The sequence below is a fragment of the Mustela putorius genome, unplaced genomic scaffold, assembly GCF_011764305.1.
Source record: "Mustela putorius furo isolate JIRA1106 unplaced genomic scaffold, ASM1176430v1.1 tig00001114_pilon_pilon_pilon, whole genome shotgun sequence".
NCBI lineage: Eukaryota > Metazoa > Chordata > Mammalia > Carnivora > Mustelidae > Mustela > Mustela putorius.
In genome coordinates, this window is record NW_025421575.1 from 692,040 (window position 1) to 836,218 (window position 144,179).

At 38.7% G+C, this 144,179-nt stretch overlaps 1 protein-coding gene and 1 long non-coding RNA gene across 11 annotated transcripts; one reads left to right on the forward strand and one right to left on the reverse strand.

Moving 5' to 3' along the window:
• Positions 1 to 33,579: 33,579 nt before the first annotated feature.
• Positions 33,580 to 85,974, reverse strand: LOC123393978. Of its 10 annotated transcripts, none has more exons than XR_006608789.1 (9): positions 85,752 to 85,974; positions 75,515 to 75,655; positions 65,946 to 66,056; positions 61,594 to 61,667; positions 43,598 to 43,728; positions 42,927 to 43,061; positions 38,169 to 41,341; positions 36,149 to 36,319; positions 33,580 to 34,177 (listed from the first exon to the last, which is right to left on the reverse strand). It is a non-coding gene; the product is annotated as an uncharacterized LOC123393978 (long non-coding RNA). The 10 variants fall into 10 exon arrangements; XR_006608783.1 differs by adding an exon at positions 74,728 to 74,913 and having other exon boundaries at positions 36,149 to 41,341; positions 85,752 to 85,970; XR_006608787.1 differs by having other exon boundaries at positions 36,149 to 38,506; positions 41,180 to 41,341; positions 85,752 to 85,966.
• Positions 85,975 to 97,006: 11,032 nt separating this feature from the next.
• On the forward strand, positions 97,007 to 98,154 carry ZCCHC13 (zinc finger CCHC-type containing 13). The gene has a single exon (XM_004780253.2). The coding sequence runs from the start codon at positions 97,098 to 97,100 to the stop codon at positions 97,611 to 97,613; it is 516 nt and encodes a 171-aa protein (XP_004780310.1). The 5' UTR covers positions 97,007 to 97,097; the 3' UTR covers positions 97,614 to 98,154.
• The last annotated feature ends 46,025 nt before the right edge of the window (positions 98,155 to 144,179 follow it).

A 144,179-nucleotide genomic window follows, 5' to 3' on the forward strand; every position in this document is an offset into this window, starting at 1 on the left:
TTTTCCACTTGGCTGTACCAGCTGACTTTCCTACTAAGGGTTCCTTTCTCTCCACATCCTTGCCAACACCTGTTATTTCTTGTTTGTTTGATTCTGGCCATTCTGACAGGCATGAGGTAAAATCTCATTGTGGTTTTGATTTGCATATCTCTGATCATTAGTGATGTTGAACACCTTTTCATATGTTTGTTGGCCATCTGTATGAGGAAGATGTAACAATTATCTCCTAATAACAGATCCTCAAAATGTGAAGCAAAAGTGAACAGAATTGAAGGGAGAAACAGACATTCTTCAATAAGAAGTAGGAGGCTTCAATACTCTACTTTCTATAATGGATAGAGCAACCACAGAGTAGATAAGTAAAGAAAGAGAAAGCTCAAACAACTCATGGGCCAAATAAACCTAACAGATAAATAAAGTACACTCAACTCAAGAATAGGAGAATAGGGACGCCTGGGTGGCTCAGTTGGTTGGACGATTGCCTTCGGCTCAGATCATGATCCCGGAGTCCCGGGATTGAGTCCCACATCAGGCTCCCAGCTCCATGGGGAGTCTGCTTCGCTCTCTGACCTTCTCCTCGCTCATGCTCTCTCTCACTGTCTCTCTCTCAAATAAATAAATAAAATATTTAAAAAAAGAATAGGAGAATAAACATTTTCTCACACATGTGAAACACACATGGAACATTCTCCAGGATAGAGTACATAGTAAACCACAAGTCTCAATTGAAGTAAAAAGAAGGATGTGATACAAAATATATTAACTGCCCATGACAGGATGAAGTTAGAAATCAATAACAAAAGAAACTAAAAAATTCACAAATATATTAAAATTAAACAACACACTCTTAAGCAATCAGTGGGTAAAGGAATGATTCACAAGGGAAATTAGAAAATACTTAGAGACAAGTGTAAATGAAAACACAACACATCAAAATGATGGGATGCAGACGAAATAGTTCTTAGAGGGAAATTTATAGTTGTGAATGTCTACATCAAAAAAGAATAAAGATCTCAAATCAATAACTTTATTTCATCCCTGAAGGAATCAGAAAAGAAAGACTGAACTATCCCAAAGCTAACAGAAAAAAAGGAAATAATAAAGACTAAAGTAGTGATAAACAAAATAAAGACTAAGCAAACAATAAAGAAAATGAATGAAATAAAATGATGATCCTTGAAAAGAAAAAAATCACCAAATGGTTAGCTAGACTGAGAAAAGAAAGAGAAGATACAAATAACTAAGTGGCATCATTACTAATAACTTTAAATTAAGTGAGTTATAAGAAAACAATATGAAAAATTGCACACCAACAAATTAGATAACAGAAAAACAGACACATTCATCTCAATAGACAAATAAAGAGATTGAATAACTAATATAAAACCCCCCAAGAAAATAAAATCCTCAGTTAAATAACTTCACTGGTGATTTCTGCCAAACATTTAAAGAAGATACAATACTAGTACTTTTAGCACTCTTTCAAAAAATTCAAGAGAAGAGGACACTTGCTAACTTATCCCATAAGGCTGGCATTACTCTGATCCAAGGCCAAATAAAAGCACTACAGGAGGGGCGCCTGAGTGGCTCAGCGAGTTGGGCGTCTGACTCTTGGTTTTAGCAGGTCATGATCTAGGGGTGGTGGGATTGTGGGGTTCCTCATTCAGTGGGGAGTCTGCTGGAGATCCTCTTCCTTCCTCTCCCTCTGCCCCTTCGCTCCCTCTCTCTCAATAAATCTTTAAAATGACACTATAAGAAAGAAAATTGCAAATCAATATACTTTATGAATATAGATGCAAAAGTATTCAACAAAATATTAGCAAACCAAATCCAGTAACATATTAAAAAGGATCCTTCACCATGACCAAGTGGAATTTATCTCAGCTATGCCAAGGGTGTTTCAAAAAGGAAATCAATCAATGTAAGATATCAGATAAATAGAACAAAGAAAGAAATCCTCATGATCATCTTTTTTATTAACATATAATGTATTATTTGCTTTAGGAGTGCAAGTCTGTGAATCATCAGTCTTACACAATTCACAGTACTCATCATAGCACATACCCTCCCCACTGTCCATAACCCAGCCATCCTATCCCCCTGCCACAACCCCCAGAAACCCTCATTTGTTTCCTAAGATTGAGGCCTTTATGGTTTATCTCCCTCCGCAATCCCATCTTGTTTCAATTTTTCCTCCCTACCCCCCACAACCCCTGCCCTGCCTCTCAAATTCCTCATATCAGTGAGATCATATGATAATTGTCTTTCTCTGATTGACTTATTTCGCTCAGTATAATACCCTCTAGTACCATCCACGTCATTGCAAATGGCAAGATTTTATTTCTTTTATGGCTGCATAGTATTCCATTGTACCATTATACCACATTCCATTCCATTATACCACATCTTCTTTATCCATTCATCTCTTGATGGACATCTAGGTTCTTTCCATAGTTTGGCTATTGTGGACATTGCTGCTATAAACCTTTGGGTGCATGTGCCCCTTTGGATCACTACATTTGTATCTTTAGGGTAAATACCCAGTAGTGCTATTGCTGGGTCATAGGGTAGCTCTATTTTCAACTTCTTGAGGAACCTCCATACTATTTTCCAGAGTGGCTGCACCAGCTTGCATCCTCACCAACACCTGTTGTTTCCTGACTGGTTAATTTTAGCCATTCTGACTGTTGTGAGGTAGTATCTAACTGTGGTTTTGACTTATATTTCCCTGATGCCAAGTGGTGTTGAGCACTTTTTCATATGTCTGTTGGCCATCTGGATGTCTTCTTTGCAGAAATGTTCTCTGCCTATTTCTTGGTTGGATTATTTGTTCTTTGGGTTGTTGAGTTTGGTAAGTTCTTTATAGATTTTTGGATACTAGCCCTTTATCTGATATGTCATTTGCAAATATCTTCTCCCATTCTGTCAGTTGTCTTTTGGTTCTGCTGACTGTTTCCTTTGCTGTGCAGAAGCTTTTGACCTTGATGAAGTCCCAATAGTTCATTTTTTCCCTTGCTTCCCTTGCCCTTGGTGATGTTTCTAGGAAGAAGTTGCTGCGGCTGAGGTTGAAGAGGTTGCTGCCTGTGGTCTCCTCAAGGATTTTGATGGATTCCTGTCTCACATTGATGTCTTTCATCCATTTTGAGTCTATTCTTGTGTGTGGTGTAAGGAAATGGTCCAGTTTAATTCTTCTGCGTGTGATTGTCCAATTTTCCCAACACCAATTGTTGAAGAGACTGTCTTTTTTCCACTGGACATTCTTTCCTGCTTTGTCAAAGATTGGTTGACCATAGAGTTGAGGGTCTATTTCTGGGCTCTCTATTCTGTTCCATTGATCTGTGGGTCTGTTTTCGTGCCAGTACCATACTTTTTTGATGATTACAGCTTTGTAATAGAGCTTGAAGTCTGGAATTGTGATGCCACCAACTTTGGTTTTCTTTTTCAACCATTTCTCTGGCTATTTGGGGTCTCTTTTTGTTACATATAAATTTTAGGATTATTTGTTCCATTTATTTGAAAAACAATTGATGGTATTTGGATAGGGATTGCATTAAATGTGTAGACTGATCTAGGTAGCATAGACATTTTCACAATATTTGTTCTTCCAATCCACGAGCATGGAACATTTTTCCATTTCTTTGTGTCTTCCTCAATTTCTTTCACCTCACAATCATCATAATTGATTTAGGGAAGCATTTAACAAAATCCAACATGCTTTTGTGATACACACTTTCAGAAAACTGGGAACAGAGGGAAAATATCTCAATATAAGAAAGGGCATTTATGAGAACCCCACAGTTAACATCATATTCAATGGTAAAACTATGAAAACTATACTCCTAAGTTCACTAGCTAAAGATGCCCACCTTCGCCCTTTGCAATTCAGTGTTTTACCAGAAGTACTAGTCAGAGCTGTTAGAAAAGAAAGAAGGAAAGGGCATCAGAATTGGAAATGAAGGAGTAAAACTACCTATATTCATAGACTATATGATCCAATTTTTAGAAAACCCTAAAGAATCCACTAGAAGCTACTAGAACCAAAAAACAAATTATTTAAATTTGGAGAGTACAAATCAACATATAAAAATCACTTATATTTCTATACACCAACAACAAATATTCCAAAAATGAAAAATGCAGTTCCACTTATAATAATATTTTAAAATACTAGATCTAAGGAGAGTAAAGCAGGAGAAGCTGTGCCCTCTGACACTTTCACCAGAGCAGTCATGCCAGAACCAAGGGGAGGCCCAGGCTGCCACTGCATTTTTCCTCCTTTCTACTAATTACTCCTGCATCTTCAGACTTATTCCAACAGCCTCTTAAAACATGTGAATTACTATGAAGTACTAGGCGTGCAGAGACATACCTCAGCCAAGAATATTAAAAAGGCATATTGAATACTGGTACTGAAGTGACATCCAGATAAAAATTCCAAGAATAAAGAAGAAGCAGAGAGAAAATTCAAACAAGTAGCTGAGGCATGTAAGGCATTAACAGATACTAAAAGAATGGGACATCTATGACAAATATGTCAAGAAAGATTAAATTATGGAGGTGAAAATGGAAGTAATTTTGATAGTCTGCTTGATTTGGCTTCACATCCACAATCAAGATGACTTTTTCAGGACATTTTGTGGTGGAAGACACCATTTTCCATTCTTCTTCCATTTTTTGGAGGTTTTTTTTTTTTTTTTCCCATTTGATTCAGGATTTACTTCCTTTGGTTTACTAGGTCAGAAATGAAGGGGCTCACTTCATTTTCTTCCATGTCATTTGGTGGTAGTCAGATGAGCAACTTCAAATCTATGTCAACTTCTACTAAAATGGTTCACAGCAGAGAAATCACTACAAAGAGAATTGTCAAACATTCTCAATAAAGAAATTAAAGAGGGCCAGTTAAGGTCCTTAAGAATAAATGGCAGGAGCAGCAGCTATGCTTGGGTAACAAGTAATTCAATGCATACATTTAACAGAAATGTTAAACTATAACAAGTACTATTTGCAGGTTAACAGGAATGTTTTTTGAGGATTTCAAAAGAATTCAGCTCTCAGTATAAGTGCACCTCATCTAAAGTTTTTAAAAATAGCTCATCAGAGGCCCTATTTGTTATAGACTTTTGAGTTTATTTTTGGTACTACCTGATAGTAGCATATTTTATCTTTGAGATTGTTGTAAATTGTTGTTTGTAATTTGCTTTTTTAGTAAATGTAATACAAGGTGGCCCTGACACTTTCATTCACTAACACCAGCACAGACCTGCTTTTCCATTGTTTGAAATGTGAGTTAAGTAGTGTCAGTGTTCTGTGAAGTTAATATGGCCAAGAAGCATTTTACACAAAAATAATTTCAATTATTTTTAGTATTTAGTAGTGAAAAATAGTGTATTAATTGTAACACATGTCTGATTTAATGTAAATTGAGGATTTTTCTCATTGTGTATGAATACTGCCAACCTAGCAAGTTTTAACAATTGTTTAAATATGTAACATTAAGCTTATGTTTAAAAAAGTGAAAACTGGAAAGCTGGGTCTTTGTCATTTGCTTAAAAAATGTGAATGTGTTTGGTGCTTACTTTCCTAAGTAAAACCTGTAAAAAGTAAATTAATTAAAAATTAAATCATTAGAAATAAATCTAGCCAAGGAGGCAAAAGACTTGTACACTAAGAACTATAAAACATTCCTGAAAGAAATTAAATTAGACCTAAATAACTGCAAAGACATCTTGTGTTTATGGATTGGAAGGTTTAATATTGTCAAGATGAGAATACTATCTGGGGTTCCTGGGTGGCTCAGTGGGTTAAGACTCTGCCTTCCGCTCAGGTCATAATCTCAGGGTTTTGGGATAGAGCCCTGCATTGGGCTCTCTGCTCAGTGGGGAGCCTACTTCGCCCCCCCTTCTGCCTGCCTACTTGTGATCTCTCTCTGTCAAATAAATAAATAAATAATCTTTTTTTAAAAAGATGAGAATACTAACCCAAATAATCTAGACTCAATGTAATCCATATCAGAATTTCAATGACTCTCTTTGTAGAAATAGACAAACCTATCCTAAAATTTATGTAAAATCTCAGAAGACCCATGTTAGTGCAAACAATAATGAAAGAAATGAATAAATCTGGGGGACTCGGAATTCTGAACTTCAAAACATACCACAAAGCTACAGTATGTGAAACAGTATGGTATAGGTGTTATGGACAGACATAAAGAGCAATAGGATAGGATAAAATCCCAGAAATAAATCCTCACATATGTGATTAATTGATTTTTGACAAAGTTGCCAATCAATGGGGGAAAAGACAGGTTGTTTTTTTTCCCCCACAAATGTGCTTGAAAAACTGGATAGCCACATGTAAAAGAATAAAATTAGATCTTTAACTTATAGCATATACACAAATTAACTCAAAATACATTAAATACCTAAAATTATAAGGTAAAACTATAAAACTCTTAGGAGAAGACCCTGCAGAAAATCCTATTAATATTGGATCTGGTGATTTCATGGATAGGATACCAAACATATAAGAAAAAAATGAAAGAATAAATTGGATTTCATGAAAATTAAGAAATTTTGTGCATAAAAGGGAACTATAAAGAAATTAGAAAAACAACCTTTAAGTCATATATCTGATAAGAGATTAGTATCCAGGATATATAAAGAACACCTAAAACTCAACAACAAAAGACAAAGAACCCAATTCAAAGTTGGGCAAATGACTTAGACATTTTTCCAAAGAAGATATACAAATTCCAAATAAGCTCATCACAGTGAGATACTATTTCACACCTCAGGATGTCTATAGTTAAAAAAAAAAAAAGAAGAAAACAAGTGTTGGTGAGGATATGGAGAATTTGGAACCCTTTTGCATTCATTACTGGTGGAAATATAAAAAGGAACAGTTGCCAAGGAAAATCGTTTGGCAATTTCTCAAAAGTTTCAGTGTAGAATTGCTATATGACATAGCAATTCCACTCCTAGGCATATATCCAAAAGAATTCAAAACAGCGACACAAACAGATATTTGTACAATGTTATAACAACTGCATTCACAATAGTCAAAAGATGGAACCAACACAGCGTCAACCAACAGATGAATAGAATATTATTTGGTCATAAAAAGGAATGAAATTTTGATATGAAATATGACATGGGTGAACCTTGAAAACATTATGCATAGTGAAATAAGCCAGACACAGATGACAAATATTGTGTCCTTTCAATTTTATGACATACCTAGAATAGTCAAATTCGTAGAGACTGATAGTAGAATAGAGGTTACCAGAGACTATAGTTAGGGGAAGGGCAAGTCTTTGTTTAACTTTAACTGATAGTTTTTTTGGGGGATGATGAATAAGTTTTCAGTATTGATTTACTGGTAATGCTATGTTCTACAGAACATTGTGGAGTGTATTTAATGCCACTGAATTTTACACTTACAAATGAATAAAATGATTAAAAAATACATATATTTTACCACAATAAAAATTGAAGGAGAAAGTAAGGCATACTCAGATCTGTAAAAACCAAGTTATTTCACTACCAGACCTGCCCTTCAAACAAGGGCTAAAAGGAGCCCTTTAGGCTGATATGAAAGGATACTAGATGGTAACTCAACTCCACATAAAGAAATGAAGAACAGCAGGGAAGATAACTAGATAGGTAAATATAAAAGCCAGTATTACTGTATTTGGGGCTTATAACACCTTTCCCCTTATACATATACATGTATAAATCATACATGATGTTTTATAGCAGCATTATTCATAATAGCCCAAAAGGAAAACATCCTAAACGTCCATCAACTCTTGGGTGGATAAATAAAATGTCGTATAACCACACAGTTGAATATCATTCAACAATAAAAAGAAGTACTGAGACATGCTGCAACATGGATAAACCTCGAAAACATTACATTAAATGAAAGAAGCAGATACAAAAGGCCACCTGTTGTATGATTTCATTTATGTGAGATAATCAGAATAGACAAACCATGGAGATACAAAGTGGTTAGTAATTCCCAGCATATAAGAGGAAAGATGAATGTGGACTAACTGCTGTTAGGTATGATTCTTTCTTTTGGGGGTTGTCCATTGAAATATTCTAGAGTTAGATAAATATACACAATATTATGGTGATGGTTGCAAAACTAGTGAATATACCACAAACCACTAAATTTTTTATCTTTTTATTTTTATTTTTTAAAAGATTTTATTTATTTATTTGACAGAGAGAGACACAGCGAGAGAGGGAACACAAGCAGGGGGAGTGGGAGAGGGAGAAGCAGGTTCCTTACTGAGCAGGGAGCCAGGTGCAGGTCTAGGATCCCAGGACTCTGGAATCATGACTTGAGCTGAAGGCAGATGCTTAATGATTGAGCCACCCAGGTGCCTCAAACCACTAAATTATTTAAAATGGTGAATTTTATGTCATGTAAAGTTTATTTGAATTTAAAAACCCTCTAGGTTTTTCTATGGCCACAAGTTATTTACAACCCTCTCACATGCAAAATACACTCAACTCCTACCAAGGCCCACAAAAGCCTTATCTCATTATATCTCATTACACCATTAGCTCAAAGTCCATGATTTCATCATCTAAATCAGATTTGTGAGCAGATGAGTTTTCTCAGGTGCACTTTCTTAAGTAAATCACCTCAAGTATGGTTCCCCTGAGTCTGAAGTTGTGTGCATTTCATTTTTTCAACATACAGGGTGAAACTATGAAAGGAAAACCCCCATGGACATTCCTATTCAAACAGGGAGAAAATGTGAGGTACAAAGGAATACATAGAAATTCTGAAATGAAAGCGGGAAAATTTTAGAAGTTTCTTTATTAGGATTCAGTCCCATTCCTGACCAAGAATAATTTTCCTTGGTTCTTGGTTCTCCCTCAGGGTACTTTATTCCACCCTCTATATTACCCTTCCTTTTATATGATAGGTAACCTGTACTTTCAACTGTGTAGCTTTTGCAGTTTGCTCACTTCGAGGTTTTGAGGGTTCAAAGTCCTTTTTTTCTTTTTTGTGGTGTTTTTGTGTTGTCATGTAAAATAATTATTTTAAAATAATTTTTGGTCTCCTGTGAATAAATACCACACCACAAAATCTCTTCCATTAAGCCCTTCTTCAGCTGGTCTTCTGGGAGGTTTGTATAATAAAGTCTAAAAGTCTAAAAGCCCTATTTTTTCCCCCAAATTTGAAAAATCTAATTTTACTTTTTTCAATGTTCCAAGATTCATTGTTTATGCACCATACCCAGTGCTCCATGCAATACGTGCCCTCCTTAATACCCACCACCAAGCTTACCCAACCCCCTACACCCCTCCCTTTCAAAACCCTCAGTTTGTTTCTCAGAGTTCACAGTCTCTCATGGTTTGTCATCCCCTCCAATTTCCCCCAACTCACTTCTCCTCCCATAGTCATATGAAAGAATGAAATCTCGCCTTAGTCATAAGAAAGAATGAAATCTTGCCATTTGCAGCAATATTGATGGATCTACAGGGTATATTGCTAAGTGAAGTAAGTCAAAGAAAGACAAATACCATATGATTTCACTCCTATGTGAAATTTAAGAAAAAAATGAACAAAGAGAAAGAGAAACAAAATAGCAGACTCTTAGAGAACAAACTGGGTGGATAGGTGAAGGGGATTAAGAGTACATTTATGATGATCACTGAATAATCTATAGAATTGTTGAATCATCATATAGTACACCTGAAAGTAATATAACACTGTATGTTAATAAATGAATAAATAAATGGAATAGTACAGAATATACACATTTGTCATTCAGCTTTTTTATTATTTTTTATTTTTTAATTTTTAGATTTCATTTAAATTCCAGTTAGTTAACATACAGTGCAATATTAGTTTCAGGTGTACAATTTAGTAGTTCAACACTTACACAGGACACCTGGTGCTCATCACAACAAGTGCACTCCTTAATCCACATCACATATTCAACCCATTTCCCCCACCCACCTCCCCTCTGGTAACCATCAGTTTGTTCTTGATAGTTAAGACTCTTTCTTGGCTTGCCTCTTTTTCTCCCCTATTAGCATTTTATTTGTTTCTTAAATTCCATGTATAAGTGAAATCATATAATATTTGTCTTTCTCTGACAGACTTATTTCACTTAGCATAATACTCTAGCTTCATCCACGCAGATGGATGAAATTTTATTCTTTTTCATGCCTAAGAAATATTCCATTGCATGTATATATACCACAACTTCTTTATCCTTTTATCAGTTGATGGACATTTAGGCTCTTTCCATAAATTGGCTACTGTTCATTGAAAGACCCCTCTCCCCTTGCTAAAGGCTTGTTTAAGTAACCTGATGTCCCCAAAGCACCCCCTATCCCCTTGCTGAAGGCTTGATTGTTCCCATAGCTGGATGGCAACACATACCAGGATGTCTATTGTCTGTGATCACCCGGTCTGTCAAAAGAAAAGACAAATGAGGAATAGAGTGTACCTGGGACTTTCCAGAGTGCTGAGCCAAGGCCCACCAGAACAAACCGTTGTGTCCTTCCCTTAAACCCAGTGCCTGACAATGCTTGATTTAAGTTAACCAATCAGATCCCTGTAACCAAGCATCTGCTTCTGTAAGCTCGCTTCCCGCCACCCCAACCTTGCCCTATATAATCTGCTCCCCAACTTAGCCCGGCGCGCTCAGCCCACAAAGGCTGATGCGTCCACAGGCGCCTGTGTAACCAATAAACCTCTTGCAACTTGCATCCAGTGGAGGCTTGGTGTCTGCTTCTTGGGTGCGGATGGAGGGTCTTTCATTTGGAGGTCCCACCGAGATCTCTTGGAATCCCACCCAAGACCCCGGCCAATCCCCACTGGGAGGTAAGCTGGCCAGCATCTGTGTCTCTGTCTCTCTGTCTGTTTTTATATTCTTGCGCCACGACCTTTCAGCAACTACGTAGTTGATCTGTGTTTGTGGGCAGCTGGAGAAGGAGTTGATGAACTTGGACTTCTCCCCTGCCACCCCGGGGGACGCCTCGGGGGTCTAGGAAGGTCCATTATCTTGGGCCATCTGTGAGTTAGGAGGAAACCTCTGTGCTCCTCCTGACCATCTGTGAGTCAGGAAGGAGCCTCTGCGCTCCTCCTGACCGTCTGTGAGTCAGGAAGGAGTCTCCTGACCGTCCGAATCAGTTATCTGTTTTTATCTCCTATGTCTAATGTCTAAATTGCCCTATTAATGTCTTTAAATGTGGTTATATGTTCCTTACACTGGTCATAAAGGTTACATTTTGTTTGAAGGGAGGGTGTCTAACCTGTTTGAATCTGAGGAATGCCTGATTGTGTGAATGTGTTTTTGTGGCTCCACCGCCTTCGGCTACGGAGTCTGAGTTGGCTGCACCCTGAGTCTCGCGGAGCGTCATACGGCATAACGGTCATCTACTCCATGGAGTAGCCTGGTCCGGGGTTTATACGGATAGACCTTAGCTAAGACGCTCCTAAGTTCCCGTGAGGGACGCGAGCAGGACAGCACCTGAAAGATCCCCCTCCCCTTGTCTGCAACATCGTACATACCGGGAGGGAATATAAAAGATAGGTATTAAGAGCTAAAAACTAGATTCAGTGAGTCAGCTAGTAAATTTCCTCCTGACATATTGGATAATAATTAAGTAAATAAGCCTTCTTCTAGTAAACCCAGGTTGCTGGGCCATCCCTAGCAAAGGGGACTCTGGCTTTATTTCTCTCTGTTTCTCCTAATAGATGTGGGGGCTTCTCCCTCACTCACTTCCCGTGTTAATGGCTATAACTGGAGCCAAATGGGGTTGGTCTGACTCGAGACAGAGACTATAGGGAATATTCCCAAGCAGCTGCCGAAACTCTTTGTTTCAGGGAGGTTTCCCTGTGTTCTCTGGCCCGACTTAGACTGCCTAACCCCTCTCCCCTGGCTAATGGGAAAGCATGATGTCTGCTCCTCTGTTGGGCCTTAGGAGCTCCAAAACTGGGAATCCTTTCTCTGCCTCCTGGCAGCACTTTGTTTCTTCTGTTTCCCTCTTCTCCTATTTCTGTACCAACGTGTGTGCAGCTTGCATGACTGGCCTCTAGATCATGCACCACAGCTCCTTCTCTCTTCACTGTCAAGGAGCAAGAAGAGCACCCCCTGGACCTAACACCCCCTCACTCCAGATCTTCCCAACCATGTCTCAGGTAAACATTCAAAGTGGAGTGGGTCCAGATGGAACGTAAATCAGTGTTGGAACTAAGTTAAGTTTATTGGTTTAATTAAGATAAAACCTGTCTTTTAAGTTATCAGCAGTAAATGTAAAACTTCGAAGTTTACTGAAGGTCAAATAAACTCGTTATTTATTAAAATTTGTTAGCAAAGAAATAACTAAACTGATGGTTAATTGTCTGTCTCAAAGTTCTAATGGGTAATTGCTTAAGTAGTTTTCAAAGTCTTTGATAATCTGAAAGCTTTAAAGTTTTGCTTGGATGACAAATGGAATTGAATTATGGACATCTAGGTCTTAACCAAGCAGGATAAAATGCTAGGTCATTAATTACTGGATATAGGTTTGTGCTTTTGACTTCTTACTGCAAAGAAACTAAGAATATTTAAATCTATTGGTAAACTTGTTTGCCACTTAACTGATTCATAAATTTGCCACCTGAAGAATTCTGTTGTAACAGTTCACAATTGGTTAATACTTAGTCTTCACTAGAGATTAAGGGGTTTCTAAGAGTATCAAATTCTGCTTAGTGTAACTAAGACTGATGGAAATAAGGGAAACTCTATAGAAAAATAGATGATAAATAAAAAAAATTAAGAAATGGGAATACATTTTGTTAAAGGTAATTTTATCCTAAATGAGATGATTGTTCAAAAGAAAATGGCTTGGGACAAAACCTGAATGCAAAGGAAAGTTATAGAAGATTTATAAAGGGAAATCTTCAGAAAAGGAATTTTAGCTATGGTCAGAACGGAATAAGATAGACTAAATGAATGGGTTTTAAAGGTAGATTACATTAGTACAAGACTAAAATTCTCTGTTCAAAGGACAAAGTTTTCTTAGATTAATTGATCTCCTGTTACGAGAATGTAAGTGATTTTCTCTTTGCCTGCCCAGAAAAACCAGTTTCTATGTTTTGTTTTATCAGATGTTTAACATCCCTAATTATAATTAGGCATGTGCTTCAAAACTTTCTAAGATCTTAGCAAATGTTGACAAGATTTAAATTGTCAATCTCTTTAACTCAGGCTTTTCCTTGATATATGAAGTTGCTCATGAAATACTACTGAACCAATGATAAACCTTGGATTACATTTGGGAAAATACTATAATTATTCTAGAGATTCTACGCACTTCCTAAAGTTTTAATGTTTTGAGAGATCATCGCTTGATACTGTAATTATGGAAATGTTATATATCACAAAAATAACCTGATTTCCTTGCAGCTAAATTGTAAACTCCCGTGTCTCTTTAGCTTTAACCATATCCATTCTGAGTTTTTGTCATTTATAATTGTTTTAATTCTCTTGTAAAATGAGTTTTATTTTCAAGGAGATTCCTATAAAGGACTTTCATGACAAATACAGATATTTGATATACTTGAAAATCCTAAAACTGAAATGGGTAAGAATTTCCAAAACTGACTAAAGCCGCATTCACCAGATTTGGTAACACGGGACTAAATGAACTAAAAAAAAATTATAATGTTATATCTCTTAATGTTTTGTCTTACTTTAAACATTGCTGGTTCTCTCTGATGTTTGCTCTTCCAGACTAGGGATACTTCCTCCTAGTTATCTGTAACTTATAGAAATGTAAAAGTGCTCATTTATAAAAGAGCTCAAAGCATTCAAGTTTTCTCTCTATCTGAAACCTCTGAAACCAAAAGGTCTCAGTAAGTAAGCATTCTTCCATGACAATCAGTCATTTGCATAAGTCCAATAAGAATCTGTTCTCCTTGTAACAGGAAAGAATTGGAAACACGGGTTATTTTACCAAGGCTTTGGCTGGAATGTCATATTTGAAAAGACTCGGATATGACCAGACAGTTTAAAGGAACTAAGGTTGACTTTATAAAACCTGGAGCCATAAAGCCCCTTGGGACTGTTGGCCTGATACCTTGCTTACAGAGTTCTCAGCAGCCTCACCAGGTGAGTAAAGAATGTCACTCCTTGGTAGGTGCGGTCTCAGAAGAGGAATTCGCCCACTGAGAAATTCACCCAAATTGACAGGTATTGCAGGCATGCCTGTGGCCAGTACAGGGCTTGGCTTCTGGCCCGGAGAGGCTACTCAAAAGTTCAACCTAGAGATTCCTTATTAAAAGTTCCAGCAAAGCAGATGCTAAAAGATCTATTGATCACACTCATTGTTCTTACTGAGCTTATGTAAATAATAGGCCAAGTTTGTTAAAACTGAACTTGTTTCATAAGTGAATTAGTCCTGATTTGGCTATCTCTGTAAATGAGGGTTATTTTAGAGAGAAAAATTCTGTTTTAGTAACACACCTTTATGGATGTTAAATTCTAGATTTGATTGTCTTTAAATGTTTGTTTACCTAAGCTAAACAATTTGAGGTAAACTTCAGAGAAGTTGTACAATAGCTTCTTTAGTCAATCTTATTATTTTGTGGGGATATTAGCAGACCCCACAGCACATGATTAAACAACTGGAATAATGAAATTGCCTAAAAACCAGCATACCGTACTCTTCTCCCACTTGACAATGATCCTCTGTAATCAGGATATTGTTAAGGTTGGACCACTCAAAGGTCTTCTTATTGGTTTCATCCCTTAGTCATATTTATCTAAAGGCCACCTCCGTTGAGGTGCAATTGCAAACAGATGCTTTAGCAAAACCTAAAACAGCCCTCATAAAAGAGCCTCAAAGCTCACTATGGGACAGTCCCTAACTGTAATAATGTCACATCAGATCCAGATTTGTCTTAGTAGCCAAAGGCCACCAATGGATGATGGAGGCCGACTTATTAAATACTGGGCTACACTAACAGAGATGCCAGAAATAAACTTAAAATTTGTCAAACTTTAAACCTAGTTACCTGTATGCCTGAAGCTGACCACTGTACTTCTTTCTCTATAGAGCAAAAATGTTCAGAGATTATTAATCTAGCTTATTCTATATGGCCAGGTTTAAGATGCCCCTGTTAAAATTACGAATGACAGTTGGTTTTCTGATGAAAATAGTTTTCATAGAAAGAAGAAGAAAAGTTAGGTGTGCCATAGTGCTCACTAGCACTTTGCAATTGCCAAAACGTAAGAATTAACATTTATACTGACTCCAAATATGCCTTCCTGGTACCACATGCCCACGGAGCCATTTGGAAGGAAAGGGGATTTTCCTGGAATCATGGGCGCATTACTAAAACCATTACAACTCCTGCTAATCTCCCCAACTTGAAACAAAGATGAACACGATCTGTTTTTAAATGATATGATCACTTAACATCCATTTTTGTTCCATCTGCGGGACTAGGGGATGTCATATGGCATGTAAAAGTCCTTAATAAATATACTACAAAGGCACTCAATGATTCACTAAATAGCATCTCCCAGCTTAATACCGAAGTGTCACAGATACGCAAGGCAGTCCTACAAAATTAGATGTCCTGACAGCAGCCCAGGGTAGCACATGTGCAATTATCAAGACAGAATGTTGTGTGTACATCTCAGACTATCACAAAAATGTCACAGGACTAATAAAAGATATAAATACCCAAATTAAGGCCTACAAGATCCTCTCTCTGTCTCAGTAAATGGTTAAATTCCTGGTTTGAAGGAGGACTATGACCGAATCTCTTTTTTGGGCTTCTCATTCTTATCGCCTTATTAACCTTAATATGTTGCTTTGTTCCATGTTTCTCTACTTGGTGCCGAGACTCCATTGCTACAATGACTACACCACGACAGACGATCCTTGTCGCGCGCAAGGACACCTCTTTACTGTCAGCGCTGGATTCAACTGCCTCCACCTTTCAAAACTCCCTTATACATTCCTACCCTGATCAATATTGACCCCAGTAGGTAGGGACAGCTCTATGCCCCTATTCAGCACAAAGAAGTTATAGAAGATGAGACCTTCCACCTTCAACCACCTTAAAAATTTAAGGGTCAAGATTGTTCAGGGGGGAATGAAGGAGCAGGAGGCTGGCTGAGGACAAAGCAAAAGCTGGCGCCTTGCATCCCCCCTTCACCCGCTCCCCTCCATATGTGTAGCATTCCTCAGGCACCCCTGACTGCCATAAAATGATAAATAGTTGACTTGCTGAGATCACAATCCTGCAAGACAGGAGCCTCCCTTGGTTTGCAAATGTCCTTAAGATTACAACAAAGAAGTTACCTTATCAATAGCCCAATTTTCAATCGGCCCTTGTATCTTAAATAAACTCTTACAGTTTGTAAAAAATCGCTTATCAGTAATCCGGACAATGGTACTGACCCAGCAATATCAACTAATTAAACAGACCGGCTCTCAAACTGACTTGCTTCATAAACAAAGCGAATGGATATAAGATTCTATCCATGATAAAGAAAAAGGGGGTAATGAAAGACCCCTCTCCCCTTGCTAAAGGCTTGTTTAAGTAACCTGATGTCCCCAAAGCACCCCCTATCCCCTTGCTGAAGGCTTGATTGTTCCCATAGCCGGATGGCAACACTTACCAGGATGTCTATTGTCTGTGATCACCTGGTCTGTCAAAAGAAAAGACAAATGAGGAATAGAGTGTACCTGGGACTTTCCAGAGTGCTGAGCCAAGGCCCACCAGAACAAACCGTTGTGTCCTTCCCTTAAACCCAGTGCCTGACAATGCTTGATTTAAGTTAACCAATCAGATCCCTGTAACCAAGCATCTGCTTCTGTAAGCTCGCTTCCCGCCACCCCAACCTTGCCCTATATAATCTGCTCCCCAATTTAGCCCGGCGCGCTCAGCCCACAAAGGCTGATGCGTCCACAGGCGCCTGTGTAACCAATAAACCTCTTGCAACTTGCATCCAGTGGTGGCTTGGTGTCTGCTTCTTGGGTGCGGATCGAGGGTCTTTCATTCATAATGCTGCTATAAACACCAGGGTGCATGTATCCCTTCAAATTAGTATTTTTGTATTCTTCAGGTAAGTAGACCAGTTGCTAGATCATAGGGTAGTTCTATTTTTAACTTTTTGAGGAAACTCCATACTGTTTTCAGAGCAGTTATACTAGTTTGCATCCCCACCAATGCTGCAGGAGTGTTCCCCTTTTTCCACAGCCTCACCAACACCTGTTGTTTCTTGTGTTGTTGATTTTAGCCATTCTGACACATGTGAGGTGAGGTGATATCTCATTATAGTTTTCATTTACAGAGGAAGAAGCAGACTCGCTGCTGAGCAGTGAACCCAATGTGGGGCTCAATCCCAGGACTCTAGGATCGTGACCTGAGCCTTAAGGCAGATGCTTGACTGACTGAGCCACCCAGGCGCCCCCCTTCTGCCATTTTTTAAACAGGATTATTCAATTTTTTTTTTTTTTTTTGGTGTTGAGTTTTATAAGTTCTTTATAGATTTTGTATAGTAACCATTTATCAGATATGTCATTTGCAAATATCTTCTCCCATTCCATAGGCTGCCTTTTAGTTTAGTTGATTGTTTCCTTTGCTGTGCAGAAGCTTTTTATTTTGATCAAGTCCCAATAGTTTATTTTTGCTTTTATTTCCCTTGCCTCAGGAGACATATCTAGTAAGAGGTTTCTATGGCCAATATCAAAGAGGTTACTGCCTGTGTTCTCCACTAGGATTTTAATGATTTCCTGTCTTACATTTAGGTCTTCAGTCCATTTTGAATTTATTTTTTATATGGTGTAATAAAGTGTTCATTCTTTTGCATGGTGCTATCCAGTTTTCTCAAAACCATTTGTTGAAGACACTGTCTTTTTTCCATTGGATATTCTTTCCTGCTTTGTTGGAGATTAATTGACCATGTAGTTGTGGATGCATTTCTGGGTTTTCTATTCTGTTCTATTGAGCTATGTGTTTATTTTTGTTCCAGTTCCATACTATCTTGATTGCTACAGCTTGGCAATGTAACTTGAAGTCTGGAATTGTGTTGCCTCCAGCTTTGCTTTTCTTTTTCAAGGTTGCTTTGGGTCTTTGTGGCTCCATACAAATTTTAGGATTGTTCGTTGAGCTCTGTGAAAAATGCTGTTGGTATTTTGATAGGGATTCCATTAAATGTGTAGATTGCTTTGGGTAATATAGACAATATTCTTCTAATCCATGAGCATCCAGTGTTTTTCCATTTCTCTGTGTCACCTTTACATTTTTTAATCTGTGTCCTATAGTTTCCAAAGTACAGGTCTTTTACCTCTTTGGTTAGGTTTATTCCTAAGTATCTTATTATTATTTGGGGTGCAGTTGTAAATGGGATTGATTCCATGATGTCTCTTTCTGTTGCTTCATTATTGGTGTATAGAAATGCAATAGATTTCTGTGCATTGATTTTGTATCCTGTAGCTTTGCTAAATTTGTTAATCAGTTCTAGCAGTTTTTTGGTCAAATCTTTCAGGTTTTCTATGTGTAGTCTCATGTCATCTGCAAATAGTGAAAGTTTTACTTCTTCCTTGACAATTTGGATGCCTTCTATTTCTTTGTGTTGTCTGATTGATGGGGCTAGTTCAATGTTGAATAAAAGTGGTGAGGGTGGACATCCCCATCTTGTTCCTGACCACAGAGGGAAAAGCTTTCAGTTTTTCCCCATTGAGGATATTAGTTGTGGGTTTTTCATATATGGCCTTTACTATGTTGAGGTTTATGCCCTCTAAAACCTACTTGGTTGAGGCTTTTTTATCATGAATGAATGTACTTTTTCTGTACCTATTTTTTTTTATCATGAATGAATGAATGTTGTACCATTTCCTGAACCTATTGAAATGATCATATGGTTCTTATCCTCTCTTCTTGTTGTGATGCATTACATTGATGATTTGTGAATATTGAACCATGCTTGCATTACAGGAATAAATCCCCCTTAATTGTGGTGATTAAAAAAAAAAGCATTGTTCTATTTCATTTGCTAGTATTTTACTGAGAATTTTTGCATCCATGTACAGGGATATTGGTCTATAGTTCTTTCTTTATCTCTCTCTTTTTTTGTGGTGTCTCTTATCTGGTTTTGGTATGAGGGTAATGCTGGCCTTATGAAATGAATTTGGAAGCTTTCCTTCTTTTTCTATGTTTTGAAATAGTTTGAGAAAAATAGGTATTAACTCTTCTTTAAATGTTTGGTAGAATTTGCTTGTAAAGCCATCTGGTCATGGACTTTTCTTTGTCAGGAGTTTTTAGATTATCAATTAAATTTCTTTGCTGGTTATTGGTCTGTTCAAATTTTCTATTTCTTCCTGCTTCAGTTTTGGTAGTTTGTATGTTATTAGGAATTTATCCATTTCTTCTAGGTTTCCAATTTGTTGGTATATAGTTTTTCATAACATACTCTCCTTCCTTTATTTAGGTATAGCTTCCTTTAGTGCTTTGAAGTTATTTTTTTGAACTAATGGTTACCTAAAACCTTTGTCTCTTAAATATGTCATCTGCTCTCTTTCACAGTTTTTCTTATCTACTCCCCCCCCATTTATAGGTTACTTGTTCTTATTTCCTTGAATATCTCATTTTTTTGTGTGTGAAAACTGGACATTTTAGATAATATGTTGAAGACTGGATCCTAATTTCTAACCCTCTCCAAGACTCATTTTTATTCTTGTTTACTTGGCTATTGTTGTTTTGTGGCTTGCTGTTTTAGTAAAGTCTATTTGCTTGTGCTGTGAAGCACTGGGTGTTGTTCTTCAGAGGGGGAAGACTTGAGCATGTGCATAGTCATCCTGGGATCACAGACAGTGTAGCAGTGCTCTTTAACTCTTTTTCTGACCTCTCTTTTCAATTATCTGCTTTATTATACTTCACCTATTAGTCTCCACTAATTACCATCCAACTGTTAACAATGTTTTCAACAATGCTCTGAAGAATAAATTGCTTGGCAGTCTGATTTAATTAAATTCACGAAGGTATAGTTTGAAGCCAATCTTTGTAGTTTATTCTACTCCCAGAGAAGTTCTTTTTAGATGTATTTTTCCCTGGTTTCTCTGGCAAATTAGCCAGCTTATGGTATAACCTCTTGCTCTTAAATGGGAGAAACTGATTTTTTAAAAAGATTTTATTTATTTATTTGTCAGAGAGCAAGCAAGTGAGAGATCATAAGCAGGGGGAGCAGCAGGCAGAGGTAGAAGCAGACTCCCCACTGAGCAGGGAGCCAGACTCGAGACTCCAACCTAGGACACTGGAATCATGACCAGAGCCAAAGGCAGACACTTAACTGACTGAGCCACCCAGGTATCCTGAAACTAATTATTTTAAGAGTGTCTCTTAGACTCGAACTTCCTACACTCTCAAATAGTCATTTGCCAAGAGTGCCCTTTAGACTTGAACCTCCTACACTCTCAGTCATTTGCTTTGGGTATAGCTTGGAGCTCACTTTTCTTATGGACTGTCTCTGCCCCTGAAAAACTCTCTGAAAAACTACTATGTGTTCTGGGTGAAGTGGTAGTCTCTTGGCTTTTTCTCTCCCTCTGTGGAACCTCTGCCCCATGAAAAAGCTGGAGCAAGGGTGAGAAGTCAGGATTCCAGGGTTCTAGACCTGCCATGCCTGGAGTAAAATATCCGCCCTATCAATAGGAACTGGATGAGGAAAAAGAGCTGTCAGACTCTTGGCTGTACTCACCAGGAATTTGATTTTTCCAACTTGGAACGGGAGGGCAGAAGAAATGCTGACACCCAGGCGAGGTATGGTAAGCCTTGACTAGGAGCTACACACAGACTTTATATGCTCCACAAAAATTTACCTAAAATGCATCATAGACCTGTATGTAAAATGCAAAAGTATGAAAATTCTAGAACATAGAAGAAAATCTAGTTAACCTTGGGTTTGACAGTGGCTTCTTAAGATACAGTGCCAAAGGCATAATCCATGAAAGAAAGTGATAAAGTGGATTTTTTTTAAATTAAAAATTTCTGCCCTGCAAAAGACACTGTCAAGAGAATGAGCAGTTAACCACAGACTGGGAGAAAATATTTGCAAAAGATATATCAGATAAAGGATTCTTATCCAAAATGTACAAGGAATTCTTAAATCTCAACAGTAACCTGATTTTAAAATGGGGAAAAAATCGGTACATCTTACCACAGAAAATATACATATGGAAAATGTATGAGAAAATGCTAACTATCATGTCATTAGGGAATTGCAAATTAAAACAACAGTGAGATATCATTACATATCTCTTAGAATGGCTAAATTCCTAAATACTAGCAATACCAACTATTGTCAAAGATTTGGAGCAAGAGGAACTCATTCTGGGGGGAATGTAAAATGGCAGTCACTTTGAAAGAGGGTTTGGCAGTTTCTTACAAAGCTAAACATAGACTTACCATGTCGTACAGCAATTGCCCTTCTAGGCACTTATCCAAATGAGTGAAAACTTATGATTACACAAAAATGTGCACATGAATATTTATACCAGCTGTATTAATAGTGGCCCCAAACTGGAAACAACCAAGACGTCCCATAACAGGTGAATGGTTAAAGTGAGATTCATCCATAAAATGGAATGTTATCCAGGGACAAAAAGAAATGAGGGGCACCTGGGTGGCTCAGTCGTTAAGTGTCTGCCTTCAGCTCAGGTCATGATCCCAGGGTCCTGGGATTGAGCCCTGTATCAGGCTCCCTGCTCAGTGGGGAGTCTGCTTCTCCCTCTTCCACTTCCACTGCCTGTGTTTCCTCTCTCCCTGTATCTCTGCCAAATAAATAAATAAAATCTTTAAAAAAATGAGATACTCAGCCATGAAGAGACAGGGAGGACATTTAAATTTAAATTTATATTGATAAGTGAAAGTAGCCAGTGTTTTAGTTTATTTTGGAATTAGGATATAGCTTATCATGGTGAACATTTCATGTGAAATTTTAAGGAATATGAATTCTACTTTTAATGGGTATAATGTTCTACAAATGTCAGTTATTATAAGTTGATTCTAGTGTTGTTTAGATTTATTCTTATTAAATTTCTAGCTAATTCTTCTGTTAATTCTTAAAAGTATTAAAATCTCCAAATACAATTGTGGACTTGTCTGTGTCTCCTTGCAATCTGTCAGTTTTTGTTTCAGGTGTTGTTTTGTCTTCTTGGTAAATTGCCCTCCTTGTCACTGTGTAATGCCCTCTCTTTATCCTGAACATATTCCTTCTTCTGAAATCTACTTTTTGATTTAATATAGCCATCCCAACTTTCCTTTGAATAGTGGTTGCATAATATAACTTACCTATGCATTTTTATTTAAATTGCATTTCTGGTAGAAAGCATATAGTGGGGTATTGAGGAAAATTTGAATAACTACTTAAATTATCTTAATGTTTTATGTCTTATGAGCTATGTTTGTCAGTTTTTTGTTACATTTTTGTAAGAATTTGTCTATTTCCTCTTAGTTTATAATAATACTGGCATGAATTATTACTATTCCTAATCTTTGTGTTTTTATGTTCCCTCTTTTTCTGTATTATTACTATGTACCCTTTTTTATATTGATGAATCAGCCAAACATTTGTCTATTATTTTTAAGAATTTATTTATTTGAGAGAGAGCATGAGTCCGAGCAGCAGCAGAGGCTGAGAATCCCGAGCAGACTCTGCAACTTCTCACGACCCTGAGATCATGACCAGAGGCGACCAAGAGTTGAATGCTTAACTGACTGAGCCACCCAGACACCTTTATTAGTTTTGTAAAAGAAACAAATGTGGGGTTTTATTGATCTTTAATATGTCTTTGTTTTCTATTTCATGAACTAATGCTTTTCCCTTTAATACCTCCTTTTCCTTTTTCTTATTGTTCTTACTGTATTCTTAGCCTGGATACTAACCTCATTTTCACCCCCTTTTCTTTTAGAAGTATTTGAGGCTATAAATTTCCCTTGAAACAATCTTTCACCATGTCTCACAGTTTAAAAAAAATTTTTTTTATTAATATGTAATGTATTATTAGCCCCAGGGGTACAGGTCTGTGAATCGCCAGGTTTGCACACTTCACAGCACTCACTATAGCACATACCCTCCCCAATGTCCATAAGCCAACCACCATCTCCCTATCCCCCTCCCCCCTTCGACCCTCAGTTTGTTTTGTGAGATTAAGAGTCTCTTATGGCTTGTCTCCCTCCTGATCCCATCTTGTTTCATTTATTCCCTTCCTACCCCCCAAGCTCTCCCACATTGCCTCTCCACTTCCTCATATCAGGGAGATCATATGATAATTGTCTTTCTCTGATTGACTTATTTCGCTCAGTATAATACCCTCTAGTTCCATCCACGTCCTCACAAGGGGCAAGATTTCATTTATTTTGATGGCTGCATAGTATTCCATTGTATATATATATACCATGTCTTTTTTATCCATTCATCTGTTGATGGACATCTAGGTTCTTTCCGTAGTTTGGCTATTGTGGACATTGCTACTATAAACATTTGGGTGCATGTGCCCCTTCAGATCACTACATTTGTATCTTTAGGGTAAATACCCAGTAGTGCAATTGCTGGGTTGTAGGGTAGCTCTACTTACAACTTTTTGAGGAACCTCCATGCTGTTTTCCAGAGTGGTTGCACCAGCTTGCATTCCCACCAACAGTGTAGGAGGGATCCCCTTTCTCCACATCCTCACCAGCATCTGTCATTTCATGACTTGTTAATTTTAGCCATTCTGACTGGTGTGAGGTGGTATCTCATTGTGGTTTTGATATGTATTTCCCTGATGCTGAGTGATGTGGAGCACTTTTTTTTAAATTTTTTTTATTATTATTATTTTTTTATTTGACAGACGGAGATCACAAGCAGACAGAGAGGCAGGCAGAGAGAGAGAGGGAAGCAGGCTCCCAGCTGAGCAGAGAGCCTGATGTGGGACTCAATCCCAGGACCCTGGAATCATGACCTGAGCCGAAGGCAGAGGCTTTAACCCACTGAGCCACCCAGGTGCCCCTGTGGAGCACTTTTTCATGTGTCTGTTGGCCATCTGGATGTCTTCTTTGCAGAAATGTCTGTTCACATCCTCTGCCCATTTCTTAGTTGGATTATTTCTTCTTCGGGTGTTGAGTTTGATAAGTTCTTTATAGATTTTTCGATACTAGCCCTTTATCTGATATGTCATTTGCAAATATCTTCTCCCATTCTGTGAGTTGTCTTTTGGTTTTGTTAACTGTTTATTTTGCTGTGCAGAAGCTTTTGATTTTGATGAAATCCCAATAGCTCGTTTCTGCCCTTGCTTCCCTTGCCTTTGGTGATGTTCCTAGGAAGAAGTTCTTGTGGCTGAGGTCGAAGAGGTTGCTGCCTGTGTTCTCCTCAAAAATTTTGATGGATTCCTTTCTCACATTGATATCTTTCATCCATTTTGAGTCTATTTTTGTGTGTGGTGTAAGGAAATTGTCCAGTTTCATTTTTCTGCATGTGGCTGTCCAGTTTTCCCAACACCATTTGTTGAAGAGACTTTTTTCCATTGGACATTCTTTCCTGCTTTGTCAAAGATTAGTTGGCCATAGTGTTGAGGCTCTGTTTCTGGGCTCTCTGTTCTGTTCCACCGATCTATATGTCTGTTTTCGTCCAGTACCGTACTGTTTCAAGATTCCAGCTTAGAAATAGAGCTTGAAGTCTGGAATTGTGATGCCACCAACTTTGGTTTTCTTTTTCAACATTCCTCTTGGTATATGAGGTCTTTTTTGGTTTTGTATAAATTTTAGGATTATTTGTTCCATTTCTTTGAAAAAAATTGATGGGATTTTGATAGGGATTGATTTAAATGTGTAGACTTCTCTAGGTAGCGTAGACATTTTCACAACATTTGTTCTTCTAATCCATGAGCATGGAATATTTTTCCATTTTTTTGTGTCTTCCTCAATCTCTTTCATGAATAATTTATAGTTTTCTGAGTACAGATTCTTTGCCTCTTTGGTTAGGTTTATTCCTAGGTATCTTATGGTTTTGGGTGCAATTGTAAATGGGATTGGCTCCTTAATTTCTCTTTATTCTGTCTTGTTGATTTATAGAAATGCAACTGACTTCTGTGCATTGATTTTATATCCTGACACTTTACTGAATTTCTGTACAAGTTCTAGCAGATTTGGAGTGGAGTCTTTTGGGTTTTCCATGTAAAGTATCATATCATCTACAAAGAGTGATGGTTTGACTTCTTCTTTGCCAATTTGGATGCCTTTAATTTCTTTTTGTTGTCTGATTGGTGAGGCTAGGACTCCTAGTACTATGCTGAATAGCAGTGGTGATAATGGACATCCCTGCCGTGTTCCTGACCTTAGCGGAAAAGCTTTCTGTTTTTCTCCATTGAGAATGATATTCGCTGTGGGTTTTTCATAGATGGCTTTGATGATATTGAGTTGTGTACCCTCTTTCCCTACACTTTGAAGACTTTTGATCAAGAAAAGATGCTGTACTTTGTCAAATGCTTTTTCAGCATCTATTGAGAGTATCATATGGTTCTTGTTCTTTCTTTTATTAATGTATTATATCACATTGATTGATTTGTGGATGTTGAACCAGCCTTGCATCCCTGGAATAAATCCCACTTGGTTGTGGTGAATAATCCTTTATGTACTGTTGGATCCTTTTGGCTAGTATTTTGGTGAGATTTTTGGATCTGTGTTTATCAAGGGTATTGGTCTGTAATTCTATTTTTTGATGGGATCTTTGCCTGGTTTGGGGATCAAGGTTATGCTGGCCTCATAAAATGAGTTTGGATGTTTTCGTTCCATTTCTATTTTTTGGAACAGTTTCAGGAGAGTAGGTATTAATTCTTCTTTAAATATTTGGTAGAATTCCCCTGGGAAGCCATCTGGCCCTGGGCTCTTGTTTGTTGGGAGATTTTTGATATGACTGCTTCAATCTCCTTACCGGTTATGGGTCTGTTCAGGTTTTCTCTTCTTCCTGCTTCAGTTTTGGCAGACTATACATCTCTAGGAATGCATCCATTTCTTCCAGATTGTCAAATTTGCTGGCGTATAGTTGCTCATCATATGTTCTTATAATTGTTTATATTTCTTTGGTGTTGGTTGTGATCTCTCTTCTTTCATTCATGATTTTATTTATTTGGGTCCTTTCTCTTTTCCTTTTGATAAGTTTGGCCAGTGGTTCATCAATCTTATTAATTCTTTCAAAGAACCAGCTCCTAGTTTTGTTGATTTGTTCTATTTTTTTTTTTTTTTTTGGTTTCTATTTCATTGATTTCTGCTCTGATCTTTATTATTTCTCTTCTCCTGCTGGGCTTAGGCTTTCTTTGCTGTTCTTTCTCCAGCTCCTTTAGGTGTAGGGTTAGGTTGTGTATTTGAGACCTTTCTTATTTCTTGAGAAAGGCTTGTACTGCTATATATTTTCCTCTCAGGACTGCCTTTGCTGTGTCCCACAGATTTTGAACAGTTGTGTTTTCATTATCATTTGTTTCCATTAATTTTTTCAATTCTTCTTTAATTTCCTGGTTGACCCATTTATTCTTTAGAAGGATGATCTTTAGCCTCCATATATTTGGGTTCTTTCCAACTTTCCTCTTGTGATTGAGTTCTAGCTTCAGAGCATTGTGGTCCAAAACTATTCAGGGAATGATCCCAATCTCTTGATACCAGTTGAGACCTGATTTGTGACCCAGGATGTGATCTATTCTGGAGAATGTTCTATGTGCAAGAGAGAAGAATATGTATTCTCTTGCTTTGGGATGGAATGTTCTGAATATATCTATGATGTCTATCGGGTCCAGTGTGTCATTTAAGGCCTCTATTTCCTTATTGATCTTTTGCTTGGATGATCTGTCCATTTCAGTGAGGAGGGTGTTAAAGTCCCCTACTACTATCATATTTTTGATGTTTCTTTGATTTTGTTATTAATTGGCTTATATAGTTAGCTGCTCCCATATTAGGGGCATAGATATTTATGCATGCCTTTTTTGAGCCCACCTTGCACCTTGAGAATCATCATTCGGAACTCTAGATCTGACATTTTACCAATGTCCATATTGATTAGGTCCCTAGCCTTCGGTACTGTCTCTTGTTCTTTCTTTCTTTCTTTTTTTTGTGGTGAGTTTTTCCACCTTGTCATTTTATTCAGATAAGAATATATGAAGAGGAGAATAAAATACTAAAAGGGTGGCAAAGACACCAGGAAAAGGTGTGTTAACCAAATCAGAAGAGACCCCAAATTGTGGGAGGAAGAAAGGGGGCAAAAAGAAGTTAAAATATATATATTTTAAAGATTTTTATTTATTTATTTGACAGACAGAGTTCACAAGTAGGCAGAGAAGCAGGCAGAGAGAGAGGAGAAAGCAGGCTACCTGCTGAGCAGACAGCCCGATGTGGGGCTCGATCCCAGGACCCTGGGATCATGACCTGAGCTGAAGGCAGAGGCTTTCACCCACTGAGCCACCTAGGCACCCCCCAAAAATATTTTTTTAAATTAAAAAAATATATGTATTAGACTGGTGAGCAGAACAGGGCTACCCAACTTAATTTTGGGAGTATTTTGGTCTCTTAGAAGAAACTACCTCCCAAAATTTTAAAGAAAAAAAAATACACACACACACACACACACAAAATAAGGGTAAACACGATGAAGGGATGGAAGATGACTATAGAGATGAAAATTTTTAAAAAAATTCTAAAAAAGGAGTTGATAAGTTGGTTCGTAAAAGAATGTAAAAGAAAGTGGAGAGAATTTGCTCAGGCTGGAGACTAGAACAAAACCCTGTGTTAGATTTAAGGGTATATTTTGATCTATTAGAAGAAGTTGTATCCCAAAATTTTTTAGGAGAAAAAACCCTATGTGCATACAAAAAATAAACTTAGATACAATGAAGGATAAAATATGAGTATAATAATAAAGGTTCACACAAAAATAGACTCAAAATGGATGAAGGACCTCAATGTGAGAAAGGAATCCATCAAAATCCTTGAGGAGAACACAGGCAGCAACCTCTTCGACCTCAGCCGCAGCAACATCTTCCTAGGAACATCGCCAAAGGCAAGGGAAGCAAGGGCAAAAATGAATTACTGGGATTTCATCAAGATCAAAAGCTTTTGCACAGCAAAGGAAACAGTGAACAAAATCAAAAGACAACTGACAGAATGGGAGAAGATATTTGCAAACGACATATCAGATAAAGGACTAGTGTCCAAAATCTATAAAGAACTTAGCAAACTCAACACCCAAAGAACAAATAATCCAATCAAGAAATGGGCAGAGGACATGAACAGACATTTCTGCAAAGAAGACATCCAGATGGCCAACAGACACATGAAAAAGTGCTCCATATCACTCGGCATCAGGGAAATACAAATCAAAACCACAATGAGATATCACCTCACACCAGTCAGAATGGCTAACATCAACAAGTCAGGAAATGACAGATGCTGGCGAGGATGCGGAGAAAGGGGAACCCTCCTACACTGTTGGTGGGAATGCAAGCTGGTGTAGCCACTCTGGAAAACAGCATGGAGGTTCCTCAAAATGTTGAAAATAGAACTGCCCTATGACCCAGCAATTGCACTATTGGGTATTTACCCTAAAGATACAAACGTAGTGATCCAAAGGGGCACGTGCACCCGAATGTTTATAGCAGCCATGTCCACAATAGCCAAACTATGGAAAGAACCTAGATGTCCATCAACAGATGAGTGGATAAAGAAGATGTGGTATATATACACAATGGAATATTATGCAGCCATCAAAAGAAATGAAATCTTGCCATTTGCGACAACATGGATGGAACTAGAGTGTATCATGCTTAGCGAAATAAGTCAAGTGGAGAAAGACAACTATCGTATGATCTCCCTGATATGAGGAAGTGGTGATGCAACATGGGGGCTTAAGTGGGTAGGAGAAGAATAAATGAAACAAGATGGGATTGGGAGGGAGACAAACCATAAGTGACTCTTAATTTCACAAAACAAACTGAGGGTTGCTGGGGGGAGGGGGCTTGGGAGAAGGGGGTGGGGTTATGGACATTGGGGGGTGTGTGTGCTATGGTGAGTGCTCTGGGGTGTGTGGACCTGGCGATTCATGGACCTGTACCCCTGGGGATAAAAATATATGTGTATAAAAAATAAAAATTTTTAAAATTAAAAAAAAATAATGAAGGTTCAAAAAGATTTTTTTAATGAAACATATTGTTAAGATAAACTAGTTAAATATGTTACAAGAGGAAAGAGTAAAAGTTAAAAAAATTAGAATAAGAAAAAATAAAGTTAAAAAAATTAATTAACTTTGCAAGACTAAAGAATCATGGGGAGAAAGCCATGAATTCCATGCTTTGCTTTCTCCTCCTCTGGAATTCCACTGTTCTCCTTGATAAGTGAACTTGGTCTTGACTGGATTTCTTGCTGATCTTCTGGGGGAGGGGCCTGTTGTAGTGATTCTCAACTGTCTTTGCCTGAGGCGGAAGTGCACCACCTTTGCTACAGATAAGTAATCTGCTCAGTTTTGCTCTTGGGAGCTTTTGTTCCCTGAACGCTTTCTGCTTTCCGTAGATCTCTGGAAGACAGGAATGAAAATGGCAGCCTCCCAATCTGGGCCCAGAGTAGCTGAGAGCTGTGGCCACACTTCTCAGTGTGCCCTCGGAGAAAAGCGCCTCCCATCTCCCTGACCTCTGGCTGCCCTCTGAGCTCACCCTGTGACCAAGCGTCTCTATCTCTGGCACACAGCCCCACCTGGAGTCTCCAAACCCAGCAGATCTGTGCTGCTCTTCCAGGGGGTTCTTCCTGAATCTGCCACTTGTGGGGTCCCTGCTTAAAGAGCAGTGGTCTGACTGTGCCACAGATTGACAGTTGAAGGTAACCCCGAGTTGAGAGCTCACTCCTCAGCTCTGTCTCTGTAGCTGGCTTCCCCATGAGCTCTGCAACAGGCACTCCTGATCCTTCTGTGACCCCATGGGACCTGAGACCACGCTGTCCCCGCGTGGACTCCACCCCTGCTTAGCCTCTGGAGCGATGTCCCTCAGTGGAGCAGACTTTTAGAAGTTCTGATTTTGTGCTCCGTTGCTCCGCCAGTTGCTGGGAGCCAGCCCCTCCCCCCCCCGAGGTCTAGCTTCCTGTCACTTTGGATTCACTTCTCCACAGGTCCTACCTTTCAGAAAGTGGTTGATTTTCTGTTTGTAGAATTGCTGCTCTTCTCCTCTTCAATCTCCTGTTGGATTTGTAGGTGTTCAGAATGGTCTGATAAACTAGCTGATCTCCCGCTACCTGATGTCATCTCACCCTGCTACTTCTCTGCCATCTTGACTCCTCCCCCCATCTCACAGGTTTTTAATGTTTTTTCATTATCATTAAATTTTAAGATGTCCCTCATTTCTTACTTGATCCATATAAATAACCCTATGCACTGTTGATGGGAAAACAAACTGGTGCAGCCTTTGTGGAAAAGTTTGGGTGTTCCTCAAAAAATTAAAAATAGAATTACCACATGATTCAGTAATTCTACTACTGGATGTGTTTGTGTGTGCGCATGTGTGTGTGTGTGTGTGTGTGTGTATTTTAAAGATTTTGCTTATTTATTTGAGAGGCAAAGATCACAAGTAGGCAGAGAAGCAGGCAGAGAGAGAGAGAGAGGAGGAAGCAGGCTCCCTGCTGAGCAGAGAGCGCAATTCAGGGCTTGACCACAGGACCCTGGGATCATGACCTGAGCTGAAGGCAGAGGCTTTAACCCACCAAGCCACCCAGGCGCCCCTGGATGTATTTTTTAAAAAAGATTTTATTTCAGAGAGAAAAAGAGAGTGTGTGCACACACAAGCTAGGGAGACAAGCAGAGGGAGAGCAGGGACTCCCAACTGAACAGGGAACTGAACATGGCCTCCATCCCAGGACTCTGGGATCATGACCTTAGTCGAAGGCAGATGGTTAACTGACTGAGCCACCCAAGCGCCCCTCACTACTGGATATTTACCCAAATGAAAACACTAATTCAAAAGGTATGTGCACCCATTTATTGCATTTATAATAGCTAAGCTTATGGAAACAAGTGCCCATCCAGAGATGAATAAGCGAAAGTGGTATATATACACAATGGAATATTGTTCAGCCATTAAAAAGAATGAAATGTTGCCATTTGCAATATGGATGGAGCTAAAGTATAATGCTAAGTGAAATAATCCCATCAGAAAAAGCCAAGTACTGTATTTAGAAATGTGCTTTAAATTATGAAATATATGTAGATGTTTTATTTACCTTTATTAATATATAACTTAATTTCAGTGTGGTAAGACAGCATGAATCATATAATGCCAATTTTTTAAATTAGTAAGTAATCTTTCTGATCTAATGCAGAACCAGTTCTTGTGCCTGTTGCAAATGCTTTGGATGAATTATTTCTGTAATTCTTCAAAGCAGAAGCACAGTATTTCCATTGGGTGAGTCGGGTTGTTTAAATCTTCTGTATGCTGTTGATTGGTATATGTGTTTTTTTTTTAAAAAATACATATATATATATTTATTTTAAAAAGTTTTAAAGAATTTTTATTTATTTGACAGAGAGACATCAAGAGAGGGAACACAAGCAGGGGGAGTGTGTCAGAGGCAGGCCCCTGGCCAGGGTGGCCTCCACCATTAAAAGATGGCGCCTGGCTAGTTGCCAGGTTAGGATTGCCTCGTGAGACTAAGCAGAACGCCCAAAGAGGAAGTAAACAGCATTGGTTGCTAGCAAAGTTGTTCATTTAGGTGCACGGCCTGCACAGCCTGATTCGCTCCCTTCTGTACCCTGCTCGCTGATTGGTCATGTAAACGTATGTAAGTGTGTAGACTTGCGGAAATAAAGAGAGAGAAGATACATCTGAACTGGGGCTTCATGTCGTCCTTGCGGGTCGAGGGCGATAAATGGTGCCGAAACCCGGGAACTAAATAAAGGAATCTTGCAAGGTAATCTGCAGGAAAGCGGGGAGTAAAGGTCCGCAGGTAAGCGGGGACATTAGCCACGTTCAAAAGTGGGAATTCCGCGGTAAAGTGGGGAGTAAAGGCCATATTCAAAAGTGGGAATTCCGCGGTAAAGCGGGGAGTAAAGGTCGACTGAAGTATATGTGTGTAAAAAGTTAATGTGTTAGTTAGTGTCTTTAACGTCCGCGTCTGTTGTCTGTGTGTTCATAATGGGATCTGAAGTATCTAAAGTGCGGTTGGAAGGGTCTTTAAAAGACCTGCTGAAAGCCAATGAAACTCCACTAAAAGCAAAAACTGCTCGGGCCTTTTTGAATACAGTGGAAAAGGCGGCTCCATGGTTCCCAGATGAAGGCTTGCTAAACATACCTCAATGGGACCACCTGTGATCCAGGGTTTGGCCCCTGTGAAACCTATTAATGCCTCGGGGCCATATCAACCCTTTAAGTTCCTCAGGTGCACCAATAACAGGGTATGGCCACCGGAGTGGTCTGGATGTCAGAGTACCTTGCGCTCAGTTTACATCAATGAAATGCATAGCTTTACATTCACTCCACGCTTTCCTAGTTATAAAAATAATACCTTTCAGGGTACAATTATTCCTTTCAAAATCCTAAGCAAGGCAATCCCTCCTCTTCCTTTGATGCACGGCAGGTCTGTAACTTGCTAGGAGCATGTACTGATATCTCAGCAGTGTCCATGTTAAATGGTGGCAAATTCCTCAACTGTTCTTAAAATGACTCTAGTACCTTTGAGACAACAGTTAATGTGTCTTGTCCCAATAATATTACTTATCAGCCCACTCCCATTTGCGTCTCGCCACCGTTCCTTTTCCTCGTAACAAATGCTAGCGAGCTGAATGATATGTTGAATTGCACTAAGAATTGCTATCTTTCCCAGTGCTGGAATGTCACGGCCTTCAAGCTGGCTGTGATTATGCGTATCCCTACCCATGTTCCTATCCCAGTTTCTATTCCAGAGGACAAGTTACCGGTGGTGCTATCCAGAAAGAAGAGAGATTTTGGTATCACAGCCGCTGTTGTGACAGCACATATATATATATATGTACATACTATACTGCACATCTGAAACTGATAGAACAATGTAAGTTAACTGGAATTTAAAAACTTAAAGAACAGTGAGGGGTGCCTGCATGGCACAGTAGGTTAATATTCAACTCTTGGCTTTGCCTTAGGTCAAAACCCATAGAACAGGGGCATCCGGGTGGCTCAGTCAGTTAAGGGTCTGCCTTTGGCCCAGGTCATGATGCCAGGGTCCCGAGCCCTGCATTCGGCTCCCTGCTGAGCAAGAAGACTGCTTCTCCCCTTGCTCCTCCCCCAACACATGCACATGCTCTCCCTCTTAAATATATAAATCAATCAACCAATAAATCTCTTACATTTACCTATTAAATGAGCAAAGATTTATAAAAAGAGAGGAAAGGCCATATTTTGATGAAATGTGTGGAGAAACGTGCACGTACATACACCAATGACGGGAATGAATTTTTACAACTATACTGAGGACAATTCAACAGTACCTTTCAGATGCCCTAATATTGCTCTCATCAAACCCAGTAGTTCCAATTCCAGAAATTTACTGGGAAGAAATAATTAGAAATGTACACAGTGATTAATATACAATGTTTATTACAATTTTATAGGCAAAATTGGTAATATGCAAAATGTCCAGCAGCATTCAATTATCTACCTAAATTTTGTTAGATCCCTATGAAATACCATGTACCAATACTGTGTTTTCAAAGAATGGTAATGACATGGAAATACGTTATTTTCAAATAAAGAAAAATGGAAAACATGCAATATGATGTCAATTTTGTTTTTAAATTGTACATCCGAAATGAACAGAACACTGCAGGTTTACTAACTGAAATTAAAATAAAAATGTGAAAAACTGTGTTACAGAGATTCTTTTTTAAAAGGGCAAAAGGAAACACTCAAATGTTGAGTTGTTTTCTGGGTTGTAAGATTACAGGTGTTCTTGATTTTTTTATTTATACCTTTTTCAACAATGATCATCTGTTACTTTTACTGTCAAGAAAAAAAAAAGTATTTTTTAAATTCTGAAACAGCAAATAAGCCCAGCCCAAACCAGCCAAGTCCATGATCTTTTCTGTTGCCATCTTCAGTTAGAAGACCACACTGTTGTCCCCTGATGCCTGTTGTCCTCTTACTTCTTCAAGTACTGGACTCATTCTGCAGATGAACACCTGTCAAAGCAAGAGAGTGGCAGGATCTCTCCAAGGGCATGAAACCTCGAAGTTAATACTCGCCTGGTCACCCACAGGCTGATATGAGTAACAATCTCCATGACCTATGTAGGGAACTCTTTAAAAGCTGTAATACCCACATTACATAACGGGAAGTTCCCCTCTTCTGAATCTCTTCTAGGAAAGAATCTTTTACAACTTTTAGATATTCTATCATGCTCTGGAGATTGACAAATAATATGCTGAAGGGCTGACCTCTCAGTGTACTGTTTCCTTATGCCTCACCAGGTGTTAGGAGTTGCCTAAAACCATTGTGCTCTCCACCTCTATCCCATCCATCCCATATATATATATATATATATATACCTGAGATATCTGGTATTACTTGTGCTACCTCCTCTGTCCTCGACCCCTTTAAAACTCTGTCACTGATCCAGAGAGTTCTAAGTTGCAAACCTCGTTCTGGGCTGTTTCTCAATAGGGGTCAAGAGGAGTCTCCACAAAGGCAGCTGTACCTGAGAAAACGGCTTGGAACAGCAACTCTCAACACAAACAGCAACGGAAGTAGTGCAGTGCAACAACTCATCTTTAATCCACCTTAAAAAGTCACTGGTTTATGAAGCTGATTTCAGGGCTTCCTCTGGGGACATAAAGGATTTTATGACCTCCCTCACACTTTTTCCCCTCTTCCTCCATTACTAAGGGTAATAAGGAGTTCACTCCTATCTTCATTCAGTCACATCCAAGATCTCTCAGGTTTGTTTCCCTCATTCACGTAGGCTTCTAGGTCCAGTATCTACTAAAATGTCAAATTTTTGTTACTCCATTATGGGATTTCATGGCCTCCTTCCCTCTCCTTATATTCAGAGAAAAACATGAGTGCCACTCCACTCACTCACTGAGGCTTCATTCACTCATTCACAACAAGGCTCCCCCCAAGTGACGACTGTCACAGGTGGCCTGAGGAAGGGAAAGGAAAAGAACAAAACAAAACACCCGCTGAAACCCAACAGGGTTGGGCAGGGAATGAAAGGTGGTTAGGGAGAGCCAAGAAGAGCACTAGAAAAACTCTGAAGGAAAGGCAATACCCAGAATAAGATAGCAGATGGTGTGACCCAGGGTATCCTGAGGAATCACTGGGAATATATTTGAAAGTCACAAGACTTTCCACTTACCCTATGCCACCCATCCCCAAGAGAGAGAAAAGGTAACTTGGACTCCTAATCTTGTTTACTATTAATCCCTGAGGTATCTGTCCTTATGTAACATATGCCCTAAGACAAGTCCTGATTTCTGATGACTAACTCAGAAGGGGGGCTGGGTTAAGGCAAGCCCTCCTACCAGTATTCTGTAACCAGCTGAGACATCAATTAAATCCTGGAGCTGGGGTCTACAGGGTTGCCAGCCTTGGCTACAGCTTCTCTAGCATCTGTCATGAAATCAGGAGTGAGTGGGTATGAGGCTGATTAACATTAGTATTCCCCAACCACAGAGGCCAAGTAGGGCAAATTCAACGCCAACTCTAGCATTCATGACTATCTGGGTCTTAAGAAATGGGAAGGACGTGCTAATGAAAGAGTGACTTCTAACAGCATTCACTCAGGCCAGAAAAGTGCCATTGGGAGAAGAGAGTATGGCTTTGGTTTGCTGTCGCCAGTGGTATCTTAGACAAGGAGCAGAAGGAAAAAGTAGTAATAATATGAAGTACAGGGATGGGGGTTACTTTCAAGTCAGCTGACTGCCTTCCTTCCATGATGCTGGGGTCCTTTGCTGTTGAAACCCAAACTCTTCTCTGGTGGCCTATACCCCAGCATTGGGGAATCCAGCAATTTCTGACAATTGGAAACCTAACAGAGCAAGCCTTACACCTTATTTTAGGGATTTTTTTCCCCCTGGGAATGTGGAGTACTCTTTATGGAAGTGATAGTTCGTATATACACATATAATACAATTTCTGAACAGAGAAAATACCTGAGAGGGCTAAGCATGCAACTGAAAGGAGCAACCTGTGGTCTGGAGAGTCTCAAGAGGATGATCCCTCTGCTGAACCATGCTTTGTGAAGTTGAGATGAAGACAGGCTGTAGTCCTTGTCCGCTTCTTGCCTTTTCTTCTCCCCCCATGAAGTCTTCTACCAGATCCTCCTGAGGAATAAATATAAAGCAGCCCCAAAAGGAGGGGATGGGCTGTCTGAGGGCCTGGTCTCTCTATCACAGTGGCTCTAAACCTTCATTGAAATTTCATAACTCATGTGAAGACTGTAACTGAAGAAAAATGACTACATGCAATGTCACAGGGTTCAGAGAGAGACTCTCTTCTCCTAAACTTGACCTTCTGGGTCCTAAGGGACATTTTCTGCCTCAATTTCTAGCCCTCCTTCCCAACAGCACAGTGGTTCTCTATAGTAAGTCCACTAAACTGGACAATCCTAACCTCAGAGTGGTTTTCCAAAGTGGTTTTGTTATTCACCCATCGATGTGAGCTTTCTTTGATCTATCCTTTATCTTAAAAGCTCAAATAGATAACCAGACTGTCTTATTTAAGAGTTAATCAATATGTGTGTTTTTTCAAGTGTTGTGCCTGTTTTTGTTTTTTAAAGGACAGTACCAGCATACTCCCCAACTCAGAGGCTTGGAAGTCAGAGTACATTATGGAACAGCCAACACGAGCTTGTACCATGTAATAAAGTTAGGTCAATGTCAAGGGAAAATTCTGATCCTAAGGAAATCTTTTTATGCCACTTCAAGCTGCCCAGTCTGCTGAGGTGGCCACAGCATTCCATCAGTTCTGAGGGCCAGCAGCTACCCTAGCTGTCCTTGCTTGGGACCGCTGCTCATTCTCTCACACACCTGGTATGTGATAGACCCAAAGAGGGTAAATGGAGAGTACAGAGCAAGGTGCCAGGGAGAGAGCAGGAGCTCAGTAAATGAGGGGATCGTTTTAGCTGGGCCTTCTGCAAGCCAACACCACAGTGCAACGTGCAAATTAAATTTTTTTTTGGTAACTTCTAATAATCCCTGCCAGTCTTTTGCGGCTCCTACTACTATCCCGCCACATCCTTTCCTCTTTTGCACCTGCACCACTGCCATGAGCCAAGCTCTAACCACTCCTCAGGCACCAAAGCCTATTCTATCTGGCCCCCAGTGTTTGTTCCCAGTCCAGCTTCTGCTATAATCCTGGCTCACTTCAGTATTTATGTAGCTGACTATCTGACATCCCAGTTTCACAAGTATCTTGACCACTCCAGTTTTGAAATCTCTAAAAATCTACTCTCTGATTACAGGTCCTATTATTGCAATTTTCCAACTATTCCACACCCATCTTGATCACACCAAGTCCTGTTTGTATTCAGACTTTTGAGCTCACTTCTGACCTAACTGCCTTCCACATATAGCCTGGATTTCCAAATTCATTTCTGTGTAACCCTTCTCTTGCTAGCTGTCCACTCCTCAGTCAATGAAGGCTGGTCCTAGGCAATCAAATTTACTTGTGACAGTGGCCTAAGACCACTTTATAATTTCCTGAGTTTCTAATCATGTTTCAAACTGGCTTCTCACTTTAACTGAATGTATGATCTATCATTTAATATGATAGTATCCCACTTTAACATACCAAAAGGCCCCACTCCAGCCTTTTGGCCCGAATAGTCCTTAGACTCTGGTTTGTCTCCATAATCCTGTCCCGGGTCAGCTTCCTCTCCATCACTCACCTCAGCAATTAAAAATCTTCAACAACCCTCTCAGCTACTCTTCCTGACTCCTATCCCTACGCTCCAGTGAGGAGGTAAACTCCTTTCAACCAAGGCTATCAACCCTCCATTCCTATTTTAGAGGCACAGGTTTCACCCTCCCAACCTACATCGTTTCCCAGGATCTTATTCCATCTGCTATCGTCTTCCTCTCCCACATCTACAACGCACATCCCTTCTCAGTTCTTCCTGCCCTAAAGTCTGCAATTTTCTCCCACAGTAAAGGGGAAGCTTATATGACTCACTGTAGTGCCCTGATGGAATCGTTTAACTTGTATTCTAGTTGTCACATCTTCTAACAGAAAGAAGGCTTCTCATGGAACAAGTACAATTATTCATATGAAATAAGAAAAGAAATATGAGCCTTTTGGGTGGTGAACGGAAAGGGGAAGCCTACCTGTCAGTGTGGTAGGTAAGGGGATAGCTGAGGTAAAGTTGAAAGGGGAAACTGTGAATACCAGCCACAGGAGCAAACCCCAGACTGTGAGGATGAAGTTTCTGATCAATGATCACTTTGGTCCTACCCAGGGAGCAACCAGCAGCAACTGTAGTAGGGGCAGCGGCAGCGGCAGCCATGCAACATCTGCAAGTAGCCAAGACTAAAATGCAGGCATAGAAACAGAGTATTTCACGGAAAACATAGTATCAAATAAGACACAGATATGGCCCTTGTGCTGTTATGCCCCCCTCCCCCACCCTTGGCAAACACTGCTTATTAGTCATAACGCTCTTTCACACTGAACTGAGACCTGGCTTCAGAATCCTTTTTATAAACACAATCAAGGCAGGTACTCTCAATCAGTTGGAGATGGTACTTGAGATGAAGTAAATATATTTGCTTTCCTTGCACTACACAGAAAAGTCCTCAACAAAAGAATTAGAAGATAGGAGTAAGCTTCAGGAGAAAGCATATTGAAGACAGCTTGGACGTTGTAGGCAACTGGCGGGAAAAAGCTGAGCCCATGGAGATCACAGAGCAGGCGCCCAATTAATGTCTGTTGATGATTCAGTTTTTCATTCAACAAACATTTAATGAGGCCTACAATGTGCACGGGATTAGGCACCGAATACAAAGATGAATAAGGCACTGTCCTTGCCTGTAAGGAATTTAGAGTCTGGTAGACGAGAGCCATAGACACGGACAATGATAATACAACCTGATAAGTGCTAGGACACTTAGCAGGTTGTATTATATCCATCCGAGTAGGATTTCTTCAGAAGAGCACAACTCCAGGTTGAGGATGGATCCATGCAGTCCTCCCAGCCACCAGGGCGTGCTGTTGTCTCTGTCACATGGTGAGTATCCCAAAAACTAACAATGATAGCTATGATTTATAGAGTGCTTATGACATACACTTGACAAATATCCTCAAAGAAACCCTGCAAATTAATTATGATTAGATGAGGCAACTGAGGTTCAATGAGGTTAAGTAATAAACATGCCTTAGATCACACAGCTAGTAAGCAGTTGAGTCAGGTTTCAAGTCCAGTTTTGACCAACTCCAAAGCATTTTTTCTACATTTTTAGAGTAACCTTTATTCAGATGTAACACAACTTTTCAACAGGTTTCTATTTGGAAATAAGAGCAAAGGCAATAGATTAGTGATCAGGGCATGGACAAACTTCATCTGGCTTCCCAACCTATTTGGCAGAGAAGAAAAAAGAAGGCAGAGAATTGACGAATTGACTTCATACTAGCACACCATTGAAAACCTTCACATCAGTTTGTTATCCTTTCTTTCTCGAACCCCAAGAGTCTCATTGACAATGTAAAATATAATAAGCACCTCTTCTTAACTATCTTCTTTTAATCCTTTTCATGGTCAACAGCAGCAGCAGCAGCAATTATAGTTGATACAGTATTTCGCATACTTCAGACTCATTCCAAGCAATTTACACGAACAATTCCATAAATCCTTACAAATCATTGAGATCACCCCCTCCCCAAATCATTGCAAAAAAGATTATTACCCCTATTTTACGTAAGAGAAAGTCAAGTACCAGAGAGGTGAAAAACCATGCTTGACACCACACCGGTGAATGTAAGAGCAGATCTGAGCCTAGGCTATTTAGTCCCCAGGCCCAAACTTTTACTATTCTGCTTTGCTGTCCTACTCAGAGCTCTCTTTCCCATCCCTTCTTCCCCTTACCACCCTCTAGGATGGCTACTTACACAGGGTTCACTGAAAATACCTAAGGTCTAATTAAATATAATTTCCTGTTAATTGTTCTAGTCAAAGAGATCCATTCCTTGAATTCCCAAGGTCACTCCTCTGAGCCCTGGGTGGAGAATTTTCCAAAGGACATGTTCCTATTGCTTTGAAAAAAGAGAAAACGAATACTGCATGTACAGATTTTTGATTACTGAATGTATTTTACTGGGAGGTAAGCATAAACACTAAAATCCCTAAGCAAAACAGAACTGAGACAGTAACAATAAGTGCTGTCTCTTCCCTCAGGGGGTCTGAGAGATGAGAGCCTCACTCTGACTTTGGGTGACAGGTGGCAGTGAGGGAGAATTGCTACTGGTGAGAAGGATCAGGAACTAAGTAATCCTATGAGAGGTCTGCAGCTGTTCAGACGTCCTTCTGAGACTCAACATTTCATACACAGCTGCCATCCCAAAAAGAAACTTGCAAAAAACAGTACAGTCAAGCCCTGTTTCAAAAGAAAACAGCAGCAATGCTCTTCCAGAAAACATGAGAGGATTTCTCATAAAGGCCAGGGATGGAGATAGGTGATTGCACATTTGCCAAAGTCTGAGAGCCTTAATTGCCCCCTCTATTAGTTTTCCCATGTTCTCTTATGTCCATGTTTGTACAGCCTCTCATTAAGAGGTTAGCTCCATTCCTCCACTCCCACTCCTTCTGGCCTTAGGTAATTTATCATCTTACCTACTAACTTATCTCCCTGTCCAGTTCTGAGTATCTTCCAGAACATACTCTAGAATACTGCCAGAGTGACCATAAAAAGCATCTCCTACTTAAACACTCAAAATGAAATCCATATTTCATTGAATACTACGTAAGGACCTAGTGTCAGCCCACGTCTGAATTTTAGGAACTACTTGTAGTCCCCCATGTCATCATTCTATCTCCAATGTCCACACCTATGTTTAACAGGTACTTCCCTGTCTTCTTCCTAGTCTAGCGTTACTTCTTTTAAGCCACTTAAGCATCAGTTCCTCCAACCTCTGGCATCTCTATACTCAATCAAATGATTTCTCTTCTAAACCCCATAGTATCTTGTACATACCTCTATTGTAGAGCATACCATACTGTTGTAATTATCTGTGTACACGTCGAACCCTCTCACTAGACTGAGAACACCTGAGGGCAGGGACTGTGCCTAAATTCGTCTCCATAGTCCCATCTCCCAGCATAGTGCCGCAGCTCAAAAGGCAGCAGAGAGAAGAAACTAGAGGTGCAGGAGAGAGAACAATAAGGCAGTATTTTTTAATTGGGGTACAACACAAATATGCTGATTAAGTTGAAGCTGAAGAAAAATATATTTCCACTCAATACTGCACAGAAGTCTTCCAAGAAGAGACAAGCTGAAGGTCTTCCCGTCGCTAATTGTACCGCTCTACTGGAAAAATTAAAGGCCAATTGTTGGGTATATTTTAGAAGAACCTAAATTAGGATCAAACTGAAATCAGCTGGTTTGGATATAAGGTTTTTTAAGGTCCCTCCATCTCTGAGGTTCTAAATCTGCAACCTATGCCATATTCAAGAGAGCCATCATGCTGAGCCTATGTCATACACCCATGAGTGACTAGTGGCTCCCAGGATCGTGACAGGGGCTGAGGCTTCATTCCCATCCATACCAGACTGATCGCAAACTAACAACATAACCCATTCTCTCATGCCCTGCTTCCCAGGTGTCCCTTAAACCCGGAGCAGAAAACACTTCAAATGTTTTCAGGGCTACCAAGAAGGATCTCATGACCCAAAGTATCTTGCACAACCTGCTCCCTAAAGCCTTAAGTTTTCTCCTTAAACCCTAGTGCCTCTGATCAATGCCTGTTAAAATGACATTTAATCTAATGTGGTGAGTCGGCATTTATCAAGTGTATACTAAAGGGTGGATAAAAGCAACACAATCCTTCTGTACCCTCAGGAAATCATTTAGCCTGACCTTCTCCTCCCTCCAAAACAAATCAAAGAATACCTACAAAATACACTGGTTTTTAATTCTGGTATTCAGTTTCCTCAACCGCAAAATATGGAGATTGTATTGAATGGTCTCCCAGAGCCCTCTTACCCTAGAGAAACTCAGAGTTTCTAAACCCATGTTTTTCCACTTATAAAATAAACATATGAAATCTGTTCCTCCAAATTCACCCAATTTTTACGAGGGTCAAATAAAACCATGCTTGTGATAGGTTTCTACATGATGAAGTGCTATACAAATTTAAGGAATTACTCTTATAAATTAATATATACTGGAGGAGATATATTGTGGATTAAGATATACTGGAGAAGTATGCTCTGCCATTAATTAGGTGAATTACCTTAACAAATTTATTCTACCTCCCTGGGATGCCTCAGAAAGTACTCAGTTTCATTTGTCCTTACTGAGATAGTCAGAATCTCAGAAATAAATGTGACCTTTAAGTGCATGTAATCCAACCTCTCTCTCATTACAGTGCAGGGAGATTTTCAAATTCCATTCCAAGTGGTCACAGAGACCATTAGGTACCACTTCCGAGAATATTTATATCTTTGGACAGTTCTTATATCTGTTTATCCATTCATTAGAACTGCCTTCAAAAGCAGCAAAAACCAACTATCCCTGACTCTACAAAAGATCTGTAAATAGATTATCAAACTATTTACTTTGGACGTGTTGTCTCCCACAATCTAAACAGCTCTAATTCCTATGATGCTTCTCATAGGATCCATGTTCAAATCCCTCTGAGAATCCTGGATGTTCTTTAGCTCCCTCTCAGAGAGTTGCTCTTAAGACTGAAACAAAACATCAAGTGGAATAGGACTCTTACCTCTCTGATTCTAAACTTCTGTAGTGAGAACACAGTTAGCCTTATATTGGAGGGCATGAAGGTCTTCAATGGGTACATATCCTGTACACAATGGGCACTGAGTTCCCAGAAGCTTGCAGGATGGAGGAAGCACTTCTAAATGGGAAAGAAGAGGATCAAAGGGATGCTGACAGCACTAAAAACAAATGGTCTACTACATAATTTCCCTATTATTAGACATCATCTCTGTAATTAATACAAAACAAATAAGGCAGACTCCTAGGGTCACGTGGAAGAAATGTTACCATCATATAAAAAATATATTTTGTTATGATCTTTTATACTGAAGAATCTAGTCTATGCAGATGACATCTGTACTTTTTGAACAGAATCTCAGTTCCTAGGACATCTATTTCTTCCAGAAATTAAGGAAAAATAATGAAGATAACATTATCTAGAACAGATACACCCAAGTCTGAGTGGCTCAGTTGGTTAAGCAGTTGCCTTCTGCTGGGGTCATGATGCCGGAGTCCTGGGACTGAGCCTCACATCAGGCTCCCTGCCTGGCGGGGAGCCTGCTACTCCCTCTCTTCCTGCCACTCCCCCTGCTTGTGTGCTCTGGCTCTCTTTCTGTCAAATAAATGGATAGAATCTTTAAAAAAAAAAGAATCTAAATAAGAGGAGAAACATACCACATTCATGTATGAGGAGATTATAAAGACGATAGCTCTCCAAAAATTAAATCTACGCATTCAATGCCATTCCAACTGCAATTCCAATGGTAGTCATGGTGAGGACTTGACAAGTTGTTTCTAAAGGTCTCCTGGAAGAATAAGTACATAAAAATAAAGCCATTTTTTTTTAAAGAATGAGGGACTTGCTGTACTACAGTTATTAAGAACTAGGCATGTACAAAAGAATAGCAACCACACTAATCACAATGTGATAAAACAATATATTTTATATATTATAAAATATGTGCTCTCTGTCTCTGTCAAATAAATAAATAAAATCTTTAAAATAATGTAAATTATGATCAAACACACTTTTAAAAAGATTTTATTTATTTATTTGACAGACAGAGATCACAAGTAAGCAGAGAGGCAGGCAGAGGGGGGGGGGAGCAGGCTCCCTGCTGAGCAGAGAGCCTGATGAAGGACTTGATCCCAGGACCCTGAGATCATGACCTGAGCTGAAGGCAGAGGCTTTAACCTACTAAGCCACCCAGGCACCCCTGATCAAACACACTAAACATACAATTAAACAAGAACACCACTTATGAGATTCAGCCAGTACTACAGAGAACCTTATGTTCTTATTTATTATAAAATAATGAAAAAGAATTACTCAGTAAACATGACAAATATAATGGAAGTCAAACAAAAGTGAGAAGAGCACACAAAGAATATGTGAATAGATTAATGGCCAAAACTTGCCAAATCTGATGAAAAAGTATTAATCTATATACATTATGCAAGAAGATCAGTATATGCCAAGAAGGATAAACTCAAAGACATTCAAATCAAATCTAGACTCATAATAACCAAATTGTCAAAGTGACTTCAGAATCTTGAATGCAGCAAGAGAAAAACAACTCATCATATGTAATGGATCTTAAGTAAGTTTTCATAAACCACAGAGACCAGAAAATAGTGGGATGATTATATTCAAACTACTGAAGGAAAAAGACCGTTGACGGAGAATTCTGTATCCAGCAAAACTATCCTTGAGAAGTGAAGGAGAAATGACATTCCGTGATACACAAAAGTTAAAAGAATTCAGTGCTAATAGACACGCCCTCAAGGGGTACAAAAGCGTCCTACAGGCAGCAAAGAAAGGACACTAGACAGTAACTCATATATACATGAAAAATAAAGAGGACAAGTACAAGTAACTGCATAAATTTAAAAGACAAAAAAAATCTATTTTTATTTGTAACATTTTTTGCTCATTTCTGACTTGAAGACAGTAGCATAAACAAGTAACTAGAAAATTACCTTGAGGTATTTACATTAGATACAGATGTAATTTGCATAATAGTAACAGCACAAAGAAGAGGGGAGGGAACAAAGATATAGTGGAGCTAATTTTGTACACAATTGAAATTAAGTTGATATTAATCTGAAAACAATTATTTTAAGTAAGATGTTCCCTGAAATATCCGAGCAACCATGAAAAGAGTATTAGAAAATACAGTACAAGAAACAAAGGAATTAAAATGGTACACAAAAGAAGGCAGTAATAAATGAACAGAGAAACAAAAATTCTTAGACACACGGAAACAAACTGGAAAAGAACAGACATCAGTCCTACATGAGCAGTATGTTTAATTACATTAAACATAAAAAGACACAACCAAATCTGACTCAAGAAGAAAAATCTGAATAGACCTATAAAAATACATATGGTAATTAATCTATATAAGTCCCAAAGAGTCCTTGAACAGATGACTTTAATGGTAATAGGTGAAACGTTTAAAGAATACCAATCCCTTGCTTAATGTTCCAAAAAAAATATTCGAGGAGACACTTCCCAACTCATTCTATGAGGTCCACATTAGCCTTATAACAAAGCTAGACAAAGATAAAATGAGGAAAACAGAGCAAGCTACCTTTTGAATATAGATTTCCCAAAAATGTCCAACATAACAGGAGCAAACTAAATCTGGAAATGAAAGTGATTATATACATGACCAAGTCAGATTTACCTCAGTAAAGCAAAGTTGGCTTAGTATTGGAAAATCAATGAATCTAACACACTATTTTTACAGAATAAAGAGGAAACCTCATGATCATATCAACAAATGTAGAAAACATTTGAAAATTTCATGACAACCACTCATGATTTAAAAAACCAAAAACCTCAACAAACTAGGAACAGAAGGGAATTTTCTACACTTGACAAATGGAATCTACAAAAACTGTACAGCTATCGGGGCACCTGGGTGGCTCAGTTGGTTGGACGACTGCCTTCGGCTCAGGTCATGATCTTGGAGTCCCGGGATCAAGTCCCGCATCGGGCTCCCAGCTCCATGGGGAGTCTGCTTCTCCCTCTGACCTTCTCCTCGCTCATGTTCTCTCTCACTGTCTCTCTCTCAAATAAATAAATAAAATCTTTAAAAAAAAAACTGTACAGCTATCATTTTAACTGATGGAAAAAAGCAAGTGTATTTTCACTAAGACAATGAAGCCTGCTCTTGCCAATACTGTATAGGAGGTTTTATCCAGAATAATTAGGCAGAAAAAAGAAATAAAAACCAATGAGATTAGAAAGAAAGAAGTACAGTGATCTGTATTTGTAGGGGATATAAGCTTATACATAAAAATCTCAAGGAATCTACCAATTAAAAAAAACCCCATACCCCACCTAATATTAAAACTATTAGAATAAAAAGAAGCAACTCTAGTGAGTTCAGAAAGCTTAGAACATACAATATCAATTAAGAATAATTTTACTTTATACATTAGCAATGAACAATCAAAACAAAATAACAATTCTATTTTTAATATCAGAAAATGCAGAACATTTAGAATAATTTTTATATGGAAATATAAGACTTCTTATTCTGACAATTACAATGTTGAAGGAGATTAAACACTATATGAATGGAAAGACATCCCATGTTAATGGACTAAGAGAACAACAGTTAACATGGCAAAACTCCACAAAGTGATCTAAGGTTAAATGTGATGTTCATCAAAATTCCAGCTCTTATTTTATAACCATTGACAAAATGATCCTAAAATTCATATAGAAACTCAGCGTCCAACAATCATGAACCAAGCTGGGAGGATTCATACTTCCAGATTTCAAAATTTACTATAAAACTAAAATAATAAAGACTGTGTGATCTGGATATAAGGATATAGAGATAAATGAAAAAACTCACAGGCCCCAAATAAACCCTTGAATTTAGAATCAATGGATTTTCAATATAGGTATCAAGATAATTCAATAAGATAGTCTTTTCAATAAATGGTGGTAGGACAATTATATATCTAACATGCGGAAGGATAAAGTTGAACTTACACCTCACAGCATATATAAAAATAAATGCCAAATGGATCAGACCTCAATATAATGGTTTCTTTGTTATGACACCAAATCAAAAGTGACCAAAAACTAGATAAAATGGATTTCATCAATATTAAAAATTTACATACTGCAAACAGGAAAGTTAAAAGACAACACAGAGAATGGAAAAATATTTGCAAATCGAAGTACCAAATAGGGGTCTATTATCGAGGTATAGAAAGAATTATCACAACAAAACCACAAAAAAGACAAATAACCCAATTCTAACAAAGGATTTGAATAAACATTTCTGCAAAGAAATACAAATGGCCAATGAGCACATAAAAAGTTGCTCAATGCAGAAATAGTAAAAACCAGTGAGATACTTCACATCCACTAGGATGGCTATTATGAAATACCAAAAGTAACAAGTGAGAATGGGGATAAGTTGAAATTCTCATACATTGCTCGTGATACCGTAAAATGGTGCAGTCACTTTATAAAGTTTGTCAAAATTACTCACATTATAATAGAGTTGTCATACTACAAAGCTATCTCACTGCTAAGTGTATGTATACCAAAGGAAATGAAAAGATGTTCACATGAAAACTTGTACACAAATGTTTATACCACTATTTGTTGAAAGTCAAAAGGTGGAAACCCAAATGTCCTTCAAGAGATGAAAAGAAATGAAGTTAATCCATAAAGTGGAATGTTATTCAACATAAAAACGGATGAAATACTAACATATACCATAATATGGGTAAACCACCAAAACATGCTATGTGATAGAAGATGTCAACATAAAGGCTACATATTGTAGGATTCCATTCATATGAATGTCTAGAACAGACCAACCCACAGGGACAAAAGTTAGATTAGCGGTTGCAGGGATTGCAGAAGAGGAAAATGAGGAATTACTGCTAATAGGTATGGGGCTTCTTTCTGGGGTGATAAAAATGTTTTACAGTAGTACAGAAATGATGATTGTACATTTCTATGAATATATTAAAAGGCACTGAAATGTAAAAAAGTAATTTCATAGTATATGAACTATATCACAGTTACTATTGTTTTTTTAAAAGAAGTTATTTGCCTTATTCAGAGTTACACTGATTAGCAGGGTTGCTTAAATAGACATGTAATCTTTTTTAAAAAAGATTTTATTTATTTATTTGACAGAGAGATCACAATAGGTAAGAGGCAAGCCAAGAGAAGAGGGGGAAGCAGGCTCTCTGCTGAGCAGAGAGCCTGATGCGGGGCTTGATCCCAGGACCCTGAGATTATGACCTAAGCCAAAGGCAGAGGCTTAACTCACTGAGCCACCCAGGTACCCCAGCATTTAATCTTTTAAACCATTTCATCCTATGACAAAATTGAGAGGACACTTGTTAGCTATAACCCTACTGACAAGTTGCCGCCAAATAGTGGTTACCAGTATCCTGGCCATGAATGCAGGTAAGTATTTGTCAAAGTATCAAACTGCCCAGTATGTGTAGGCATAACATGTAAACATGTAAGTAAAGATTAGAGATAAAGGAATACCACACAGAGATTAGCCCTGTCATTGAAATATTTTCATCCACTAGGAGACATAAGTTTTCCAGTGACACCACGAAGTCAAAAGATGATCCCATATTTCAACTGGGCTAAATAACGATCTAGTAGTGAAGTGGCAGAGGCAAGACTTGACAAAGAGTCACTACAGAACCTCAAAACCAGAAGGTACTCCATCATTTGAACACAGGTGGTAAGAAAATCTTAGCAGGACCATATCTACAATACAGAGGAACTGCTGAGTCGACAACTAGACAACATATATTTCTGGCAACAGACAGGAAAATCTGACAGCTCTCAACCAAACAAGACAGTGAAATACCAAAACTTTCTTAATGTGGAAAAAGTCCAAGACTTACCAAATATATTTGATTACCTTGGTGACCATGGTTTAGATGGTCTATTCAACAAATGACGGCTCACCATGCTAAAATTCTGGGTACATTTTTTTGATTAAGTGAATTATGACAGTTTAACAACTCACGGACCTATGGTTCAACTCACGGACCTATGGTTTCGTAACATGACAAAGAACAGTCCTTCCAGAACCACTCAACCCATGGTTGGCAGATCCTAATGCCTAATGTTTTACTAACAGACAAAATTCCAGGCAGTCAACTAAGGGGACAAAGGTAAATAGTTAATACTAAACAGTAACAGCTGAATAGTTACTACTACTAGAATATACTCAATCTACATAGCAATACTGAACTAAAAGTAAACAATGAACAGTTAAACACGTGGAGCACTGTAATGTGCTGGGCAACACAGGTGCCAACACGAAAGCACAATAATTTGCAGCAAATTCTTTAAAAGCCTCATCACATTGGCATAGAACTGAGGGATTCTGATGAAATGCAACCAGAAGACCCTCATAAGCTGGCATGTAATGCCACCCCTAAAGGAACAATGCAGAGCAGACCATCAGGAACTCCATAAAGCCAGACTGTTATTTCAAAGCCTCTAGGCAGCATCGTCAAATAAAGGGAAGAGGACTGAAGTTAAAGTACAGGACATTAGTAACACAAGTTAATGTAATATGGAAATATGTGAAAGTATAGCTATCCAGGTTTTTGATATCTATCCCAGTGTCTGATCAGAATGCCAAATTTCCCATAGAAAGCTGCCACCTGATAGGAGTCTATATTACTGCACCACAAAATATGGTTAATGTCTCAGTATTTTGAAAAGTGGGTGTCCAACCTGTAATTTTATTGGGCAACATGACAGTACTAATTGCACAGGATGGAACTAGCCCAACTCGGTAATAGGTTTTCTAATGAAAATTAAATACTGCACCTAAAAACACAGTGACTGGTGTATCGCTATGTGTTTATACATGTATGTATGAATACAGATCCAAAAATCAAAAGCCCTTAAGAAACAATTTTTTTAATAATTTTTTTTTAACTAAAAATTTACTAGGTCTAAACTTTGGAGCAGAGCTGTGCACCAGAAACTTCCAAAGGACAAGGTCACAATTACATATAAAAGATTTGCTTCTCCTTTGTCCACACAGAAACCCAAATTAGAAATTCATCACAACCATATACATGGCAAGATAATCCTTTGCTGAGTTTAGCTGCTGACTGGGTGTTAAATCCTGTCTGAAGAATCAATTCAGGGGTGCCGGGTGGCTCAGTGGGTTAATGCCTCTGCCTTCAGCTCAGGTCGTGATCCCGGGGTCCTGGGATGGAGCCCCACATCAGGCTCTCTGCTCAGCAAGGAGCCTGCTTCCTCCCCACCCCCTCTCTATCTGCCTCTGCCTGCTTCTGATATTTGTATGTCAAATAAATAAAGAAAGAAAGAAAGAAAGAAAAAAAGAATCAATTCAGCTAGAAAAATAACAGCAGCACCATGTCTGAGACGTGTATCCTACTTCAGGACCGTGATTCTCCAGTGGTGGCTGTCGGCAACGCAACAAAGCAGTGTCTACAAGAGCATGCTCAGGAGGGGCAGATGGATAATTAGAAGAGAGGGATGGCGGTAGCTTACTTTCTTTTCTTTTTTTAAAGCTTTTATTTAAATTCCACTTAGTTAACTTTGTCATATTTTTCAGGTGTACAACACAGTGACTCCAGACTTTCATACATTACCTGATGCTCATTGCAAGCACACCCTTTAATCCCGATCACCTATTTCACCCATGTGCCCACCGACCTTTCTTTCTGGTAACCATCAGCAGTCAAGAGTCTGCAAACTTTCAAGAAAACAAAATATTCCAAAAGCATTTACTAAAAAACCTACTAAACTTAGCTGCACTACCAATGTAGGGAACTGGCTGTAAAATCTTAACTTTATGAAAATGTATGTAGTATGTCTTAAGCAGCAGACTGCTGGAAAGGAACAATAATGGCTACTGACTGTGACAGATATTCAAGAACTAAAAAAATACAACGCAGCCCATCAGCAGATAGTTGAGAACCACATGTTTAGAAGAACCCCGGTTGGCTCAGACCCAAAGTGCTAGCACTGTACTAAAACAACGTCCTCTTCACTTGCACGAAGACTGTCCTTAAAGCCAGTGTGTGGAGATGCAATTGTAATCGTTTGGTTCCCCCAGAGAAGGGGCAACACAGGTGAAAAAGCTGTATTAGAACCCTTTCAGACAGGAAACATGCTGAAGATAGGAACTCAGACTAAACAGGCATTAAAAGAATTCCATCACCTAAAAGATTGGTCCATATTTGTTGATGGCAAACTCCCACCTGGAGTTTTGCTTTTTATCTCACTTGAGGAGAAATCAATATTGTCCTGAGGCTATTCTAACTTATCAGTATTGAGGTGTGATGGAGGCACTTCACCATATGCCGAGCAGTTCTAGAAAGGACCTGTGCATGGAGGGGGTCCAGGCCAGACTACAGGGAGACCTACATGTTTCTGATTCACATACTCTAGTGCAAAACAGGCATGGAGCGATGAAGGTAAACAGACCTTAACTTCCAAGGATGAGAGATCTTCACTCCCAGCATGGGGCTTCTTTTAATCATTAAAAAGGCCAAGCGCGAAGCTTGAATCCCAGCCACACTCCAAGGACACAGTAGTAAGTATTCCTCCCTCTTTGTGGGAAGCTTGCCTGGTTTGTAGTTAACCCATGCATAAAACTAGACACTTTTCAGTTAATAATGCCCCTTTTTCCTTCTCTCTTTTGTGGAGTCTAAAACTGACAATTCAGAAGCTGGTTTTATTCCCACCTCTGCCAGTATCACTTTTAAAGCTTAATACGAACCAATCTTTTTGACAGGTAATTGATGGTGAGATGTGAGCCATGAAATGAAAAGGAAGCTTACGGGGACCTTTTAAAGATGAAGCACAGTAAAAGCACCTCATCCAAAGGACAGACAATTCCTATATAGAGAGGGTACTGAATACAAAGTGCACCAGGCATTCTGGCTGGCAATGATCAAAGATTACCTTTATCACGTTATTGGCATCAAAAAGCATTTTAGGCTAAGTGTTCCACAAACAAAAGGCATCAGGCTCATCCCTCCTCCCGAAGAAGGCAGGGCTAGTTGTTCTTTTTACTGCAAAACTGTTCCGATGATTCTTGGGGTCAACGCCTACAACCACCCTTCTGGCAAAAAGCCATGTTACTACATTCTTTACCACATGCTCTCGCCCTAACATAAGGTATGGGATTTCTTAAATCCTTTATTTTGGAATCTCATCCAAGACCTCCTAACTTAGAGTACACCCTGCACTCCTAGACTTAGTTAAAAGGCAGTAGGGTAGGGTACCTGAGTGGCTCAGTGGGTTGAACTTCCCACTGTTGATTTCAGCTCAGGTTATGATCTCAGGGTTGTGGGATTGAGCCCCGCATTGGGCTTTGCACTCACTGGGGAGTCTGTTTGAGATTCTCTCTTTTCCTCTGTCTCTCCCCTGCATCTTTGCTCTAAAATAAACAAATCTTTTTCAAAAAAGCAATTTTTAAAGAGTTCCTGACCTTCCTAGGATCATAGTCACCACCAGACAGTGAAAAGGACCTCATTTTTTTTTTAACCCACAACTAAAGCATCATTGATAAAGAAGAGAGAGGGCCTATAAAGAAGAGACTTTGGGGCCAAAATGCCTGATTCTGTGACATTTGGGGGCAATGTTACTGAGCTAACTGACCTCAATTACCCCATCTGAAAAAATAAGGGATAATATTAGAATATACATCCTGAGCATTAAAACCGAGTTGATGCAGATGTACAACAGTGTGTAATACTTACTGTGTATGCTCAGTTAATGTGAACTGTTATCAAAAGACTACTAAAAAAAATACTGCATAAAAATGGAATGCTGCCTGAAACAGAATAAGTAAGGGACAATTAAGCAACAGTGAAATGAGAAAAAAATTGTTGAATTTAGTGAGAAGTGCTGGAAAAACTAATTAAAAGGGTAAAATACTCTTATGATCATTTAAAGTGTGTCATTTCGTGAAAGAGAAAGGAACAGAGCCATCTCATTACACAGGGCTGTCTTGGAAAGCAAAGAATAGTGGATGATAGCAGGGCACAGGATGATTGTTTGCGAGAGGTGAGAATGAATTCAGTGTGAAGAGATATAGGGGGTATATGAACAATATCTGCACACAAGCAGGGGGAGCAGCAGGCAGAGGGAGAAGCAGGATCCCCACTGAGCAGGGAACCTGATGTGGGACTCAATCCCAGGACCCTGAGCCAAAGGCAGACACTTAACCAACTAGCCACCGATCCCTCCCTATGGAATCTTAGCACCAAATTTATATTTGGGTTATGTGCTTCTATATCACTATAAGAGATTGTTCTACATATTTCTTTCATTTTTTCAGCTTGCATCAGGCTGTTTTTCTACAATATGCGGTCTATATAACAAGACTATTGACTTATGCATGTAGAGACTATCTGTGAAATTAGGAACAATACCTGTATCTGGAAAGAAGTAAGACTGAGGACTAGAAAACTACGGGTGGGAAGGAAACTTTTAACTGAATTAACTTTAGTAAAAATTGAATTTTATACTATTTACCATTTGCACGTATTGTTTTTGAAAAACAATCTATAAGAGGAAGACTAGAACATTTTCAGAGGGTAATTTAGCAACCCAACTAATCAAATTGTAACAACTATCTACTCTTAAAAAAAAGAAAACAACTATCTACTCTTTACTCATAAATTATGATACAGAATTACTAGTACAAGTACCCAAAAACAACTGTATAAGATAAAAAATATAAATAAATGTGTAGGGCGCCTGGGTGGCTCAGGTCGTGATCTCAGGGTCCGAGGATCGAGTCCCACATCAGGCTCTCTGCTCAGCAGGGAGCCTGCTTCCCTCTCCTTCTCTCTCTGCCTGCATCTCTGCCTACTTGTCAAATAAGTAGGCGTCTCTGCCTAGTCTGTCAAATAAATAAATAAAACCTTTAAAAAAATAAAAAAAACATAAATAAATGTGTAACACATTGTTTGCATTTAGGAGATGATACATATAGTATCATATATATGTGTATTGGTACTGTATCCACACCAACATTTATTCAATAGTTAATGAGCATCTACTACATGCCAGGCAGTTTTAAGAGTTGGAATCACATCTAAAAGTACAAAAATCCTCTGTCTACAGATGCACAAACCCTTGTATATATATCAGCAAGAAGCTTATATATCAGCAACAGCAACCAAGCTGCCACTAGGCTGCCAAATTAATCAGGCGTTATAGGAAAATACACCAAAGCAAGTTGGCAGGCTACCTTATATAATTCCAACCTAACTGGAGTCTCAAGTGTTAATGCTTAGCGGACTCCTACAAATTCTAAAATACACCTTTGATCTCCATGACTCTGGTAGAAATTCACTGGTTTTAAGAGGTTCATACAACTTGTTGAAAGTGGTTAAGTCTATAGCTTACGTTTTAGCAATGTAATTTCAGATCCAGGGTGCAATGCTTATATAATATGATATAACAATTATTTGAGCTCAGGTACTGACAGACATATTGTGTAGTCCCTTAACTAGAAAATAATCAATCCCAAAGTATCAAATTATCAATTAACAATCATTCACTAAAATTACTACCATTCTGGGTCAAAGAAATGCCCAAGGAGAACTTAAGTCAGACACTTGACATTACTTCAACAGATTTTTAAGTTTCTACAAAATGAAAATAATCTGGAAATCACTCTAGGGTACCAAAGTACCATGACTCCAGGAGAAAGAAATGGATGATGACCAATAGCTTAATATGGAATAAAAGTGGGCAAAATTTTATCTAGGAACATCATGAAAAAGGCTACATTTATGAGTGACATGATTCCTTGTGCAAAATTATGGTAATTTTAGCAGAACACCTAATGTACAAAATCAGGTCCCTTGGAACCTCTAATAGTTTAAACTTAAGCCCTAAAAATATTATTTGGTGGCTATTATATATAGTGCTAAGTCTGTTAGCAACAATATGGATGAAGCTAGACAGTATAAATGCTAATAAGTAAAATAAGTCAGAGAAAGACAAATACTACATGTTTTTACTCATATGTGGAAATTAAGAAACAAAACAAAATGAAAAAGGAAAAAAAAAAGAGACCATAAAACAAACTCTTAACTATAGAGAACAAATTGATGGTTATCAGAAGGGGAGTGGGTGGGGAATGGATGAAATAGGTGAAGGGGATTAAGAGTACACTTACCTTGGAGGAGTCAAGATGGTGGAGAAGTAGCAAGCTGAGACTGCTTCAGCTAGCCGGAGATCAGCTAGATAGCTTATCTAAAGATTGCAAACACCTGAAAATCCATCGGCAGATCGAAGAGAAGAAGAACAGCAATTCTGGAAACAGAAAAACAACCACTTTCTGAAAGGTAGGACCGGCGGAGAAGTGAATCCAAAGCGACGGGAAGATAGACCCCGGGGGGAGGGGCCGGCTCCCGGCAAGCGGCGGAGCAACCGCGCACAAAATCAGGACTTTTAAAAGTCTGTTCCGCGGAGGGACATCGCTCCAGAGGCTAAACCGGGGCGAAGCCCAAGCGGGGTCAGCGTGGCCTCAGGTCCCGCAGGGTCACAGAAGGATCGGGGGTGTCTGAGTGTCGCAGAGCTTGCGGGTATTGGAACGGGAAAGCCGGCTACAGAGACAGAGCCGACAGTAAGCTCGCAGCTCCGTGTTACCTTGAACCGGGTCGCAGGCTCGGTGAGCTCGGAGCGCGGCCGGAGGTCAGGCAGACGGGAGTAACTGGGCGCTGTTCTCTGAGGGCGCACTGAGGAGTGGGGCCCTGGGCTCTCGGCTCCTCCGGGCCGGAGACCAGGAGGCCGCCATTTGTATTCCCGTCCTCCGGAACTCTACGGAAAGCGCTCAGGTAACAAAAGCTCCTGAAAGCAAACCCGAGCGGATTACTCACCCCAGCCCCGGGGTAAGGGCGGTGTAATTCCGCCTGGGGCAAAGACACTTGAGAATCACTACACCAGGCCCCTCCCCCAGAAGATCAACAAGAAATCCAGCCGAGACCAAGTTCACCTACCAAGGAGTGCGGTTTCAATACCAAGGAGAGCAGCAGAATTCCAGAGGAGGAGAAAGCAAAGCACGGAACTCAAGGCTTTTTCCCTGTGATTTTTTTTAGTCTTGCAGTTAATTTAATTTTTTTTCTTTTTCATTTTTTTTTTTTTTTTTTTTTTTTTTTTCTCGCCTTCGGGTAAAATTTTTTTTTTTTTTTTTTTTAACTGTTACCTTTTTCTTTTTTAACGATTTTTTACTAGTTTATCTAATATATATATATATATTTTTACATTTTTCTTAGGTGTTTTTCTTTTTTTAAAAAAAAATTCTTTTTTTTTTTTTTTTTTTTTTTTTTATTTCTTCCTTTTTGAACCTCTTTTTATCCCCTTTCTCCCCACTCACGATTTTGGATCTCTTCTAATTTGGCTAAAGCATATTTTCCTGGGGTTGTTGCCACCCTTTTAGTATTTTACTTGCCCCTTCATTTACTCTTATCTGGACAAAAATGACAAGACGTAAAAATTCACCACAAAAAAAAGAACAAGAGGCAGTACCGAAGGCTAGGGACCTAATCAATACAGACATCGGTAATATGTCAGATCTAGAGTTCAGAATGACAATTCTCAAGGTTCTAGCCGGGCTCGAAAAAGGCATGGAAGATATTAGAGAAACCCTCTCGAGAGATATAAAAGCCCTTTCTGGAGAAATAAAAGAACTAAAATCTAACCAAGTTGAAATCAAAAAAGCTATTAATGAGGTGCAATCAAAAATGGAGGCTCTCACTGCTAGGATAAATGAGGCAGAAGAAAGAATTAGTGATATAGAAGACCAAATGACAGAGAATAAAGAAGCTGATCAAAAGAGGGACAAACAGCTACTGGACCACGAGGGGAGAATTCGAGAAATAAGTGACACCATAAGAGACGAAAACAACATTAGAATAATTGGGATTCCAGAAGAAGAAGAAAGTGAGAGGGGAGCAGAAGGTATACTGGAGAGAATTATTGGGGAGAATTTCCCCAATATGGCAAAGGGAACAAGCATCAAAATTCAGGAGGTTCAGAGAAATGCCCCTCAAAATAAATAAGAATAGGCCCACACCCCGTCACATAATAGTAAAATTTTACAAGTCTCAATGACAAAGAGAAAATCCTGAAAGCAGCCCGGGAAAAGAAGTCTGTAACATACAATGGTAAAAATATTAGATTGGCAGCTGACTTATCCACAGAGACCTGGCAGGCCAGAAAGAGCTGGCATGATATTTTCAGAGCACTAAACGAGAAAAACATGCAGCCAAGAATACTATATCCAGCTAGGCTATCATTGAAAATAGAAGGAGAGATTAAAAGCTTCCAGGACAAACAACAACTGAAAGAATTTGCAAATACCAAACCAGCTCTACAGGAATATTGAAAGGGGTCCTCTAAGCAAAGAGAGAGCCTACAAGTGGTAGATCAGAAAGGAACAGAGACCATATACAGTAACAGTCACCTTACAGGCAATACAATGGCACTAAATTCATATCTCTCAATAGTTACCCTGAATGTGAATGGGCTAAATGCCCCTGTCAAAAGACACAGGGTATCAGAATGGATAAAAAAACAAAACCCATCTATATGTTGCCTCCAAGAAAACACATTTTAAGCCCGAAGACACCTCCAGATTTAAAGTGAGGGGGTGGAAAAGAATTTACCATGCTAATGGACATCAGAAGAAAAGCAGGAGTGGCAATCCTTATATCAGATCAATTAGATTTTAAGCCAAAGACTGTAATAAGAGATGAGGAAGGACACTATATCATACTCAAAGGGTCTGTCCAACAAGAAGATTTAACAATTTTAAATATCTATGCCCCCAACGTGGGAGCAGCCAACTATATAAACCATTAATAACAAAATCAAAGAAACACATAAACAACAATACAATAATAGTAGGGGACTTTAATATTCCCCTCACTGAAATGGACAGGTCATCCAAGCAAAAGATCAGCAAGGAAATAAAGGCCTTAAATGACACACTGGACCAGATGGACATCACAGATATATTCAGAATATTTCATCCCAAAGCAACAGAATACACATTCTTCTCTAGTGCACATGGTACATTCTCCAGAATAGATCACATCCTCGGTCCTAAATCAGGACTCAACCGGTATCAAAAGATTGGGATCATTCCCTGCATATTTTCAGACCACAATGCTCTAAAGCTAGAACTCAACCACAAAAGGAAGTTTGGAAAGAACCCAAATACATGGAGACTAAAGAGTATCCTTCTAAAGAATGAATGGGTCAAACCGGGAAATTAAAGAAGAATTGAAAAAAATCATGGAAACAAATGATAATGAAAATACAACGGTTCAAAATCTGTGGGACACAACAAAGGCAGTCCTGAGAGGAAAATATATAGCGGTACAAGCCTTTCTCAAGAAACAAGAAAGGTCTCAGGTACACAACCTAACCCTACACCTAAAGGAGCTGGAGAAGGAACAAGAAAGAAACCCTAAGCCCAGCAGGAGAAGAGAAATCATAAAGATCAGAGCAGAAATCAATGAAATAGAAACCAAAAAAACAATAGAACAAATCAACGAAAACTAGGAGCTGGTTCTTTGAAAGAATTAATAAAATTGATAAACCCCTGGCCCGACTTATCAAAAAGAAAAGAGAAAGGACCCAAATAAATAAAATCATGAATGAAAGAGGAGAGATCACAACTAACACCAAGGAAATACAAACTATTATAAGAACATACTATGAGCAACTCTACGGCAATAAATTTGACAATCTGGAAGAAATGGATGCATTCCTAGAAACATATAAACTACCACAACTGAACCATGAAGAAATAGAAAGCCTGAACAGACCCATAACCAGTAAGGAGATTGAAACAGTCATTAAAAATCTCCAAACAAACAAAAGCCCAGGGCCAGACGGCTTCCCGGGGGAATTCTACCAAACATTTAAAGAAGAACTAATTCCTATTCTCCTGAAACTGTTCCAAAAAATAGAAATGGAAGGAAAACTTCCAAAACTCATTTTATGAGGCCAGCATCACCTTGATCCCAAAACCAGACAAGGATCCCACCAAAAAAGAGAGCTATAGACCGATATCCTTGATGAACACAGATGCGAAAATACTCAACAAAATACTAGCCAATCGGATTCAACAGTACATTAAAAAGATTATTCACCACGACCAAGTGGGATTTATTCCAGGGCTGCAAGGTTGGTTCAACATCCGCAAATCAGTCAATGTGATACAACACATCAATCAAAAAGTAAGAACAAGAACCATATGATACTCTCAATAGATGCTGAAAAAAAGCATTTGACAAAGTACAACATCCCTTCCTGATCAAAACTCTTCAAAGTGTAGGGATAGAGGGCACATACCTCAATATCATCAAAGCCATCTATGAAAAACCCACCGCAAATATCATTCTCAATGGAGAAAAACTGAAAGCTTTTCCGCTAAGGTCAGGAACACGGCAGGGATGTCCATTATCACCACTGCTATTCAACATCGTACTAGAGGTCCTAGCCTCAGCAATCAGACAACAAAAGGAAATTAAAGGCATCCAAATCGGCAAAGAAGAAGTCAAATTATCACTCTTCGCAGATGATATGATACTATATGTGGAAAACCCAAAAGACTCCACTCCAAAACTGCTAGAACTTATACAGGAATTCAGTAAAGTGTCAGGATATAAAATCAATGCACAGAAATCAGTTGCATTTCTCTACACCAACAGCAAGACAGAAGAAAGAGATATTAAGGAGTCAATCCCATTTACAATTGCATCCAAAACCATAAGATACCTAGGAATAAACCTAACCAAAGAGACACAGAATCTATACTCAGAAAACTATAAAGTACTCATGAAAGAAATTGAGGAAGACACAAAGAAATGGAAAAATGTTCCATGCTCCTGGATTGGAAGAATAAATATTGTGAAAATGTCTATGCTACCTAAAGCAATCTACACATTTAATGCAATTCCTATCAAAGTACCATCCATCTTTTTCAAAGAAATGGAACAAATAATTCTAAAATTTATATGGAACCAGAAAAGACCTCGAATAGCCAAAGGGATATTGAAAAAGAAAGCCAACGTTGGTGGCATCACAATTCCGGACTTCAAGCTCTATTACAAAGCTGTCATCATCAAGACAGCATGGTACTGGCACAAAAACAGACACATAGATCAATGGAACAGAATAGAGAGCCCAGAAATAGACCCTCAACTCTATGGTCAACTAATCTTCGACAAAGCAGGAAAGAATGTCCAATGGAAAAAAAGACAGCCTTTTCAATAAATGGTGCTGGGAAAATTGGACAGCCACATGCAGAAAAATGAAATTGGACCATTTCCTTACACCACACACAAAAATAGACTCAAAATGGATGAAGGACCTCAATGTACGAAAGGAATCCATCAAAATCCTTGAGGAGAACACGGGCAGCAACCTCTTCGACCTCTGCCGCAGCAACATCTTCCTAGGAACAACGCAAAAGGCAAGGGAAGCAAGGGAAAAAATGAACTACTGGGATTTCATCAAGATCAAAAGCTTTTGCACAGCAAAGGAAACAGTTAACAAAATCAAAAGACAACTGACAGAATGGGAGAAGATATTTGCAAACGACATATCAGATAAAGGACTAGTGTCCAGAATCTATAAAGAACTTAGCAAACTCAACACCCAAAGAACAAATAATCCAATCAAGAAATGGGCAGAAGACATGAACAGACATTTCTGCAAAGAAGACATCCAGATGGCCAACAGACACATGAAAAAAGTGCTCCATATCACTTGGCATCAGGGAAATACAAATCAAAACCACAACGAGATATCACCTCACACCAGTCAGAATGGCTAAAATCAACAAGTCAGGAAATGACAGATGCTGGCGAGGATGCGGAGAAAGGGGAACCCTCCTACACTGTTGGTGGGAATGCAAGCTGGTGCAGCCACTCTGGAAAACAGCATGGAGGTTCCTCAAAATGTTGAAAATAGAACTGCCCTATGACCCAGCAATTGCACTATTGGGTATTTACCCTAAAGATACAAATGTAGTGATCCAAAGGGACACATGCACCCGAATGTTTTATAGCAAGCAATGTCCACAATAGCCAAACTATGGAAAGAACCTAGATGTCCATCAACAGATGAATGGATCAAGAAGATGTGGTATATATACACAATGGAATACTATGCAGCCATCAAAAGAAATGAAATCTTGCCATTTTGCAACAACATGGATGGAACTAGAGCGTATCATGCTTAGCGAAATAAGTCAAGCAGAGAAAGACAACTATCATATGATCTCCCTGATATGAGGAAGTGGTGATGCAACATGGAGGCTTAAGTGGGTAGAAGAATAAATGAAACAAGATGGGATTGGGAGGGAGACAAACCATAAGTGACTCTTAATCTCACAAAACAAACTGAGGGTTGCCGGGGGGAGGGGGCTGGGGAGAAGGGGGTGGGATTATGGACATTGGGGAGGGTATGTGATTTGGTGAGTGCTGTGAAGTGTGTAAACCTGGTGATTCACAGACCTGGGGATAAAAATATATGTATATAAAAAATATATGTTTATAAAAAATAAAAAATAAAAAAAAAAAAAAAAAAAAAAAAAAAAAAAAAAAAAAAAAAAAAAGAGTACACTTACCTTGATGAACACTGAGTTGAACACTGAGTAATAAATATATGGAGTTGCTGAACCCCTGTATGGTACACCTGAAACTAATACAACACTGTATGTTAATTATCCTGGAATTAAAATTTAAAAATACAATTAATCTTTTAAAAAAGATTATTTATTTATTTATTTATTTGAGAGAGAGCATGAGAAGAGAGAAGGTCAGAGGGAGAAGCAGATGCTCCATGCAGCCGGGAGCCGATGCAGAACTCGATCCTGGGACTCCGGGATCATGACTTGAGCTGAAGGCAGTCACCCAACCAAATGAGCCACCCAGGCACCCAAAAAATACAATTAATTTAAAAAAAGAAATTTTGAGTCAGCAAAAGCTCAAGGGTAAAGAAGGACATAGGAGGGAACAAAAACAATCAAAGGCAGGGTGATAGAGCAGAAATGTAGACCAAATATACCCAATGAAGAAACAGAGGGTTTTTCCAGATGTCTCCATTTTCCTGATGGCTTTCTAATTTCCAGCCAAGAGAGGCACAGCCAACTCAGCGATTCCTTTCATGGATTTCTACCAAAATCCCTACCTCCCTTACTGCTCACTATCTCCTGCAGCCTTGCAAATTATGATCCTCTCATTGGATCTATCATGTTTGCTCCTCGTAACAAAAACCTTACAAAACCAGAGATAAAATACAAAACTGTGTAATAAATTTGTTTTGTCCTGTTGATAGCACAGAGCTCCAAAAAATGGAGAGAAAATGAGTATTCTTTTGTTATTCATAAGAAGCCCCTTTTGACCACAACTGAGTTTATGCTTATGAGGTGACTCAAGGCGGGCCTTAGGATAGTTTAAAGAGAGACAGGACGGCCATGCCAGCAAGACCATGCACAAGATTAGAATTTTCAGCCCCAGCTCCTAGACCTCTAAGGAGAGAAGGGCTAGAGACTGAACTTAATCAAGTGGCCAACAACACAAGAAGACCCCCAATAAAACTCTGAACACCCAGACTTCAGGGATCTTCCTGATTATGGTAAACATTGATGTGCCAAAAAGGCGACATTAATGGAGTCAAAGGCGAGAGAGTACAGAAGGTCCTTACCTAGAACACTGCGCCCCCCACCCCATGCCCCCCAAGACCTTGTCCTGTGCATCTCTTTCATTTGGCTGTTTCCGAGCTGTACCCTTTATAATAAAACTCTAAGTATAGTGCTTTCAGGGAGTTCTGGAAACTGTTCTAGCAAATTAACAAACATGAAATGGCCATGGGAACCCCCGAATTGAGCCAGCTGGTCAGAAATACAGATGGCCTTAAGACTTGATGAAGAGAAGGCAATTTTCAGGAAGGCTCTGCTCTTAACTTCTAGGATACGGCATGAACTTGGGGTAGTTGGTCTCAGAAATGAATTGAATTGCAGGACAGCCAGGTAGTGACAGAACAGTATCAATCTCTCATTGTTAAACTACTAAATAAGTAAATTATTTACTTTTCCTCAACACAGTATATTTTCATTAAGAAAAAGAAAATTGGGGTGCCTGGGTGGCTCAGTGGGTTAAAGCCTCTGCCTTTGGCTCAGGTCATGGTCTCAGGGTCCTGGAATCGAGCCCTGCATCGGGCCCTCTGCTCAGCAGGGAGCCTGCTTCCCTTCCTCTTTCTGCCTGCCTCTCTGCCTACTTGTGATCTCTCTCTCTGTCAAATAAATAAATCTTTAAAAAAGAAAAGAAAAAATCAAGGAAACCACAATACCCCTCTACTCCTGCAAAATAACAATTACTTAGCTAAACCTGCCTCAAAAGATAACTAATGTTAACGTTTTGGTGTACAGATTTCAACTTTTTAAAAAAAGATTTATTTATTCATTTGAGAGAGAATGAGAGCGAGTGTGAGCAAGGGGAGGCAGAGAGAGGGGGAGACAAGCGGACACCCCCCGCTGTGTAGCGTGCTCAACCTGGGGCTCGATCCCAGGACCTCCTGATCAGGACCTGAGCCAAAACCAAGAGGTGGATGTTTAACCAACTGAGCCACCCAGGGGCCCCTTAACATTTTTAACTTTACCAGGAAAATGCATCAAAAAGGTTACAGCAATTTGTTTAATTTCTGATAATGGGCAAAAACAGGATTACCTAAATTGAATTATGTCCAAACAGCACAGTTAATCTGTTTTTAAATCTCTTGGCCCGTTATTTTAAACCAACTTTGTTTTCTAATTAAATTTATGTGAGACCACAGAACAAAAATTTCACACTCCCTAGACTTCTTTTTTTTTATTTTAAGATTTTATTTATTTATTTGACAGACAGAAATCACAAGTAGGCAGATAGGCAGGCAGAGAGAGAGAGAAAGAGAGAGAGAGAGGAGGAAGAAGGCGCCCCGCTGAGCACAGAGCCTGATGCGGGGCTCTATTCCTGGACACCAGGATCATAACCTGAGCTGAAGGTAAGGCTTTAACCCACTGAGCCACCCAGGTGCCCCCTCTTAGACTTCTTTTCTTTTTTTTTTTCAAAGATTTTATTTATTTATTTGACACTCAGAGATGACAAGTAGACAGAGAGGCAGGCAGAGAGAGAGGGGAGGAAGCAGGCTCCCCGCTGAGCAGAGAGCGCGATGTGGGGCTTGATCCCAGGACCCTGAGATCATGACCTGAGCTGAAGGCAGAGGCTTTAACCCACTGAGCCACTCAGGTGCCCCTAGACTTATTTCTTAAAGAATGGTTCCTTGAATGTCAAATTCCAAATTAATGTGTGGGGAAGAAATGACACAAGAATTTTAAAATTAACACACTTTTCACGGTTAACTGTCACAACAGCATGAGAAAAAAAGGAAGCAGAAAAGAAAAAGCCAGTGTGTCAAAGATTTTGTTAAAAATACTTTAGAGATAAGCTTAGATCACACTTTGATGTAAGAGTCCCAGATAGACACTCTCAAATTTTTCACATGCTGCAAATAGAACAGAAATCATGTATTTAAATTCACTCTTATGAAAATGGCCCACCCTCTTCCCTTCAACAGGGTCTGAATGTGATCAATTATGGAATGCTCTAATTCCGACTTTTCATTATACATTCAACCCATGTACACAGAGAAGAGTTAACATAAGCAAGCCTATCCTCAGGCCTGCTTTGCAAGGCTGGCCTTAGCTGGCACCTGGGGCAAACTGGTTATAGGCAAACAGTTCCCTATCCCGGCAGAAAGCTTTTCCTAACTGATAAAGGTGGCTCACTATGCCTAGATTACTGGTAGAAATAATGTGGATCCTATTGAACATGTACTTTCCTTCTGAGAAGTGAATTTTGGTACACGTGAAGCAGAAGGTGCCAGTGTGATCAGTCTGCAATAAAAACACGGGCTGCTGTGTCTCTATCAAACAGGCTTCCCTGGCAGCAACAGTGCATACGTGGTGCTGCATTTTTGTTGCTGGAGGATATACTCTGTTACTGCTCACCGGAGGCAGAACATATGGAAACCCGCATACAGATTTCTCCACATCCTCCTCTTTCTTCTTCCCTTAATGACAATTTTTTGGAACGGTTATATATCCTTATTGTGCTGCTATCATATATCTTGGCTGTGAGTACAACTGCTTGCTGAGGACTATGACCGAGTGACCCCCAACAAACCATCTATTTTCTGATATTAAGATGCCAAATTATGTATTCTCCTCTAGGTTTCAAAACTGGATTTTTATAACCACAATTACATACATCTATTTACATTAATGATAATTAGATGTTTGGGGTGTTATTCTTATTGTCAAATTTGTTAAAATCATTGGATTAGATCTGTCAATAAATGAGGCTACATCTACAGAACATAAACTCACAGCTTGGCAGCTACTTCTGACTTAGAACAAAATGTCAAGCCACTCTTTATGGGGAAAAAAAAGCATCTTCCTAGCTAGGCAGATCATTCTGTTTTGTTTTGAGATGGTACCTTTCTTCAAAAAAAAGGAAAATGAAGAAAAGAAAAAAAGGTGGTACATTTGTTTCCTTAACTTGTTCCCAGCAAGATACTTTAGTGATGCAAAAGTCCTTTTTAGATCTCAAGCTGTTGGTCTCAGTTGTAATATATCCTACTTTTAGTTAGTGACGTTACTATGAAGTTCCAGATAAAAACAGTCATTCTTATTTTAAATTTTAAAATGTTCAAGAATTTCTCTCTACTTAGATGACTTCAAGGAGTGTAAAAAATCCCTTAGTGGCCCACTGTAGCTAACTTCCAGCAACCATGCCTCAAATCTATATATATTCTCTCTAAACTGTCTAAAGTAGTTCTCTAGGTACAGTTAGAAAATGAGGGAGTTTCTCCTAACAAACTATAGCTGTTGACTTTTATTACCACATTATCTTCTTTTAATACTTCCAAATGCATACTTACCCTCATCCCTGATGCCAGAAATGTCCACGCTATCAATCTTCTGTTAGGTTCTTCTCCATGGGAACAAACCATACTTTAGGGCCATGAGAGAATTCATTGCAGCTTCTGTGACTAAAAATTACAGTTGGTAAGGAAATGATGAGTCAAGTATAAAAATAAATTACAAGATGGGATTGGGAGGGAGACAAACCATAAGTGACTCTTAATCTCACAAAACAAACTGAGGGTTGCTGGGGGGAGGGGGTTTGGGAGAAGGGGGTGGGATTATGGACATTGGGGAGGGTATGTGCTTTGGTGAGGGCTGTGAAGTGTGTAAACCTGGTGATTCACAGACCTGTACCCCTGGGGATAAAAATATATGTTTATAAAAAATAAAAAATTAAAAAAAAATTACAAGGGCATTCACCACAGCTGACATGTAAGAAGTAAATAATCTTCAACAAGCCAATTTTTAATTTATAAGATTGTAAGCATGCCCCATCAATGCAACCAGAATACTTGTTTCCACATGAAGAACATTCTTTTCCTGTAGCCAAATTATATAATAAAATTGCTTAATCGGTACAGAATTTGAACAGGTGGCATAATTAGATAAAATAAATGCTCAATAACATTAGACTAAGATAGCCTCACATTTCAGGAAGTTTATATACCAAAAGTTTAAAGTTTAAAGGTGGTTTTGGTTGAATGATGGGATTATAGCTTATTTTGACTGTACTTTTTATATCCTGTGTTATCTGAATTGTTTATAAGTACCTCTTCACTTTATAACCAGGAACAATAGCACTTCCATTTTGAAATAATCTAGGAAAAATAACCACTTATTAAAATTAATAGAAAACAATCTAATTTTTGGCTATATATGGCATCAAATAAGCAAGGAATGACTTAAGAAATATTAGAGATTCACCGGATGAAAATTATGATTATTAGGATATAAAAAGAGTTTAATAAATGTTTTTAGAAGGGGAGAAGAAATGTTGCAAACACGTTAAATCTGACCAAATGAATGTCCAAATCAAATACTATTACAATATCCCCAAGTGAATTTTTTAGACAAAGCAGAATTTTTTTTAAAGATTTTATTTATTTATTTGACAGAGAGAGAGAGATCACAAGTAGGCAGAGAGGCAGGCAGAGAGAGAGAGGCAGAAACAGGCTCCCTGCTGAGCAGAGAGCCTGATTTGGGGCTCAATCCCAGGACCCTGAGATCATGACCTGGACCGAAGGCAGAGGCTTAACCCACTGAGCCACCTAGGTGCCCCTAGACAAAGCAGAATTTTACAAAATAGTTCTTGCAGTAATTTACTTGAGAGAGAGAGAGACACCGAGAGAGCAAGAGTGAGAGACAATGTGCACAAGCAGGGTGAGAGGCAGAGCAGGAGAGAGAATCCTCCAACAGACTCCCCACCGAGCACAGAGCCTGATGAGGGGCTTGTTTCTAGGACCCTGAGATCATGACCTGAGCCAAAACCAAGAGTCGGCCACTTAACCAACTAAGTCACCCAGGCACCCCCTACAAAATACTTCTTAAATTCAGTTAATAACAAATTAGGGAAGAGGAGCTAAAAAAATATTGAGAAAGAATAAATAAAAAGTTTTACTATAAACAAGAAGGGCATAGATTACGGGTCAGCAAACTAGAGCCAATGGGTCAAATCTGGCTGCCGACAGATTTTACATTAGTCGTCTGTGGCTGATTCTCCAAGCGAATGGTTGCAGAAGAGACTGTGTAGCCCACAAGCCTGAAGTATGAACTATCTGGGACTTCTACAGAAAATGTTTGCCAACCCTTGCGTAGACTCTTCAACTACGCTGTCTTATCCGTAGCCTCTGCTTTAAGGGAGCTCATGGAGGCCAAGAAAAGGCAAATTTATGAGGTACTACAATCCATTAGTACCACAAGGAAGCAGAAGGTAGAAGGTAGAGAAATAAAGGTTGGGGAAGCCAGCTGATTGCAAAAGAAGAATGAAGAGTGGGAAGAAGTTTTATTAAAAATGTGGGTGCTGGGGGCCACTCGAGGCCAATTAAATCACAATATCTTGCTTTGGTTTATTTTTAAAATTCCCCAGTTAATTCTCAAGTACAACCGTGATAGAAAACCACTAAGCTAGGGGAAACGGCAAACGCATAGCAGCTGCATAATGTCAATGGTGACGCACAAGAGCAACGATCCAAATGTACTGCTGTTAAGGTACCTAAGGGCTGCTTCAATCTAGTTCCCGTATTCAGTATTGTTCATTCAGAGTCCCACTAAATCCCCATCTTCCACCAGGTTCCACATGTTTACATACAGTAAACCCTATTAAAGTGGTAGACTGAGTGAGTCTTCATTTCCTGAGACCAAAAGAACCAAATTAGTATCAGGTATATAGTTGCATGAAAAACCCTCGGCAAAAAGAAACATTTGAAATTGTTAGGGTATGACTCTAGAGTGAAAATCACACACAATCCCCACTACATACCAGGATGAAACGTTTTTTAGAAGTCCAGCTTATATTGTGGCAAAGCCACTAGTTATGCAATTGCCTTTGTGACCCAGACATGTACCCATTCTGAGGCAATCGTAGTGGCTGGTATTACAGCAACTTCAAAGAAATAAGCAAAGCAGGGTTTGACAGTTTCCCTTCCAACAATGATGTACAAATTCTGATACAATCATGAGGTGCTAACACTAGAAAGCATGATTTTGTCTCTATTATAGATTTCTTCTCTAAGCCCACAGATGGAATCATTCCAACAGGCATGGAATAACATGGATAGAAAACAGATTCACAAATCTGAGAAGCACTGGGCTAATTCTGTCAGTTCTGGTTACAAATATATACCCATTTCCTTCTCTTTTTTTTTTGAACGACTTATTTATTTGAGAAAGAGAGAGAGAGTGCATGGTCGGGAGGGGGAGAGAGGGAATTGCAAGCAGACTCCCTGATGAGCGTGGGGCCTGATGCGGGGCTCCATGTCAGGACCCTGAGATCACAATCTGAGCCGAAACCAAAGGGTGGATGCTTAACTGACTGAGCTACCCAGGTGCCCCCACCACCTCCTTCTAAAGACCTGTTTATTGTCACAGCTGTTGCATAGCCCTTTATGATTAGGTTTTGTTTCACATTATCCAGTATTATATCTTCTCCACTGAGTAGAGTTGGTAGGATTAATCCATACATTGCCAGGGGCCTATAAACTGTCTAAGCATGAAAAAACATCACACAAAGATAAACTAAGCCAATTAGATGTGCTCAAACTCTTTGAAATTTGAGAAGAAACAATGGGAAAAACTAATTAACAGTGAAATCTGAAGCTAATGGCAAAGCCAGGCAGAGGGAAGATGAATGAGGGAAAATGTAGCTAAGACAGGAGAATAGAAAGCTGAATCAAGTCAATGGAACAGTGAACACTATTCCACTAATTCCATGTGCTTAATCCCTAGAGCCACCATAGATGAATTTCCATGTCACTGTTCTTGAGATTCCTGTGAAATCGCTATTTTCCTTACTACGTGTATCTATCTGTCTGATAAACACCTGCTTCTTGACCTAAGCCTAAGCCTGTGTCTTATTTCTTGAAACCAGAAATCCTATGTAATTTAGAAAATAGTAAGGAGTTGGGCTACATGAACAGAACTTTGGCAGGAAATGTGAAATATTCAGACCTGATTATTACCTGGTGCTGGGATAGAAAGCAGATACATCCACCACAACCCTGGCTGGTTTTAAGAACCTCAAAGTGTGGCAAAGTTATTGTCACAGGACCACACATCTAGTGAATGTAAGTTTGACACAATCACAACAGACAAAAATTCAGATGACTAAGGAAGATCACAGATGGGTGAGTGCTTTTGAAATTAGAAAATTTCAAAAGTGTCTTTATGGTATTACTTCAGACTATGGCATCTGGCTTGACTTAGTTACTCTCCAACATTTATACATTTATACTTAAGTACAAGTTGGAAAAGACAGAGCATCTTTAGAAATGAATATGTGAAATGATGAGCATATATACTTAGAGGTCAAGATGTAAAAATGTAATACAAACACATCTGAATTAAATGGTAGCCACACTCATAGTCCCATCTAAAGTAAACTGTCCCAGCCAGAGGTAGTTCTGGAGAAAAGTCCTAGACAGCAATAAATTTTAGAATATGACCTGTCCTGGGACGCCTGGGTGGCTCAGTGGGTTAAGCCACTGTCTTCGGCTCGGGTCATGATCCCAGGGTCCTGGGATCGAGCCCCAAATCGGGCTCTCTGCTCAGCAGGGAGCCTGCTTCCTCCTCTCTCTCTGCCTGCCTCTCTGCCTGCTTGTCATCTCTCTCTGTCAAATAAATAAATAAAATCTTTAAAAAAAAAAAAAAGAATATGACCTGTCCTGTCATCCAAAGGAGAATGTACCAGGTGTAGAATACGCCACCCAAGTGCTGTGTTACTGCATAACTCAGAAAGTGACTATCCAAGCAGCCGTGAGCTAAGCCACTGAAATTCTTGCACTAAACAATGAAGTTTGTGAAATGCAAAGACAGTAAGGCCCATAGCCAAGAGAGTTGAACCGTAAAGGACAGAGTTGGGAAACATGAGATACAGCCAAGGATACCAGGGAGATAAGCAAGGTTTAATGATGAGTAATTGAAAATTTATGAGGATACAGACTACAAAGCTAGGAGGAAAACTAAAGCTTGAGTAGATATGAGGAAGCAGAAACAAAAAATGAGAAAAGGAGCGATAAAGAGGAATTAAAACATGATGTATGACATGGTATCCACAATTAATACTGTACTGAATACTGAAAATATGCTAAGAGAATAGATTTCAGGTGCCTTCCTAGAAAATTTTAAGTAAGTGAGAAGATAGTTTGGCGTCCGACTATAGTAATCATTTCACAATGTATATCAAAACATTGGGTCTATACATTAACTATATCCAATATTTATTTTTTAAAAATATGTTAAAGGTGACATACCAGAAGTAGGATATAAGCCCCTATTGTTGATGTTCCCAGATTGGTCTTTGAATCACCATGTCTAATCCTCAGAGGGGAAACTGAATTTTATTTTTTAAATTATCTTTATTCAAATACAGGGTTTTCTGTATTTGAATTCATAGGCAATCCTTGTCTATCTTGGAGGCTGGCCACGCTTAGCTGTAGGTGGTCCAAATCTCCTGGATGGTCCAAGAGAAGTCTGGTTCTTGAAAACAAAGGAGCCAACAATACCAGAAATCACTAACAGGATTCCAGCCACAACTGAAGCTCACCAAGAATGTGAGTATTCTGGAATTGGCCAGGGAATCACATGTGGGAATAAGGAAGTGAGAATCTCCCCCACATATTTTAAGAGAAAAACAGTCCCTAATAGTCCATGACAAAACTGCTAATGAAGCATTTAAATCTATCAATGATGATCCTTGTAAGGGATCTGGTAACTATTGCAAAAGAGCAACCTCAAAGGTTTTCTGTTCACGGCCAGGTAGTAAATAATTTAGGCTTTGCAGGCCATGTGATTTCTGCCTCATTGTTCTGAGCTGGAGCAAAAAGCAGGCACAGACAACACACACATCAGTGTAGTACTATGTTCCAATAAATGTGGATCTGTAGACACAGTACATTTAACCTATGCCTGGAGTCGGCACACTTTATGTGAGGGGCTAACGTTTTAGGTTGTGGACCAGAGTCCACTGCAACTATTCAGTACTGCTGCAACACAAAAGGAACCGTAGCAACAGAGAATAAGCATGATCCTCTGTTCCAACAAAACCACATATTTGCAAAAACAAGTTGCCATGTGGGCCAGAGCTGGCCAAACCTTAGTCTATGCCAACTATCTGGACACTATTACCTTACCAGCAATATTATTTATGGAAGTATTAACTGATCAGTATCCCTGTTAATTTTCCACTCACTATGTACAAAGGGTAATTTTATCAGTACTGTCCACTGGCAGAATGCAGTGTTTATGCTGAATTCCAGCAGGCACATACTGATATGCGCAGCAAGCAGCTCTAGCCCTTGGTGTGCCTGCACCTGAGCTAACATTGTGTAAGCAGTGTATTTTCAGTTGTGACTCTGACTCCTTTGATTCCTCTTTTTGGGGTAGAAGAAAACATAACCCCATGGATATTGTCCAACACAGACATCACGCAGGAGCATGGGGATGGGGAGAATACTCAAAGGTGAAAAGATGATGATAAACACACAGTGAATAGCTGTGGGGGGGGGGGGAATGCTAGTTCATCCAAAGTGGTTATTTCCAGAAACTGAAGGGACCTACACATCCCTCACACCATTTCTCTTGCACATCTGTATTCCCCTTGGAAAACAAACCCTTTGCACGTGTCCCTGTCCTGGAAGAAGACAGTGACAAGGGCCCCATGAGGAGGTAGGATATCCCAACAGCGAAGAATATGCTCGTCACACTGTAGTGCTTCAAGTATAGTAAGGTAGTTAGGATCTTTGGAGTGTGACACAAACAGTTCCACTACTGGCTCCCTGTGGCATGCTGGGGACACCACCTCTCTGATCCTCAGCTTTATTATCTACAAAGTAGGAATAAATCAGACTCCCCAGACTTACTGTTAAGTTAAAATGAGATGATAAATATGTGTAAAGCACTTGCCCAGAACAGGAAAGGCACTAATAATTAACTGATAATCACTGTTGTTATTACATGACCTCAGGCACAAAGTTTTTAAAAGTCATGCATGGGTGCTCCTACAGGTGTGATGGCTAGCCTAGAGAGAGAGAGAAAAGAAAAAAAAACCAGACCTGCTGTCAACAAAAGAGCAGATAATAGGAACAGGGAAGCCCTAGTTCAAATAACAAAAGCCAGATTTATACAACCCATTTTGGCCCATATAGAGAAAGAGATGGGAAGACTTGCTTTCTGACGGCATGCTAATACTCATATCCTTATACAAGACTGATGTTTTAAAATAAGCTGTGAAGGAGGACGCCTGGGTGGCTCAGTCAGTTAAACGTCTGCCTTTGGCTCAGGTCATCATCCCAAGGTCCTGGGATTGAATTCTGCATTAGGATCCTTGCTCAGTGGGGAGTCTGCTTCTCTCTCTCCCTCTGCCTGCCGCTGCCCCTGCTTGTGCTCTCTCTCTCTTGCTCTCGGACAAATAAATAAATAAAATCTTAAAAAAATAAGTTGTGAAGGACATGGAATATAGGGACTCCCTTTGTATAAATGGCTAGCCCAGGCTTCTCCTTAGGGAAAAGACAATTTTCCTATCATTTCAGTTCCCTGTGCAGGCTAATTATCTAAATACTGGCAGTAGAAATTATCCAAATATTCCAGAGATCATATGAGGAGCATTATGCTATGAAGGCACCATCTCAAGACCATCCTCATGGGAAAAGGTGACCTTTATTACTTTTATGAAAAATGGCAGACACCAATGAATGATCTGGCATTCCTAAAAAAGCTTAAAGTCAGGGTGGGCCTCTGCAGAGGTATCCCATGATGGTCATACTATATATGCTGCCTACTTTAACTCTGGACCATTTAAGTGCTCACTGGAGCCTATCAGGAGGCAGACCCCTTAGGAGCTAAAAACAAATACTAGTCCAGTTGATTTAAGTGCAATCCCGAAGACCCTGCTGCCTCTGAAATTAGTAACCCAAAGTGCTATATACTTGGCTGCCACTGAAATAATGAGCCTCTGCTATGAGCGGACTTCTGACAAGATATATGTAGCTCCACTGCCTGATAAAAACTCCCAACAAATTTGGTTAAAAAGAACAGACTCTCCCCATAAGGGAAGTATAATTAGTGTCATATTGACAATATTTGTGACATGTAGTTCATGCTACCTGGTTTACTTGGGAACCATTACAGTTTGGATCCTTTGCAGGGGTGATCACAGACTGGGTAAGCATGTAATTTACCCCAACTGTTCTAAGGAGGATGTACTACAGAATAAACTGCAGGCTTTAAAGGCACTGGTCCCCACAAATGACATTTCTATGAGCCTCCCTGACAAGAGTCAGAGCAGTTGTCCTTTCTTTCCCTCTTTACCTAAATCACCAAGAGAATCCCCTCTTCTGTTACACATTCACTCATGTGGAAGAGCTAGCAGACTCTCTAAAACATTTTCCAAAAGACATCCTTCACAATTCAGCCTAGGGAGGGGTTACAAAAAGGAGAAAGATTGCTCTCATCATCTGTGACCCTCCCAGACTCAGCTCAGTCAGCCTCCACTGTACTGAAAGACGTGTTAAGTATTAAAAAGGAGAATGGAGGGGGGGGGTCTCTGGGTGGCTCAGGCAAGTAAGCATCCGACTCTTGATTTCAGCTCAGGTCATGCTCTCAGGGTTGCGGGATCAGCCCCACATCGAGCTTCACACTCAGCATGGAGTCTGCTTGGGACTCTCCCTCTTCTTCTCCCTCTGCCCCTCCCCCAACTTGTGCTCACTCACTCACTTGATCCTTTGCTCCCAAATAAATAAAATCTTTTTTTTTAAAGGGAGAGTGGGAAGTGGGGGAAAACCACAAGGTGTTGCTTAGTCTAACCCACCCATTTTTTTACCCCATTTTCATACCCTAATGGAAAAACGTGTGATGTAACATTTATGATACTTTATGCTCTTACTGTTTCTTTATTCCTTTCTTTACTTTTACAAGAATGACAGTTCCATGATGGCAGAACTCTGTTATTATCTAGAATAGTCTCTGGCAACTAGTGAGCACTTAATAACTGTCCATTTAGAGGAAGGGAGGAAGTTCCACATCACAATCATTTCTTCTCTACCTCCAACTGGGGAACCTCCACCCAAACCACTTGCAACTTACCAAGAATTCCCAACTGCCTCACAAGGACATCCATGGCAATGGCGATTCATTCTGGCTTGCTGATGAACCCACTGGGCAAGAAGCCTCAACATAAGTGACAGGTAGGTCTTAGTGTTGCTCTTGACCAATGACAAGGTTCTGGCTGCCCAAGAATCTGCATTTTTAACGGGCATCCCAGGTGATTTTCTGCATAAAAAATTTTTACACCATGAACATTCCCTTCACTGGGCAAGAACAATCTCAGAGGCTATTATAAAAATCTTTCAGTGTGCTGGGTTAGAGCCTCTGCTTTCAGCTCAGGTCATGATCCCAGGGTCCTGGGATCGAGCCCCGCATCGGGCTCTCTGCTCAGCGGGGAGCCTGCCTCCCACCCGCTCTGCCTACTTGTGATCTCTGCCTGTCAAATAAATAAATAAAAATCTTTATAAAAAAATCTTTCAGTGTGGAATAAAAAACATTTCTGTCTTACATGGCCTCCTTGGACTCAAATGGAACCTAGAGGAAGCACTGGGTAGAAGACACAGCGCTGGCTTACATTCAAATCTATTTCCTACACCAACCAGATATAATCTAGCAATATCAGCAATTCCCTCATCTGCAAAAATGGAAGAATGAAAAAAGGAAAGGTTCTCATTACTTTCTAACATAGTCTAAACATTTTAAGACATTTTTTTAATTCATACTGTGATGGGGAAAATATCAAGTAATCACCTAACACCAACTAAGACCACCTTCCCTGCCCCTTCCCACTAACTGGGCTAGCCCACCAAAGCCACTAGCCACTTACCAAGACTTCACAATGAGTAGATAGCCATGCGCAGGACATTGATCTAAGCCTCTCCCAATTCTCTAGTAACCTCACTGGGCCAGGCAGGGTTCAATATACCTCTTCACCAGTGGCATGGCTTCTGATCACACTTGGTGCCACCTGGAGAGAAGAAACAAATGTTAAGACCGAATAGCCAAGGTTTGAGATATAGCTTTGATTTAGTTTTACCACCTTAGTCAAGTCATCCAGCCCACACCATGGACCTCAGATTTTGCTCTCTTCTTTATCTGGCAGACTGTTGCAATGTCAACAATTATTATTTAATAGTAATTCCTGTATCCATTTTAAATGAGATTAACTTGGATACTGAGACACCAAGTAACCACCTGTATCAAAGTGTTAGAACTCAGATATTAACTCTTGCTGATCTTCCTAGCTGCCTGCAAGTCTTTTCCCCTCTTTAGACCTCTGAGTGGGGGTAAACTTGATTCCTTGGGGGTCCTTCTCTGTCTGGCAGTTATGACCCTCCATTCTGTAATTCTAGTTAAAAGAGCTCCCTAAAAGTGGATGAAACCTCCATCTATCCGGTCATTGGATGGCATTTGGTTCACATTAATGAGGAAAGGTAACAAAACCCTGGGCTCTGGGTCAAGGTCTGTCATTCACAGTCTCACTTCCCACCAGGACTCACTTTAACTGTGTGTGAAAAGGAATTCAACTATCTATTGCCTTATCTGATGCCCAGGTTACCAAAATGATCAAAGGGAGCTAGGTAGGCCAATGGCTACTCCCCTATCTCCCAAGACTCAACCACTAGGAAGAATGGGACTCTGAGACCTAAGACCCACACAGGATTAAGCCAAGGATCCCCAAGGGTCCTTTCTTTCTAAGAAAGCAGCCTAATGTCTCTAAGTTTCCCAGTACTCAGCTGCTCAGCATGAAAAGCAACCCAGAAATCTGGCAATTCAGCAAGGGCCCACAGCCCAAGCTATTAAAATGATTAGATGCTGGCAGTACCAGCAAATGCAACTAGGTTCCTTGTTACCCAGTGAGAGGCAGACAACCCTTGAGCCCCAGGAAAATTCAAGCAGTTTCTCAGGGCTCATTTTTAACTACTGCATTCCCTGTAGGCAAAAATGTCTTAGAATCTACTAGTAATGATGAGAACCAGGCAGAAAGCTCTCCCATCATAAGTGGGGAATATTTCATGCTGCCAGGCATGGGGAAAGGGAGCAGGAGCCTTGATCAGCTTAAACCATCTCTTTATTGGATAAAGTAAAGCAGCTGTTACTAGACAAAGATCTGCACACCTACAAGCAGCAGCAGCCACTAGCAATTGAGCTTATTACAGCCATGAGGGACAAGAACAGGAAAGAAATTTGTATAGGGCATAATTGGGAAATAATGGCAAATGTAAATGTTGACACCTCACCATAACTGCCTGCACTAAGGAGCCAAGAACAGAAAGTGGTTCGTAGTTAATGCCTCTCTCTGAAGACAGAGATCTTACTTCCACCACTCCCTTCTCCCACTCCACCTAGCTCTTTTCTAAACTAAACTACTCCAGTTACCAGCCCCCTTGCCACTCAATTTATTCCACGTCTGTTTAAGTCAACAAATTTCAAAATGGGAATACTTTCTATGTCTGACTAACTTTTAAAGTCATGAATGTACACTGTGAAAAAAATTCCAGAAATATGTTAAGGATGGAAAGTAAAAATTGCAGAATCCCAGGAAGTTTAACATTTGGGGTATGTTTCTCCAATTACTTTCATGTACACAAACATTAATTTTTATTTCACAAAAACTGGATGAAAACCATACTATTGCCCTCTAGCTTTTTTTTTTTTTTAAAAGATTTCATTTATTCATTTGACAGAGAGAGATCACAAGTAAGCAGAGAGGCAGGCAGAGAGAGAGGAAGGAAAGCAGGCTCCCTGTTGAGCAGAGAGCCCTATCGTGACCGGAGCCGAAGGCAGCGGCTTAACCCACTGAGCCACCCAGGCGCCCCGCCCTCTAGCTTTTTTTTTCAGTTAATATACTTGAGAATCTTCCCAAGTAAAATATTCATCTACAAGACTATTTTTATTTTTAATGCCATGTTGTAATATTACCTGAGTAATATTTTATCTACCCAAATGATTATGCATGAATAGATCAAAATTTACCTACCCAAATGATCACTCATGAATAGCTAAGGTTTTTTCCCCCACTTTTTATTGCTATGAACATTGTAAACATTCCCATACCTACATCTTTTAGAATATCCTTAGAATATTTCTTTAGAATTTCTTTAGGATATTTTGGGGTATATCCCTAGAAATGAAACTGTGTGGTCAAAAGACATATAATACTTATTTTGCCATAATATATATAGACAAACTGCCCCTACAAAGAACTACACTGAAACTGGATAACCCCACCAACACCAGTATAACATTTTTTAGTTATTTGCCCATGTGATAGGTATTAAATGCAATAATACATTTTTTTTTATGAATTCAAACATTTATTACTAGGAGAATTAAAAGATGAGTAAGATACAGTCTCTGTCCTTGAGACTAAATGAAGGGAGACAGACAGAAACTGGTAACATTTACCATTATCATTATCATGTTCATGATGAAGAGAAATTAGAGTTCAGTTTGTGGTGCTTCCTAAAATGACTCTGCAGCTATTGCTAATAGAAAAGGTCGAAAAGAGTATTATTTGATAGTACTCCAAATTAAAAATCAATTTTCTAATATTCCAAGGAGTTGTACTAATCCTCAATCACCTAGGTGGCATTCTGATGTGACTTCATTGTTTTTCCTTCATCAAGTCTAAGTTAAGAACCAAGTAGAAGCTGCTGGGAAAATGACCCATTTCCCTGCCCCACCCCCCACCAGCCCCAGGCAGTAAAGTGAATGAAGTGTAGGTGATGCTTTACTGGAAGGATTCATTGGCACTGGACCAGGACTTCCATCTTTCCTTCTCCTACCATTTCCAGTAAACAGCGAGCTGTAACCATTTTCCTTAAGATGTCAAATGGCTTCTCTCCCTGGAATCTCACTGCCAGGCAGATCTGCTTACACATAGGCTGCAGTAGTATCCATTCCAACTTGGGAAATACAGATAAGAATAAAAAGAAACTATTTTTTTTTAGTACCACGTGGGTCAGATACAGATGAGCTCAAAGCGGACACCACCACAGTCATTTTAAAAACCTATCCAACAAGGGCGCCTGGGTGGCTCAGTGAATTAAGCCACTGCCTTCGGCTCAGGTCATGATCTCAGTGTCCTGGGATCGAGCCCCGCATCCGGCCCTCTGCTCAGCAGGGAGCCTGCTTCCCCCTCTGTCTCTGCCTGCCTCTCTGCCTACTTGTGATCTCTCTGTCAAAATAAATAAAATCTTTAAAAAAAAATATAAAACCCTATCCGACAAAGATGGATGAATATGTAATAAAACAAATACAGCAAAATGTTAATTGCAACATCTAATTGGTAGGTAGATCGGTTTTCAATATACAATTCTTCAACTTTTCTGTATGTGTATTTAAAATTTTTCCATATTAAGATGCTGGGAAAAATCCAACAAGCAGCTCAAAAAACAATGCTGTGAGGGCCTTTCCTACCATTTTACTCCTAGAATGAGACTATTCTATATTCTCTCTTTTTTGTTTTAGATATAGCTTTCTTGAATTGGACTTGGGAGCTCTCAACTTTTTAATTACATGAAATGAATCACAATATACCCACAGGCAGGTTACCAAGACAATGTGTGGAGGTTAGGGAGGGTAAAGGGGAAGGCCCTAAGCTCTTGGAAGTCCAGGCTTCCTAACTGTATGAAGTTTAAGTGAGTATTTCAGAAACCCCATTTCTTTGTCTGTTAGCATTCAGACCTGGTAAACATTTGCCTTGGCCTACCTTTCTGTTTTAGCTCACATTAGTTTGTTACTTTCCATATTCTCACTGCAAAAAGCTGTGCAGGAAGGAGGGGGGTCAAGGGATAAGGCACCAAGGTATGATATGGCCACATTCTTCAGTTAGGATTTAACAAAATCAATTTCTAGAGATGAAGCTCCAAACTTGATGCTGAAGTACATGGTATAACTGACTAACTGTTGGACCCTGGTGGAGGCCTTATAATCAATCTAGCCTCAAGTGTGTTCTAGCTGGCCCACCTGTAAAATAGGAAAAAGACCTGTTATAAAGAATAATGAATGAGGTAAATAAATGAGTTTCTGAGATGCTAAAAATATCTTTGGTGAATGGAGAGGAACATGAAACCATCACTGTCGCTTAGTAATCCAAAGCAGGGTAGGCAATGTTTTTCTGCAAAGGACAGGCCTTATGGGCCACCAGGTCTCTGATGTACTCAACGCTGCTGCTGCAGGACAGAAAGGCCACAGACAAAATATCAACAAATAACATGTGTTCCAACAAAACTTTATTTGCAAAACAAGGCAGTCCATGGGCTGCATTTGCCTACCCCTCATCTAGAACATGCAGTCCTACCTAAGAACACCACTTGAAGGATGACCTGAGGAGGACTGAAAAGGGGATGAGTCTACAGATAGGAACCATTTAGCATGCCCTGGGCAGTGAGGATGAGGCTCCTGACCTGGCAGCTATCACCCAGGTCCCACCAAGGAAGAGGGTGTCAGCAGCAGTAATGGTAGCAACATCTGTTAAGTACCAAGGACTGAAATCCAAACACAAAAATAGCACTATCTCAGAAAAACTCTTTATATACGTAACTAGAAAGAAACAGCACGTTTCTGACCACATGCGTTGTGAATAACAGTTGACAGTCCAGAGCCTGTGGAGATCACCTTAGCAGGCACACGATAAATGTTTGTTGATGACTCATTCATTTATTCATCCAATAAACATTTACTGAGGCCTACTAATGTGCCAGGCTGGGCTCTGAAGAAGACACTGTCCCTGCCCTCAAGGAGCTTACAGTCTAACTGAGAACATAGGAAGGGAGACAGGCATATACACAGACAATTACAATACAACCTGGTAAGTGCTGCAACACTTATCAGGTTGTATTATAATGGCCGATGTAAAATTTCTTTCCAGGGGGCGCTGCTCCAGGCTGCTGCTGGCTGTAACATCAAGAGGGAGGAAGAGATTGTAGAAATCAAAGGTTAAGGCTTTTAGGCTATTTCAAATACCCACGCTCTCCCTAACTCCTGATCAGAGATAGGTTTGGGAACTAGACACTGGCCATGATGTAAAATGGGACTCCCACGCTTAAGACAGAGACATCCAGTAAAGGATCTTCTCAACTACCTCCTCTACAATACAAGCTCTGTTGTTTTGTTTTGCTTATTACACATCTGTGAACCTCCCCCCAACCGGCAGTAAGCCTCCTTTAACACCTGCAACTAACAAAATGATGAAAAATGGGGGCTTACAACTACCTGGATTAACCCAGTGTAATTCGATAGCAAAAAGCAGTAAGTAACAAATCACTGGGCACCTCTAAATCCTATAATCCCCACACTTCACTGAAAAAGTAAACATCAGGATGCTATTAAATACATGAGATAGTATAGAGCCCATAGATTGGGAATGATAATTTAGAAAGCTTTACTTAATAAATAAAATTAAACAGATTCTCTGGACCCCAAATAAGAGACCCAGCTTCAGGAAATGTTTTAATGTTTTCACCCCCAAACCTTTAAGAATATCTAAATTACCTATATAATAGTAAATAACAAAATAAATAAGAAATATGAAACAAGGAGGTAATACAATTTTCCCAACCACTTTTCAACACTGAGTGATAATAAGAGACTCCTTGAGGAGAGATTACTAGTGTTAACTAATCACTTGGTTCAGATGGTTTTATACAAAGACAGGATGGAATTTTTCTGTGCCCCATACTGTTCTTAATAAGGCCTAGGGTTTTAATGGCTCTTCTGTCTCTGCAACCAGTAAACTGAGCTGATGACATCAACAGATTGTTGCCATTTAACACTGAGGTCCCCGTCTTTGGACCCAATGTCTTCAAGGCCACTTTTACATGCTTAACATACTACTTCCCCCTGAAGTCTTCTTATTGCTCTTGCCTACACAGTTCCATTCTGCCACTGTCAGCCCACACTCACAATGCCTTCTCAGGTGTTACAGTCTGTTTCTCCTAGCATTTTACATCCCTGAAGAGCTCAATGTTATCTATAAATGTGGACATCACACTATGTCCATACCCTCCTCCAGATCACTCCTAAGTATTCAAAATAAGATCAGTCCCAGAACGGATGGGGGAGAGGGTTCTACTGTTTTGTGTCTTGTCTAAGTTGGTTTCTTTTTAGGGACAAAATGTTGCCATGTCTTCTTCCCACACCCAAAGCCAGGGTGTACCAATGCTATGCAGCAGCACTCAAGACTGCTCTCTATTTAAATAAAAACACAGGACTATCTATTTAAAGGACAGACAAATGTTATCTCAAAATGGCTACCAAGAACCTGATATGTATCCCATTAAACAGTTGTCTTTGGAATCACAAACATTTCTTAACACTCGATGGCAACATATACCAGGAGTATATGTGCAACAAATCACTTTTGTTATTTGCAATAAACGACAGAGGATAACAGATCCTTATACGGAACACATAATACAGAGCTCTTACAAATACGTAACATTCAGACACAAATCGAATAGTTCACAAAACGCTAATAATTAACATTTGAGAGTTTGGCCTCACCAGAAATCAGAGAAATGGATAGTAAAACAAAGACACCATTCTCTTACATATAAGGTAGCAAAAAATTTTTTTCTAAATACCTAAATAGCTGGGTACAAAAAAATGACATAATGCTTTGAATGTTACTATATAGCAAATCTTTATAACGTTCTAACTTTTTGATGAACAATTCTAATTCTGGAACTCCATTCTATAAAGAAATAACTCAAAATAAACAAACAATAAAAACTAAATGAAAATAAAAAGACATTCATTACATCATTTAAAATACTGAAAATTTAAAATATTTCCATACAAGTAGATACCATGAAACCACTAGATGACAAATGCTAACAATGTTTAACGTGGAAAAATGCATGCTATAATGTTAAACACAAAACACAACATAAAATAGTACAAATACATGATCAACCATAGAAAAATGCAGGGAATGAAAAGACGTGAACACATTTATAAACACTGGGTCATTTCTGGGCAGTGAAATTACAGATCCTTTCCCCCCCAAACTTGATGGTTATCCTCAGATTAAGCTACAATGAATATTTACCAAATTTCTAGATTGAGGGAACTATTCAAACTTAAACAATGGAAGAAAAATTACAAAATAGACAGATATTTGACCACTTGCTTTCGAATCTCTACTAACCCAAAATTTAAAAACAAAAATTAAAAGGTAAACAATAACCTGATGTATGTAACACTGCAGAAATCTGAGTAACAGCCTTTATCTGAAGAACACTTTCAAATAGAACAATAACACTAAACTAAAACTCCAATAGATAAATCCGTATAAGACCTGAACTAACATCATACCAAAGAAAATTAAACTGCTAAGAAATATATGGAGGAAAAAGGAGTCCAAACTCACTAATAACCAAAGAAATGCAAAATTAAAACACTACTGTTTTTTATTCATAAGATTTATTTTTTAAAACAAACACCACTCAATGCCTGTGAGAGTAAAAACTGGTATGACCTCTTCAGAATGAAATCTGTCGATACATATTGAGTGTTAAAAACGCTGACAATAGTAATTCCACTGCAGAGAATCCATCCTAACCAATAATAAAAAAGAAATGCATGTATGTTCAGTCTTTTATTATAAGAAAAAAATTCTCCTTTATTATTGAACATTTGCATTAACACACCAAAACATTAATAATGGGTAACCAAAAAAAAAAAAAAAAATCTCTACTGCAGCAAAAGACTGCTGTCTCAAAGCATTTGACCAGATCTCAAATCAGGCTAAACAAGAAGGGTGTGTCCAGTCTGCTGCAGTCGGCCATTTTAAACCCTCTGCAGAACAAAAAGCAGAGAAGACAAGGGTAGATAAGGATGGCCACCTCCATAGGCTCCAAATCAACAATTCTTCACTTTTTGTCTTCTCCATATGTAGCCCTGTACAATGCACTGAATAAAAAACGGCCAAGAGCAAACAGGTCGCCTTTCTTAAACAGCACAGGTAAATTACAAATGAAATTTGAAATCATAAAAGAAGGGTATTTTAAATTTTGAATCCTCATTTCAGGGTAATAAAGCATAATGTTTAAGAGCACAGAATTATGGAGTCATACAACTTGGATAAAAATCCAGTTTCAGCCATCCAAATGGATGTAAAGCCTTGGGCAAATTACTTAATCATGTGTCCCCTACATTTCTCATTTGTAAAATATGAATAATGGTACTGCTATTTCATAAGATTATCGAGAGTACTAAATGAGTTAAGGCATGTAAAAGCATGAGTAGCATGTAGACCAGCACCTGGCATATAGTTTTATGTGCTACAGACATTTAAACAGGATTATTACTATAGAGAAATGGGCTCAGAGAAGGAAAAGGACCAGTATGAGATCACTGTGAGGATTATTGGGCAACCGCGGTCTCTTCTATTTTGAATCCTGTGCCCTCTGTGCTACATATTTAAGTGCTAAACTATTAGTTTTAACGATTTACAGTAGAAATTCATTGACAGCCCTCTGAGATCCACGACAGTACAGCTACCTAAAAAAAAAAAAAAAATCTTTCCCCTGGTTCAAGTTTTACAGAAAAAAAAAATAATTTAGAGGAAAGGATATGAACCCAGATCACCTTCATACCACCATTACCATCTGCCCAAATTCTAGGTTTAAAGTGTAACAAGCACTTGGAAACACAGCCAAATCCTCACACCAGTATTCTGCAGTGGGAGAAATCAAGGGCTTCTGACCAACATAACAATAAATTTTCACAATACTGCAATCACTGTGTTCTGCTGCTCTGATGGAATGAGAGAATGTGTCCAGAGCCAATTACAGTGTCCCAAAGTCTGACAGAGAGCCCTCCAAATGTGTATTGCCGGAATGTGGCCTGGCTCCAGTGCTCCAATTTTATGCATTTCCTACACATAGTCAGCTGCCGAAACCTTTTAGACAGTCATCTCCTCCCCATTTTCAAACCCACATATTATCAAAGGGCCAGTGAAAGGCTAAGATTCTGGGTGAGTTTCCGGTGGATTTAGCCACAGCCTAAGACATCTCCCAGTCGACAGATCCCTTCACCCAACCAGAAAGGTAGATTCTACTTCTCTGCAGGGCCCCCTAGCCCAAGATGGCCAAGCAAAGACAACTTACCTCCCCCCTCGCCATTTTGCAATCTTAATTACACCCACGGCGCTCGCCTCCCCTCCCCGTCATTCCGTCTGAAATACGCCTGCGCCCCTCTCTCATCCTAAAGCCAACAGTCACAATGTCGTCTCAAGTACGCATGCGCGCCTTCACTTTCCCTCCCAACTGCTGCTGCCAACTGCGTACTAGAAACTTTGCTTTCTTAGTTAGGCATTCGACACCCCGCCCGCGCCCCCAGCAACGCCCCAAGCTTGTGCGTGCTCACCTCCCCTCTCCCCAGCTGGGGCCCCTTCCCTCCGGATCAAGGCCTTCTCAAATATACAAGCGCGATCCCGCGCCTCCCCCAACCTCTCAAATACACATGCGCACCAAGCCCGTCCTCTCCTAGGCCCAGCCCTCCCTCCTCCGTTTCTTATATATACTTGCCTGATGCATGTATATATATCGGTAAAGCTGTGCCCCACTACTAAAGGAGGGACACTACCAGCATTTCCTAATGGGGGTCCGTGTGATACACTAGGGAAATGGAAACACTGCAGGGGACTGCAGAGAGCAAATCTCGACAGAATCCGCCCCGGCCCCCAGGGAGGAGCTGGAGGACCCTCAGTCTCCGTAATAAGACCCACTACCCAGAACAAAGGCAAAAAAAGCTCTCATAATTGGATAAGCCTACTCCTAAGGCCCATCCTTTAAATACACCTCTGCTACGTACGAGGAAGCCCAAATTTTTTAACAACGTTATGGAAAATACCGACGCTCGTGTGCCTCAACCATGATTAGAGTAAAGGAGTCTGTAGCCTTTCACAATGGAAAGTACACGCTCAACATCCTTTTGTAGGTTTGAGACCGATGCTGTCCCCCACTTTTTCTTCTCATGAACCGGTAGAATACACAGATTAAGGATCTCCCCGTCCCGAGTTCCCTCCGCCGCCCTCCATGTTCTTCTCCTACCTTCTGGCTGAATCGAGCGTCGTAGCACAAATTCTTAGTGCTGGCCGCCGGAAGAGAGGGTAGAGGGAGCAGCGGCACAGATTCCGCGGGTCTAGGGTGGCTCCACAGGCCAAGGTAGAACTGGACAGGCGAAAGAGAACCAGCGTAGCCTTAAGCCGCAGTGCTGATGCAAGTTATCGCCGCAGTAGGCTTCTGGCGCATGCGCTGAGTATGCCCTCTTCTCTCCACCCCCACCCATTACCGCCTGTCGGAGGTTAAACCGGCTGCCTTCACCTTTTCCTCAGAGCCGGGGTCCCTAGCCCATCCGGCTTCTTCCATGTTTTCTCCCCTTGGTCTCACCGGCCTCCGTCACCATCCCTTCTTCAGCCCATCCTTTCTTCATCAATGCCTCTCCTATTCTTAGCTCACCATTTCATTGCCAAGTCTCCCCGTTGGCTGCCTTTATTTGCTCTTTTTGTTCTTTTCGTCGTTGTATAAGTTTTATTGAGACAAAATTTTGTGTCTTACAGTGCACCAACTTAAGGTGTACAATGCAATGGATTGTAGTATATTCAGAGTTGTACAGCCGGCACCGTGATTTTAGAATTTTTCATTAATCCAAAAAGAAACCTCATGCCATTAGCATATCTTTGTGTTCTTTACATTTTTGTTTAAACATGTAATGTTTTAACATTGACATTTTATTTTTATAGATGTAACAATGTGTCATCTTAACTATTTTTCCATGTTTCTAATTAGCAGCTTTATCTTTTAAAAGAAATGGACACCATTCATTTTTTTAAGTATTGTAAAATTGAGGTCTGACCTCAATTCTTGCAGATGGAGTTACTTGCTCTTTCCACTTCTCTTCCTTTTAACGAAACTTCGATAATCCACAATGGTCCCATCTGAAGAAAAATTCTAAAAGGAGGCACAAGTTGAAAATTTTGAATCCTATAAAATACTTCGAGTCCTGGGCCTACCTATTTGTCTGAACTTCCCAGTTCATAAGCAGTTCCTCAGAAGTGGTAAAGGAGAAATTTGGAGACCTCTGATTTATCCACCCATTTTAGGCAGACATTCTGAGGCTGTATTTCCCTCTCCCTATACTCCTAGAGGATCTGATGGTTAATTTTATGTGCCAACTTGGCTGGGCCACGGTGTCTAGATATGTGGTTGAATATTATTATGGATGTTTCTGTGAAGGTGTTTTGGGGGGAGATTAACTTTTAAATCTGTGGACTTTGAGTAAACCACGTTACCTTCTATAATGTGGATGGCCTTATCCATCATTTGAAGGCATTGCTTCCCCAAGCAAGAGAGAATTCTCCTAGTAGATAGCATTTAGACTTGAACTGCAACATCAACTCTTCTTAGATTTTGGGCTTCCCAGATAGATATAAATATATAATTATAATTATAGATATATTAATTATAGCCGTGTTGGAGAGATATATATGTATCATCGGTATGGTCATATCTATCTATCTACCTATCTAGATAGATAGATATCATGTTGGTTCTGCTTCTCTGAAGAATCCTGACTAACACAGGGGATTTCTTGAAACCTGTGAGTACCCTGAACTAAGATTGGAGTACAGGGAGAAGAGGCAATCAAGAATACACTATTCCAGGGGCTCCTGGGTGGCTCCTGGGTGGCTCAGTGGGTTAAGCTGCTGCCTTCGGCTCAGGTCATGATCTCAGGGTCCTGGGATCGAGCCCCGCATCGGGCTCTCTGCTCAGCAGGGAGCCTGCTTCCCTCTCTCTCTCTCTCTGCCTGCCTCTCCATCTACTTGTGATTTCTCTCTGTCAAATAAATAAATAAAATCTTAAAAAAAAAAAAAGAATACACTATTCCAGGTGGTGGGTATTGGAGAAGGCACGGATTGCATGGAGCACTGGGTGTGGTGCAAAAACGATGAATATTGTTATGCTGAAAATAAATTTAAAAAATTTAAAAAAGTTATAAAAAATACACTATTAATCCCTTGAATACAGCTTTGCATTGTCATATTCTGCATCAGCGAAATCTGACATGGAACTGGACTTAAATTTGCAAAAGCTATCATTACAAGGATATAAAACAACGGAGGAAATAAGTGCCCTGGTCTCCTCAGAGTCCAACACTTTTTCCATGATAGTACTAGTCTACATTGGCACAAGAACTTGTCTGTTCTTTGTCACTTTTGAGGAATGAGGCAATGGGAAAACAGAGACTGGTAAGATGGTACACTATCAAACTCATGTTAGTAATGGCCTTAATTTCATTGCTAAAGGCTAATTAATTTGAATATGTGAACAAAATGGCTAAGAGATCAAGTAATGGGATTGTTTTGTTTATTGACTCCCTGATAAATTACTTGGGAAAAAAAACTCTTGCAACAAAAATCCAACCAGGGGGCAAAAATGAGATACACTAAAGAATCCATCCAGTCTTTTGTATGGGTAATAGAAGATATCTGGTTAGAGAGCAAAGATGTGTCATTTTAGAGGACGTGTATGTTTTTAAGGAGGTCATAATTATAATTTAGGAGATATTTGTATCCATCAGGATTCATGTTAAGGAGCAGAAAACCCACCTGTATTTTAGATGTAGGAAGGAGTTTAATATAAAAAATTACATGCCTACAAACTATTTGGAAGGAAAAGAGGAACAGGTTCTAGGTGGAGTCTCAAGGAATAACTCCCAGAAGAATATAGAACTAACCAACCAGAGTTCTGTTACCACCACTGCTGCCACCAAAGTCCTGCAGGCACATTTCCCAGTCCCCTGCCCAGGCCCCTGCCTCCCCAGCAGCCACCACCCTTCAAAAAACCACCTAACAGAGAACATGGCTGAGACTTAAGATTCCCGAGGGAAAAAAAATGGGTCAGGTGACTGCTTTGCCCTGAGCCTGCCCTCTCCCTACAAAATATACATTTCTGGCAGCTGGACATGGAGAAATAATATGAGGCCTTGCAGTGGGGACCTGTCCTCTGGCTCGGGGCTTGAGAGTCCATTTGGACTAGGGTTTGGGCTTCTGGGGTAAGGTTGCTCTTGGATGGATGGGATGGGGGAAAGGATTGATCAGGTTTGAAATCCCTTCCCAATCCAAAATATCCCCATCTGGCTTGAGGAACCGTGGAGTGAATCTCTGTGTGGGCATCATTAAAGGTAGAGGTCCTGGTCTGGTGGGGGTTCTCTAGATGGAGGCTCCAAGCTGGTGTAAGTAATTTTCACTGTGTCTGTGTGTTCAAACCTGACACAGAACTGGACTTAGGGGTCTTGGTGGGTAAGGGGCTCGGATCAGAGATTCTTGGCCTAGAAGCCCTTAGGACAGGGTTTAGGAAATCCAGAATGTGGGATTACAGTGTTTCCACTGGGTGTGTGGGCTCCAGTCTCAGATTGTGAGTGTGAACTCTAGGGCCCAGGAAAATGGGGTCCCCATTAGAATTGGGACCATGGATCCATGGTTCTGGCAGCTCCAAGTAGGGCAGAATTTACAGATTACATCTCAAAACAATCAAAAAACAAAAGTAAAAACTAACCAGAATTGCTGGTACCTATGAGGCTCCAACTGCATCCATGAATTTAAGAGTACATCAAAGCAAAAGCCAAAGTGAAAAACCACAGCTTCTGCTGTCACCATCATAACTGATTATTGGCAAACAGTGCTGATGAATGAACATCAAAAGTATTTGTGTGACAAGTCTGCACAATTAATTTGTCAGGAATAGGCAAATGTAACTGGAAGGTGTCACATTTGCTTTCCAAATCTTGAGGACTCGATTCTAATTGATAGATGTTATTTTATCTCCAGAATTATGGCTGCAAGTGAGTATAGAAAGTGGACTTTTTGACTTTCCAGCTTTTCAAACAAGAAGGATAATTAAATGAAGTTTGAATAAGCTAGTCCAGAGTACTCAGCTCAGTGATACATACAGTAAAGGTTGGGGGGGAGGTATTCAATTGGGAGCTGGGAAATCTGGGATGTAGTCCTAGCTCGGTCACTGTTTTAATTTGATCTTGGGAAGATTACTTACTCTCTTGCGCCCAACAGAATTTATCTAGTAGTTATTGAAGAGAAAGATTTTAAGCAAGAGAGTGATGTGGTGAACTTTGCATTTTAGAAAAATCACTTGGTCAAGAGATGATATAGACCTGCTTTAGAGTAGTTGTGGGTTAGAGAGAAATGTGACACCTTGGAGAAATATTTAAAATGTTAAAGCATTTTATAATGATAAAAAGGATGATTCATCAAGAAATTATAGCAACTAAAAACATATATACACCTAACAAAAGATCCCCAAAATGCTTAGGAAAAAAAAGACAAAATTAAATAGACAAATGAATTATCCAACAATAATAGTTGGAAACTTAATATTCTATTCATGATAATGGATGCTGCAAGTGGACAGAAAATCAACAATGATATAGAAAGCTGGAACAATACTGTCAACGACTGTTCCAACCAATAGCAGCAGAATAAACGCTCTTTTCAAGCCCTCATGAAACATTTTTCCAAGATAGACCATATGTTAGGCTATAAAACAAGCTTCAATAAGTGTAAAATGATTGAAATTATACAAAGTATGTTCTCCAATCATAATGGAATGAAATTATAAATGAATAACAAAAGGAAATTTAGGGAATTCACAAAAATGTGGAAATTAAATATTGCACTCCTGAATAACCAGTGGCTTAAAGAAGTAGTCACAAGGACAATTAATAAACATTTTGAAATAAATGGAGAAAAAAACACAACGTACCAAAATTTATGGGATGCAGCAGCTCAAAGGGAGTAGCAGTAGCAGTATGGGAGTAGTGCGCAGAGGGAAGTATATAGCTGTAAGTAGCCATATAAAAACAAGAGAGATCTTGAATCAATAACCTAATCCTCCCCCTTAAGAAACTGAACAAAAAAAGAGCAAACTAAGCTTAAAGCAAACAGGAGGAAGGAATAAAAATTATAGTGAAAAAAAGAGTTTTTAAAAAAAACCCCACTATGGAAAATCGACTAAGCCAAAAGTGACTTTTTGAAAGATCAGGGAAATTGAAAAAACCTTTATCTGGACTGGCCAAGAAAAAGAGAGAAAAGACTCAAATTTCCAAAACCAGGAGTGAAAGAGAATGCATCACCACTGACCTTATAGAAATAAAAGGAGTATAAATGACTACTATGACAATGGTCGGCCAATAAATTAGGTAACCTAGATGAATTAGACAAATTCCCAGAAAGACAAACTACCAAAGCTGCCTCAAAAAGAAATACAAAACCTAAATAGACCTACAACAAGTAAATAAACTAAATTAGTAATTTACAAACTTCCCACAAGAAAGACTCAGGCTAAGATGGCTTAAGTAGTGAAAATTTCCAAACATTTAAAAAAGAAATAGTATCGGGCTTCTGGGTGGCTCAGTGGGTTAAGATGCTGCCTTCGGCTCAGGTCATGATCTCAGGGTCCTGGGATCGAGTCCCGCATCGGGCTCTCTGCTCAGCAGGGAGCCTGCTTTCCTCTCTCTCTCTCTCTCTCTGCCTGCCTTTCTGCCTACTTGTGATCTCTCTCTGTCAAATAAATAAAATCTTTAAAAAAAAAATAAAATAAATAAAAAAGAAATAGTATCAATTCTTTAAAAACTATTCCAAAGAGTAGAAGAGGTGGGAAGACCTCAAAAATCATTTTTTGAGATCAGTATTACTTTGAAATGACAACCAGAGATATCATCATCATCATAAAAGTGCAATAGCTCAACATTCTCTATCAATAAAGATGCAAAAACACTCAACAAAATACTAGAATGCCAAATCCAGCAGCATAAAAAGGATTACACATCTTGATCAAGCAGTATTTATCTGAGGAATGTAGGATTAGATGAATATATAAAAATAAATGCAATACACCATATTAATAAAATAAAGGACAAAACCATGTAGTCAACTCAAGAGCCACAGAAGAATTTGACAAGATCCAGGGAACGTCTATGATTAAAAAAAATGCTTAATACACCAGGAATAGGAGGAAACTTCCTCAATCTGATAAAGGGCATCTACCAAAAGCCCACAGTTAACATCATACTTAATGGTGAGACTGAATGCTTTCCCCTTTAGGTCAAGAATAACACAATGATGTTCATTTTCACAACTTCTATTCAACTGGTCGTTCTAGCAAACGTGAAGAGTCAAGGTACACTCGAGATGCAGAAATAGCACTTGACAAAATTCAACACCCCTGCATGATAAGAACATTCAACAAAGTAGAACTTCTTCACCTGGTAAAGAATATGTATGAAAAACCCATAGCTAACATCTTACTTAATGATCCTAAAGGCAAAGCTTTCCCCCTAGATCAGGAAAAAGACAAGGATGTTGACTTTCAGTATTTCTATTCAGCATTGTATTGAAAGTTCTACTCAGGGCAATTAGGCAAGAAAATGCCACCCAGATTGGAAAGGAAGAATTCAAACTATCTCCATAGTCTGACATAATCTTGTCTATAGAATCTTAAGGAATCAGCTAAGAAAAACTATTGGGACTAAAAATCAGTTCAATTCAGCAAGGTTGCAGGATAAAAGATCAGTATACAAAAACAATTGTATTTTTATATACTGGCAATGAACAACCAAAAATGAAATTAGGAAAATAATTCCATTTATAATAGTATGAAAAAGAATGAAATACTTAGAAAAAAATTAGCAAAAGATACATGAGACTTACACACTGAAAACTACAAAACATTGTTGGGTGAAAATAAAAACCTAAATAAATGGAACAACATCCCATGCTCATATATTGGATGATTTAAGATTGTTAATACTCTCCAAATCTATCCACAAGTTCCACAATATGTACTAAAATCTTAGTTTCCTTTTTTGCAGAAATTGACAAAGTGATACCTAATTTCATATGGAAATGCAAGAAACTCAGAATAGTCACAACATTTTGGAAAAGAAGAGAAAAGTACTGCAGTAATGAAGACCTTATGATACTGGTATAAAGGTAGCCATATAGATATATGAAATAGAATTGAGGTGAGTATATGAGAAACTAAGAAAACAAAGAATGACAGTAACTAAATCCATGAGACAAAAAGCTGTGCAGGTAGTGAAAATTGAACAGAGTATTCATGGCTCAGCCAAAGTAGCATTTACATACTTAAAATTACGTAAATGTTGGATAGCGACCCAACCAATAATAGGAGAAAAGTGAAGCAGTGGCAGGGGGTCGGGTTGAGGTGGAGAGTTTGAAATGTGTAAGTTTATCAGGAGGACCAAAAGTTGGTATAGGTAAGAGAGAGCTAAATGTTCATTCTCTGAAACAGAAAATCATAGATCAATTAAAAATCTAAAATTGAAACATCAAGAACTCATAAATATCATTTATAGTCATGACTCTTTAGATTGGTGTGTTCTGAACTGTGAGTTGCAATCATTTAATGTATTTGAGAGATGAATTTAATAGGTCACCACCAGCATTTATTACAAAATGAATGGAAAACGTCATAGCCAAATTATGGAAAGAGTCCAAATGAATGGAAAAAGAAGATGTGAGATACATATGTATTTATGTATATATATATATACATGTATGTATATACATACATGTATATATATATACATACATGTATATATATATACTCCAATATATAAATATTTCACATCCAGAAGACCACACACACACTAATATTACTCAGCCATAAAGAAGAATGAAATCTTGCCATTTGCAGTGATGTAGATGGAGGTAGAAAGTATTATGCTAAGTGAAATAAGTCAGTTACAGAAAGACAAAAACCAATCATTTTGCTCATATGTAGAATTTAAGAAACAGAACAGCTGAGCATAGAGAGGAAAAAGAGGCAAACCATGAAAAAGACTCTTAACTATTCAGAACAAGCTGAGGGTTACTGGAGGGGAGGGGAGCAGAGGAGATTAAATAGGGGATGGGTATTAAGGAGGGCATTTGTGGTGATGAGAACTGGGTGTTGCATGTAAGTGATGAGTTACTAAATTCTACATCTGAAACTAATACTACATTGTGTGCTAACTAACTAGAAGTTAATAAGAACTTGAAAAAGAAAATAAAAATAAAACTAGGGTGTTTGCCTGAAGGGGGAACAAAAAGATTTGCAAGGGCTCACAAATTCATCACCTCTCTTCAAAATTTCATGTTGTCTTCCCGTAATATTAAGTTGAATTAGATTTTCAGGATCTCAAGTTTCAGGAAAAACAGGGAAGAATATATTTCCTTATAGAAATCATTTGCTCTTCTGGGGCACCTGGGTGGTTCATTCGGTTAAGCATCTGCCTTTGGCTCAGGTTGTAAGCTCAGGGTCCTGGGATTGAGTCCTGCTTTGGGCTCCCTGCTCACTCGGGAGCCTGGGTTCTCCCTCGACTCCCCACTTGTGCCCTCTCTTGCTATCTCTGTCTTTCTCAAATAAAGAAAATCTAAAAAAAAAAAAAAAAAAAGAAATCATTTGCCCTTCTAATTCAAAATGTATGCCACAGTGTCTAGTGTACTGTACATATTAGATGAATATTAATTTCCTCTTTCCCCTCATCTTACCCAACAGTTCTAGGCTAGAAAATACAACTGGTGATATAATGTACTTAAGGTATATAGATATAGATATATAAATTTCATAGTTACTTCATCATTTTAAGTTCCCTTTTGCCATATGCATCTTTTACACATTCTGGTGTATAACTTACATTATTATATGATCCTAATTTTTAGGTGGGTTTTATTTTAAATTTACTGGAAGTTTCTAAATTAGAAAAATTAATGGATAGAGAACTCGTTAAATTTTCTAGTTGTATCACTTATGGTACTTTGTGTTTTATAAGAAATGTGTCCATTTTGTTAGATTATCAAATTTATTGGTATGAGTAAATTGTTCTTTTAATACCTAAAATAAAAGAAAACATCAAAGGGAATTGCACACATTAAAGGTAAATATTTTCCTAAAATTTGAGTTATAACACACACACCTATATCCTCTATCATGATGTAAAATGCATATCTTACTTCATGTCTTAATTAAAACTGTTTGAAAATCAATACTTTAAACTGTGGGCATGAATTACTTTAATACAGGTATAAACCTAAAGGGAAATATATGTGTGATAATTCATAAGTTTAATTTAATAAACACATATCAAATTTTGAAACACAGAGAGATTCTTTTGTCTTTTGAAACCCCATTTATGCAGCATCATTTAATTGTTTATGAATAAAGCTCATTTCATTACTATATATATGGCAAATGCTCATGCTCTTTGGCTCTAAACGTTTATTAATTTTTGAAAATATTTATCTTTGTCATTGCATTTATGGAACCAGTTGCAAACTCCAATTAAGACATATTGAAAATAAAAACCAATGGCTACATATACTATTCTTATGTCTGTTTTACCAAATATATTTGTGTTGTGGGCCTGAGAAAAATTAATATGCAAAACACATAGTTAACTAGTAACTTAAAGAAAAATGTTTATTGTGAGTTTTAAAAATTACCAATAACAGGGGCACCTGGGTGGCTCAGAGGGTCATGATCCCAGGGTCTTGGGATTGAGTCCCTCATTGGAAAGCCTGCTTCTGCCTCTCCCTCTACTGTTCCACCTGCTTGTGCTCTCTCGCTTTCTCTGTCAAATAAATAAATAAAATTTAAAATAAAATAAAATAAAATAAAATTACCAATGACCTAAACTCTTTCAAAAGTTGCAAAGTACAGAGAAGGAAAATAAGGAGAAAAAAATTGTATTCAATCATGTAAATCCAAAATAGCTATGGTTGATATTTCAGTGTCTAGTATTCCATACTTACTTGTATGTTTATATAAATGAACATGTCCATAAATCTTTATGCAGTTTATGTAAGATATAAACAATTTGGAAAACAACAGAGAGGAAATGTGCCCAATATTTAAATTACAGTTTTGTAATTTATTTTCTAAGTGATAGTGTTTTTTGTATTGAGCTTGTAACAAGCTTCCATCTTGTTATGTTTTATAACTTAAATGGTGGTGATTATGTTGAAAACTAGGATTCCCTCAATAAAATCTGCAAGATTGTGAGTAAGTATCACTGTGGCATTTCTTTTAAAGATTTTATTTATTTGACAGAGAGAGAAGAGGAGAGCACCACGTAGGGGGAGAGGCAGAGGGAGAAACAGATTCCCACCTGAGCAGGGACCTGGACTCCGGGCTGGCTCCAGGAACTCTGTGATCATGACCTGAGCCAAAGCTGACCCTAAACCGTCTGAGCCACCCAGGTGCCCCTCACTGTGGCATTTTAAAGATTTTTTTTCCTACCTTATGTGTCATATATATATATACACGACACATAAGGTCATATATACATATATGTATATGACACATATACATACATATATATGACACATAAGGTATATAAATATATATGACACATAAGGTAGGAAAAAATTTGTATTTTATTTTTTTAAAACAAAAAAGAAGGTTGGAACTAACTTACTATAGTTTCTTTCATTTACTGGATTAGCTACATCTCACGTATTTTTCCTAGGTCTGTAGGGCATATGTAAAAACGTTCTCATCTACTAGATCAAGAAGATCTAATTCTTAAGTGTAAGTAATCTTATAGGGTATATTTTCTGAAAAGGGAAGGATTCAAACAACCTTAAAGACCCACGTGTTTATTTTTTTAAAAAGGACAGAAAACAGGGTGCCTGGCTGGCTCAGTTAGTTGAGCGACTGCCCTTGGCTCAGGTAATGATCCTGGACTGCCAGGATGGAGTCCCACAGCGGGCTTTCTGCTCAGCAGGGGGTCTGCTTCTCCTTCTGACCTTCTCCCTCTCATGCTTACTCTCTCTCATATTCTTTCTCTCTCAAATAAATAAATAAATCTTTAAAAAAAGGCAGAAAACATCAACACTCAGCCATGCTTTTTTTTTCCATTTTTTTTTAAATTTTTTATTTTTTATAAACATATATTTTTATCCCCAGGGGTACAGGTCTGTGAATCATCAGGTTTACACACTTCACAGCACTCACCAAAGCACATACCCTCTCCAATGTCCATAATCCCACCCCCTTCTCCCAAACCCCCTCCCCCCAGCAAACCTCAGTTTGTTTTCTGAGATTAAGAGTCACTTAGGGTTTGTCTCCCTCCCAATTCCAGCCATGCTTTTGACTTCCAGTATGGAAGGAAAGGGCGGGCAGGCAGGCCGGCGGGGTGGGGGGAAGGGCAGCTGGAATGTCTGTGACACATAACTGGGGCCGTGTGCAAACCTTCTGTGACGTTGCTGAGGTCCCTAGAGAAAAACGGCCACTTGTTTCTAAACCGCCGTAAGGGGAGTCGTGTCGGAGCCTCCGGGACAGTGGTGGGCCGGCTCACCCTAAGATCTCACGGCAGCCATGAGCAGTAACGAATGTTTCAAGTGTGGACGGTCTGGCCACTGGGCCCGGGGATGTCCTAGGGCAGGAGGGAGTCGAGGGCGCGGAGCCAGAGGCCGTGGTAGAGGTTCTCCGTGCAGTTCCACCAACCTGTCTGACATCTGCTACCGCTGTGGTGAGTCTGGCCATCATGCTAAGAACTGTGACCTTCTCGAGGACATTTGCTACAACTGTGGGAGAAGTGGCCACATCGCTAAAGACTGTATGGAGCCGAAGAGAGAGAGAGAGCAGTGCTGTTACACTTGTGGCCGACCAGGCCATCTGGCTCGTGACTGTGACCGTCAGGAAGAACCGAAGTGCTACTCTTGCGGTGAATATGGCCATATTCAGAAAGACTGTACCCAAGTCAAGTGCTACCGGTGTGGTGAGATCGGCCACGTGGCCATCAACTGCAGCAAAGCAAGCGAAGTCAACTGCTACCGCTGTGGCGAGTCCGGGCATTTGGCCCGGGAATGCCCCATTGAGGCTACTGCTTAGTTTTCCCCCTTTGTCCCCTCCCCCCTTTTGCTGATTGATAATTGTATTATTTTCTCTGAAACTTCTTCACTGACCAAAAGTTGATACATGGAGGCAAATCCCAGGCCAGTGAGCTTCATTTACCATGTTGAAGGAAGAAAGGGCTGGAAAAAAAAATCTCAAAAGAAGTTGTTCACTTTTAAATGTCATTAATGTGTTTCTGCGCCACTGGTGAATCTGATTATTGGACAGTCATTCTAGACCTTAGACAATTTTTGGTTCTTTGTACTTTGATTAAACATTTCATTAACTGCTACTGTGTGCCAGCCACCACTGGAGGAATTGGGGATATATCAGTGAACAAATCAGATCCATGTTGGGAACACAGGCCTAGAATCTATTAACAAATAACACACAGTGTCAGTGAAGATAAATCGTTATAGAGAAAAAGAACACCAGGTAAAAGGATAGAATATGCTGGGGAGGGGACATGTAGTTCTGTCTTAGATACACAAAGTGCCCTGAGGAAGTGACATTTCCTCAGAGATTCGTTGATGAATAAAGCTGATTTTAAAAATGTCTATGGTCTTGTCAAAGTAATTTTAACTTTGTTGTATATTGACTGTTTTGAATTATCTGACCTCATTAACTTTTAAATAATGTTGGAAAGACATCTCTATCTGGCCCTGCATAGAGTATACATTTTAATGAAAATAAACCAGAAAATGTGTATAATATATATAAGTAGCTTTGAGAGAGAGCAATGAGAAACGAACAAAAAAATTTCGCAGCAAATGGTTGACATAAACACGTGGCAAAGTTTGGACTTACATGTTTTTAAAAATCTAACAAGTATAAACATTAATATTAAACATTGGGACTTTGACAATTTTAAAAATACCTATTTTCATAGATAGGATAATTTATATTTAGGAGTTTCTGAAAAAATGTGTTGTCAAAGATATAAAGATGTTCAGTTTCAAATTCTGGGATCTATTTTTAAAGATCAAATCTGGAAAACAATGGAAGTTCTATAAAGTAGAAAAGGTACTTTTAAATTTTAAATAAAACTTGGGATGGGGGAGGTAACCATGATTGAAGTTGTAATGAAAAAATGATTTGGAAAATAACTCAATGTCAAACCTAGGATGTGATAGAATTTATATTAGAACAGATAGTGTAGAGGGTAGGGTACAATTTTGGTCTATAAACCCATGAGGCCAAAGAAATTGTAACTGATTTTATAACTGAAACTATATTCTTTTATAAACCTTGATAAAACTTCGTGTGTAATCCTTCATTCCCATCTAAAAGATCCCTTCAGTGCAGCTGAGTTTCAACTTCTGTGACCCTCTTGTGTTCCTAGAAATTGATTCTGTCATTGCATGCTGCTGCAACAAGATAAACTCAGGTATACTCCTAGGCCCTAAGTGAAGCAATCTCAGTTCAATCTGCCAAGACACAACATGAAACCCCTACATCGCTCTGAACCAAACAAATTCTTTTTTTTTAAATTTTTAAAAATATTTTTATTTATTTATTTGAGAGACAGAGAGAGCATGAGAGGCGAGAAGGTCAGAGGGAGAAGCAGACTCCCCATGGAGCTGGGAGCCTGATGCGGGACTCAATCCCGGGACTCCGGGACCATGACCTGAGCCAAAGGCGGTTGCTTAACCAACTGAGCCACCCAGGTGCCCCTGAACCAAACAAATTCTTGAGTCTCATCACAGTGCTAGGCTCCAGGAAAGGAGGAACACAGATCTCTGCATCTGAATCCCCCCGCAAACAATCTAGAATTTTATTTCTCATGTCCTTAGGAGTTTGGCTCAGAGTGGAGGAGGGAAATATGCTTTGTCCTTTTATAAATAACACACTCAGCATTTAAGTCCTTTTTTTAAAAAAAAAGATTTTATTTATTTATTTGACAGACAGAGATTATAGGTAGGCAGAGAGAGAGGAAGGAAGCAGGCTCCCCGCTGAGCAGAGAGCCAAACTCAGGGCTGGATCCCAGGACCCTGGGACCATGACCTGAGCCGAAGGCAGAGGCTTAACCCACTGAGCCACCCAGGTACCCCAGCATTTAAGTCCTTTTTACATTCCTTCTAGGCGCCCCCCCCCCCCAGTTTAAGAGGAAAGGAAGCCTTATTTTGACATTAGTATCCCTGTGTTAGTAGTTATAGAAATAGTAGTCCTTTTACTGAATCAGGTCCATACTATGTTTAGTCTGATCTGCACATTGTTTAACAATATTCATGAATTAGATGTCAACATTTAAAAATTGCCACATTTTCCATAGAAATTCTTATTTTTGGTCTCTCTGGAATGTAAAACAAAGATTAGGAAGCAGCAGTCATCCATTTCTGCATGGAAGCATTTAGATGAAGGTGAGTAGCATTTTCTCCCTATTGACAAGTCACATGTTCCCCCTCTGACTCCATCACCCACTGCTGACCATAATCTTGCAAAAACCCCATCATGCACTCCTTTCTCATTAACTTCACCTGCCAGGCCCCTCTAGTCACTTGAGTCTAAACCTTTGCTGTATGCTTGGGCATACAACTTGTAAACAACTACATAATTCCCCAGAGAAGTTTAATTAAAGCTGTTTATATTCTCCTCAGTATTTGTAGATGCAAACAGGAAAGCACATGTTATCAATAAAGGCTAAAAAGGCGTTTTATCAAATTCAAATTTCTAATTTAAAAACAAAATAACAAAACATCTCACAAATGACTTAAAATAGAGCTAATGAGGCTTCTTCCAAGAAGATTGAATAGATGTATTTTTACATATTCCCATTCAGTGCAATAAAGCCTTGAACATTATAAAACAAACATAAAAAGACTCTGGAAGGTAGGGAGATAAAGATGGGTAAGGGCCTTTGGGTCAAAGGCAGTGATTTCCTGGGTTTTCTTTTTACCTCATATATCCTGGACTTGAAGCCGAAGAAATTTTAACAGGCACAGAAATAAAAACTCTCACTAGCCAGATGATCAGGAGAGAGGCAGCCTAGAAAGATAGAAAACTTATAGACAATAACTGCTTTACTTCAGCCAAACATAAGTAAAACTATGGCCCCATCCCCACCAATAAAAGCCTAAGGGGGAGATTAGACTTACATCCTGATAAAGCTGCAACGAAGTGCCCCAGCACCTCAGTTGGAGTATTGTCCAGAGAAAGTCCAACAGTAATGAAGAGGCTTTTTAAAAAGATTTCAAAAATTGATAAACTTCCAGCAGGACTAACCAAGAAAAAAAAAAGAGATAAATTACCAATATTGGGAATGAAATAGGGGATATCACTATCAAGTCTGTAGACATCAAAGAAATAATAAAGGACTATAATGAACAACTCTACACACATAAACTGGACAACTTAGATGAAATGGTCCGATTCTTTGAAAAACACAAGGTATCACAATTCACCCAATACAAAATGGATAATGTGACTAGCTCTGTAGCCATTAATGAAATTGAACTAGTAATTAAATATTCCCTCTCAAAAAATCTCCAGGCCCATATGATTTCACTGTAAAATTTGATCAAATTTTATAAAAGAGTTCATACCAACTCACACCAGTAAAAAGCCTCAAGAAAAACCTATTTTCACTAGCCAAAGGTGCAGGAGGAAGGCAGCCTAGAAAGATAGAAAATAGAAGAGGAAGGAACATTTCTCAACACATTTCATAAAACTAGAATTACCTTAATAAGAAAATTAGACAATGACAGTGCAAAAAAGAAAACTACAGATCAATATCCCTTATGAATATAAATACAAAAATCCTTGATAAAATATTGGCAAATAAAATTTGGCAATATATTAAAGGAATTGCATATCATAGCCAAATGAGATTTTTTCCAACAATGCAAGGCTGGTTTAATGATAAAAAAATCAATAAATGTAAGCCAATGTATTAATAAGCTAAAGAAGAAAAACCACATAGTCATGTAAATTGATGCAGGAAAGGCATTTGATAAAATCCAACATTCATTCATGGTATAAACTCAGAAAAATAGGGATAGATGGAATTTCCTCAACATGATGAAGAACATCTACAAAAAAACTACTGTTAACATATTTAATAGTGAAAGACAGAATGCCTTTCTTTGGAGATCAGGAAAATGGCAAGAGTATTGGCTCTCACCACTTTTACTCAACATAGTGAGGGAAGTCCAAGTTAGCGCTATAAGGTAATAATGGGAAATGGAAGGCATACAAATTGGAGAGGAAGAACTAAAAGTCTTCCTATTGGCAGGTGGCATGATTGTCTATATAGAAAAAATCCCTCCTAGAACTAATAATTTCAACAAGGTTGCAGGATAGAAGAAAAACACAAAAATCTGTTTTATTTTCATGTACTAGCAATGAATACTGAGACTAAAAATGCAACACCAACTATAATCACTCAAAAAAGAAAAATATCTATATGTCAATTTAATAAAATATGTACAAAAATTGTATGCTGAAAGGTACAAAATGCTGATGAAATAAATCAAAAGTTGAATAAATGGAAAGACAAGTTAGTGCAAATCTTATAAAAACCTCCGCAAGACATTTTGTATATATAGATTATTCACTTTCAGACAAGGCATGGGAAATAGAAGAGCTAAAGCAATTTTGAAAAACAAGAATAAAGTAGGAGGAATTGGTCTATACAATTTCAAGACTTACTTAATTGCCATAATAAAGACAGAATGGTATAGGTGGAGGTATAGATATGTGCAGATCAATGTAACAGAATAGAAAACACAAAAGTAAATTCTTACAAATATGGCCAACTGAGGGGCACCTGGGTGGCTCAATGGGTTAACCTTCTGCCTTTGGCTCAGGTCATGACCTCAGGGTCCTGGGATTGAGCGCCAGCATCGGGCTCTCTGCTCAGCAGGGAGTCTGCTTCCTCCTCTCTCTCTGCCTGCCTCTCTGCCTACTTGTGATCTCTGGCTGTCAAATAAATAAATAAATAAATCTTGTAAAAAAATGTGCCCAACTGAATTGTGATAAACTTGTAAAATCAGTTTAGTGGAGTTAAAAAAAGAAATCTAATACAAAAATCAACTAAAAACAATTGCAAACGTAATTGTGAGATGTAAATCACAAAACTTTTAGGGAAAAAAATCTTTGGGAGTTCCTAGGCACAACAACAAAAATACAACCAAAGAAAAAATTGTTAAATTGGACATCATCGAATTTCAAAACTTTTGCTCTGAAATACCCAACTGACAGAATGAAAAGACAAGCCGCAGAGCTATAGAAAGTAAGTATAAACCACATATCTACGAAAGGACTACTATTTAGAATATAAAAAACAACTCTTATTTTTTTAATTTTTAATTTTTTATAAACATATATTTTTATCCCCAGGGGTACAGGTCTGTGAATCACCAGGTTTACACACTTCACAGCACTCACCAAAGCACATACCCTCCCCAATGTCCATAATCCCACCCCCTTCTCCCAAACCCCCTCCCCCCAGCAACCCTCAGTTTGTTTTGTGAGATTAAGAGTCACTTATGGTTTGTCTCCCTCCCAATCCCATCTTGTTTCATTGATTCTTCTCCTACCCACTTAAGCCCCCATGTTGCATCACCACTTCCTCATATCAGGGAGATCATATGATAGTTGTCTTTCTCTGCTTGACTTATTTCGCTAAGCATGATACGCTCTAGTTCCATCCATGTTGTCGCAAATGGCAAGATTTCATTTCTTTTGATGGCTGCATAGTATTCCATTGTGTATATATACCACATCTTCTTGATCCATTCATCTGTTGATGGACATCTAGGTTCTTTCCATAATTTGGCTATTGTGGACATTGCTGCTATAAACATTCGGGTGTACGTGCCCCTTTGGATCACTACGTTTGTATCTTTAGGGTAAATACCAGTAGTGCAATTGCTGGGTCATAGGGCAGTTCTATTTTCAACATTTTGAGGAAACTCCATGCTGTTTTCCAGAGTGGCTACACCAACAGTGTAGGAGGGTTCCCCTTTCTCCGCATCCTCGCCAGCATCTGTCATTTCCTGACTTGTTGATTTTAGCCATTCTGACTGGTGTGAGGTGATATCTCATTGTGGTTTTGATTTGTATTTCCCTGATGCCGAGTGATATGGAGCACTTTTTCATGTGTCTGTTGGCCATCTGGATGTCGTCTTTGCAGAAATGTCTGTTCATGTCCTCTGCCCATTTCTTGATTGGATTATTTGTTCTTTGGGTGTTGAGTTTGCTAAGTTCTTTATAGATTTTGGACACTAGCCCTTTTTTGATATGTCGTTTGCAAATATCTTCTCCCATTCTGTCAGTTGTCTTTTGATTTTGTTCACTGTTTCCTTTGCTGTGCAAAAGCTTTTGATCTTGATGAAATCCCAATAGTTCATTTTTGCCCTTGCTTCCCTTGCCTTTGGCGATGTTCCTAGGAAGATGCTGTTGCAGCTGAGGTCGAAGAGGTTGCTGCCTGTATTCTTCTCAAGGATTTTGATGGATTCCTTTTGCACATTGAGGTCCTTCATCCATTTTGAGTCTATTTTCATGTGTGGTGTAAGGAAATAGTCCAATTTCATTTTTCTGCATGTGGCTGTCCAATTTTCCCAACACCATTTATTGAAGAGGCTGTCTTTTTTCCATTGGACATTCTTTCCTGCTTTGTCAAAGATTAGTTGATCATAGAGTTGAGGGTCTATTTCTGGGCTCTCTATTCTGTTCCGTTGATCTATGTGTCTGTTTTTGTGCCAGTACCATGCTGTCTTGATGATGACAGCTTTGTAATAGAGCTTGAAGTCCGGAGTTGTGATGCCACCAACTTTGGCTTTGTTTTTCAATATCCCTTTGGCTATTCGAGGTCTTTTCTGGTTCCATATAAATTTTAGGGTTATTTGTTCCATTTCTTTGAAAAAGATGGATGGTACTTTGATAGGAATTGCATTAAATGTGTAGATTGCTTAAGGTGGCATAGACATTTTCACAATATTTATTCTTCCAATCCAGGAGGATAAAACATATTTCCATTTCTTTGTGTCTTCCTCAATTTCTATCATGAATACTTTATAGTTTTCTGAGTATAGATTCTGTGCCTCTTTGGTTAGGTTTTTAAAAAATTTTTTTTTAATTTTAAAGATTTTATTTATTTATTTGACAGAGAGAGATCACAAGTAGGTAGAGAGAGAGAGGAGGAAGCAGGCTCCCTGCTGAGCAGAGAGACTGATGTGGGACTCGATCCCAGGACCCTGAGATCATGACCTGAGCCGAAGGCAGCAGCTTAATCCACTGAGCCACCCAGGCACCCTCTTTGGTTAGGTTTATTCCTAGGTATCTTATGGTTTGGGGTGAAATTGTAAATGGGATTGACTCCTTAATTTCTCTTTCTTCTCTCTTGTTATTGGTGTAGAGAAATGCAACTGATTTCTGTGCATTGATTTTATATCCTGACACTTTACGGAATTCCTGTATAAGTTCTAGCAGTTTTGGAGTGGAGTCTTTTGGCTTTTCCACATATAGTATCATATCATCTGCGAAGAGTGATGACTTGACTTCTTCTTTGCCAATTTGGATGCCTTTAATTTCCTTTTGTTGTCTGATTGCTGAGGCTAGGACCTCTAGTACTATATTGAATAGCAGTGGTGATAATGGACATCCCTGCCGTGTTCCTGACCTTAGTGGAAAAGCTTTCAGTTTTTCTCCATTGAGAATGATATTTGTGGTGGGTTTTTCATAGATGGCTTTGATGATATTGAGGTATGTGCCCTCTATCCCTACACTTTGAAGAGTTTTGATCAGGAAGGGGTGCTGTACTTTGCCAAATGCTTTTTCAGCATCTATTGAGAGTATCATATGGTTCTTGTTCTTTCTTTTATTGATGTGTTGTATCACATTGACTGATTTGTGGATGTTGAACCAACCTTGCAGCCCTGGAATAAATCCCACTTGGTCGTGGAGAATAATCCTTTTAATGTACTGTTGAATCCTATTGGCTAGTATTTTGGTGAGAATTTTCGCATCTGTGTTCATCAAGGATATTGGTCTATAGCTCTCTTTTTTGATGTGATCCTTGTCTGGTTTTGGGATGAAGGTGATGCTGGTCTCATAAAATGAGTTTGGAAGTTTTCCTTCCATTTCTATTTTTTGGAACAGTTTCAGGAGAATAGGAATTATTTCTTCTTTAAATGTTTGGTAGAATTCCCCCGGGAAGCCGTCTGGCCCTGGGCTTTTGTTTGTTTGGAGATTTTTAATGACTGTTTCAATCTCCTTACTGGTTATGGGTTGTTCAGGCTTTCTATTTCTTCCTGGTTCAGTTGTGGTAGTTAATATGTTTCTAGGAATGCATCCATTTCTTCCAGATTGTCAAATTTGTTGGTGAAGAGTTGCTCATAGTACGTTCTTCTAATAGTTTGAATTTCTTTGGTGTTAGTTGTGATCTCTCCTTTTTCATTCATGATTTTATTTATTTGGGTCCTTTCTCTTTTATTTTTGAAAAGTCTGGCCAGGGGCTTATCAATTTTATTAATTCTTTCAAAGAACCAGCTCCTAGTTTCATTGACTTGCTCTATTGTTTTTTTGGTTTCTATTTCACTGATTTCTGCTCTGACTTTTATGATTTCTCTTCTCCTGCTGGGCTTACGGTTTCCTTCTTGTTCTTTCTCCAGGTCCTTTAGGTGTAGGGTTAGGTTGTGTACCTGAGACCTTTCTTGTTTCTTGAGAAAGGCTTGTACCGCTATATATTTTCCTCTCAGGACTGCCTTTGTTGTGTCCCACAGATTTTGAACTGTTGTGTTTTCATTATCATTTGTTTCCATGATTTTTTTCAATTCTTCTTTAATTTCCCAGTTGACCCATTCATTCTTTAGAAGGATGCTGTTTAGTCTCCATGTTGGGTTCTTTCCAAACTTCCTCTTGTGGTTGAGTTCTAGCTTCAGAGCATTGTGGTCTGAAAATATGCAGGGAATGATACCAATCTTTTGATACCGGTTGAGTCCTGATTTAGGACCGAGGATGTGATCAATTCTGGAGAATGTTCCGTGTGCATAGAGAAGAATGTGTATTCTGTTGCTTTGGGATGAAATGTTCTGAATACATCTGTGATGTCCATCTGGTCCAGTGTGTCATTTAAGGCCTTTATTTCCTTGCTGATCTTTTGCTTGGATGATCTGTCCATTTCAGTGAGGGGAGTGTTAAAGTCCCATACTATTATTGTATTATTGTTGATGTGTTTCTTTGATTTTGTTATTAATTGTTTTATATAGTTGGCTGCTCCCACGTTGGGGGCATAGTTATTTAAAATTGTTAGATCTTCTTGTTGGACAGACCCTTTGAGTATGATATAGTTTCCTTCCTCATCTCTTATTATAGTCTTTGGCTTAAAATCTACTGATCTGATATAAGGCTTGCCACTCCTGCTTTCTTCTGATATCCATTAGCATGGTAAATTCTTTTCCACCCCCTCACTTTAAATCTGGAGGTGTCTTCGGGCTTAAAATGAGTTTCTTGGAGGCAACATATAGATATGTTTTGTTTTTTATCCATTCTGATACCCTGTGTCTTTTGATTGGGGCATTTAGCCCATTAACATTCAGCTATTGAGAGATATGAATTCAGTGCCATTGTATTGCCTGTAAGGTGACTGTTACTGTATATTTTCTCTGTTCCTTACTGATCTACCACTTGTAGGCTCTCTCTTTGCTTAGAGGACCCCTTTCAATATTTCCTGTAGAGCTGGTTTGGTGTTCGCAAATTCTTTCAGTTTTTGTTTGTCCTGGAAGCTTTTAATCTCTCCTTCTATTTTCAATGATAGCCTAGGTGGATATAGTATTCTTGGCTGCATGCTTTTCTCATTTAGTGCTCTGAAAATATCATGCCAGCTCTTTCTGGCCTGCCAGGTCTCTGTGGATAAGTCAGCTGCCAATCTAATATTTTTACCATTGTATGTTACAGACTTCTTTTCCCGGGCTGCTTTCAGCATTTTCTCTTTGTCACTAAGACTTGAAAATGTTACTATTAGGTGATGGGGTGTGGGCCTATTCTTACTGATTATGAGGGGCGTTCTCTGAACCTCCTGCATTTTGATGATCGTTCCCCTTGTCATATTGGGGAAATTCTCCCCAATGATTCTCTCCTGTATACCTTCTGCTCCCCTCTCTCTTTCTTCTTCTTCTGGAATCCCAATTATTATAATGTTGTTTCGTCTTATGGTGTCACTTATCTCTCGAATTCTCCCCTCGTGGTCCAGTAGCTGTTTGTCCATCTTTTGCTCAGCTTCTTTATTCTCTGTCATTTGGTCTTCTATATCACTAATTCTTTCTTCTGCCTCATTTATCCTAGCAGTGAGAGCCTCCAGTTTTGATTGCACCTCATTAATAGCTTTTTTGATTTCAACTTGGTTAGATTTTAGTTCTTTTATTTCTCCAGAAAGGGCTTTTATATCTCCCGAGAGGGTTTCTCTAATACCTTCCATGCCTTTTTTGAGCCCGGCTAGAACCTTGAGAATTGTCATTCTGAACTCTAGATCTGACATATTACCAATGTCTGTATTGATTAGGTCCCTAGCCTTCGGTACTGCCTCTTGTTCTTTCTTTTGTGGTGAATTTTTCCGCCTTGTCATTTTGTCCAGATAAGAGTATATGAAGGAGCAATAAAATACTAAAAGGGTGGCAACAACCCCAGGAAAATATGCTTTAACCAAATCAGAAGAGATCCCAAATCTTGAGGCGGGAGAAAGGGGATAAAAAGACGTTCAAAAAGAAAGAATGAAAGATAAGAAAAGAAAAGAATTAAAAAAAAGAAAACAAATAAAGAAAATATAAAGAAGAAATAATATATATATTAGATAATCTAGTTAAAAAAGTTAAAAAAGAAAAGGGTAAAGTTAAAAAAATTTCAGCAGAAGAAGAGAAAAAAATGAAAAAGAAAAACATTAAATTAAGTGCAAGACTAAAAATATCACAAGGAGAAAGCCATGAGTTCCCTGCTTTTCTTCTCCTCCTCTGGAATTCTGCTGCTCTCCTTGGTATTGAAACCGCACTGCTTGGTAGGTGAACTTGGTCTTGGCTGGATTTCTTGTTGATCTTCTGGGGGAGGGGCCTGGTGCAGTGATTCTCAAGTGTCTTTGCCCCAGGTTGAAATGCACCGCCTTTACCAGGGGCGGGCTGAGTAATCCGCTCAGGTTTGCTTTCAGGAGCTTTTGTTCCCTGAGCACTTTCCGTAGAGTTCCGGAGGACAGGAATACAAATGGCCCACTCCTGGTCTCAGGCCTGGAGGAGCCGAGAGCCCGGGCCCCACTCCTCAGTGTGCCCTCATAGAACAGAGCCCAGTTACTCCCGTCTGCCTGACCTCCCGCCGCACTCCGAGCTCACCGAGCCTGCGACCGGTTCAAGGTAACACCGAGCTGCGAGCTTACTGTTGGCTCTGTCTCTGTAGCCGGCTTTCCCGTTCCAGTACCTGCAAGCTCTGTGACACTCAGACACCCCCGATCCTTCTGTGACCCTGTGGGACCTGAGGCTACGCTGAGCCCGCGTGGGCTTCGCCCCAGTTTAGCCTCTGGAGTGATGTCCCTCAGCGGAACAGACTTTTAAAAGTCCTGATTTTGTGCGCAGTTGCTCTGCCGCTTGCCGGGAGCCGGCCCCTCCCCCCGGGGTCTCTCTTCCCGTCGCTTTGGATTCACTTCTCCACCAGTCCTACCTTTCAGGAAGTGGTTGTTTTTCTGTTTCCAGAATTGCTGTTCTTCTCTTCGATCTGCCCATGGATTTTCAGGTGTTTGCAATCTTTAGATAAGCTATCTAGCGGATATCCTGCTAGCTGAGGTAGTCTCAGCCTGGTACTTCTTCGCCATCTTGACTCATCAATCCTATAAAACAACTCTTAAAACTCAACAGTTACAAAATTGAGCAATCCAGTTACAAAATGGGTAAAACACATGATGAGTTTTCCAGTTAAAAAAACATACAGATGTCAAATAAAATTTTTTTTAAAGATTTTTAACATCATTATCTACTAGGGAAATGCAAGATAAAGCCACAGTAAGATATCAAAACATACTTATCAGGATTGATAAAATAAAAAATAGTTGTTATCAAATGTTGGCAAGAATGTAGATAAATTGAATTATTCATATATTGCTGGTAGGAATATAAAATGGTACAGCTACTCAAAAATAGTTTTGCAGCTTCTTTAAAAAGTACACATGCGGGACGCCTGGGTGGCTCAGTTGGTTAAGCAGCTGCCTTTGGCTCAGGTCATGATCCCAGCGTCCTGGGATCGAGTCCCACATCGGGCTCCTTGCTCAGCAGGGAGCCTGCTTCTCCCTCTGCCTCTGCCTGCCTCTCTGTCTGCCTGTGCTCGCTTTCTCCCTCTCTCTCTGATAAATAAATAAAATCTTAAAAAAAAAAAACCTGTACACAAATGTTTATAGCAGATTTATTTGCCAAAAACTGGAAACAATACAGCTGTCCTTCAGTGCATGTATGGTTAAACTGTGGTATAGTCATAATGGATTATTACTCAAAATAAAAAAGAATAATTTATCAGTTCATAAAAAATGTAGATGACTCTCCAGCGAAATAATATGGAGTAAAAAAGGCCAATACCAAACATCATATACTGTATGATGCCGTATATGTAACATTTGTGAAATCATATGAGTATAAAAATGGAGAACAGATTAGTGATCATCAGGAGTTAAGGAGTGAGTGAATGAGAGTAAGAGGGAAGTGGGTGTGGCTATAGAATAATTATAAAAGGGATGTTAATGGTGATGGAAACGTCTGAATTTTGACTATCAATGCCACTTTTCTGGATGTGATATTGCACTGTTGTATTATAAGATGTTACCATTGGGGAGAACTGAATACATGGGATATTTATGTATTACTTCTAACAACTATATGTAAATCTATGATTGTCTTAAAATGAAAAGTTTAATTTAAAAAAAATAGGACTTCATAGTGGAAAAACTTGACAAACACTACCTAAAATAGGTGATCAATTTCTACATGCACAGTCACAAATAATGTTAATAGTATATACTTATTTCTTAAATTTTTATTCTGTTATGCTAATTGGATGTTAACTATACTGGAATTAAAATTTAAAACTTTATTAAAAATAAGTATAAGTTTTTAATTTTAATTCTAATATAGTTACTATACAGTGTTATATTAGTTTCAAGTGTACAATATGGTGATCCAACAATTCTGTATGTTATTCAGGGCTCATTGTGGTAAGTATACTCTTTAATTCCCAACACCTATTTCGTTTATCCCCCCAGCATTTCCCCTCTGGTAACCATCACTTTGTTCTCTGTAGTTTAGAGTATGTTTCTTAGTTTGCCTTTCTCTCTTTTATTTTTCCTTTGCTCATTTGTTTTGTCTCTTAATTTCCACATATGAGTAAAATCATATAGTATTTGTCTTTCTTTGACTCACTTATTATGCTTAGCATTATACTCTTTAGTTCTATTCATGTCATTGTGAATGGCTAGATTTCATTCCTTTTTATGTCTGAATAATATTCCATTGTGTATATATATACCACATCTTTTTTCTCCATTCACCTACTGATGGACACTTGGACTGTTCCCATTATTTGGCTATTGTAACTAATGCTGCAATAAACATGGGGGTACACGTATCTCTTTGAATTAGTGTTTTTATATTTAGGGCTAAATACCCAGTAGTGAGATTACCAGATTGTAGGGTAGTTGTATTTTTAACTCTTTGAGGAATCTCCATACTGTTTTCCAGAGTGGATTTGCCAGTTTGCATTCCCACCAGCAGTGCAAGAGGGTTATTTTTCTCCACATCCTTGCCAACACTTGTTATTTCTTGTGTTTTGATTTTAGACTTTCTGACAGGTATAAGATGATATCTCATTGACTTGTATTTCATTGATAATAAGTGATATTGAAGAATGTACCTTTTATATAATGTGATTAAGATGACTCTTTATCTTGCAATCTTTCTCCTCCAAACATGTAACCCTAGTCTAGTCATGAGAAAAACATCAGACAAATCCTGAGAGAAAGAATTCCTACAAAATATGTGACTAGTGCTTTGCAAAACTGTCAAGGTCATCAAAAGCAAGGGAAGCATCAAAACAATCACAACCAAGAGGAGTTTAAGGAAACATGGCAACTCAATGTAATGAGATATCTTGGATGGAATCCTGGAACAGAAAATGCACTAGTTAAAAAGTAAGGAAATCTGAATGAATTATGGATGTTAGTTAATAATTAGATATCAATATTGGTTCATTAATTGTAGCAAATGTACCATATTGATAAAAACCATTAATAATGGGGGAAACTGGGTGCAAGGTATATGGTAATTCCCTATTTTCTCTTTTCCATTTCTTTTAGTAAGTCTAAACTCTTCTAAAAAATAAAGTGTATTAAAAATTAGGGCTTTTGAGTGAGAGGATTCTGGGAAGATGGTGGAGTGGGAAGCATCAGAAATCTTCCCTGCTAGACAATTGCACTGGAAGCAACTGTCTGATGTAACTATTTTGAAATTCTGGAGTGTATTGAAAGATCAAAACTTCCAGGGGAGGGCTTGCATGGGAAATTGAAGTTAATTTTGGTCAATTTCAACTCTTAAGACAGTAGTGGGCACCCATTTCCTACCCCCAGCCACAGGAAGGTAGCTGTGCCTGTGTTCCTGGAGCAGCTTGCACAGAGCTTGCCAGAGCAAGGTAGGCAGAAAGGACCATGTTCTCCAAATATCAAGGATCTGCCTTCTGATCATCAACTGTTTCTTTGACTTGCAGAGGTACAGACAAAAAAGCAGTGCCCATTGTTGTTGTATCTCCTTGCATTTTTGCAAACCCCACCCCCTTTAGCTGAAGTGATGCCCAGTGGATTTAAAGGACTTGAGGCCTTTCCTACCTCTCTCCCTGGATTTCTCTCTTTTTCCTCTATTGAGGGCCACATATTAGAGGTAAGGACACTTAAACACAACTACATATATGTGGGGAAATTAGAGAGTGAGCATGCATGCCCAGAGAAAGGCTCAAAAAAAACCTGAGAAGACCTTAAGTTTCTACCACAGGCTGAACTTCAGCACAGAGACAGCATAAAACAATATCATCATCATCTTCGTAGCAAAAGACAGCAAACCCTGTAGAAGGGGGAGAATCTGATTTCCAGAATTACCACATTATTAGATTCAAATGTCTAGTTTTCAACGACAATAAAAAAATCACAAGGCATATAAAGAAAAAAAGTATGACCCACTCAAAGAAAAAAAAAATAAACAGAAATTGTTCCTGGAAAAATTTTGATGACAAATCTACCAGAAAATACTTTAAGCATCAGTCTTAAGATGTTCAATTAATTAAAGGAAGATTTGGGGAAAGTAATAGGAATAATGAATGGACAAAATGGAAATATCAATAAGGAGACAGCAAATCTAAAAAGAAACCAAGAGGAAATTCTGGAGCTGAAAAAGTACAGTAACTGAAATAAAAAAATTCACCAGACGGATTCAAAGGCAGATTTGCACAGGCATGAAAAAAATCAATAAACTTCAAAATGAGGCAATGGAAGATACTGAGTTTGATGAACAGAAAAAAAAAATAATGAGAAGTGAACATGAGCCAAAGGGACCTGTGGGCTACCATTAAGAAGCTCAGCAAACACATTGTGGGAGTCCCAGAGGAGAAGAGGAGGGAGAGGAGCAGAGAGAACATTTGAAGAGATAATGGCTGGAAACTTCCCAAATTTGATGAAAGACTTGAATATAAACATCCAAGATGCTCAATAAATTCCAAGTAAGATGAACTCAAAGGAATCAAACTTTCAAATGCCAAAGAAAAATAGAGAATCTTGAAAGCGGCAAGAGAGAAGCAACTCTTCACATACAAGGGAATCTTCAGTAAGATTATCAGCGTATTTCTCATCAAAAACTTTTGAGGTCAGATGTAGTGACCTGATATGTTCAAAGTGCTAAGGAGAAAAAAAATCCCATCAACCATGGATTCCATATTCAGTAAAAGTCTCCTTCAGAAGTGAGGGAGAAATTAAGACATAAACAAAAGCTGAGTGAATTTGTTACCACTAGACTGCCCTGTAAGAAATCTTCTAAAACACTAGGCAGTAGCTTGAAGCCATATGGAGAAATAAAGATTTCAATAATAGGCAATTATAAAAGCTAGTATTATTGTAACTTTGGTTTGTAACTCTAAATTTTTCCACATAACTTAAGAAGTTAACACATTTAAAAAGATTATTAGTTTAGGTTTTGTGACACACAGTATATAAAGATAAGATTTTGTGACATCAACAATCGAAAGGAGTGGAGACAAGTTGTGAAGGAGCAGAATTTTTGTATGTAATCAAAGTTAAGCAGTTGTAAATTGAAATTAGAATGTTATAACACCAGGATGTTAATGCAATCCCCTTGGTAACCACAGAGAAAATTGCTACAGAACATATATAAAAGGAAATGAGGAAGGAAATTAAACATTTCACTACTAAAATCAACTAAACATGAAAGACAGTAATGCAGGCAATGAGGGACAAAAGCTATAAGACATATAGAAAACATTGTAAAATGACAGAAATCCCTCCTTAACAGTAATTGCCTTAAGCTTAAGTGGTTTAAGCTTTGTCAAAAGGCAGATTGAAAGAATGGATAAAAACACACAATCCAACTATATACTACCTATAAGAGATTAATTTTATTTATTTATTTAAAAGTTTTAATTTTAATTCCAGTCAGTTAACAGTGTTATATTAGTTTTATAGGTATAATATAGTGATCCAACAATTCTATACATTATCCAGTGCTCATCACAAGTGAACTTCTTAATACCTATCACTTATTTAACCCACTCCCCCACACCCCTCCCCTTTGGTAACCATCAGTTTGTTCTTACAAGAGACTCATTTTAAATATAAATATACAAGTACTTTGCACATGAAAGCATGGAAAAAGATACCATGCAAATTGTAACCAAAAGAGAGCAGGGGTGGCCATACTAATATCAGCCAAAATAGATATTGTTTAATTTTTTAAAAATTAGAAAAAAAAGATTTTATTTATTTATATGTCTGTGAGAAAGAGAGAGTACAAGTGGGAAGAGGGACGGAGGGAGAAGCGGACTCCCTGATGAGCAGGGAGGCTGACATGGGGATCAATCCCAGGATCCTGAGATCATGACCTAGGCCAAAGGCAGATGCTTAATTAACTGAGCCACCCAAGAACCCCCCAAATAGACTTTAAATTAAAAAAAAAAGTTACAGGAGACAGAAAGGTCATTATGTATTAATAAAATATTCAATACAGTTATATCTTATTGGCCAATGTATAGAGAAACAAGGATAGAGAAATGAGCCAATGCCAGAGAAGCTGTCCAAAGTACAGAGAAATGTCCTGGAGTCCCTCTTCCTCTCAACCATGGAAGCTTTTCCCCAAGAGGCTGGGAGCCAGGAAAAGTAGAAGAATAGTTTTGAGGGTAAACACAGCCAGGATCAGCACAGACCTCAAAAAGCTGCACCCCAGGGATCAGAGTGAACCAGAAGTAAAATATCCTCTTCCTTTATAGCTTATTAGACCACTGTTCCATTTTAAATGCAGATGACTAAAAGCCACTATATTCATAACAGAGTACAAGTTAGACCATCTGGAACTATGTTGGAAGACTTAACTTTGTGATTGATTGATAACTGGCCCAGTATCATTTTTCACCTACTTCTTCTTGCCATTTACTTTTAAAGCCACGTATTTTGTTGTCCTTTAGATACTCATAGAAAAACTTTTCTAGGTTTTTTTTTTTTTTTAAATCATAATAAAAAACGCATAACCGGGGCACCTGTGTGGCTCAGTGGGTAAAGCCTCTGCCTTCGGCTCGGGTCATGATCCCAGGGTCGGGCTCTCTGCTCAGCAGGGAGCCTGCCCCCCCCCCCCCCCCGCCTGCCTCTCTGCCTACTTGTGATCTCTGTCTGTCAAATGAATAAATAAAATCTTTAAAATTAAAAAAATCTTAAAAAAACTGCATAACATGCAATTTGCCATCTTAATAGTCTTTAAAGTGTTTAATTAAGCAGTTTAATATTTGCAGAAACTGAAAGAATGGATTAAAAACATGATCCAGTTAGAAGTTTTTCATCTTAAAAAACTGAAATTTCATACCCACTAAACAAGAACTCTCCGTTTCCCCCTCTGCTCAGTCCTGGTAAACACCATTTTACTTTCTGTTTCTATTAATTCCTCAGGGATTTTATACATGCACATGCATACCCACACAAGAACAGGGACATTAAATCTAATTGACAAGATGTTAACATTTGTTGAATCCACATAGTATGCATAGAATGCACTATATTCTTCCAGCTTTTCTGTGTTTGAATTTCTTCATAATAAAAATGTGGATAAAAAGTAATGAAATATTTGGGATTGACAAAAATAGTAGGGATAAGATAAAACTGGACATTTCCAGTCAAACAAAAACTGAAAGATTTTGCCACCAGAAGACTGGAACTAAAGGAAGTTCTGGGGGCCCCTGGGTGGCTTGGTCGGTAAAGTGTCTGCGTTCAGCTCAGGTCATGATCCCAGGGTCCTGGGATGGAACACTGCATTGGGGGGGCCCCTGCTCAGTGGAGAGTCTGCTTCTCCCTCTCTCTCTGCTCCTCCTCCTGCTTGTGCTCACTTGAGCTCTCTCTCTGCTAAATGAATGAATGAATGAATGAATTCTTAAAAAAATAAAGGAAGTTCTAAAGGATGATATTCAAGAAGAGAGAAATGACATCAGATGCTGGATCAGATATAAGGAATTAATGAAGAACAGTGAAAATTTTGTGCACTGTTGTGGAAATAATGTCAGTGACACTAGAGATGAGGATGATGTATTGTTTGAAGGTAGCAGTAATTCAGTTTTTTATTCAGTGAATGCCTAAAATGAAGAAAGTTCTCTACATATACTGGTGATGAAACATCTTGCTCTGAAGGCAGTTATTTCCTGGGCTTTGAGGATAAAGATAAAAACTTCCCAAAGATAAAATAAAAATAAAAATCTAGTATGGCAGCTCCTCAAAAAATTAAAAATAATATTACTATATGATCTAGCAATTCCACTTTTTGGGATATATCCAAAATAATTGAAAGTAGGGTCCTGAAGAAATATTTGTATGTAGCATATATAATTCACAAAAGTATTGTTCCATTACCTGAAAGCTGGAAGCAACCAAAGTACCCATCAACAGATGAATGAATAAACAAAATGTGGTATATACATACTATAGAATATTATTCAGCTTTAACAAGGAAGGAAATTCTGACACTTATTATAATATGGATGAACCCTAAAGACATTATGCTAAGTGAGATAACCCAGACAAATAAGGGCAAATTTAACAAGACTCAACAAAATGAAAAGCAACATACAAAATGGGAAAAAATATTTGCACACTATGTATCTGATAAAGGTTAATATCCAAAAATATAAAACATTTATACAACAAATTAAATAACAAAAAATAACCTGATTAAAAAATGGATAAAGGACCTGAATAGATATCTTTCTAAAGGATCATGGAAATGCAAATCAAAACCACAATGAAATATTATTATGTCACAGTTAGGATTGCTAATATAAAAAAGAAAAGAAGACAAGAAGTGTTGGCAAGATTGTGGAGAGAATGGAACCCTTGTACACTGGTAGAAACTTAAATTGATACAACCATTTTTTTTTCAAAAAGAATTAAAGTAAAACTACCATGTGATGCAGCAATCCCACTTTGGGGCGTATATCCAAAGGAAATGAAAACAGGATCCCAAAGAGATATCTGCACCCCCATGTTCACTTCAGCATTGTTTACAGTAGCCAAGACATTTAAACAACCTAAGTGTTGCCTGGGTGAAGAAAATGTGGGTCATGGACATGAAAAGTATAGCATAAAGAATATAGTCAATGACAAATATTACAAGCATTATGTCATCAGAAAAATATCATTTAGTAACTGTCTGACACACCTAACCATTTCCCCTTTTATTTGTCTGCAATGTTACTGACATTTTCAAATAAAAATAAAATAAAAAAAGAATATAGTCAATGATATTGTAATAACAGGGTATAGTAACAGATGGTGATTACACTTATTGTGTAATATTGAGTAGTATATAATTGTCAAATTAATATGTTGTACACCTGAAACTAATATAGTATTGTATATCCATTATACTTTAATGATAAAGAAAATGTGAATATTATTTGTCATGAAAAAGAAGGAAATTTTGCTATTTGTGTCAACATGGATGAAACTGGAGGACATTATACTAAGTGAAAAAATGCAGAAAGAGAAAGACAAATACTGTGTGGTATTATCTATACATGGACTTTAAAAAAATAAAGAAGTAAACTCACAGAAACAAATAGTAGGATGGTGGTTACCAGTGGCTGGGAGGAGGGACATATGGGGAGATATTGGTCAAAGGGTAAAAACATTCAGTTATAAGATGAATAAGTTATGAGGATCTAATGTACAGCATGGTGACTGTAGTTATAATACTGTATTGTGCCCTTGAAACTTGCTAAGAGAATAGATCTTAAGCTTGCTTACCAAAAAAAAAAAAAAATATTCAGGTGATTGTGAAGTGATGTGTTCATTAATTTGATTGCAGTAATGATTTTATATTGAATATGTACATTAAATCATCAGATTGTACACTTTAAATATATGTAATTTTATGTGCTCATTATACCTTAAAAATCTGGGAAAAATGGCTGTAATGGTAAATATTATGTTATGTGAGTTTTACCACAATTAAAAATAAATAATAATACCATAAGTGACTCTTAATCTCACAAAACAAACTGAGGGTTGCTGGAGGGAGGGGGGTTGGGAGAAGTGGGTGGGATTATGGACACTGGGGGGGGTATGTGCTTTGGTGAGTGCTGTGAAGTGTGTAAACCTGGTGATTCACAGACCTGTACCCCTGGGGATAAAAATATATGTTTATAAAAAATAAAAATAAATAAGAAAAAATAATAAAAGTAATACTTCTAGTTGTATCTCTAATGGTAGGTAAATGAATTCTGATTTGTTATTATTATTACTGTATATATTAAAATATGCTGTATGTATGATATTTCATGATAACAATTTTCAGAAAATAATTTATAGAGATGTAAATTTTTCCTAGTTGACAATTTAACAGGATCCCAACAAATATACTTACACGGTTTCTTTATTTGATTGTTTGTTGAACTAAACAAACGGATACCTTAGATCATGTGGAAAAATATACATATGGAAAGATGCAGAAAATCTCTGAAAAAGAAAAGAACTCATTTGTTCAGTGTTTTTTAATGTGAAAGGGTGTTGGACTTTGTTATACTTTCTCTGCACCAATTTTTCTGGATCAATACTCATAAGGGTTTTCTCCCTTAATCCTTTTAATATAGGTTATATTAATTTATTTTTGTATGTTGCATCACCCTTGCATTTCTGAGACACCCTTGCATTTTCTGAGACCTGGTCATAGGTATAATCATTTTTCTACAAATTCTGTCTCTTTATCACTATAGGTTTGTTCAGGTAGTCTATGTCTTCTTGAGTCAGTTTCAGTAGTTTGTATGTTTCTAGGAATTTGTCCATTTCATCTAGGTTATCTATTTTGCTAGCATATGATTGTTCTTTGTATTCCCTTATAATCTTTTTTATATGTAATAGGAAAAAAACATCTTGGAGAGAAATATGTCTTCTTATTTTCCTTTGTTAAACATGATACTTCTTAGACCTAAAACTAAAAGTCCCTGGCTTTCTTCCAGACAATCTGTCACTTACACAACACAAATCATGGTATGTTGATCAACCTTAGGTTATTTGTTTAGTGTACAATATTCTCACTCATAGCCTACTTTCCCTAAGTCTGTTATGGATTGTGGTAAAATCAGGGATGCAGAGACTTGAGTTAAATGTTCTAAATAAGAATTTGTAAAGAAATCCCATAAGGCTAGCTGCAAATTTCTCAATAAAAACATGGCAAGCCAGAAAGGAGTGGCATGATATATTCAATGTGCTGTACGGGAAAAAATATGCATACAAGAATACTCTACCCAGCAAGACTATCATTCAGAATAGAAGGAGAGATAAAGAGTTTACCAGACAAAAACTAAAGGAGTTCATGACCACTAAACCAGCCTTGGAAGAAATAGTAAAGGGGACTCTTTGGAAAGGAAAGACCAAAAGTGAGACAGACAAGAAAGAAACAGAGACAACCTCCATAAATAATAAAACAAGCGATAAAATGTCACTAAATACTTATCTATCAATAATTATGCTGAATGTAAAATAGCTGAAACTAATGCTCCAATGAAAAGACGAGGGGTGTCAGAATGGATTAAAAAATAAGACCCATCTATATGCTGCCTACAAGAGACTCATTTTATTTATTTATTTATTTATTTTTAAAGATTTTATTTATTTATTTGACAGACAGAGATCACAAGTAGGCAGATAGGCAGGCAGAGAGAGAAGGGAAGAAGCAGGCTCTCTGCGAGAGCCCTATGTAGGGCTCGATCCCAGAACCCTGAGATCATGACCTGAGCTGAAGGCAGAGGCTTTAACCCACTGAGCCACCCAGGTGCCCCAAGAGACTCATTTTAGACCTAAGGTACCTTCCAGTTGAAAGTGACGGGATGGAGATACATTCATCACACAAATTGATGTCAAAAGAAAGCTGGAGTAGCAATACTTATATCAGAAAAACTAGATTTTAAAACAAAGACTATAGCAAGAGATGAAAAAAGGCATTATATAAAATAAAGGAGGACAATCCAACAAGAAGTACTAACAATTGTAAATATTATGCAACCAAAATGGGGATACCCAAGTATATAAAACAGTTAATAACAAACATAAAGGAGGGGCGCCTGGGTGGCTCAGTGGGTTAAGCCGCTGCCTTCGGCTCAGGTCATGATCTCAGAGTCCTGGGATCGAGTCCCGCATCGGGCTCTCTGCTCAGCGGGGAGCCTGCTTCCCTCTCTCTCTCTGTCTGCCTCTCCATCTACTTATGGTTTCTCTGTCAAATAAATAAATAAAATCTTAAAAAAAAATAACAAACATAAAGGAACTTATTCATAATACCATAATAGTAGAAGTTTAACACCTCACATCAATGGACAGATCATTTACTAACATAAATTCAGCAAGGAAAGGCTTTGAGTGTCATACTGGACCAGATGAACTTAAAAGATATACACAGAACATTCCATTCTAAAACGGCAGAATACACATTCTTTTCAAGTGCACATGGGGCATTCTCCAGAAAAGATCACATAATTGGTCACAAATCAGGTCTCAATAAATACAAAAAGATTGAGATCATACCATACATCTTTTCTGACCATAAGGCTGTGAAACTAGAAATCAACCACAAGAAAAAATTTGGAAAAAATCCACGCAAATACACGAAGATTAAATAACATGATTCCAAAGAATGAATGGGTCAACTGGGAAATCATAGAAGAAACTAAAAAAACATGGAAACAAATGAAACTGAAAACATAGTGGTGCAAAACCTTTGGGATGCAGCAAAAGCAGTACTAAGAAGGATATATATGCCAATACAGGCCTACCTTAAGAAGGAAGAAAAATATCAAATAAACAGCCTAACCTGATACCTCAAGGAGCTGGAAAAAGAACAACAAATGAGTCTAAAGCCAGCAGAATGAAGGAAATAATAATGATTAGAGTGGAAACAAATGATATAGAAACTAAAAAAAAAAAAAAAAAAAAAAAAAGAACAGATCAATGAAACCAAGAGCTGGTTTATGGAAAGACTTAATAAAATTGATTAACTTATAGCCAGACTTATCAAAAAGAAAAGAAAAAGTCCCTAAATAAGTAAAATCACAAACAAAAGAGGAGAAATAAAACCAATACCACAGAAATACAAAAAATTATGAGACTATTATGAAAAACTATAGTCAACAAAGTGGACAACCTGGATGGAATGGATAAATTCCTAGAAATATATAAACCACCAAAACCAAAACAGGAAGAAATAGAAAACTTGAATAGATGAATAACAACCAAAGGAATTCAGTCAGTAATCAAAAATCTTCCAACAAAAAAAAGTCCAGGGCCAGAAATTTTCATAGGGGAATTCTACCAAACATTTAAAGAAGAGTTAATACCCATTCTTCTCAAACTATTTCAAAAAATTGGGGCACCTGGGTGGCTCAGTAGGTTGAAGCCTCTGCCTTCGGCTCAGGTCGTGATCCCAGGGTCCTGGGATCGAGCCCCACATGGGATTCTCTGCTCAGTGGGGAGCCTGCTTCCCTTCCCCTCTCTCTGCCTACCTCTCTGCCTACTTGTGATCTCTGTCAAGTAAGTAAATAAAAAAATATTAAAAAAAACTATTTCAAAAAATAGAAATGGAAGGAAAACTTCCAAATATGTTCTGTGAGGCCAGCATTACCTTGATACCAAAACCAGATAAAGTCTTCACTAAGAAGAAGAACTCCGGGCCAATATTCCTGATGAACATGGATGGAGAAATTCTTAGTGAAATACTAGTAAACTGAATCCAACAATACATTAAAGAATCACTCACCACAATCAAATGGGGTTTATTCCTAGGTTGCAAGAGTGGTTTAATATTTGCAAATCAATCAGCAAAGTACACCACATTAATAAAAGAAAAGAACCACATGGTCCTTTCACTAGGTGCAGAAAAAGCATTTGACAAAGCACAATATCATTTATGATAAAAACCCTCAACAAAGTAGGGTTAGAGGGAACATACCTGAACATAATAAAAACCATCCACAAAACCTCCACAGCTAATATCATCCTTAACTGAGAGTTTTTCCTCTATGGTCAGGAACTGAACAGGGATGTCCACTCTCACCGTTGTTACTTAACATAGTACCAGAATGCCTAGCCACCAATCAGACAATAAAAAGAAATAAAGGAATACAAATCGGCAAGGAAGAAGTAAAACTGTCAATATTTGCAGAAGACATGATACAGAAAACCCAAAGGTTCCACAAAAAAACTGCTAGAACTGATAAATGAAATCAGTAAATTTGCAGGATACAAAATCAATGTACAGAAATCAGTTGCATTTCTGTAAACAATAATTAAGCAGCAGAAATAGAAATCAAGTGATCAATCCCATTTATAATTGCACCAAAACCCTTAAGATACCTAGGAATAAACCAAACCAAAGAAGTGAGAGACCCGTACTCTGAAAACTATAGAATGCAGATGTAAGAAATTGAAGAGGACAGAAAAAAAAAAAAAGGAAAGACATTCCATGCTCATGGACTGGAAGAACAAATATGGTTAAAATGGCCATATTACTCTAAACTATCTACTAAATCTAATTACATTTACTATAAACCCTATCGAAACACCAACAGCATTTTTCACAGAGCAATCCTAAAATTTGTATGGAACCACAAAGACTCTGAATATTCAAAGTAACCTTGAAAAAGAAAAGCAAACCTGCAGGCAAAACAATTCCAGATTTCAAGTTATATTACAAAGCTGTCATGATCAAAACAGTATGGTACTGGCAGAAAAATAGACATGTAGTTAAATGGAACAGAATAGAAAACTCAGATATAAACCCACAACTATATGGTCAATAAATCCTCAACAGAGAAAGCAGCACTATTAAATGAGGAAAAGATAGTCTGTTCAACAATGGTGGTTGGGAAAACTGGACAGCAACATGCACAAGAATGAAACTGGACCACTTCCCTACACCATACACAATTATAAATACAAAATGGATTAAAGACCCAAATGTAAGACAGGAAATCATTAAAATCCTAGAGGAGAACAAAAGCAGTAACCTTTTTGACCTTGGCCATAGTAACTTATTAGATATGTCTTCCTGAGGCAAGGGAAGCAAAGCAGAAATAAACTATTGGGATTTCGCCCGGAAAAAAAAAAAAAAAAAAAAAAAAAAAAAAAAAAAAAAAAAAAAAAAAAACGTTCTGCACAGCGAAGGAAGTAATCAACAAAACTAGAAGGTAACCTACAGAATGGGAGAAGATATTTGCAAATGACATATCTGGTAAAGGGTTAGTATCCAAAATATATAAAGAACTTAGAAAACTCAACACCTACAAAATGAATGATCTAGTTAAAAAATGGGAAAGAAACATAAATGGACATTTTCCCAAAGAGGACATACAGGTAGTCAACAGACACATGAAAAGATGCTCAATATCACTTACCACCAGGGAAATACAAATCAAAACTACAATGAGATGTCATATCATGCCGATCAGAATGGTCAAAATCAGCAACACAAGAAACAAGTGTTGGTGAGGATATGGAAGAATGGGAATCCTTTTATACTGTTAGTGGTAATGTGAACTGGTGCAGCCACTCTGGAATACAGTATGGAGGTTTCTCAAAAAGTTACAAATAGAATTACCCTATGATCCAGCAATTGCACTGTTGGGTATTTATCTAAAGAATACAAAAATACAAATTTGAATGGATACATGTACTCCAATGTTTATAGCAGGATTATCTACAATAGCCAAATTATGGAAGTAGCCCAAATGCCCATTGACTGAGGAATGGATAAAGAAGAGGTGGTATGTATGTATATAAGTACATACATACATACACACAATGGAATATAACTGAGCCATTAACAATAACAAAACCTTGCCATTTGCAATGATGTGGATGGAGCTAGAGAGTATTATGCTAAGTGAAATAAGTCAGGGAAAGACAAATGTCGTATGATTTCATTCATATGTGCAATTTCAGAAACAAAACAAATGAGCATAAAGAAAAGAAGACAGAGGCAAACCAAGAAACAGACTCTAAACTATAGCGAACAAACAGATGGTTACCAGAGTGGAGGTGGGCGGGAAGATGGGTTAAATAAGTGATGGAGATTAGTAGTGCACTTATGGTGAGCACCAGGTATTGCAGTGTTGAATCACTATATTGTACACTAGAAACTAGTATTACACTGTATATTAATTAATGAATTTAAATAAAAACTTAAAAACAGTAAAAAAAAAAATATGGTCCCTTAAATGAGTAATTCTTCTTGAATGTTCCTGGAGAGTCAGGATCATACAATGCTATTTGATACTGTTCTAAATTCTATTCAGTGATTAAGTAAACTTTACTTTCAGCTCACAGCTTACATTTTAAAATTGTTCTAATTCTTGTTGATTTTGAAATACAAATTTGATGATAGCATTGTGGTTATGTTTAAAAAGGAAAATCCTTGCATTTTAGAAGTACATATGGATAAATATAAAAATTTTTACAGAAAATTATGTCTGGAGGGGAGTTGCAAAGATGGTGAAGGAGTAGGGAACCCTTTTAAAAACCAGTCCTCTGATCACTCTGAACACCCACATAATCAGTCTGAGATGTAAGAAGATATATTTGGATCTCTACAAACAGATTATCTCGGGTGGTTGTTCTTGAGGTATGAAGCAGAAAACCGTGATTATGCAAGCAGATATCAGAAGATAAACAGAAGGGGGAGGAAGCCTCTGTCACCAAAGCTGTGTTACTGGAGTGCAAAAGCCTCTCATGCTGGGGACCAGACACAGACTGGAAGACTGATAGCCGTGGGGAAAGGACTTTAGGGCAGAACCCAGACTGGAGGGGCTGCCCTGGAGCTGCCTCTGGAGCTGTGGGGGCATGAATGTGAACTGGGGGTGGCTGGTGGTTTTAGAAGAACAAAGGGCTGAGACATGCTTGGATCTGGGAGCTAGGGCTGTGAGTTCTGCTGTGGGGTGCACAATCGAGGATGCTGTGGTTTTTAGCAGCACAGACACAGAGACAGTGTGGCCTGGAGAGCTCACTGAAGAACAGACTGTGACCTCTCTGTTCTGAGACAGAGCTTTGGATATGGGCATTTCTTCTCTGACTCTTGGAAGAGACGTGGAAAGCCATCAGAGAAAGCCACCTGAGAACAAAAATCCCTTCAAAACCAGTTTTCACTGAGCCCATCCCCCCAAAGGGGGCAGGGCAACTCTGTCCAAACAGGGTTGCCTGAATAACAGTGTAACAGGCCCCTCCCCCAGAAGACAGGCTGGAAGAGCAAGAGGCTGACAACCCTGAGGTCCCTATAAAACAGGTGCATTTTGCTTGGGTTGTGGCCATTAATTCGGACTCTCAACTGTCCCTCAATAGAATGACTAAGAGAAGGAACTCCCAAAATAGGGAAGACTCAGAGACTGTGACCTCTGCCACATAAATAATGGATATGGGTATAAGCAAGGTGTCAGAAATAGACTTCAAGGTAATAGTCATGAAAATGATAGCTAGGATGGAGAAAACCATTAATGGTAACATGGATTCTCTAAGGGCAGAAATGAGAGCTGATCTAGCAGAACTTAAAAATGCTATCAAGGAGATCCAATCTAATCTAGATACTCTAAATCTAGGGTAAATGAGGCAGAAAAATGAATTAGTGATCTAGAAGACAAACTGATAGAAAGGAAGAAACAGGAACAAACAGCTTAGAAGACATGAAAACAGAATTAGAAAAATAAATGATGCCATGAAACATTCCAATGTCAAAATTATTGGGATCCCTGGGAGGGGTTGGAGAGAGAGAGAGAGAGAGAGGGAGAGAGAGAGGGGATTAGAAGATATATTTGAGGAAATTGTAGCTGATAACTTCCCTAATCTGGGGAATGAAATAAGCATCCATGTCCTAGAAGCAGACCAAGATCCAGAAGGGACCTAGACCCCTCCCAAGATCCAGAAGAGCAGACCAATGCCCTGGCATGTAATAGGAAAACTCGCAAATCTTAGAACTAAGGAAACCATCTTAAGGGTAGCTAGGGGGAAGAGATTCCTTATGTACAGAGTGAGAAACATCAGAATAATGTCAGAACTGTCCATGGAGACCTGGAAAGCCAGAAAAGGTTGGCAAGATGTATTTAGTATACTAAATGAGAAGAACAACCAGCCAAGAATTCTTTATCCAGCAAGGCTCTCTTTCAGAATGAATGGAGAGATAAGGAGTTTCCAGGACTGGCAAAAACTGAAAGAATATGTGACCACTTAGCAGGCTATGCAAGAAATATTAAGGGGGGTTCTATAAAAGGAGAAAGACCCCAAGAATGATATAGAACAGAAATTTACAGAGAAAATCCATAGAAACAGGGACTTCACAGGCAACATGATGACAATAAAATTGTTCTTTCAATAATCACTCTCAATGCGAACAGCCTAAATATTCCCATGAAATGGCACAGGGTTGCAGACTAGATAAAAAGAAAGGATCCACCCATATGTTGTCTACAAAAGACTCATTTTTGAACCTAAAGATATAACCAGACTGCAAGTGAAGGGATGGAGAACCATCTTTCATGCCAATGGACTACCAACAAAACAAAACAGGGGAAGAGAAAGAAAGAAGTCTAGAAGATATAGTGGAACAAGTCCTTCATGAAAATTTTCCCAATCTCGCGAATGGAACCAGCGTTCTTGTACTAGAGGCTGAACGGTCTCCCCCCAAGATTATACATTCCAAAAAAACATCACGACACCTGATAGTCAAATTGAGGAATTATAATTGTAGGTATAATCTCTTGAAAGCTGCTAGGACAAAGAGGCTCCTTACTTACAGAGGGAAGCCCATCAGAATAACGTCAGACCTGTCCACAGAGACCTGGCAAGCCAGCAAAGGCTGGCAAGATATATTCAGGGCACTAAATGAGAAGAACATGCAGCCAAGAATACTTTATCCAGCAAAACTGACATTCAAAATGGATGGAGAGATAAAGAGTTTCCAAGACTGGCAAGGCTTAAAAGACTATGCAACCACCAAGCCGACACTGCAGGAAATATTAAGGGGGGTTCTATAAAAGAGGTAAAATCCCAAGAATAGCATTGAACAGAAATATAGAGACAGTCTACAGAAAGAAAGACTTCAAAGGTAACTCGATGTCAATAAAAACGTATCTATCAATAATCACTCTCAATGTGAATGGCCTAAATGCACCCATAAAATGGCACAGGGTTGCAGATTGGATAAAACGACAGGACCCATCCATATGTTGTCTACAAGAGACCCATTTTGAACCTAAAGATACACCCAGACTGAAAGTGAAGGGATGGAGAAGCATCTTTCATGCCAATGGGCCTCAAAAGAAGGCTGGGGTAGCGATTCTCATATCAGATAAATTAGACTTTAAACTAGAGACTGTAGTCAGAGATACAGAAGGACACTACATAATCCTTAAAGAGACTATCCACCAAGATGATCTAACAATTGTAAATATCTATGCTCCCAATATGGGAGCAGCCAATTACTTAAGAAAACTGTTAATCAAGATAAAGAGTCATATTGATATGAATACACTAATCGTAGGAGATCTTAACATGCCTCTCTCAGAAAACAAAACAAAATAAAAACAAAACAAAAAAACCATGGGGTAACAATTCTTATATCAGACAAATTAGACTGTAAGCTAAAGACTGTAACTAGAGATACAGAAGGGCACTATATCATTCTTAAAGGGTCTATCAAACAAGAAGATCTAACAATTGTAAATACCTATGCCTCCAACATGGGAGTAGCCAACTACATAAGCCAACTGTTAACCAAAATAGAGAGACATATTGATAATAATACTTTAATAGCAGGAGATCTCAACACTCCACTCTTAGCAATAGACAGATCATATAAGCAGAAAATCAACAAAGAAACAAGTGCTTTGAATGTCAGACTGGGCCAGATGGACTTCATAGATATATACAGAACATTCCACCTTAAAACAACAGAATACCCATTTTTCTCAAGTGCACATGGAACTTTGTCCAGAGTAGACAACATCCTGGGTCACAAATCAGGTCTCAACCAATACCAAAAGATTGAGATCATTCTCTGCATAGTCTCAGACCACAATGTTTTGAAACTGGAGCTCAATCACAAGAAAAAGATTAGAAGAAATTAAAATACTTGGAAGCTAAAGACCATGCTTCTCAAGAATGTTTGGGTCAACCAGAAATCAAAGAAGAACTTAAACAATTCATGGAAAACAATGAGAATGAAAACACATCATTCCAAAACCTATGGGGTGTGGCAAAGGCAGTCCTAAGGAGGAAATACATAGCCATCCAAACTCTACTCAAAAAAATAGAAAAATCCCAAATACACAAACTATCTTTACACCTTAAAGAACTGGAGAATCAACAACAAATTCAGCTTAACCTGGGCATGGGAAGGGAAATAATTAAGATTAGAGTAGAGATCAACAAATTATAAGCCAGAAATACAGTAGAATACATCAAGGAAACTAGGAGCTGGTTCTTTGAAAGAATTATAAGATCGATAAACCACTAATCAGACTTACCCAAAAGAAAAGAGAGGAACCCAAATTAATAAAATTATGAATGAAAGGGGAGAGATCACGACTATCACCAGGAAAATAGAAACAATTATCAGAAATTTTTGTCAACAGCTATATGCCAATAAATTAAGCAACCCGGAAGAAACGGATGCATTCCTGGAAACCTATAAACTATCAAGACTGAAAGAGGAAGAAATTGACAACCTGAATAGACCAATAACCAGTAACAAGATTGAAGCAGTGATCGAAAACCTGCCAAAAAGCAAAAGCCCAGGGCCTTATAGAGTCCCTGGGGAATTCTATCAAACATTCAAAGAAGAAATAATACCTATTATCCTGAAGCTGCTTCAAAAAACAGAAACAAAAGGAAAACTTACAGACTCATTCTATGATGCCAGCATTACCTTAATCCCAAAAGCATGCGAAGACCCCATTAAAGGGGAGAATTTAAGACCAACATCCTTGACATAGATGGATGCTAAAATTTTCAACAAGATCCTGGTTAATAGGATCCAACAGTACATTAAAAGGATTATCAACCACAACCAGGTAGGATTTATTCCTGGGATGCAAGTGTGGTTCAACATTTGTAAATCAATCAATGTGATAGAACACATAAATAAGAGAAGAGGCAAGAACCACATGGTCCTCTCATTGGTGCAGAAAAAGCATTTGACAAAATACAGCATCATTTCCTGATTAAAACTCTTCAGAGTATAGGGATAGAGGAAACATTCCTCAATTTCATAAAATCCACCTATGAAAAACCAACAGTGAATATCATTCTCAATGGTGAAAAGCTGAGAGCCTTTCCCCTGAGATTCAGGAATATGACAAAGATGCCGACTCTTGCCATTATTGTTTAACATAGTACTAGAAGTCCTAGCAACAGCAGTCAGACAACAGAAAGAAATAAAAGGTATTCAAATTAGCAAAGAAGAAGTCAAACTTTCTCTTTGTGATAAAAAGATAGAGATATGTGATACTCAGAGATATCTCAAGACACTTTATGTGGAGAACCCAAGAGACTCCAGCCCCAAATTATTAGAACTCATACAGCAATTCAGTAATGTGGCAGGATACAAAATCAATGTACAGAAATCAGTTGTTTTGTTATACACTAACAATGAAACTATGGAAAGAGAAATTAGAAAATCACTTCAATTGACAATAGCACCAAAATCCATAAGATACCTTGGAATAAACTGAACCAAAGAGGTAAAGAATCTTCACCCTAGGAACACTCATGAAAGAAATCCAAGAAGACATCAAAAGATGGAAAAACATTCCATGTTCATGGATTGGAAGAATAAACATTGTTAAAACGTCTATGCTGCCCAGAGCAATCTATATTTTCAAAGCCATGCTGATCAAAATACCATCATCATTTTTCAAAGTGCTGGAACAAACAATCCTAATATTGGTATGGAACAAGAAAAGACCCTGAATCATCAAGGAAATGTTGAAAAAGAAAAACTAAAGCTGGGTGCATCACGTTGCCTGACTTCAAGCTTTACTACAAAGCTGTGATCACCAAGACAGCATGGTATTGGCACAAAAACAGACACATAGACCAGTGGAACAGAGTAGAGAGCCCAGATATGGACCCTCAACTCTATGGTCAAATAATCTTTAACAAAGCAGGAAAAAATATCCAGTGGAAAAAATAGTCTCTTTAACAAATGGTGCTGGGAAAATTGGACAGCTATGTATAGGAGAATGAAACTTGACCATTCTCTTACACCATACGCAAAGATAAACTCAAAATGGATGAAAGGCCTCAACATGAGGCCGGAATCTATCAAAATCCTAGAGGAGAACATAGGCAGTATCCTCTTCAACATTGGCCACAGCAATTTCTTTCAAGACACGTCTCCAAAGGCAAAGGAAACAAAAGAGAAAATGAACTCTTGGGACTTCATCAAGATAAAAAGCTTCTACACAGCAAAGGAAACAGTCAACAAAACAAAGAGGCAACCCACAAATGGGAGAAGATATTTGCAAATGACACTACAGACAAAGGGCTGATATCCAAGATCTATAAAGAACTCCTCAAACTCAACACACACAAAACAGGTAATCATGTAAAAAAAAAAAAATGGGCAGAAGACATGAACAGACACTTCTCCAAAGAGGACATACAAATGGCTAACAGACACATGAAAAAATGTTCATTATCATTAGCCATCAGGGAAATTCAAATCAAAACCACATTGAGATACCACTTTACACCAGTTAGAATGGCAAAAATAGACAAGGCAAGAAACAACAAATTTTGGAGAGGTTGTGGAGAAAGGGGAACCCTCTCACACTGTTGGTAGGAAGGCAAATTGGTGCAGTCATTTTGGAAAACAGTGTGGAGATTCCTCAAAAAATTAAAAATAGAGCTACCCTACGATCCAGCAATTTCACTTGGTATTTACCCCGAAGATACAGATGTAGTGAAAAGAAGAGCCATATGTACCCCAATGTTCATAGCATCAATGTCCACTATAGCCAAACTGTGGAAAGAACCAAGATGTGCTTCAACAGACGAATGGATAAAGAAGATATGGTCCATATATACAATGGAATATTACTCAGCCATCATAAAGGATCAATGTGGAATTTTTGCATCTTCATGGATGGGACTGGAAGAGATTATGCTAAGTGAAATAAGTCAAGCAGAGAAAGTCAGTTATCATATGGTTTCACTTATTTGTGGAACATAAGGAATAGCATGTAGGACATTAGGAGAAGGAAGGGAAAAATGAAGTGTGGGGGGGAATCTGAGGGGGAGACAAACTATGAGAGACTGTGGATTCTGAGAAACAAACCAAGGGTTTTAAAGGAGACAGAGGGGCAGGAATGGGCTAACCCGGTGATGGTTATTAAGGAGAGCATGTATTGCATGGAACACTGGGTGTTATATGTAAACAGTGAGTCATGGAACACATTAGAAACTAATGATGTACTGTATGGTGACTAACATAGTTTTTTTTTTAAAAAAGGAAAAGAAATATGTGTCTGGAATTTGCTTCAAAATATTCAGAAGGTTGGAGTGGGGCAGTGATGGTGAGGAGGATGAGTGGAGATACAGAAGAATGAAGATTGACCATGTGTGATAATTGCTGAAGCTAGGTGATTGGGTTCATTTTGGTATTCTGTCTGCATTTACCGGTGCTTAGTGAGTAATTAGTGATATCAAGATTTTCTTTCCCTACCCTGCCAGGATTCTCCTCCAACAGCCTCCTGGCTTGGCACATTAGAAACTGCCTCAGGCTAAGTATGGTATACATTAATTAACTCATGGAGAATGTATATAGAATACAACTAAATATAGCTCTGATGGTGCTGTTAGTAATGAATCAACACTTTGAAGGTCTTGAAAATGTCCCTAATAAATGCAGTGCATCCTGTTCAATGTGTGGAGCCTGAGTTCCCTACTGGAAAAATGTCTACACTTCTCCCCTCCATAACTCCTACACTTTAACCCCAAGTCCTTTGAAATTATGCCATAAAATCCCAATTCCAGTAGGTCTTGAAAGGGGACAGATGTCACTCAGAATGATTGAAAAAATGATAGAATCTGGAAATTTCAGTTAGAGATGGTAGACCAAATAGTCCAGAAAACTCACAAAAATGACAGTAATAGGCTATTATGAAGGTATAAATATACTAGGATCTAGAGCAGACAAATAATGGCAACATAATTTTGGAAGAAGGAAACAATGAAACTGACTTTGCACATCTAAATCCCAAACAATGGAGAAAACTGAAAGGTAATCCAGTTCACACTGAGAAACCCCCTCAAAGGTCAAATTGGCAGCATCGAGTACTTCTTTTTTTTTTTTTTTAAGATTTTATTTATTTATTTGACAGAGAGAGATCACAAGTAGGCAGAGAGGCAGGCAGAGAGAGAGAGAGAGAAGGAAACAGGCTCCCTGCTGAGCAGAGAGCCCGATGTGGGACTCGATCCCAGGAGCCTGAGATCATGACCTGAGCCGAAGGCAGCGGCTTAACCCACTGAGCCACCCAGGCACCCCGAGTACTTCTGATTATGGGAATGAAGATGATGATAAAAACCATAGGGAGATGGAGAGGAGAAGGGGGTTGAGGGAAATTGGAAGGGAAGGTGAACCATGAGAGACTATGGACTCTGAAAAACAATCTGAGGGTTTTGAAGGGGCGGGGGGTGGGAGGTTGGGGGAGCCAGGTGGTGGGTATTATGGAGGGCACATATGGCATGGAGCACTGGGTGTGGTGCATAAACAATGAATTTTGTTATGCTGAAAAGAAATTAATTAAAAAAACCCCAAGTGTTGATTGTCTAAATTTTACCTAATATCAGTTAGATCCCTAGATTCCCACCCCATTGAGCACAGTCAGCCAACTTCCTTTCTTCTATCTTGGCTAAAGATTGGAGATTCATTCTTCAGAGAATGTAAAACAATTTCTGGAGCAGGGAACCCAGGCACAATTGAAGAAGCAAGTACTACACTTAGAGTAGTATAATTTATTTACATGAAAGTTTACATAATCATTATGGACACCCACCTCATCCCAGTCTCTGAAATTACTGCTCTTTAGATTTACTACAGGAGAAAGATTGGACAACTCTTTGTGAGGAATCTGATGACCCTGACAAAAAAGACTAAATGATACTGACATGGGGAGTTGCTCCCAAAAATAGAGCAATCAGAATACCCTACAGAATAAATTAGTCTCTAAATCCTATCCATGTGCACAGAACTTCTAACCAGCTTCCTAGTATTCAAATCTTAAATACAAGTAGTCAACCAAGGATCACCAAGCATTTGAACAAACAGAATCATAAATAGTAGAAAGACAGAGGACCAAAACCATCAAACAGAGAAAGTAATTTTGGAAAAAACAGAGGCCATACATGAAAAGGAAAACGTAAAGAAATCTAAACATTCCATTTCTCTAACATTTCTTTAGCATATTTATTCCATAGTTCAGTCTTCCTACTTTGGGACCTACTTTATCACCTCAACAAAATCCTGAGCCATCTTAGATCTGGCGTGTGCTAGATCTTCCTACCTCTAATAAATTTCTCATGTATGTATCTTACCTACCTAGAAGCAATTGAACTTTCTTTTATAAATTTGTATCATAATTAAATATATAGGAATAAAGGGCCTTGACATCTGCCATTTATTCTCAAATGGTTTAACAACAACAACAACAACAATAACAACAACAACAACTTAAGGTTTATGGAGTTCCCTGTACCATTAGTGCAACATTAATACAGAAATCTTTGATAAGTTTTACATTACATTACATTACATTACATTACATTTACATGAACATTTTCATTTGCAAAAACATAAGTCTCATGTTAAAAAAAACCAAAAGGTAAAAAAACATTGTGTTAGACAACATATATGTACATACAGCCCTATGTGGCCGCCTTCCCTTGGGATTTACCATAGGAAGTTTTATTTAGAAACTGCTTATCAAGCACAGTTCCAATTTTCCATTTGAAATACTGTCTCTTGAAGGTCACTGATCCCAGTGATTCTAAGGGAAAGAATTCAGCTCTTCATTCCTCTCCCTTTCAGAGAATATTTCAAACAATATTACTTATGACGAGTTCATCTCAATTTCTTTGTGATTTTTCTAACAATCTGAAAGCCAGAAACGGACATTTCTTGGCTCAGATTTAAAGCATGCTTAGATTTAGGTAGTGTTGAATATGAGTGTACAGTTCCATCATCATGGAAAAGTCCCCAGAAGGGGTCATTATAAAGACTGCACCCGTAGGGTCCAATTGTTGCAAGGAGTTTTATTCAAGGAAGATAGACAAAAGATCTTAAATAATTTAAAAATAATTTACATTTTTATCTTGTGTCCCTTTCAGAATATGAAATAGAATCCAATTTATACACGCCAGCAATAATTTTAAAAACTCTTTATTTAAATTCAATTTAGTTAACATATAATGTATTATAAATTTTAGGGGTAGAATTTAGTGATTCATCAATTACATATATAACACCCAGTGCTCATTCCATCAAATGCCCTCCTTAATGTTCAAGACCCAGTTATCCCATACCCCCACTTAACTCCCCTCCAGCAACTCTGTTTTCTGTAGTTAAGAGTTTCTTATGGTTTGCCTCCCTCTCTTTTTATCTTATTTTACTTTTCCTTCCCTTCCACTAGGTTCATCTGTTTTTTTTCTTAAATTTGACATATGAGTGAAATCATATGGTATTTGTCTTTCTCTGACTGACTTATTTCCCTTAGCATAACAACCTCTAGTTCCATCCACATCATTGCAAATGACAAGATTTCATTCTTTTTGATGGATAATATTCCAGTGTGTGTGTGTGTGTGTGTGTGTGTGTGTGTGTGTATCACATCTTCTCTATTTTCTAGTTCTCTCTTATGTAGGTTAGCTTAGCTTTTCTCTTTACATACTTTATCTCCTTTGCCGACCTTTGAGATATTGTCCTCCTCAGTTTTTTTTTCTTCTATTTCTGCACTGCAAAAGTGTAAGAACTCACCTGGTAGGAAATTAGTCTCCTGGTTGAGGCTGCTAAGCTGGAAAGATTCCATCTCTTTACTTACTTGAGGAAGAGAGAAAAATTGAGAAACCTGACACCTTAATAATTTTTTGCCCCTTTACTTAAGCAAAAAGGGAAAAAGCATCCAGGAACCAGTCTCTAAGACAATCCAAGTAATTCCACCTGGCAGTCCTTTTCCTCAGTGGGGCTGCTTTTAACAGACAATACTTGCAGAACATTTTTCACATATTACTCTTTAAAATCTATTTATTAAGGTTTGAAATGCAGACAAATATGAAGAAGAAACAAAATATAATTCAATGTGCAGATATACTTTCAATAGCAGTATTTTTTTCTTTTTTTTTTTTAAAGATTTAATTTATTTATTTGACAGAGAGAAATCACAAGTAGATGGAGAGGCAGGCAGAGAGAGAGAGAGGAGGAAGCAGGCTCCCTGCCAAGCAGAGAGCCCGATGCGGGACTCGATCCCAGGACCCTGAGATCATGACCTGAGCCAAAGGCAGCGGCTGAGCCACCCAGGCGCCCCAGCAGTATTTTTTTCTTGACTGGGAAAATAACTATTTTGTTTGGAAGTGTGGGCAGATATCTAATCTCAGAACTCTGGAACTGCTTTTTGGTGCCAGCAGCCTCAGTGCCCTTGAGCATGTTGAAGCTCACAGTCTCTCACAAGGTCTGGCACTCACCTCCTGTGACAATGTTGCCAATGTTGACATCCCTGAAGCAGGGGGGCAGGTGCATGGATATGTTCTTATGGCATTTTTCGAAGCAGTTTACTTTTGGATGTAGTGGAGGTAATCTTGGCAGATGGCAATTGTCCTATGCATCTTCACTTTGGTCACCACACCAGACAGAATCTGCCCTTAGATGGAGATATTACTAGGAAAGGGGTATTTCTTGTCAATAGAAGGCCCATCTGTACCCCAATGTTTATAGCAGCAATGGCCATGGTCTCCAAACTGTGGAAAGAACCAAGATGCCCTTCAACGGATGAATGGATAAGGAAGATGTGGTCCATATACACTATGGAGTATTATGCCTCCATCAGAAAGGACGAATACCCAACTTTTGTAGCAACATGGATGGGACTGGAAGAGATTATGCTGAGTGAAATAAGTTAAGCAGAGAGAGTCAATTATCATATGGTTTCACTTATTTGTGGAGCATAACAAAAAGCATGGAGGACATGGGGAGTTAGAGAGAAGGGGGTTGGGGTAAATCGGAAGGGGAGGTGAATCATGAGACTATGGGCTCTGAAAAACAATCTGAGGGGTTTGAAGTGGCAGGAGGGTGGGAGGTCGGGGTACCAGGTAGTGGGTATTATAGAGGGCACGGATTGCATGGAGCACTGGGTGTGGTGAAAAAATAATGATACTGTTATGCTGAAAATAAATAAATGAAAAAAAAAAACCATCTTGAAGCCCTGACCCATGTTTTTGTAGTATCACGAGAGCTTCTTACCAATTCCTCCAAGCAGGCCCCTATTCTTATTTTGAAAGATGGTCAGTGGCTTTTGTTGGGCATGCTAACTGGGAATGTCTGCCATCTTCCTGGTCACCCAAAGATAGTATTTTTAATAATAAAATAAATACATGCCTATGTCAAGAAAATTTAAACAAAAAGGATAAAAAGAAATGTTTTCCTTCACACATCCTTGCGCCCCAGTTTTTCTCCTCAAAGGTAAAGGAAATGACAACAGTTTGTTGTGTACTCTTCCAGAAATATATTAATGCATATGTTAGCATATGTGTAGCCCATAGCATCATCTCAAAAGCTCTAGAAAATAATGTAGTCTAAAATTCTTTTCCTAAAATCAAGATGATTGAAGAAAACTAGTGATAATGTTTAACTATACATGAGCCTTGTGCTCTTGTAAATTAAAGGTGGTTGAGAAAACCCCTCACCCTTTTGTGTTCTGAGAAATAGCTAGCCACAAAGGTCTACCCTGCCTTCATGTATCCCACTCTGCTTCATAATTTAAACAAAATTTTCTGTCCATATTTCCTCATGGTTCCTTTGTTTACCTGCCTCTATAACACCCAGGCCCCCTTCCTTTTCTTTGAGACACTCTTCCACAGAAATGAACATTTTCCTTATTGCACTAGCCTGAATTAAAAAAAAAAACAACTCTTTAATTGTCCAGTGCATTTCTCTTTCACATTAATGTCAAAGAAAAATTATTCTAACACTTGTTAAATGGTAAGGAAGACTTCACTCAAGTGCTTATCATAATGGGAATGAGAGTCAGTGGATAGAAAATTATTATGAGGAAGCATCAGAGGTAAGGGAAGATTCTGATTTGACCCCGCAACCCTCAGTTTGTTTTGTGAGATTAAGAGTCACTTATGGTTTGTCTCCCTCCCAATCCCATCTTGTTTCATTGATTCTTCTCCTACCCACTTAAGCTCCCCCATGTTGCATCACCACTTCCTCATCATATCAGGGAGATCATATGATAGTTGTCTTTTTCTCTGCTTGACTTATTTCGCTAAGCATGATACGCTCTAGTTTCCATCCATGTTGTTGCAAATGGCAAGATTTCATTTCTTTTGATGGCTGCATAGTATTCCATTGTGTATATATACCACATCTTCTTGATCCATTCATCTGTTGATGGACATCTAGGTTCTTTCCATAGTTTTGGCTATTGTGGACATTGCTGCTATAAACATTCGGGTGCATGTGTCCCCTTTGGATCACTACATTTGTATCTTTAGGGTAAATACCCAGTAGTGCAATTGCTGGGTCATATAGGGCAGTTCTATTTTCAACAATTTTGAGGAACCTCCATGCTGTTTTCCAGAGTGGCTGCACCAGCTTGCATTCCCACCAACAGTGTAGGAGGGTTCCCCTTTCTCCGCATCCCTCGCCAGCATCTGTCATTTCCTGACTTGTTGATTTTAGCCATTCTGACTGGTGTGAGGTGATATCTCATTGTGGTTTTGATTTGTATTTCCCTGATGCCGAGTGATATGGAGCACTTTTTCATGTGTCTGTTGGCCATCTGGATGTCTTCTTTGCAGAAATGTCTGTTCATGTCCTCTGCCCATTTCTTGATTGGATTATTTGTTCTTTGGGTGTTGAGTTTGCTAAGTTCTTTATAGATTCTGGACACTAGTCCTTTATCTGATATGTCGTTTTGCAAATATCTTCTCCCATTCTGTCAGTTGTCTTTTGATTTTGTTAACTGTTTTGCTTTGCTGTGCAAAAGCTTTTGATCTTGATGAAATCCCAATAGTTCATTTTTGCCCTTGCTTCCCTTGCCTTTTGCGTTGTTCCTAGGAAGATGTTGCTGCGGCAGAGGTCGAAGAGGTTTGCTGCCTGTGTTCTCCTCAAGGATTTTGATGGATTCCTTTCGTACATTGAGGTCCTTCATCCATTTTGAGTCTATTTTTGTGTGTGGTGTAAGGAAATGGTCCAATTTCATTTTTCTGCATGTGGCTGTCCAATTTTCCCAGCACCATTTATTGAAAAGGCTGTTTTTTTTCCATTGGACATTCTTTCCTGCTTTGTCGAAGATTAGTTGACCATAGAGTTGAGGGTCTATTTCTGGGCTCTCTATTCTGTTCCATTGATCTATGTGTCTGTTTTTGTGCCAGTACCATGCTGTCTTGATGATGACAGCTTTGTAATAGAGCTTGAAGTCCGGAATTGTGATGCCACCAACGTTGGCTTTCTTTTTCAATATCCCTTTGGCTATTCGAGGTCTTTTCTGGTTCCATATAAATTTTAGAATTATTTGTTCCATTTCTTTGAAAAAGATGGATGGTACTTTGATAGGAATTGCATTAAATGTGTAGATTGCTTTAGGTAGCATAGACATTTTCACAATATTTATTCTTCCAATCCAGGAGCATGGAACATTTTTCCATTTTTTTTCCATTTCTTTGTGTCTTTCCTCAATTTCTTTCATGAGTACTTTATAGTTTTCTGAGTATAGATTCTGTGTCTCTTTGGTTAGGTTTATTCCTAGGTATCTTATGGTTTTGGATGCAATTGTAAATGGGATTGACTCCTTAATATCTCTTTCTTCTGTCTTGCTGTTGGTGTAGAGAAATGCAACTGATTTCTGTGCATTGATTTTATATCCTGACACTTTACTGAATTCCTGTATAAGTTCTAGCAGTTTTGGAGTGGAGTCTTTTGGGTTTTCCACATATAGTATCATATCATCTGCGAAGAGTGATAATTTGACTTCTTCTTTGCCGATTTGGATGCCTTTAATTTCCTTTTGTTGTCTGATTGCTGAGGCTAGGACCTCTAGTACGATGTTGAATAGCAGTGGTGATAATGGACATCCCTGCCGTGTTTCCTGACCTTAGCGGAAAAGCTTTCAGTTTTTCTCTCCATTGAGAATGATATTTGCGGTGGGTTTTTCATAGATGGCTTTGATGATATTGAGGTATGTGCCCTCTATCCCTACACTTTGAAGAGTTTTGATCAGGAAGGGATGTTGTACTTTGTCAAATGCTTTTTCAGCATCTATTGAGAGTATCATATGGTTCTTGTTCTTTCTTTTATTGATGTGTTGTATCACATTGACTGATTTGCGGATGTTGAACCAACCTTGCAGCCCTGGAATAAATCCCACTTGGTCGTGGTGAATAATCTTTTTAATGTACTGTTGAATCCTATTGGCTAGTATTTTGTTGAGTATTTTCGCATCTGTGTTCATCAAGGATATCGGTCTATAGCTCTCTTTTTTGGTGGGATCCTTGTCTGGTTTGGGGATCAAGGTGATGCTGGCCTCATAAAATGAGTTTGGAAGTTTTCCTTCCATTTCTATTTTTTGGAACAGTTTCAGGAGAATAGGAATTAGTTCTTCTTTAAATGTTTGGTAGAATTCCCCCGGGAAGCCGTCTGGCCCTGGGCTTTTGTTTGTTTGGAGATTTTTAATGACTGTTTCAATCTCCTTACTGGTTATGGGTCTGTTCAGGCTTTCTATTTCTTCCTGGTTCAGTTGTGGTAGTTTATATGTTTCTAGGAATGCATCCATTTCTTCCAGATTGTCAAATTTATTGCCGTAGAGTTGCTCATAGTATGTTCTTATAATAGTTTGTATTTCTTTGGTGTTAGTTGTGATCTCTCCTCTTTCATTCATGATTTTATTTATTTGGGTCCTTTCTCTTTTCTTTTTGATAAGTCGGGCCAGGGGTTTATCATTTTATTAATTCTTTCAAAGAACCAGCTCCTAGTTTCGTTGATTTGCTCTATTGTTTTTTTTGGTTTCTATTTCATTGATTTCTGCTCTGATCTTTATGATTTCTCTTCTCCTGCTGGGCTTTAGGGTTTCTTTTTTGTTCTTTCTCCAGCTCCTTTAGGTGTAGGGTTAGGTTGTGTACCTGAGACCTTTCTTGTTTCTTGAGAAAGGCTTGTACCGCTATATATTTTCCTCTCAGGACTGCCTTTGTTGTGTCCCACAGATTTTGAACTGTTGTGTTTTCATTATCATTTGTTTCCATGAATTTTTTCAATTCTTCTTTAATTTCCCGGTTGACCCATTCATTCTTTAGAAGGATGCTGTTTAGTCTCCATGTATTTGGGTTCTTTCCAAACTTCCTCTTGTGGTTGAGTTCTAGCTTCAGAGCATTGTGGTCTGAAAATATGCAGGGAATGATCCCAATCTTTTGATACTGGTTGAGTCCTGTTTTAGGACTGAGGATGTGATCTATTCTGGAGAATGTTCCATGTGCACTAGAGAAGTGCTTTGGGATGAAATGTTCTGAATACATCTGTGATGTCCATCTGGTCCAGTGTGCCATTTAAGGCCTTTATTTCCTTGCTGATCTTTTGCTTGGATGATCTGTCCATTTCAGTGAGGGGAGTGTTAAAGTCCCCTACTATTATTGTATTATTGTTGATGTGTTTCTTTGATTTTGTTATTAATTGTTTTATATAGTTGGCTGCTCCCACGTTGGGGGCATAGATATTTAAAATTGTTAGATCTTCTTGTTGGACAGACCCTTTGGGTATGATATAGTGTCCTTCCTCATCTCTTATTATAGTCTTTGGCTTAAAATCTAACTGATCTGATATAAGGATTGCCCCTACTGCCTTCTTCTGATGTCCATTAGAATGGTAAATTCTTTTCCACCCCCTCACTTTAAATCCGGAGGTTCTTTGGGCTTAAAATGAGTTTCTTGGAGCTAACATATAGATGGGTTTTGTTTTTTTAATCCATTCTCATACCCTGTGTCTTTTGATTGGGGCATTTAGCCTATTTACATTCAAGGTAACTATTGAGAGATATGAATTTAGTGCCATTGGATTGCCTATAAGGTGACTGTTACTGTATATTGTCTCTGTTCCTTACTGATCTACCACTTGTAGGCTCTCTCTTTGCTTAGAGGACCCCTTTCAATATTTCCTGTAGAGCTGGTTTGGTGTTCGCAAATCCTTTCAGTTTTTGTTTGTCCTGGAAGCTTTTAATCTCTCCTTGTATTTTCAATGATAGCCTAGGTGGATATAGTATTCTTGGCTGCATGTTTTTCTCGTTTAGTGCTCTGAAAATATCATGCCAGCTCTTTCTGGCCTGCCAGGTCTCTGTGGATAAGTCAGCTGCCAATCTAATATTTTTACCATTGTATGTTACAGACTTCTTTTCCCGGGCTGCTTTCAGCATTTTCTCTTTGTCACTGAGACTTGTAAATGTTACTATTAGGTGATGGGTTGTGGGCCTATTCTTATTGATTCTGAGGGGCGTTCTCTGATCCTCCTGAATTTTGATGCTCATTCCCTTTGCCATATTGGGGAAATTCTCCCCAATGATTCTCTCCTGTATACCTTTTGCTCCCCTCTCTCTTTCTTCTTCTTCTGGAATCCCAGTTATTCTAATGTTGTTTTACCTTATGGTGTCACTTATCTCTCGAATTCTCCCCTCGTGGTCCAGTAGCTGTTTGTCCATCTTTTGCTCAGCTTCTTTATTCTCTGTCATTTGGTCTTCTATATCACTAATTCTTTCTTCTGCCTCATTTATCCTAGCAGTGAGAGCCTCCAGTTTTGATTGCACCTCATTAATAGCTTTTTTGATTTCAACTTGGTTAGATTTTAGTTCTTTTATTTCTCCAGAAAGGGCTTTTATATCTCCCGTGAGGGTTTCTCTATTATCTTCCATGCCTTTTTCGAGCCCGGCTAGAACCTTGAGAATTGTCATTCTGAACTCTAGATCTGACATATTACCAATGTCTGTATTGATTAGGTCCCTAGCATTCGGTATTGCCTCTTGTTCTTTTTTTTGTGGTGAATTTTTCTGCCTGGTCATTTTGTCCAGATAAGAGTATATGAAGAGGTAAGTAAAATACTAAAAGGGTGGCAACAACCACAGGAAAATATGCTTTAACCAAATCAGAAGAAATCCCAAATCGTGAGGCGGGAGAAAGGGGATAAAAAGAGGTTCAAAAAGAAAGAAAGAAAAAAAAAGAAGAAAAAAAGAGAATTAAAAAAAAGAAAATGAATAAAGAAAAATATAAAAAAGAGAAAATATATATATTAGATAAACTAGTTAAAAAACATTAAAAAAGAAAAGGGTAAAAGTTAAAAAAAATTTAGCAGAAGAAGAGAAAGAAAAATGAAAAAAAAAAAATTAAATTAACTGCAAGACTAAAAAAATCACAGGCAGAAAGCCATGAGTTCTGTCCTTTGCTTTCTCCTCTTCTGGAATTCTGCTGCTCTCCTTGGTATTGAAACCACACTCCTTGGTAGGTGAACTTGGTCTTGGCTGGATTTCTTGTTGATCTTCTGGGGGAGGGGCCTGGTGCAGTGATTCTCAAGTGTCTTTGCCCCAGGCTTAAGTGCACCTCCCTTACCAGGGGCCAGGCTGAGTAATCTGCTTGTGTTTGCTTTCAGGAGCTTTTGTTCCCTGAGCGCTTTCCGTAGATTTCTGGATGACGGGAATACAAATGGCAGCCTCCTGGTCTCCGGCACGTTGGAGCGGAGAGCCCGGGGACCCACTCCTCAGTGTGCCCTCAGAGAACAGCGCCCAGTTACTCCCGTCTGCCTGACCTCCCGCTGCGCTCCGAGCTCACCGAGCCTGCGACCGGTTCAAGGTAACCCCAAGCTGGGAGCTTACTGTAGGCTCTGTCTCTGTAGCCAGCTTTCCTGTTCCAATACCCGCAAGCTCTGCGACACTCAGACACCCCCGATCCTTCTGTGACCCTGCGGGACCTGAGGCCACGCTGACCCCGCGTGGGCTTCGCCCTGGTTTAGCCTCTGGAGCGATGTCCCTCAGCAGAACAGACTTTTAAAAGTCATGATTTTGTGCTCCGTCGCTCCGCCGCTTGCCGGGAGCCGGCCCCTCCCCCTGGGGTCTATCTTCCCGTTGCTTCGGATTCACTTCTCCGCCAGTCCTACCTTTCAGAAAGTGGTTGTTTTTCTGTATCCAGAATTGCTGTTCTTCTTCTCTTCGATCTGCCGATGGATTTGCAGGTGTTTGCAATCTTTAGATAAGCTATCTAGTGGATCTCCTGCTAGCTGAAGTAGTCTCAGCCTGGTACTTCTCCGCCATCTTGACTCGAAATCTAAGATACAAAGAATTTAATCAGATATCAAGAGTGATCATATACTGAGTATGGGGATTCTTGCTAAACCAATTTAGGAGGATTTTTGCTAAAATTGGGCAATGCAAAGATGGACATGGAAGTTCAAAGGTTGAGACTTAGATGGGAAGAGGTTTTGGAGGAATTTGACTAAAATTTGGGTCAGGGAGCGAGTCTTTATCACTAACAGTTGAGGAATATAAAGTACCACTATTTTTTATAGGCTTTTCCCTGCAATT

Bases quoted from the DNA above. Each gene is read 5' to 3' on its own strand.
- ZCCHC13 (XM_004780253.2), top strand. From the start codon at position 97,098: ATGAGCAGTAACGAATGTTTCAAGTGTGGACGGTCTGGCCACTGGGCC.